This window comes from Hyaena hyaena, unplaced genomic scaffold (genome assembly GCF_003009895.1).
Source record: "Hyaena hyaena isolate Hyena2069 unplaced genomic scaffold, ASM300989v1 scaffold_876, whole genome shotgun sequence".
Taxonomy (NCBI): Eukaryota; Metazoa; Chordata; class Mammalia; order Carnivora; family Hyaenidae; genus Hyaena; species Hyaena hyaena.
In genome coordinates, this window is record NW_024081512.1 from 175,464 (window position 1) to 319,642 (window position 144,179).

The 144,179-nt window shown below is 42.6% G+C and overlaps 2 protein-coding genes across 9 annotated transcripts; one reads left to right on the forward strand and one right to left on the reverse strand.

Annotated features, from left to right (window-relative positions):
* Positions 1-9,738: 9,738 nt before the first annotated feature.
* On the reverse strand, positions 9,739-47,840 carry TMEM68 (transmembrane protein 68). 8 transcript variants are annotated; one of them, XM_039220291.1, is made up of 8 exons: positions 47,611-47,837; positions 39,124-39,168; positions 37,897-38,290; positions 28,351-28,518; positions 25,854-26,047; positions 20,442-20,502; positions 18,633-18,772; positions 9,739-11,047 (listed from the first exon to the last, which is right to left on the reverse strand). In XM_039220291.1, exons 3-8 carry the CDS (start codon positions 38,219-38,221, stop codon positions 10,931-10,933), a joined length of 1,005 nt encoding a protein of 334 aa, XP_039076222.1. In that variant the 5' UTR covers positions 38,222-38,290; positions 39,124-39,168; positions 47,611-47,837; the 3' UTR covers positions 9,739-10,930. The 8 variants fall into 8 exon arrangements, 7 of the variants coding, with proteins under 7 accessions (XP_039076222.1, XP_039076224.1, XP_039076227.1 ...); XM_039220293.1 differs by lacking the exon at positions 47,611-47,837 and adding an exon at positions 46,993-47,582; XR_005526047.1 differs by lacking the exon at positions 20,442-20,502 and having other exon boundaries at positions 10,960-11,047; positions 47,611-47,839.
* Positions 47,841-47,932: 92 nt separating this feature from the next.
* TGS1 (trimethylguanosine synthase 1) lies at positions 47,933-90,031 on the forward strand. The gene is made up of 13 exons (XM_039220290.1): positions 47,933-48,213; positions 55,236-55,300; positions 57,540-57,700; positions 58,333-59,155; positions 61,702-61,819; positions 63,285-63,371; positions 65,696-65,870; positions 68,043-68,349; positions 69,664-69,810; positions 71,410-71,553; positions 75,277-75,493; positions 76,435-76,513; positions 88,716-90,031. The coding sequence occupies exons 1-13, from the start codon at positions 48,110-48,112 to the stop codon at positions 88,836-88,838; spliced, it is 2,550 nt and encodes an 849-aa protein (XP_039076221.1). The 5' UTR covers positions 47,933-48,109; the 3' UTR covers positions 88,839-90,031.
* Positions 90,032-144,179: the final 54,148 nt, after the last annotated feature.

A 144,179-nucleotide genomic window follows, 5' to 3' on the forward strand; every position in this document is an offset into this window, starting at 1 on the left:
CCTAATTTTGATTCTTTTTTGGAGAAAGTTGACGCGACAAGAGATCTGGGAAAAGCACATATTAAATCCAGGAGCCTATAGGAGCAGGCAACATTCAGGGCTCCAGCAGGTGGGTGGGCAGAAGATGTACAGGCACCATGGGTTGAAGATAAGAAATGACGATAAAAAACAAACAAACAGAGCTGAGAAGTCCAGGATCAGAACTAGGGTCCGAGGAGCCTGGTCAGAGCTGGAGTTAGAGGATAAGCACAGAGCTGGACAAGCAGTGGAGTTGCTTTCTGAGATGGACATTAGCAGGCAGAGGGCTATGGTGTCTGGACCATGAGGGAGAGAAGGAAACAGCACCGGTTGGAGAAGCTTAACTATAAGGCAGCGACAGTAGACTGTCACCAACCCCAGGGGGGAGGTCTGGAGCTGGGGCGGCCCTTTAGAGACAGGCTGAATAGAGACGGGGACCAAGCCTATGTTATTCACACCATGGAGTGATGACTGGAAGTGAGCTCTTGCTGGGGAGGGGTGTGCCCTTGGGTAATGCTGCAGCCCTTTCAGCAGAGGGCAGTGCCAGGGGACACGCCCAGCCCTGAGCCATCAGCAGCTGGAGGAAAAGCACGTCTGTCCTAAAGGAAGATGGCGATGCACCACAGCACCCCCTCACCTCGGCCTGAGGCCGGGTCTCCACAGCACCAAGCAAGATCGCCTATAGCCCTCCTAGACAATGGGCAGGGCTGAGGCTGGGGGCAGCAGTGGTAGCTGTGGAAAAGTCAAGGACTTTTGTAGACAGATGAGCAGTTTGCTAGCAAGTTAGTTCACTTCCTTGAGATACTGGTTTCCACCATATTTTGAGAACCCTTAGGGGGAGACTTAAAAGGCATAATGTAAAAGAAAGCAAGAGATGTCAGGATGTTGGTGATAGAATCAGAGAGCTCATTACAACTTGGAATGATAGGGTAAAATAGAGAATACAAAGCTTAACAGGCACGCATATGAAGCATTTAACAACGGTCCAACAGTTAAATTGCACATAGGCACACATACATACCAGGAAAGTAAATAATAATAGCAGATATTCACTGAGTACCAAGTACCTATCATGAGCCAGGCCTTACTTACACTCTGTGCTTTCTATATCGTGCAACTAGATGCCGCAAAGTACTAACCCTTACAGGAATGATTCCCGTTAATCCTCTCAGCAAACCTGTGAGATAGGAGCTTTTATTAGAGGCAAACTTCAGTTCGGGAGGCTTAGTATTTCTGTGCAAGGTCATTTAACTGGGAGGAGGAAGACCCAGGATACTTTGTTTTTGAAACGCAAAGCCCTTCCATGTGACCCCCACAACATGCTGCTCTCCAGTGTTAGAAAAGAAGCTAGCGTATAACAAAGCACACATTACATCACATGATCCCCATATCAGTCAGGATATGTAAGTTGCAAGTAATCAAAGATTCAATTTATAAACAGATTCAAACACGAGAGTAAGTAATTGGTTCATTAAGTGGAAGTCCAGAGGTAGAATGGCATTGAGGGTTGACTTAACCTAATGGCTCCATCTCTTATTTCCCCGCAAATCTACTTGACAGTGAAGCTGGCTTCTGCCCAGGCAGAAAGTCACAAGCTTGCAGCAGATCCAGGGTTCACATCCATGTGCAATAAATCCAAATACAGAGAAAAGGTCATTTCCAGGAGCTCACCCAGAAAAACGAGAAAGAATTTTCACAAAGGTCCTGGCTCACTCCTACTTCCTTCTTCCAGGTCAAAATTATTAACAGATCAAGGACATGAGGTTATCCTTAGACAAATGGGGCCATCCTTGGAATTACAAGTGGGGTCAGCATCCCCTGAGTTACACAAACTTTCTGGAGAAGGGATGGATACCTGAACAAAGTTAGAATTCTTTTTGGAAGAAGAAAGAAAGGAAATAATGGATCTTGGGTAGATAGTCATCAATGTCTCGTTCAGCATAATAAATTTTCATCTCACTTTCCTTGTGCAGGTGACCTGTGGCTTTAAAACAGTCCTTGTGAAAAAAGGCTGTGATTTTTGTATTGATAATAAATTCAATATGAGTCAAAAGGATGAGATGGTTAAGGCAAATGTATCAGATGGTTAATCTTGAACTCATTGTTGAGAGTGACTAGGTTAAAAGAAAAAAATAGTCTTATTGTACTCACTTCCGATCATATTGGGACCATGGTATCAACTCCAGATGTTGCATTTCAAGAGGAATATTAAACAAAGATCGCAGAGGATGTGGAAGCATAACACAAACATATTAACTCAAAAAGATACGTGCACCCTGATGTACATTGTAGCATTATTTACAATAGCCAAAATATGTAAACAATGTAAATGTTCACTGATGAATGAATGGATATAGATGAATGAATGCATACACACACACACACACACGTATATGTGTGTGTGTAAATAAGATAGATACATAGATAGATGATAGATAGATAGATAGATAGATAGATAGATAGATAGATAGATGGAATACTACTCAGTCATAAAAAAAGAATAAAATCTTGCCATTCGTGATAACATGGATATACCCTGAGGGCATTATGCTAAGTGAAATAAGTCAGACAGAGAAAGATAAATACCCTAAAATCTCTCTTATATAATTTAAAAAACAAAAAACAAACAAAACTAAGTTCATAGGTATAAAGAAAAAGACTGGTGGCTACCAGAGGCAGGGGGTAAGGGGTGGGCAGAGTAGGCGAAGGTGGTCAAAAGGGACAACCTTCAGATTATAAAATAAATAAGTGCTGGGGAGGTAACGTACAGCACGTTGACTAGAATGAACAATGCTGCATTGCATATTTTTAACAGCTTTGTAGAGAAGTTCAGGGAAGAACTATCAGGGCTCATGGAAAACTGACCAAATGAAAAGTGCAATAATTACTAATTTTCAGCAGGGGAATTGAGAAGGCTGTTCAAAAAAGGAAATTTAATCATGATACACTGTATGGCTGAGCTATAAACATATTCGCGTTGGGGCGAGTAACACTAGAGACTAATTTTATCCACAGGATTGCGATAACTCTGTTAGAAGAATGAGGATAGCAGAGAGATGGGAAGCAGTGGGTATAGAAGAATTAAATTGCTAGCTTTCTTCATAGGAAATCCATTGGAAAATCAGCAGATAAATCCAGAAGTAGTGGTATACGAGTGTGTTATTTAAAAGTAATTACCAGAAGTAGCTAGAAGAACAAAAGCGTTTATGTTTAGCACAGGAGATGAGGGATGAGGGAAAAGGAAAGATAAAGGAGTTTTCCTTCTAACTCTTATCAGTGCATGTACTACTTTGATATAAATGAAAATAAGATCTTAAAAAATGTATGTATTTTCACTTACACTATTTTTTATAGTTTATTGTCAAGTTGGTTTCCATATAACACCCAGTGCTCATCCCAACAAGTGCCCTCCTCCATGCCCATCACCCCTTTCCCATCAGCCCTCAGTTTGTTCATAGTATTTAAGAGTCTCTTATGGTTTGCCTCCCTCCCTCTCCTTAACTACTTTCCCCCTTCCCCTCCCCCATGGTCCTCTGTTAAGTTTCTCCTACTTACACAATTAATAGCTACCAAGGCCAGGCCCAGTTTCAATGGCACAGAATTGTGGAGCTTTAATTATATACATTTTGCTGAGAATTGTTTTTCTTTCTTTATGGACACAGAGTGAGCTAAGGCCAGTTTTGTGTTACAGAATTTTTGAAGAGGCACAAACCCTAATACATAACTTTTTGAGAAAATAGTGTCTTCTGATTTAGAGCTACAGAGTTTAAGGTTGTTTTTGATTTGTGTGAGATAATATACAGACCACCAGGGGCTTTTTTGTTTTGTTTTATTTATTTTGAGCGAGAGTATGACTGAGGGAGGGACAGAGAGAGAGAGGGAGAGAGAGAATCCCAAGCAAACTCCACGCCCAGTGCAGAGCCCAACGTGGAGCTTGATCCCATAACCGTGAGATCATGTCTTGAGCTGATATCAAGAGTTGGAGGCTTAACTGACTGAGCCACCCAGGCGCCCCCATCCTACATTTAAAAGTGAGAGTTCCTGCCTGGAATTTGATTTTGCCTACCAGTTGACGAATGCGTTCTTTTACCTATAAACCAAAAGTCTGAAATAGGGAAATAATGTTAAATGTAAGGTTTAAACAAAGATTTTGAATTAATCGTGAGCACTTGGATTTCAATACTGCTGGATGATGGCACATATTCAAGAAGAGGTAAGGATAGGACAAGTAAGTAAGTTAAATGGGATGACCAAGACGGAAAAAAACATGTTTCATAGATGTTGAATTATGATCTAAAATAATACCATAAGTCCACCTAGAATTCAAAATAACCCTAGTACCACAAACCAGCCTGATGTTTGGAAGTCAACATACAACATGGAAGAGACACTAAGATCCACATGTATTCTTTCATCTTTGAACACGAAAAATAATCATAAGGACAAAAAGGCAGACTTTCACCACATCCAGTCAGCATTTTGTCAAAAGTTCTAATCAGAGCAATTAGACAAGAAAAAGAAATAAAAGAAAGCCTAATTGGAAAGGAGGATGTAAAAATATCTGTTTGCAAATGACATGAATTTATATACTGGAAACTCTAAGATTCTACAAAAAAACCTGTTAGCGATAATATATGAATTCAGCACAAGGCACCTAGGTAGCTCAGTTGGTTGAGCATTAGACTTTGGCTCAGATCACGATCTCATAGTTTGTGAACTCGACCCCCACACCAAGCTTGCTGCTGTCAGCTCAGAGCCTCTTTTAGATCCTCTGTCCCCCTCTCTCTCTCTGCCCCTCCCCTGCTTGTGCTCTCTCTCTCTCTCAAAAAACAAATAAAACATTTAAAATATACATATGAATTCAGCAAAGCTGAGGAAACAGAATTAACATACAGAAGTCACTTCTGTTTCTATGCATTTTCAATAAGTAATTGGAAAGCAAATGATGAAAGTAATTGTTCGAAATAAAATAAAAGAGAATAAAATGCAAAATTATAAAACATTGCTCAGAGAAATCTAAGATGACATAAATAAATGGAAAGCTATCTCCTGTTCATTGGATATGTAGTATTGTGAACATGATAATACTCTCCATGGCAATCTAAAGACTGAATACAATCTTTATCAAAATCCCAAGTTTTTTTTCATAAATGGGAAAACCCATCCTAAAGTTCTTAAGGAATCTCAAGGGACTCCAAATAACCAAATCTCAAGGGACTCCAAATAACCAAAACAGTCTTTAAGAAGAACAAGAGGGGACTAGATTTCAAAACTTGCTACAAAGTTGCAGTAATCAAAACAGTGATATGGTAAATGGACAGACATACAGAACAATGGAACAGAATAGAGTCCAGAAATAAATGCTTGCATATATGACCATTTGATTTTTGAGGAGGGGGCCAAGACCCCACAGTGGAAAGGACAGTCTTTGTGGCTTTCCTGAAAACTGGACATCCCCATGCAAAAGTCTAACACTTATACGAGACACGAAAACTAATTTAAAATGAATCAAACATCTAACTTAAAAATTATAAGACTCTTATGAGAAAATATTGGGGGAAGTCTTCATATTGAATTTGGCAATGACTTCTTGCACATGACAACGAAAGCACAAGCAACAAAATAAAAAATAAATTAGATCTCAACAAAATTGAAAACTTTTGTTTGACAAATGATGCTATGAAGAGAGTAAAAATACAACACACAGAATGGGATCAAATATTTGCAAATCATTTAACAGATAAGGGATTAATATCCAGAACATATAAAGAACAACAGGACTTGAAAAGATATTTCTCCAAAGAAATGTAAATGGCCAATAAGCACACGAAAAGATGTTCCAAACCATGCCATTAGGGAAATGCAAATCAAAACCACAATAAGATACCACTTCATTCCCACTTCAAAAAAACTGAAAATAAAAAGTGTTGACGAGGATATGGAGAAAAAGGCACCCTGGTGCATTGCTATTGGGAATGTAAAATGGTAGTTTCTGTGATCATCAGTTCAGTGGCTGCTCAAGAAGTTAAACCCAGAATTACAATATGATCCAGCAGTTCCACTCATGTATATATATATATATATATATATATGAACTGAAAGCAGGGAATCAAACAGAAACTTACTTGTACATCACTGTTGATAGCAACACTATTCACAATAGCCAAAGGGTAGAACACATTGTTTGTTTGTTTGTTTGTTTTACAAATAGTTTATTGTCAAGTTGGTTTCCATATAACACCCAGTGCTCATCCCCACAAGTGCCCTCCTCTATGCCCACACCCCCTTCCCCTCCCCCCACCCCATCTTCCCTCAGTTTGTTCTCAGCATTCAAGAGTCTCTCATGGTTTGCCTCTCTCCCTCTCCCCCACTATTTCCCCCTTCTTCTCCCCCATGGTCCTCAATTAAGTTCCTCCTTATCCTCCTATACGTGCAAACACGTGATATTTGTCCTTCTCTGCCTGACTTATATCGCTCAGCATAACACCCTCAAGGTCCATCCATGTTGCTACACAGGCCAGATTTCATTCTTTCTCATTGCCATGTAGTATTCCGTGGTATAGATAAACCACATCTTCTTGATCCATTCGTCCGTTGATGGACACTTAGGCTCTTTCCATGTTTTGGCTACTGTTGAGAGTGCTGCTATGAACATTGGGGTACATGTGCCCCTATGCATCACCACTCCTGTATCCCTTGGGTAAATTCCTAGCAGCGCTATTGCTGGGTCATAGGGGAGTTCTATTGTTAATTTTTTGAGGAACTTCCACACTGTTTTCCAGAGGGACTGCACCAGTTTACTTCCCACCAACAACGTAGGAGTGTGACCGAAACACCACTTTGGATAGATAAACAAAATGTGCTGTATACATACAATGGAATAGTTCTCAGCCATAAAAAGGAATGAAATCCTGATACATGTATATGGACCTTAAAAACATTGTGTGTGTTCCTAGCTCCTGGCATGGAGTTCCTAAAATCCTGTTTTATCTTGTTTTATGCTGACTCTCAGTTGGGTATGGTGGCAGAAGGCTAGGTAGCTTCAGGATGGGGCTAGTTACCAGAAAAACTATGTGATTAGAGGGTTAGAACTTTCAGTCCCAACCCCAACCTCCAAGGAGGAGAGAGGTCAACCAGTGGCCAAGTCAATGAATGATGCCAAGATGAGGCTTGGGGGAGCTTCTGGTTGGTGAACTGATCATATGCTATAAAGGCAGGGCACCCTGAGAGAACATGGACACTCCGACGCACCCCCCACTCCTAAACGTTGTCCTCTCCCATTTGGTTGTTTCTGAGGTGCATCCTTTACAATAGAATTGTAAGTATGGCATTTTCCTGAGTTCTATGAGTTGTTCTACTAATTACCCAACCTGGGGAGGGCACATAGAAGGGGAGGAGGTCATGGAGACTTCCGAATTTGTAGTAGACTAGGAAGAAGTGGGGGTAGCCTGGAGGCCCTATTTGCTGCCGGCATCTGAAGTGGGGGCAGTCTTATGGGACTGAGCCCTTACTTTGTACGGTCTGTTAACTCCAATAGTGCCAGAATTGAATGGAATTATAGGAAATCCAGCTGATGTCAGTGATTAAAAAAACTGGCATTGGAACTATGTCATCTGGTGTCAGAAAAGACATCAAATAATTTTGCTAAGTGAAATAAGCAAGACACAAAAGGGTAAACATTGTGGTTCCACTTATATAAGATACCTAGATTAGGCAAATTCATAGAGACAGAAAAAACAGATGTTACCAAGGGCTGGGGAAAGTGGGGAATGGAGAGTTATTATTTAATGGATACAGAGTTTCTGTCTGGGATGATGAAATAGTTTTGAAAATGAATAGTAGTGATGGTCCCACAATACTGTAAATGTATTTAAGGCCAATGAATTGTACACTTAAAATGGGCTAAAATGATAAATTTTGTTACATACATTTTACAATAAAAAGGTAACAAAAATATACTTAAAAAACAGTAATCACATACAAATACAAGAACGTATCTCTTACCCTTGTAAATATTATTTCAAAGGTTCATAAATGCTATAAACCTCACAGGGTCTCGAATTTAAATCATTTAAAAGCATATGTATGATCCTTTAAACAAAATACGAGTTTCAGAGTCCACAATGATAATATCAAGTATGCAGGGAGAGCAGAAATTGGAAAATTCTTTGTAAGAATTATAAGGGTAGAATGCCAACTAACAAATGCAGAGTAACAGAGTTAGAAGATCACACTTTTGAAAACCTAGTAGGAATTACTTCAGGAAATAGTCAATTCAAGAATGCCGAAATTGGTGGGTGCCAGTTTGATGAGACATATTTACATAGTCTCAAAGTATCTCTCCGTAAACTTAATACAAAGGAAATTTTTACAGGGAAGAAAGCTGCTGGGTGCCATTTTAACCAAGTGATCAAAGTTACTATCATTGCTAATGACACACACCCACATTATGTGCCTCGCGATGTGAAACACTTGAAAAAGCACGGCATCATTTACGTAGTATTTCTGGAATAATGCCTACCCTGAGTCAAATCATGACAAAAGTATCAGAGAAAAACAGAGTAAAGGCTATCTACAAAATGAATAGTCTGTCTTCTCCAGAAACGTCAGTATTGTTAGAGACAAAGAAGGGCTGGGGAATCGTTCCAGACGAAAGCTGACTAAAGAGAGAGGAAAACTAAAGGCAGTATGTGATCCTGCTATGAACCATGCATCAAGAAGAGAAACTTATATAAAAGATATGGAGACAACTGGTGAAATGTGAATCCGGTCTTAAGATCAGATAATACTAGGTACCAGTGATAAATATCCAGACTTTGACCATTGCTCTGTGATGCTATAAACGGACAGCTTTACAATCGAGAAGAAAAAATTAGAGAAAACATCTAACTATATAGGTATATAATAAAAACACATAGACATATATATATCTATAATAATATATACGTGGGAGGGGGAGCGAGATGGGGGGATGGGTGAAGAGAATAAAGCAAATGTAACATAACACTTGGCCAATCTGGGTGGAGAGTATATGGGAGTACTATGCACTACTATTGGAACTTTTCTGTAAATTTGATATCGTTTCAAAGTTTAAGCTTTTATAAAAAGGATATGAAAACTCTATCACAGAAGTAGGCCAAGTTCATGCGTCTGGAGAGTCCCCAGTTTTCCTTCAAAAACAGTGAATAACCCTATTTCCGTTATTACTTGTGTTTCTGTATTTACTCATATTCCCTCATTCTCCTAAGTGGCATTTAAATTCAAACAGCAAAGTTAAAGATCACATATTGAGCGAGACAGGACAGCTACCAGTCAGGGGCATGGCTTGAAGTAAAGTAGTCAAACTTAAATACTGTAGAAAATAATAGCTTTTGCCCGATCAGCGATGAATATTGTTCTTTATTCCATTTTTAAAACCCAACAGTGGCCCCAAAACATTATTCTCATTTGTTTTATAATCATTTATTCATTCATTCTGGAAATGCTTATCGATTTTCAAAAGAACCCTGCTCACTGCTAGAGGGGAAAAGTCTGCAAATAATCATTAATTGACTCTTTTCATTGAAACTGAAATAAAAATATATTTATTATACTAGAAAGTAAGGTTTACTCACTGTGGCTGAGCCAGATGAATATGGTTGTAGGTAGAAAATGTATACAGTAAAATAAAAAAATTAGTTTGAAGTAAGAAAATGTCATGTATGTAATTTCACAAGAAAATGAATTTCCTTCAGCTTTGCTTTTATTTCATGTTGCTGAACTGTATATACACCACACATATCATACATATATGCTTGTTATACAAAAATGTATACAAAAATCCAAGTAATTCAATATCTAAAAAAGGGAGAGGGAGATACTGCATTTGATTCCTGGTACTCTTCTGTTTAAATACTTCTCAAATTCAGATTTCAAGGAGACAACAAATTGAAAGCCACGGATTCATTTTTCAGAAAGCCTGTGTTCACATAAGCTTGTCCTTCAAGAACACGTTTGCTAGAACAGTGGGCCACGGGGCTGACTGAGCAGTCACTGGAATGCGCCCTGGTGCTGAGCAGGGGCTGTGCTCTGCCGCTCCGAATTTACAGAGTCAGCTCCTAACAGGGACCGTGGAGCCCAAGAGGGACTTCCACCCACCCCGCTCAAGGCCACGTCACAGCACACACACCCTCTGCGGTCTGCCCACAGATTCTTGTAACGACGTAATACTCAAAAGAATAATGACTAGAAATTGTACTTTTCCTAATTTGTTATTCAATTTGAAAAACATTGTCCTTGGCAACTTGACATCATACCTGAAGAAATAATTTAAAGATCCTAGGGAGCAAATATATACATAATCTTCTAAAAAGTCTTGGTATTGTTTAATTCAGTTATAATTTCAGTTCTACGGTTCTCAATCACAGCAAATATAAAGAATTTAAAATAACACTCCTCCACATAGTATTATTATGTTTTTAAAAAGTGAATTGCCACGGCACCAACACATTATGTGATTTGCCCAAGGTGAAGAAAGGAATGAGGGGCAGATAAAAGAGTGTTTCTTCTCTGAATTATGCCATCTTGCAAAATTAGCCCGATGCAACAGATACAGAAATTAGACACATTATTTAGGAATGTTTGTTTAACCTAAATTGCTGTTATTAATAAACTTAGTTTTTAAAATCTATACGTTTATCATACATTATCAGGAATTCATAAAAGAAACCTCATTTCCTGAATTATTAGGCATGTAATGAGTTACTGCTTAAATTTGACACAATTGATTGCGAAACCAAAATCGACGATACAATTTTAAACCAACAAGTTCAGCAAAAGTTGCTTATTAACATTTTTTTAAAAAATACTAATTATAGAACCTACAAAATTTAGAAGACGGTACTATAGACACAAACATACTAATATAAATGTATTAAATCGTCTTCGAGTTGATCTTTTGTTTTCTATGAAAGCGTTCTAACAGAGCACTCATAATGTTTCCCGGTATTCTTTGGTGTTTATCAATCAAAGCTTGAAGAGCATTCTTTGTCTATTAAGAAAACAAAAGAAAAGCCGTTATTCTTTTGGTTCTCAAAATAGATCATTCATTTTGTAAAGATTTTAATATACTACAACTTTCAACAAGTCCTCCCTCATTTGGCACCCCTCCCTCCTCGAAATTAACGCCTTCCTTCTCTGCACACCCACAGCGTCGCTCTGGTACTTTCTCGGTTGGAAACGCAGTTCATGTTGCACGGCTATTTTGTTACATGGCTATTTTCTACACTAGACTGTAAGCTCCTTAAGACAACTTCGTCTTTCTCCAACACTGAGCTGAGCACAGCAATGCTTTGCATACAATAAGCTCTAAAAGGAAAGGAGGAGGAAAAATCAGAAGAAAACAAGTCGGAGGACATTTTTCTAGGGGGCAGGTGGGAAAGGAAGTTCTACTCCTTTCTACCCATGCATGCATCTCTGTGTGTGTTTCATCACATACACACAACTACATCACGCAATGCAAGGGAAAAAGTGCTGCTACGCTTTTAGTTCCCTGCCTCAATTTCTGGACAGTTTCACAGGACTTGCAGTCACAGCAATGGAAAAGCCAATGGGATATAACTGGGAGTCTCCTAAAACAATTGGCTTCCCATTAAATTCATGACAGACTTGAATAATTTTTACTTTTAAGCCCGCTTGAGGCTAAGAAAATATTTGTGCGTGCACATAAAGCATGCATGCACAAGCATACATACGTCCTTTTAGATGGTAACCTTTTAATAATCCTTCTTCTGATACATCTTGGACCTTCATCCCTTTATTTTGGTAAAGCGGTTTTTATTAAATTCCAGTTAGTTGACATACTGGGTGATACGGGTTTCAGGTGTACAATGTAGAGATTCGACACTTGCGTGCGTCACATGGTGCTGGTCACGGCGGCCCCCACCACCCGTCTCCCCTCTGGTGACCATCGGCTTGTTCTCTCTAGTTCAGAGTCTAAGCTTCGTCTTTTTTAAATATAATTTAATAAGTCCTAGCCCAAAGATGTATTTTAAAAATAGGCCTCTCTAAACCCCAAGTTTTCATATCTGTGAAAGGAGAACTAGTTCATACACTTATTCTAAGGGTTAAATGAAATTTCAACCATGTCCTCAGCTACCAGGCAGTGACCAAAAGTGCCTAATACAGGTTGTCTCCTGTGAAGTCTATTCTCTATATTTTATTCATTTATTTGGAAAACAGGAGATGCTTTGGAAGCTATAACATTTGTGAAACAAGTCTCTAATCTCAAGCTCGTAACTGTGGGTCAAGTACAAAGTAATAAAAATCTAAGACTAGTTGTAAGATGTGTCTACCATCTGAGATGGGAAAAGAAGACATTTGGAAGTTCAGACTTGAGAGCCCATTTGGTGGGCAGTGACCGGGAAGGACACATGAACAAGGTACCCAACCCAGTTGGTCTGGGTCCCCGAGGACCAGTACCATTTCAGGGACAGAGAAGACAAGAATAGGAGCCAAATGGACAACCACTGCCTAAGGAATGGTGAGTTCGGGAACCTGGCCGGACTTTCAGGTATGCGTTCTGAAGCTGGGTGGTGTAAGGCTCTAAAATCATAATTGAATTACATCATGAAGGGTGTCAAACACCAAGTGAGAAAGCACAGACTTTGTTTAATATGAACTGAAGTGTCAAGGAAGCGTTTGGGGCAAAGAAATACCAGGCCAACACATTAAGAAAGGACAACTCTAGCAAAATCACCAATGATACCCTTCTGTCACCAAACCCATTCTTTTTTTTTTTTTTTACTTTGTGTGTGTGTGTGTGTGAGAGAGAGAGAGAGAGAGAAAGAGAGAGAGAGAATGTATTTATTTTGAGAGAGTGTGAGTGTGCCTGCTAGTGTGGGAGGGGCAGAGAGAGAGGGAGAGAGCGAGAATCCCAAGCAGGCTCTGCACTGTCAATGCGGAGCCCAAATCAGGTAAGATCACGACCTGAGCCAAAACAGAGTCAGATGCTTAACTGACTCAGCTCCGTTCAGTGACATTCTTTTAATCTTACGTGACCTCTCAATCGCCATTGGTCTTGCTTCTGGAATTCTCGTACTGCAGGAAAATCTAGGTTTTCTCCTAGTTTTCTGGCTGCTCCTTTTCAATCCTCTTTGAAGATTTATAATCCCGAAATCTGGCACCGACTGACTCTTCAAAGGTTCGGTAATCTTTCCCCTTTCCACAACTCTAATTCCCTTTCGTGTGCTGCCGACTCCTCAGTTTGTACGTCCAGCTCGCTCAGCAGGATATGAGTGCTCGAGAGAACTCCTCTTGAATGTTTTAAAGGCACCTCAAATCCAACATGCTTAAGACCAAACTAACATTCCTTCCCCCTCATACTTTGCCCCTTCCTTCGTTCCTTCCCTATTTCAGCAAATGACACGGGCATGAATCTAGCCAAGGAAGCCCAAACCTAGGAGGCATCTGTAACTCCTGCTTCTCACTTACAAGAGCCAATCCATCGGCACATCGTTTACTTCACCTCCCAAACACCACTCACCTCTACTCACTTCTTTCCATCTTCTTTTCACCTTTACACGTATATGATATATGCATGTGTATGTACATAAACCCGGATTTCTAAGTATGTGTGGATGTGCGTATGAGACTACAGAGAGAGGGTTAAAGAGACAGACAGAAACAGACACTGTAAACACTGAAACAACAACAGATTAAGACTGAGAGAACGTTCAGGAAATATCCCAAGTGCCCTCTTGAGCATTAGCACAGTATATTTTAATTTAGATTTAGATAGTGCTCACAAAGTAGTTCTCCACAATCAAATGCCGGAACAATCTATCACCCATTTTTTAAATGAGGTTTCATTTCTACCTTAATTTGGATGCTAGTAATTTTGAATCTGTGATAATCCAGGGGTCATTATCCTATAGTTTATCCTTATATTATTAAGAAGTGAAGACTGGAAAATCATGACAACATATTACAAAAGGAAAATTTCAAGTGTTCTTTATTTCAAGTACATTTTAGTTCAATAATGATAACTTTCAGTCAAAAATACGAACTATGTATTTAAATAAATTCCCCCAAGAAATGCTACCCTGCTTTGGCAGACTACTTGTTACTTCAGGTACTGAAAATAAAGCACAATAAGTAACTGGAGATGATAACTGATGAATTTCAATGATTCAGAAGGGCCTTTGCTTTCTTACTTAAATTGGTAAGTTTTCACTATATTTATATGTTTTAATATATAAAATACCCACCTCTACCAGTGACATGAATGTTAGTAAATTCTGCTCTCACATGAAAAATCAAGGCACTGGAATTTAACTATCAGTAATATACTTTCCTTAACTGAGGAAAATAAGGGAACAGCATTCATTTAATTTGAGACCTAAAAGAAATGCCTAAGCTCACTCAGTTCCCTTTCTCTGTTCTATGAATAAGGAAGCCGGGACCTGGGGGAGAATGTACTTTTCTAAAGTGATACTGCTGCCTAGTGGTAGAGTGAGGATTAGAACCCAGATCCCTCAACTTTCCCCCTCTTTCTCTGTGACCTTCTATTTTGTCCATAAAAATACTTGGTATTTGTAAAAGGTGTTCCTAACCAGCTCTGACCCACTTAAATCGTAACAGGTAGGGAGGAAGGAGTTTTCAAAGAACAGAATAAAAGTCACTCATACCCTAGAGGAGAACAGACAGCTCAGGGGCAGCAAGGAAATATGTTACACTAACGATGAAGTGCACGCAGGCAGAAGCGGCATCGCTGGGTAAGGTCTCACCCCCGGGTGAGGCTCCGGGAGCCGCATCGGTGGGGCAGCCCTTCCGGAGCAGAGAGGAGTCATGTCATGTGGAGAGCAGGTCCTGACTCTAAAAACCAGTGTCACAGAGATTTGTTTCCAGGATGAAGGAGGGCAATAAGCTCTGAATTCATGTAATGAACCAGCATTCATATAACTGAAGGTAAGTTTTCTTTTATTTTCTCTTAAAAAAATTTTGGTAATGTCTATTTATTGAAAGAAAGAGAGGCAAAGAGTGAGCAGGGGAGGGGCAGAGAGACAGGGAGACACAGAATCCGAAGCAGGACCCAGGCTCCGAGAGGTCAGCACAGAGCCCGACGCAGGGCTCGAACTTGCAAACCATGAAATCATGACCTGAGCCGAAGTCCCGCACTTAACCGACTGAGCCCCCCAGGCGCCCCTGCAAGTAAGTTTTCTGAGAATGAAGTTCAGAGACACATAAGCAAAGACAAAGGCACATAATGTTTCTTTACTGCTACCCTTTGTGAAACCTCCTCCATGTCAGCTGCTCAGTAGGAACAGTGTCACCTAATGTCTCCGCTGCTGAGCCCCAGTACGCTGGGGTAGAGTATAGTCCTTCCTCCTCTCTGCCTACCAGGCCCCTCTCTTTCGGGCCATCCTATGGGAGGCATACTGACCCTGTCCCAGTAAAGTCCAGGGTGGCCGTGTGACTCCACTGGCCAGTAAAATGTCAGTGGGAGGGGCACCTGGGTGGCTCAGTAGGTTAAGTGTCTGACTCTTGATTTTGGCTCAGGCCATGGTGGTGTGGTTTATGAGGTCAAGCCCTGCATCGGGCTCTCTACTGTCATCACAGAGCCTGCTTCGGGGCCTCTGTCTTCCTCTCTCTGCCCTTCTGTGCACTCTCTTTCTCTTTCTCTCTCAAAACTAAATAAAGATTATTGGTCAATTATATCTCGATAAAGCAGGGGGGAGGGAAGAATCTTGCATGGCTCATAAAGGAACCAGAATAAAAAGTTGATGGATAAATATCAGAAAAAGAAAAAAAAAATGGGTAGTTGGTTTTCAGTGGGTGTGGAGATTGGAGGCTGGCTGCACACGTGAATATATTTAGCACTACTAAGCCATACCCCTAAAAATGGTTAAGTAATAAATGTTATAGGTCTTTTACTACAATTTTAAAAACTTAAAAAAAAAATCACACTATACACACCTAAGGCTGGTATCAAAGTCATAATCAAAACACACTCACACCGTTTTCCAGATGATTCAATAAAAGCCTTTCCACTCAGGGGTTTTACGTAGTTTCATACTTTCTGAAGACGTGACTGCTGAGTGGTCTTTTCTCAGCCTCATCTTCTTTATCTCCTTGCGGGATGAGTCTCACCGATCATCCCTATTATCAAACATCCTCACCTGCCGACTTCACTCACACAGATGTCCTTGTTTCCACCTCTCATCTCTTCCCTTCCCATCAGCTTTGGTCGTCGTCCCTGGCACGGCCCCCATGTGTTATCTGTCCCCCAGTCCACCCTCATTCTTCTTCGTAGTCTAACCTGCTTTGTAAAGCTCATGACTTCACTAACTGTCTCGTGCCAATAACTTCTAAATCTTCTTCATCAAGTCTGACTTCTCTCTCAAACTCCAGTACAGTATTTTTAAAAACCTACGTATATAAATATATATGTACATATCCTACAGGTAGCTACAGAAGTAATTTTCAAGTCTGGTATGTTCTATCTCTATAAAACATCTCAGAGCTGTACCTTGCTCTCTCTTCCAGGTAGATAAAGAAGTCACATTGTGATTCATTCATTCATCAAAGATTTATTGAGATCTGATTAAATGCCTAACTGTGCTGGGAACTGGAGACCCAAGAATTCACAGCACGGGCCCTGCTCTTAAAGAGTGCACTCATATTTACAAGTATCTAAGTAATCACAATTGCTACAGTCGTCTTCATTGCAGAGAAACCGATTATACATCTGTTTGTTTTGGCCACGTAACTTTGAATGAAACTGATATGAGCCACTCCCAAACAGAGGCCTATCCTAGCTGAAATGTATCTGGTAAACAAATTCCCTAGTCTAGTAGTTAAGGGCCTAAAAATGTGGCTCCTACTTACTAATCCAGTAGCATCTCAATCAAACCCTACCCACTAAGCTACCGATTGCACAAGTTTATTCCACAGCTATTATTAAGGGCTATTCCAGGAAAAACAAGGAGGGTTTAAGTCAGGTAAGACTGGGAAATGCTTTCTGAAACAAAGTTAAATAGACTTGTTTGCAGGGCCTCTTCCTGGAGGAGAATTTATTAGGCAATCTTTTCCAACTATGCTGTTCTAACCAACACTCCTGGTATATGGTCAACTCCCCTACAACCAGGTCTTTGTTCATACTCTTCCTCCAGCCGCAAGTCCACATGACCAAGTCACGCCCTTCTTTCAAGACCCACCACAAATGCCCTCATTCCAGGAAGCTTTCCTACTTTTTCCTTCACAAAGCAGTCTTTTTCCCCTCTGAGCTTCTACTGGTCTCGCTCAAAATCAGCCTCCATATTGCTTTCAGTGATTTTCCCAAACGCAAACCTATTACATCATTCACCTATTTTCAAGAGCACCCCCCCTACTTTCAGGAAACAAAATCAATTATAGGCCATGATAGTCCCAACCATTCCTGTGTTTCTAGCCTCATCTCCTATGATACCCTTTGTAGCTATACAACACTACCCCCAACTCCCCCAAGATTTTCTGCTATTTCATAACCATCCCTTTATACATGCAGTTTCCTCTACCTCATTACTCTTTGTCCAGCTAATGCCTTGTTTCTCAAAACTGAATTCAAGCATCACCTCTCTCAAGGAGGCATCCCTGCTCTAACTTAGATGATCTTCCCTTAGTGCCTCCATGATGCCCTAAGACAGCAGGTCTCCATTGAGTGGGATATCTAGACCATACAGAAAGGTCTAGAGCCATTCTTCATGATCACGATGAGTGAGGGATGTGGATGGGGAGTGCTCTTGGCACCCAGTGAGCAGAAGCCAGCGATGGCGGTGGTGCGCCTCCTAGAGTGCGCGGGCAGCACCGCACATCAGGCTGGCTGGAAGCACACCGCTGTAGGGACACAGGACCGTGTAAGCGCGGATTCGGGTATTTAGCTCCCTCACGAGACTCTAAGTTCCTAGGACAACAGGACTCCCTGGTGTTAGCAGTGTTAATATCCAGCACTCACGAAGCACTTACTATCTGCCACCTGCTGTTCTAAACAACAAGCCTGTATAACCAACCTCACGTCATGCTCAGGGCCAACTATGAGTGGGATCTATGCCCTTCCTGCTTCTGCACACTAACAGAGTGAGCTGGGGACTCCCTGGGGTCACACAGCCAACTGCGGAGCTAGGAACAATCTGATTTCATAACCCTTAAACACTGTGCCATTTTCCTCCCAAGGTATTTCTATCAAATAAGAACAATACTTTCTTTTTACGGAGGTCAAATCTTTCTTTTGATCACATTCTTCTGAACATCACTTATGAAACTTCTTAATTACCAGTGCCAAGAGCCCCAACTTCAGCACTTCTGACATTTTAACATGAGTAGTTCTTTGTCGTGGGGGCTTACCTAGGCATCGTAGAATGTCTACCAGCGTCCCTGGCCTCTACCCACTATTGCAAATGCCAGTGGCACCACCACCTCCCAAGGTCCTGCCTGTCACGACAATAAAAAAAGTCTCAAGATATTACCAAGTGTCCCCTGAGGGAAAATATCACACCTGATCTAGAACACGTGGGTACAATAAATTACTGAAGTGATTTTTAATACAATACTTAAAAGTAAAAATCTGTTCAAAGATTAAGAAAGAAACAATAATTTACCTTTTCAGCTAATTCTTCTGCTGTTATCTTTGGATCATAGGGAATAGGATCACCTAAATAGGTGCGTAACTTCACAGGAAAACCTCCATACATCGGAGCAAATGGATAGCGGAATTTTTCATAAAGCCACCTAAATAACCCTGTTTTCAAAAGGTAAACAAATGATTTTAATGGGTTAAATATTCTGAACAAATAACTGTAACTTCAAATTAATTACGTAAGGCTTAGAGGGAGGTGGCAAACAGTACCACCTCCAGGCAATTAATACAATATATGTTTTTTTAAGATGAGCCCATCATCACTTGTAACGAACGCAGCACACTAACGCGACATGCTAATAACAGGAGAAACGGGGGTGGCCAGAAGCTTTATGAGGGCTCTGCGTTTTCTGCCCAAGTTTTCTGTGAACCTAAAAGTGCCCCCCAAAATAAGGTTTATTAATTTTTTAAAAATGAGCTTTCATAAACAAGAGAATTTAAAAACGGCAAACCAATTATTATTATTATTACAAAACAAAGGGTAATGACTGTAACCCAAAGCTAGAAGCTAAAACGTCTAGAGACTCACAAAAACAGACTTATATGAAGAAAAGAAAAAAGAGAAAAGGGTAAGATAAATTCACATAATCATGAAACTAAAATGCACCAATAAACCAGGTAAAGAAAAAAATATTATTGTAAATTAAGAAAACTGCAGAGTAGCAGAGAATTACTAATGCTAGTGACCAAGTATGAAACTCAGCAGGATTGAAACTGGTAATAATGTAAAATAAACGGATGAACTAAGTCAAGAAGAAAGTCAAAAAGCAGCCAACAGTAATTTTTAAACCACTTTATAATTAAGGAAACAAAATTAGGAATAATTTTTGGTATGCAAGTTAAATTCTGAAGAAATGACCGGAAAGAAAATTAGAAGAAATAACGCTACTTTAAGAAATAATTGACAACAGCAGTTAACTATCACATTACTTTCCACTTTACATTTGAAAAAAAGAAGGGGGAGGAGGTAATACCTAAAAAAATGTAATAGAATATCAACAATATACCAATATTAGACATAAAAGAAACAACAGAAATTTGCAGTTCTTCAAGAGGAGATTTGCATGTGGATAGGAACAATTAACTCTAGCTAGGAATATAGAATATAATCAATTGAATATAATATATAAACCACAGGGTATAAAAATAAACTATGAAAATCTCAAAGTAAGAAGGAAACCACAGAGAAATTGCAAAGAAAAAGCACATCTAATTGTTGTCACCCCTTGAACTATGCTCAAAGCTTATTTTGTTACCCATAAATTAAAGTTAGGCAAAAAGAACTTTACAATATACACGTGTCATGGTCCAAAATCTCTTAAAAAGCAAAACACAAGAAGTAACAAATGAACCAAAGCAGATGATACATCCTTAGGTTGTTAATCAATTATCATGCATTTTTAAAGCTGAAACTTATTCAGCAGTGAGTTAGGAAGATAGTCTGGGTAATGGGTACATTTGTTCTAAACCTCAACGACATGGTTCAACCCAGGAAATTAGAGAACTCACGATAGTTTTAAGCCCACAACATAAGAGCTTCAGTATGTAGATGAGATTCTCAAAAAAAAAAAAAAAAAATCTAACATCTAAGAACTGCCATTACTTAGAAAGAGTTATCATTTAGACTTTAGAAAAGCATCTAAAAATATATCCATTATCTAAGGTATTAATTCAAAAAGATTTCTTACAGGGTTCAAAAGCCCAAATATTTAAACTAACATATTCTAAGTATTACATTATAATTAGAAAAACCATATGAATCAGAACTTACTTGTTCCTCCAAGTGATCTAAATCCTTCTCGAATATTTTGTGTAAACATAGGAATAATGGGCTAGAGAGAATTTGAATTAAAAAGTAAATATATTGATCCATTCAATATCACCATTGAATCAGTAATGCAAACTTGTGGGGGCCTGTTTAAGATTATGAAAACGAGGTATTTTTAAAATAAAGGTTTACTTTTATCACTAGTGTGATTCATCGGACTAAATTTAACTCGATCATTTGTAAAAATAAAAATTGGAACTACTACCCTCTAGTGGCAATATATAATATTTCACTTACCAACTTTCCTATCATTCCATATAAACCCTTGAAACTCAAAATAAGGATTACCAAAAACATTAATTTCGTTAAACAAAATGAACGTGGTAAAATGATTTTACTGGTCCACTGAGTAGTACGCTCACTGGAGAAAGCTACAAAGCAGAGGTTCTCTGTATGGAGAAATTATATAAATTTAAATGACCAGTTTTGGGAAGATGCGGTCATAGAATTACTGAAACACCTTTTTTTGTGAGCTTGTTAAATCTAAGAATGTTCAACATCAATGAAAAGTATAAAACTCACTGCAAAAAATAAAAAAGGAAGAGCATATATATAAAGCAATTCCTTTTATCATTTTAGAGAATTTCTGCTCACACAAGTTTAAGGTTTTTATCTTCTATAAATATCACTGATTAAGCATGATTTTTTTTAAGCGGAGATCTTAACTAAATGTCTTAAAACAATGATGAAATAGCAAAGGATCATGTAAGGAGGTTCTGCTATGGTGAAACTGAAGTACATAAAAAACGTAATAAAAGCACTTTAACATGCACACAAAATACAATGAATTAAATGATGTTTTAGAGGGGAAAAAACCTGAGCATCACTTTACTTCCAGTCTACCATGAGTATTTGCCTGATACAGAGTTACCTGCCTTGGCAAGCAGGGTTTCAGATATTTAATAAGCTGACATTTAAAAAGCCATTCTTGGGGCGCCTGGGTGGCTTAGTTGGTTAAGCGTCCGACTTTGGCTTGGGTCATGATCTCGCGGTTCGTGGGTTCGAGCCCAGCGTCAGGCTCTGTGCTGACTGCCAGCTCAGTGCCTGGAGTCTGTTTCAGTCTGTGACTCCCTCTCTCTCTGACCCTCCCCTGCTCACGCTGTGTGTGTCTCTCTCTCCTAGAAATAAAACATTTAAAAAATTTTTTTTTAAAAATAAAAAGCTATTCTTGGGGTGCCTGGGTGGCTTAGTCGATTAAGCATCCAACTTCGGCCTCAGGTCATGATCTCACAGTTTGTGGGTTCGAGCCCCACGTCGGGCTCTGTGCTGACAGCTCAGAGCCTGGAGCCTGTTTCGGATTCTGTGTCTCCCTCTCTCTCTAACCCTCCCCTGCTCACGCTGTCTCTCTCTCTCTCAAAAATAAGTAAAACATAAAAAATCTTCTAAAAAGCCATTCTTATTATCTGTGGGGAACAGTAAAATATGGTGGACTTTCTTCATAAAACCTCACATACAACCACTGACCACTTATTTACTGCATCTCTCCCTCAACAGGAGGAAGAGCCCTAGCAGCAGCGACACTGTTCTGTTCACAGCTGCCTCCCCAGCACCCGGAACAGTGCCTGGACTAGACGAGGTGCTAAAACAAGGTGCAATGGATGAATTACTGAAGGGATGAATACACAGAACAGAAAGGCAATGCCTGCAGTGGATTAGTTTGTATTCTCTGAACACAAAATGTCAGTAACAGGCAGCAGCAATCTTAAAACCAGTCAGGAAAAAAAGAAGTCGGGTAAAGAAAAGCACTTCCGTGGAAGAAGTTAAAGTTTCATGGTGTTAATTCACAGAGCTAAAACATAAAACAAAGTACACTGACTCTTTGGTAAAAAAATTTAGATTGTGATCTAGGAAACCACCACTAGTTTTGTGAAATAAAGTGACTGGCTGACAGTCTAATGTTTCAGAGAGTTGTGTCTTTAGAGTTGAGAACATAAAATGCCCCGAAAGGAACAGAAACCTTCCAGCTCACATGCAAACCCTTGTCTTCTCTGACCAGTGCTGCTGGATTTATGTCTACTGAGTACAAGAAGCCCTAACTTTGTGCTGGAGCTTGCACTTTATGAGGACCCTCCAGGTTACATATCATCCTGTAAACAGCCTACTCTCCAGAAGCTGGGTACATCTAGAACCTACTACACGGGAAAATGCTTACCCTCGCAGCCTCAGTATTCCAGGCTATAGCCTGGGCATACGGGTTCTAAATTTGCAGTCAAGCTTACAGCCTTCAAACCATAAGCACTGCTTTATTACAACTTGATACCGCAGTAGAATTATTCATTCCTTTCCGTGTGCACCTTTTGTATACAAGGTACTTGCATAAGTAACCTAGAATTAAATTGTTTGCATGAATACGTGTGTCTCTGTGTGTATGTGTGTGCATGGGTGTGTGCAAGAGAAACAGAGTGTATTTTGTTAAAACTAGTCTTGGGGAAGCAGTTGAATATGGCCTGACAATGTGAACTTTGCCACTAAAAGTAAGGGAACACCACTGGACAAAATACTTAACCATGTCTAAGCCTCAGGCTCTTCAAAATGGGAATAATAATTATCCTACCTCAAAGGTTATTTTGTGGATGAAGATAATACACAGTTAACAATTTTATTAAAACAAATGTTATTTTCTTCCACATCACTTATTTGTTTTCTAACTTGAAGAAATGGGCCAGTATTTTCCCAAGCTATTTAGATATGAAGCTACCTAAAAATTCTTATCAAAGTGCTAACTCCCAGGAATTTCACAAAATGAGTGATTTGGATCATATTAAAAAGCCGGTAACTTTCAGATAAGCCTTAAATATTTTTTTACCAGTATTTTGTAAACTTGAATTAACAGTCTAGATTTTTTTCACAATTTTAAAGTAGTTATTCCTACGACAGTCTTAAGTTTTGACTCGAAGTTTATGAGGATTCCGTGAGCACGGTGGGGGGGGGGGGGTTCCCGGTGGGATACATGGACCGTTCACAGCTCTGTGCACAAGCGACCGAAGGAGCCCCGCCCCGTGTGCGGGAGGCGCCGAGCCTGCGGGCCCGCGGACCCCTGCGGCGCGCGCGGTCAGGGCTGGCCAGGGCCTGCCCTGTGCGCGCCGCTCTGCTGTGTGCCCCGGTCCCTCCGGCCCTTCACCCCCCTGTGCCTGAGTCGCCTCATCCGCAACATGGGAATAACTACCTGCTGACTGTACAGGAGGGCCAGCATAAAGCCTTCAGAAGCACTAGAACAGGTGGGGGTGATGCAACATTTATCAAACGTTTAAATACTATTTTGTGAGTCGACAATGTTAAAGGTTTTTTGTTCTTAAAAAAGACTGTTGATAAAAAATTTTCCCCAAGTTTTATACAAAAACCTTAATTAGATTATCTGGATTATCTTAATTAATTATCTAGAAACTCTACCAAAGATTGAAAACAACAGCTCCTTTCTCTCTATAATTTCTTTCTTTCAGGCCTTCTTCCAGGCAATGTTCCTTAAATCTGTGAAGTTAAGGATGAGAAATTAGAATCTCATGACCAATTTAATTCCAAATCTATTTTTGTCATTTGGATCTTAAAGCTTTACAAGAAATAATTCTTTCAAAATATAAACTTGAAAATTAAACTATCTTTGATTAGGTTTTTAGCTTTTATCATTGCTTTCATAGATATTACATTCATTACCATTAACTTTTGTACAATGGTGCATACATCCTTCTGTGCTTTATATTATTCATATATTCTAAAATTTTGTTCTATACATCAGTGCCTAAGACTTTTTGGGAAATAGGGCGCCAGGATGGCTCAATCGGTTAAGCATCTGTCTCTTGGTTGCCGCTCAGGTCATGAATCTCACAGTATATGAGTTCAAGCCCTTGGGCTCTGTGTTGACAGTGCAGAGTCTGCTTAGGATTCTCCCTCCCTCTCTCTCTTCCCCTCCCTCGCTCGTGCTCGCTCTCTCTCTCCAAAAATAAATAAACTCATGAGAAAAAAAAAGCTATATACCTTTAAAAAAAAGAATCTTCAGGAAATAAAATGTGCTATAATCTTCCGTATCACTAATACTATTAACAAAAACTCCAAATGTCCTTTTCTAGTGGTGCTTAATATTGTGTTAAAAAAACCAACTCAATTCAATTCAAAGAGCCTACCTGATGCCAGTCACTGCAGGTGATCTTGTCCTCAGGGAGCTTATAATCTACTATAGGACAACAGTGTTTCAATGTTTGTTATCTATTACTAACCAGGTGGGCGACTGCACTAACTCTTATTCTGGGACCACATGACTAGGGCACCACAGCAGTAACTTCTAGTAGTTACATGTGCACATGCACAGGACAAACTAAAGCTCAATGCATTTTATTTTAATTCTGCAATTAATAAAAAAGGAAAATCCCATTCTTCTTCAAACACTCGTCTTGGGTTAGAATGAGTCATCCATAATCTCTTCCTTTTTAATCAAGAGCCTGTACTTGCAAGATGAACAGGCAAGCTAAGGGTGCACACTGGTCCCTGCGTAGCAGCAGTGGGTACACAAAACACAGGCAATACTGGCAGCAGGCTCTAACTGCCGGGCCTGGAAAAAGACCACCACCCTGTCAAAGGCACTACCATGTCTTTTTCTGACAGACAATCTACAATGAAAACAGAAAACAAAAAAGAAACATTCCATAAGTAATACGTAAGTGTTTCACAGGATAAAGTACAATATGGAAACCAAAAAGGTGAGAAACACTTTCCAAAACAAAAGGACAAAATGGCATTCAGATTCTCTGGTCTACTAAACAGAATAATTACAGGGGATCCCAGAGGAACACGTAATTTTGTTGACTAATTCTTTCATAAAAATCTTTTTTAAAAGACCTAAGTTACACTAGTATCTATTTCTCATCTTTAATACAATCAGAGAGAGAGAGCTGATCACATTTGCTGATAAAAAAAACAATAGAAGCTATGCATTATTCGACTCCTATGATTATAATAAATTGGTCACAGATAAAAGAACTGCAATGAAACCAACCAACGACCATCACTAAAAATATGCCAATTCAATCATACCAAAGGATTAAAATACATAGAACTGAATTGATTATACTTTTGAAAAAGCTATGACTGAAGGACGACAAAAAGTTTTACAAACCTGGTTAAAAGTCAGATTGTGAAATGCAAAATAAAACTTTGGTGGATATTTGCCAAATTTCCAGACTGATCTGAAGGTGACATCCCATGCACAATTTCTCTATTGCTACCTTACAAAGAGTTATGTACACTAATTTTTAAGTAGTGCAATTAAAGCATCTCAATTCTTATATACTCTGGCTCACTATGTAAGCATTTATTTTAAATTCAACCTAGCTTTACTTTAAGAATTAGTTTTATACAACTCACCACTTTTGCATCAATTGCAACCTGAGCGAAGCCTTTACGATTACCCCAAATGATGTTGTAGGTTTCATCACTAATTAGGGCTTCTCGAACTCCACCTGGTGAAATAGCTAACAAGTGACCACTCCTCAGAATTTCAACACATTTTTCTCTTGGTCCATGTAGAGCACAAAACACATCAAGTAATAAACTAAACCCTGTAAGAAACATTAGCATGAAGATATATCTTAAGTACTTCTTGTCCAATTCTTCAAAACAAACACATTTACAACCCACATAACTTAAGATCTACACTTAAATCAATAAATTCCTTTTTTTACTTCTTTTTAGATCAACAAGAACTCTTAAGATTAACGTAAGATTAATATTGCTGGTAAAGTAATAGCTACTGTGACTTACTAACCACCTCCTACTGATCACCTCCTCAGTGATCACCTACTACTAAGGCTACTGTACATATTCAAACTCACAAAAAACAATGAAACAGGGATTCCGGTCCCCATTTTACAGACAAAGAAAGTTGGCTTAGAAAGTATCTTGCTCAAAGTCACACACCTAGCAAATGGCAGGGCAGAGATTCCGGTCCGGGTATGTCTAGTCCAAAGCTCCTTCCACTGCATCTCATGGCCAAACACTGTCTACAGTATTTATTAAAGCCATCAGAAATGATATCCCATCAGCAATCACAAATCTAATCTTCCTTTAATCCTATAAGAAAGAGAATCACTCAAGAGAATGTAACTCTGACTATGCTTAGCCCTACCAAAATTGGGAAGCCATAACCAAATCCATTGAAATTAAAAGTTAGATGGTATTAATCTCACAATTAGATTTTTTAAATCAATAATAGTAGCAAAATTATTAAGAGGTTTTTTTAAGAGTTTTTAATATAGTGAGTATTTAATTCAGTTAACAGCCAATTCCTGGTCTTAATATACACAGTTTTTCAAAGCACAACTATTTATGGATGAAAGAAACAATCCTGTTAGTAACTAAATATTTGAACCAAATCCTACGTTGGAACTCTGGAGGACCGATGTTAGTGTATACATACATTATTCTTGAGAATGGAAAATTGGGTAGTGAAAACTCCAGACTAACCAAATTTTTCACAGGTTTAAAGATCTGAAGCAAGATTATAAATATTATTAAGATTGAAAGAATATTCACCCCCATTATATTAAAAGCTCCCTGATTTAATTAGATACATTTTCATAATGGGTTTCATAAATTTCAAGATCATAAAGGGGAAATTTCAAGCCAATTGCTAAACAAAAATATTCACATTATGTATAAAAAGAAAAACAATGCAAGCAACCTAATGTTCTATAAGAGAAAACTAGTTAAGTCAATATTTTAGTCATACCTTAAAACTATTCTTTATAAAGCATGGTACAATGTTAATGCTAACATCACAATTTTAAAAAGAAGAACACAAAAGAGACTGCATAACATGTAAAATTATGCAAATTAAAAATGAAGTACAATAAATCAAAATGATAACTGGTTATGTTAGCGTGGTAAGATTCTAATGACGCTCTCCTTTTCTCTAGTTTTCAAATTTATTATAGAGTGATCACAATTACTTTCTAAAGAATAATCTTTCCTAGCCAACTTAGTTTACTTATACAGAGTACGAACGGCTTCTTAGTGACACAGGACACCCAAAACATCAACCATGCCTATGAAAGGCACTGTCACTTAATTCACTGCTTGGTGTTTGGCTATTCAGTTGATGGGCGGCCTTTGCTTTTATTTTTCCAGAGAACATACGATAAACTTTGTTGGTTTATTTCTGGTGATTCAGTGACAAAAGAAAATAAGATTTATTACCAATGAGTTGATTTTAGAATGGCTTTTTAAAAACTGTTTGAAATCATTCAGTTCATTAATCTTTTAAAGAAGTTTGTATAAAGCCTTTACAAATGGTTAAGAAGAATACGGTCCTCAACTTTAAGAACTGTAAGTCTAGCGGGCAAGTCAAGTATGATAAAGACATATAGACTCATAGGACAGGATTAGTGAAGCAATATTATTATATGAAGATAAAATATATCCTGGCTGCTTTTTAAAGTTTGATTTGCTATAATACTGACAGTAATCAAACTCTAATTACTGTGAAGTTAAACTCCCAAAATCAGTATCTCATGGGAAAATCCATCCTATGCAAAATCAGCTATTTTTCTCTGCCAAAATATAAATTAATTGCTTGGCAAAGTTACAGTTTATTTATTTTTAAGTGGAAGTTCAGGATTTAACTTAGACAAATAATAACAAAATACCTGTTAATAAGAAAAAAATTAGGTGACATTTTCGACCATGTCTTTATATTTAGATATATTACATAAATCAGATAATTAGATACTCCCAAATTAGAGTCCTAAGTGTGTTACCCTAAAAAGGCAAAAAGCTTTTCCAAATGATACTAGAGATCTCAAGGATACAGACTTATTAACATAATTTGCTCATGTTAATATCACTGTCCATAGTCAAAGTTTACCTGGGATTTTAAAGACAAAGTGATCGGCCACTACTCGGCAAGTCCTGCCTTTATGGATAAAAATTTTGGCCATGAAGTAGTAAAAATCTATGGGAATAGCTCCATGATAAAAAATTATAAGTGCTGGTCCTTCTTCTGGTATTTTTTCCATCCCATGAACTTCATAACCTGTTAGAAAGACAAAATACAGATGCAGATGCTTAAAATATAGTGATGAGTTTATTTACACTGAAGGATGGTTACTAACTCAGAAACTCAGTCTTTTCTTATTGAAGTGCATGAGCCTTCCTCTTTCTCTTTCCCTCTTTGCACAAATCAGTCCCACGGCCATTAGGTGGTCCACATCAAAGTCTGGGGTAGAGGGGGGCTGGGAGGGCATGCTGCAGCCCAGGCAGGGTGAAGAGGGCACCCCCCACGAGGTGGCCCGGAGTGGGAAGTCAGAGCCCAAGCAGAGTTGTGAGCACACCCCCAAGGGGAACAGCCTAGAATGGGGAGCTGGGACCTGGGCGGGAAGGGAGGGAAGCCAGGAGCAGGGACAAGCATGGGCTCAGAGGACAGCAGTCAGATACTTCAGTGGCCAATACGTGCGTCAGCCCGAGTCGGGTAACGATGGCCTCCCTGAGTGACTTAGGATGGTGGCAGTGATGGGAGCTTGGTTAAATATAGGAGGACTGGTCAAATGAGTCTACACATTAAGGGTAACGGGAGCCAGGTTTCTTACTGTTGGAGAAGGTGGCTACAAAAACAGAAAAGGAGAAAACTAGAATCAGTTCTAGCCGTAAGAGAACCTCCTTCCCACCCTAAAAAGCAAGAACAAGCAGTGTGTCGGAAAGCTGAGGTCGCTCTCTCCATCAGGTGAACTGAGAGCTCCGAGCCCCTCTAGTGGGAGATAAACTGAGTGCTGGAGAAGCCACAGGTGTCCTGAAAGTAAGCAAGAAGAAAATAATGGCCATGTTAACAAGTTTAAAGGTCAAGGGCAGGTGGCCACTGAATGCAGAATCCACACGCACGCACTCAGCAACAGGCCTCAGTGGGTGCCGACAGGGAAAAGCGCGGACGCTGGAGGCAAGAGACCTGCAAATGGCCTTGAGAACAAAACCCCACTTGCTTCTTGGAAGCTTCTCTTGGAAAACCAAAACCTGACACCGGAAGAAGTGCAAGACACTCTTCCATCCCTTCCAGGGAACGGGCACACACCAAGGCATCTGATGCCGGAAAGGCCTGAGCTCACTCCCCTTCTTCTCCCCCTTGCCTTCCCCAGCATCGCACTCCCAGAGAAAAGTCTAGTGCTGGGGGAGGGTGGATAGAAGCCAGAGGATCCGCCCCGGGAGGCAGACAGCAGGCCCGGGCTCTGACTGACATCAAGGAGAGATCTGCTTCCCCTGGAAGGAAGGGCAAGAAGCTGGCTGCCGGCCCCACATCCCCCCCCACCCCCCATGTAGGGCAGAGTTTGCCTGCTGCTGGACAGAGGAAAAAGAACGCTGAGAAAGCCTCCCAGCTGGGCCTCAGGCACTCAGGGGCAGAGCCTGCGAGCGTCCTGGGCACACCAGGGACAGTGAGGAGTGCCCTCTCCCCCACCCCACTGCCAGCCTCACACGCAGTGACAGGGGTAGCGACGTTGCGGCGGGGACACCGACGAGCACCCTCCGGCACCCCAGGCCCGCACTGCGCAGGGGTGGCAGCAGGATTCTGACTTGGGTGCTGAACTGAAGGTCCCTTCAGCCACAGCAGCAGCACACAGCTCCAGTCCAATACAGAGTAGGCCGAATTCTGTGCCTCCCCACTCACTACTGGCCTCGCAGAAAAAGGTCAGTTTGCAGTTACAAATACTCTTTACCTCATTCTCTACTTTCTTTTTCAAGCAATGCCCAGGATTCATGAATAGAAATCATGAAACATACAAAACAGCAAGAAAAAAAAGTGCACTGTCAAGAGAATATTTAATCAGGAGAACCAGACCCAAAAGTTTAAGTCATCAGACAGTAACTTTAAAATAACCATGGTTAATATGTTAAAGAATTTAGTGGATAAATAAACACATATGTACTCAGATTAGAAATTTCAGCAGATAGAATGACATTATAAAAAACAATGAGTCAAATGGAAATCTAAATACTGTGTGAGATCTAAAGATTAGTAATATATCAATGTTAACTTCCTGATTTTAATGGTTTTACTGATGTTAAATAGAAGAACTTCCTTGTTTGTAGGAAATACACACTAAAAGCGTTAAAGAGAGGAAAACAAGTTCTTTGTATAATACTTGGAATATTAATTTTTAAAAAGTCTATGAATAAAAGCAACAATCATTATTGCTCTCTATGGAAACACCATGTAAGATCTTAGAATCATATAATCTGTAAGATAAAAAAGAACCTTTGGGTTCCAATCTAACAGGCATATTAAAAGACTATCTTTGGTTGTTAATCAAGGCTATCCAAGGAGTCACACATCTCTAAAACATCAAGCACACTTGACTGAAAGCACTAGCTTTTAAAACACAATCCGGAGCCTTCTGTGTAAGCTTGAGACAGAGTAGTTCAATGGGAGGAGATTCGTCCTGTTACAAGCAGGCTGTAAAAGGGGTAATGAGCAGATAAAGGGGAGTAGTGAAGAGGGCCAGGGTAGGAGACCTCAATTAAGTTGCAGCTTCCCTGAGATAATACAATCGAGAGTAAAATTTAACAGTGAGTCATAAAATAATTCCTTGAGTGCTTGCTTTGGCAGCACATATACAAAAATAATTCATTGATTAAAAACAAGAAAACTCTTAAGAAACTCTTGAGTCAATGCAAAATAAAACACACATTTAAACTGTTATATACAAATGGATAAGTTAATAATGTTGCAAACTTTTATTTTATTCTTTAGAAATTCCCCCTATCTTATTCATTAAAAACAAAAGTGATTTTATAGAATCTAACTGCATGCAGGGAAAAAAACTGTGATGAGACATTCGAACTTGATGTCAAGGAAACATTTCTCCTGTAGTACAGGTGAAATTAAAGACGCATGCCACCCTTGTCATTCCTTCCTGCCACGCTATAAACCCTACTCCAAGTCTCCGTAAGGAGGCGCAAGAGTTTCAGCACGGGAAGTAAATGACTGGATGAAAGCTGGTGGAAATGGAGAGGGGGGTGATCTTGGGAGGCTTCCTTCTAATATGCTTCGGTTCAAGGTTGGCTTCCTGTCCATCTTTTGTCTCCTCTGACAGCTGAAGAGATTAGCCTGTCTACTGCTCTTTACACTGCTACCAACCAGCAACACATTTTTCAAGGCAATCCTGTGCTGTTGGTGGATGTGGGGAATACAAAAGACTTAGGTAAGCTCCACCTATGCTTCAGAGGAAAATACCGTGCATATTTCATCACAAGACTTGGAACTTACACTCTGAGTAGCAGATGAAATGTGATCATGGCTCTAGCCATAACATCTGTTTTTCCTTCCCATCTCACTGCTGTCAGGTGCCATTACAGACCTCAGCCTCAGCTGGCCCCAGCCAAGAGAAAAAGCCTACTGAACAACCAATGAGTCAATACACACACACACACACACACACACACACACACACACACACAATACAATATTATTCAGCGATCAAAAAGGATGAAATCTTGCTATCTGCAACAACGCGGACGGAACTAGGATGTAGTATGCTAGGTGAATTAAGTCAGAGAAAGTTTATGACTTCACTCATATGTAGACTTCAAGAGCAAAACAGATGAACATAAGAGAAGGGAAGCAAAAATAAGATAAAAACAAAGAGGAAGACAAACCATAAGAGACTCTTAAATACAAAGAACAAACAGGGTTGCTGGTGGGGTGCTGAATGGGGGAATGGGCTAAATGGACAAGGGGCATTAAGGAGGACACTTGTTGGGATGAGCACTGGGTGTTATATGAAGGGGATGGATCACTAGATTCTATTCCTGAAATCATTATTACACTATATGTTAACTAACTTGGATTTAATTTAAAAAAAAATAATAATAATAGTAAAAAATTTTAAATTAAATTGAAAAAAGACTCCATCAAAAAACTATTAAAACTAATAAATTCAGTTAAATTGTAGGATCAGAAGCAATATACAGAAATCTGTTGTGTTTCTGTACACTAATAACAAACTATCAAAAAAAGAAAATAAGAAAACAATCTCTTTTATAAATACATGAAGAAGAATAAAATACCTAGCAATAAATTTAACCAAGGAGGTAAAAAGACCTATACCCTGAAAACTGTAAGATTTTAATGAAAGAAACTGAAGACACAAATAAATAGAATGATATCCCATACTCATGGCTTGGAAGAACTAATATTGTTAAAATGTCCATACCAGCCAAAGTAGTCTATAGATTCAATGCAATTACTATCAAAATTTCAATGGCATTTTCCACAGAAATAGAAAAAATAATCCCAAACATTTATATGAAACCAAAAAAGATCCTGAAGAGCCAATGCAATCATGAGAAAAAACAAAGCTGAGGGCATCATGTTCGCTGACTTCAAACTATATTACAAAGCCATAGTAATGAAAACAGTATGGTATTAAAATAAAAAGAGACACACAGATCAGTAGAACAGAACATAGAGCCCAGAAACGAACCTACACATATCTGGTCAATTAACTTTTGACAAAAGAGCCAAGAATACGCCATGATGAAAGAACAGTCTCTTCAATAAACAGTGTTTGGGAAAACTCGACGGTCACATTCAAAAGAATAAAACTAGATAGACTACTATCTTCTGCATACAAAAATTAGTTCAAAGTGGATTAAAGATTTGAATGTTAAGACCTGAAACCACAGAACTCCTAGAAGACTGACTAGGCAGTAATAAGCTCCCTGACATCAGACTTGGCAATGATCTTTTAAATCAGATTCCAAAATCAAAGGCAACAAAAATATACAAATGGGACTTTATCAAACTAAAAGCTCCTGTACAGCAAAAGAAACCATCAACAAAATGAAAAGGCAATGTACTGAATGGGAAAAGATATTTCCAGACAATATATCCGATAAGCAATTAATATGCAAAACACAAAATCATACAACTCGAAAAACAGCAAAAAAAAAAAAAAAAAAAAAAACCCACCCAAAAAACCAGAGGAAAAATGGACATAAAAAATGGACAGAGGATCTAAATAGCTGGCCAACGGGTACATGAAAAGATGCTCATCACTCATCATCAGGGAGATGCAACTCAAAATCACAACAAGATCTCACCTCACATCTGTTACAATAGTTATTATCAAAAAGTCAAGAAACAATAAGTGTTCACAAGGGTGCAGTGTGCTGTTGGTGTGAATGTAAGTTAGTGCAACCAGTATGAAGTATGGAGGATCCTCTGAAAGGTAAAAATAGAACTACCGTACCATCCAGCAACTTCACTTTGGGGTGTTTATCCAGAGAGAACAAAAACACTAATTCAAAAAGAGACCTGCACTCCCATGTTCAGCACAGTATTATTTATAATAGCCAAGATATAAAAACAAAGTGTCCACGAATGCAATGGATAAAGAAGATACTGTGTGTGTGTGTGTGTGTGTGTGTGTGTGTGTGTACACACACAATGGAATACTACCCACCTATTAAAAAGAATGATAACACCATTTGTGACAACGTGGATGGATCTTGAGGGCATTATGCTAAGTAAAATAAGTCAGAGAGAGAAAAATAAATCTCATATGATATTGCTTATATGTGGACTTTAAAAAAACAACAAACAAAAAACCAAGCTCACAGATACAGAGAACAGATTGGTGGTTGCCAGAGGCAGGAGGTAGGGGGTAGGAGGTGGGCAAAATGGCAAAAGTGGTCAAAAAATAGAAACTTTAGTTATAAAATAAATAAGTCATGATATACAGCGCAATGACTACAGTAATACTGTATTGTACATTTGAAAGTTGCTAAGAGAATAAATCTTAAAAGTTCTCATCACAAGAAAACAAAATTTCTATAACCATGTATGGTGATGTATTTTAACTAGACCTATTGGGGTGATCATTCCAAATATACACAAATATTAAATCACTATTGTTGTATGACTGAAACTAATGTTAATTACATCTCAATTTTTAGAAAGGAAGAAAACTATAAAGCGATATACAAACTGTTATTGCTATTATTATTTTTTTATGTCACAAAAGAAACACCAACTTTGGTTTTTACTCCAATTCATTCCATTAGATCAAAATGTTGTAGGGATCTTTCTCAAAAAAAAGAAATCCCTCAAAAACAAGGGGGAAAAAAGCAAGCGTTTAAAGGCCAAGGGCAGAAATAGGCTCACATTAAAAGGTTCACAGTAAATAGGCTCACAATAAAATGAAGTGTGAGAAGGAAGGAGCTCTCAGGCGGCCAGGGCAGTAGAGGAGAGGATACCCCGAAGCCATTCCGTCCCCACACAAGAGCTGTCCCAGAGGGCCTGCCGTTCGTGTGTAAGACACAAGATGGAAGTCCAGAATATGAAAATCTGAAACTGTTTCTTTCCTAAAGTTTATCCCCGTTTGATTTGCTAAGAAACCAGCATTCAAACAATAAAGACTTTAGTGTAAATTCTGGAGCAGTAAATTCATTTTTAAAGTGGTTTATAATGTCTTCACCAAACAGATGAAATTAAGTGTGGTAACTGTGGTTCTAGTATTGAAAGAATAAAGTACTTGGTAATATCTCAAATGGACTCAAAAGAATGTTTTTAAAAACTGAAACTGAATTTAATATTTTGAGATTGTGTATGTCTCTACATGTTTTTTTGTTTTTGTTTTGTTTCTTTAGAGAGAGAGCATGCGTGAGCAGGAAAGAGGGGAAGAGGAAGGGAGAAAGAGAGAGAGAAAAAGAGAATCTTAAGCAGGTGCAGAGCCCAGTGCTGAACTCAATCCCACAACCCTGGGATCATGACCTGAGCTGAAACCAAGAGTTGGACGCTCAACCGACTGAGCCACCCAGGCGCCCCGTCTCTATACTTTTAATATTTCTTTCCAATTACCTAACTCTAATTCAAGGAATTCAATTTACTTTTAGCTTTAGCTCTATAGAACAATCACTGAGATGGTCTAAGGTTACCCAAAGAAGCAATTGTCCCATCAGATCAATTTTTTGAGAAATAACAAATACAATAAAAAAATGCTTCTCTGAGGGAGTCTACACAGAATATTCCTGAGGTTCCTTCTTGCTTTCCAGAATATTAAAAAAAGAGAATTAAATAATTGTACTTATATAATAGCAAATCATCTGGCTGAAAGCAGAAAATTTCAGTGAATTCAATTACTGACAAAAACTAAGGTTCCCCACAGTGGCGATAAACATGAAGTCCAAATACTATTTAACTGTGTCACTCTTAAAGCAGACATGTGATCATACCACTCATTGTTGAGAAAGCATCTGTGGGTTATCACTCTAATCCAACATCTTCAAGGCCTTTTAGAGCCCGTATTCAGAGTATTAGTCAGATTTTTTTTCATTTTTGTCATATGGACAAATGGTGGCTCCCTAAATACACTTTACCACTTTTATGCTTCTGTTCATGTAACTGCCTCTAACTGGAATGCTTCCTGTCCAACATTTCCCTGTGGCAGAAGTAGCAACTTCAGAGCAGTTTAGCTCTTCCTCCCTCAACACCCCATATTCACCTGGACATCAACTCCTGTGCATTTTAAAACCGCCAAAACCTCTTAAATCACTCCCTCTTCCCATTGTTTGTTTCAAAACGCAGTCCCCTCATCTCCGGCCTACAGCACAGCAGTGCTCAGGGGGTCTGATGAGAGACACAAGCTCAGAGAAAGCAATCACAATGGCAATCTGTTGTCACTGTCCACCCAACCACTGTCCAGGGATGGGGAGCAAATTTTGAGCAGTATGGGTCCTGGGCTCAGGTCACACGGGTGACCCACATTTGTCTAACTCCAAAGTCCGTCCTCCTGGCCTACGCTACAACTTGTACCACCAATATGTCCCTGCTAAGCTACATCTGTGATTTGCAAATGCTGGCTGCAGTCTACTAATGAGTAATGAAATCGTTTGGTGAATTACGGGTATTTTTCTCTTTTGAATAAGAAAGAATAGAAAATAGAACAGATCCCGTACAGAAAGTACATACACTTCTCATGAAACAGTATATACACATGTGTGTGTGTATGGGGCATTTCTTACTAGGAATAATGGTAAAAAATTTTGATGGCCTAAAATTGTCTTGTAAATGTTTTGTAAATGTTAGCTATTCTGATTGCAGAGCATCTTTCTCTAACATTTGGAAGACACTAAAATACATTGTTAGTATCTTGATCATTATTAAGTTCAACTTAACACACCTACTATGTTCAGAGTCCCTAGCATTTTCAATACGTCAAAAGACATGTCTGCAAACCTGCTGAAAACCTTACTTTTGACCTGAGTCCTCAACCTGGGACAAACGCACCACAGAGCACGGGTCACAGGAGGACAGGCCTCAGAGCCTGATACCTGAGACTGTAATCTGGCTCGTCTTCCGAGCTTCCTAGTGAGTCGTGGACAAATGACAACCTTTCTGTTCCTCAATTTCCTCACAGGAAAACTGCAAAATGGAGATATGTTGACTCTAATGATTCTAGGTTTTAAGAGAATTAATGTATATATTGAGCATTCAACAGTGCACGGTATACCAAATGCTCAAAGAGACTTAATAAGAATGTATGTAGTATTAAGATGATGACACCCTGGCCTAATAAGCATGTCACTGGTACTCTCTGCTAATAGCAGCCTTATCCTTCTGTGAAACATATTTCCTCGGGTATCTATTTCAAAATCTGTGCTTCCTTCTGTGTCTTTCTGTGAAACCATTTTGAAACTTAACATGAAATAGAAAGCACATCTTTGGTACACACCTACTGAATTTTTGTAGAGTCCTTAGGCAAAAATGATGAACCAATGATATAAAAATTGGAAGAGAAAAACACCAAGTCCTTGATAACGGGCCACAGAAGGGCAATTTTCATGATGGCCAAACCAAGAACCACCAGTGATTACATGTAAAACATCACAATCTCTCAAACGATAAAGAAAAGAATGACTATCCTGGAGAGAAACTTGTCGCTAGCTCGTTTATTCAAGAGACATAATAACCTCTGAAATCCATCAAACAGAAAATGGGTAAATTCTGGTATACAGATTATATTTAATATTATTAGTTAATAGTCATTTTCAAAAAAAATCTATACTAGGAAAGTCAAACTTACTTTGAACAAGATGGAATTCAACACTAAATAATTAGAGCATTTTTGAAATAGGTTTCTAAACAGTTTTAATTCGTTTCTTATTCTCAGATGTCTCACGTATGCACTTTCATATTCTAGGTTAGCTAACAGCCTACACTGTTGTATGGCTCTTTAATAAAAATTAATGTGTTGGGCAAAAAAAAAAATCATTTTAAACAAGACATGTATATACCCAAGGCATGCAGACGGATAAAAGGAAGCAGGGAAATACCCCTTCTACTTTTCAGCACCGATCAATGAAACGGAACGATGATACAGTCGCAGTGTCACACATGTGAACACAGCAAAGTCGTCTCGCTCACCGTGCCAGACTGCCGCGTGTCCGTCCCAAAGGGTCGCCACCGTCTTCCTTGCCCCGTCCCATAAATTATGAGAGTAGGCTTCTTTTAATACATTCTTCCTCTTATAAATGTGTAAGAAAATAATAGTAAGATAGAGAAGAAAGATAGTAAAGTACGGAAGTATTAAAAGTATGAGTGGTGTAAAAACCCACAAGAGATAGTTTGCAAAATTCAAGTAGTCCTCCAAGTGCTCTAGGCCAAACCACTCTTCCAGCACGTGAATCAGACAAGTCAGATAGGGCAGAGAATCCTGTCCTATACCGCAGGTTTGATTTTTGTCTATCATTTTTCTTTAGGTGAAAATGACAAATTCAGTCTCTTTCTTCATTGCCATCGTAGGTCTTTAATTTCGTCTCTAGAAGGGAAAAATAATCCAATGTTATTCTCTTCGCCGCTGAGAAGTTTAGTTTCACTTTACATAAATACACAGAATCATTTCTTTTTTTTTTTTTAATGTTTGTTTATTTTTGAGAGAGAGAGAACCCGCTCCCAGGGCGAGGGGCAGAGAAAAAGGAAGACACTGAATCCAAAGCAGCATCTGGCTCTGAACTGTCAGTCAGCGCAGAGCCCAACGTGGGGCTCAAAACCACAAACTGTGAGATAATGACCTGAGCTGAAGTCAAGCACTTAACCGACTGAGCCACCCAGGCATCCCTAAAGAATCATTTCTTAATACCAAAAAGGAGTAGATTGTTAATGGTTAACTTTGTTGCAGATTTAAATGTGAAAATTATAAGGTTTCATTTGCATGCTCATGAAGCATGTCAGGTTTAGCTTCTGAAATAACTCACAACCTATAATTGAGAAGAAAAATAAACCTGATGAAGAATGAAATTTCGGATTGATCTTAACAATCTGACTTACATCTTAAGTGGCTCTTACTGGATGTTTGTGTCTTAAACTAGGTTATACTGAGATAACTGTTCTTCACAAAAGAAAGCATCAATATTTGATTCAATAAAAGTAACCCAATTCTTTAGGAAATGATGACATACATTTGTGTGTACTGTCCTTTACAAGCAGGTTTACAAAAAATTTCTCTATTCTTCTGACATTATGCAATAATAAAAATTTATCAGTGTCATTTTTATCTCATAGTCACTAAAATTTCTCTTAACATCTTCAATGACTGAAACTATAGGCATACACTTTTATGTCACTTATCTCTGAACCAGTCATTCAACTTACCAGAAATTAGGTAAATATCTTGTCCCAAGCTTCAGTGTACGTGTTCTGGAAAACACAGTATACAAATAAAAGAAAAATATGATTTTAAAAAAGATCATCATTAATATCTAGAGTTAGAATTTCCATAAAATAAATAGCAAGAGACATTCACATATGTGTGACAAATATTACAACCCCACTCTAGTGGATTACAGTTAAATTATACTCCTGTTATCAATGCTTTAGGGAGGACAGTGTTATACACTTATTTCCACTATATAAAGCCCCACCTGAGACTTTTTAAAAATTCAGAGCAAGGGGCACCTGGATGGCTCCGTGGGTTAAGCATTGGACTTAGGCTCAGGTTACAATCTTGCAATTTGTGAGTTGGAGCCCCATGTCGGGCTCTGTGCTGACAACTCAGAGCCTGGAGCCTGCTTCAGATTCTCTGTCTCCTTCTCTCTCTGCCCCTCCCCCACTCATACTGTCTGTCTGTCTGTCTCTCTCTCTCTCTCAAAAATAAATAAGCATTAAAACAAATTCAGAGCTATAAAACATTTTGCTTCTCTGGAGAAAAAGTATGAAGGTAAAATGTATAACAGACCAGTCTCTTTTTAATAACTTTGCCAAATTATAAATTGATGGTCAAATATGATAGTCAATGATATAACTATATTAGCTCTTATGATCATGTTCTCTACACAAGATTTCCTTCTTTCATTCCTATTTTCTTTGGTTCTGATTCTATTCTAAGAGATATTTTGTCTAATGCATACTCCATAATCTTTACAAGAATCATCTCAAACCCTTCGTAGATGAGACAGGAGTAGTAAAGAAAGGGGTGGAGGGACAGGTAGAGACAGATGTACAACAGCAGTTATATGTTGTCTTTATGCCAAGATGACCTTGCCGGCTGACTTATGAGCAGGGCATTAGCAGGGCAGGCATGCTGACTTGGTCTTCCAGGGATGGGGGATTTAGTCTAATTTCCTCGTAACCAACGACACTTACTTGTAAGAAATGTGGGCCTGCTATGATAAGAGAAGGTAAACTTAGCACACGTCAAGCCCACAAGCTGGGCTTTATTTTTTTCACTGAAGTATAGTTGACACACAACACTGGATTAGTTTCAGGTACTCAACACAGTGATTCGAAAACTGTTATGTTGTGCTGTGCTCACCACCAGTGTAGCTGCCACTTGTTACATACAATGATGTGGGCTTAATTACATCATATTCTCATCAACCCATCTAAACACCTGAACCCCTATAATGTACAGGATTTGGTCATTTAGAAGGCGATATAAACATAGCAAAGCTTACCACTTCTTAAAATGAGAGCATTCCCCTACTAAGATGGCTAGAGTCACAAAAATGGAAAGTTAAGTGTTGATGATGTGGAGAAATTAGTACTTCATATGTTGCTGGTGGGAATGTAAAATGGTGCAGCCACTGTGGAAATAAATCAGTTTGGCAGTTTCTCAAAAAGCTATACATAGAGTTATCTTATGACCCAGCAATCCTACTCCTAGGAATGTATTCCAGAAAACTGAAAACATACATCCACACAAAAATTCGTATATGGATGGTGACGGCAGAATTACTCCTAATGGCCAAAAAGTGGAAACAATACAAATGTCATCAACTGATGAATGGATAAACGAAATGTGCTACACCGAACAACAGAGTATTATTCTGTCATAGAAAGGAAAGAGGTACTGGTTCATGTTACAACAGGCACGAACCTTAAAAACATACAAGGTAAAAAAAAAAAAAAAAAAAGAAGTCAGACAGTAAAGGCTGCCTTTTATATGATTCCATTTACGTGAGCTACCCATCCAGAACAGGCTAAGCAGTGGAGACAGAAAGGTAAGTGGCTGCCAGGGGCTGGAGGGGGCAATGAGAAGTGACCGCTAATGGAAATGGAAGTGTCTTTTGGGAATAATGAAAAGGTTCCAGAATCAGATAGCAGTGATGGCTGTACAACCTTGTGAATATCCTAAAAACCATGAAGTTGTACATTTCAAGATGGTCAATGTGATGCTGACTTACACCTCCACAAAAAGAGCTCTTAAATACTGTTAATAAATTAAAAGTTATGATGGCCTCTGAAATATGTTAAAAGGAGCTTTTCCTAGGCCTAAAAACCAATCATTTTGATGATCTGACCCCACTAAACTAGTCTCATTTCCGATTTTAACAGGATCATAAAATCCTGTGATTTTAAAACCTTCTTCAGTACCTCTCCCCACTCAAAATTGGTAATAGAACTATACCTCTTGTGCTCAATTACATTTTTATGTATCACACATACTTAACACATGCAGTGCAGTGAAGAGGGGCAGGGCACAAGCGCCCGTCTTCATCACAGCCCCTGAACAGCGCCCCCATGCTGCAGGACAGAACCTCCTCCAAAATGGTTGTCCTCGATTTTGATTTAAACCCTTTCAGAACAGAAAACTCAAAAGTTGTCCGATTCCATCTTCAAAACCATCCATCAAACTGCAAAAGATCTTCCATACACTTAACCCACTGTAACTTTTCTCTACTGGACCTAGTTCTACACCACACACCTCTTCCAGTAGACACAGCACAGCTATGATTAAGCTGTGAAATCCCATTTTCTGGTCAGAATCCTTAATGCTTTTGGGGCGCCTGCGTGGCTCAGTTACACGTCCAACTCTTGATTTGGGCTCAGGTCATGATCTCATAGTTCTTAAGACTGAGCCCCGCATCAAGCCCCTGCACCATCAGCACACAGCCTGCTTGGGATTCTCTGTCTCCCAGTCTCTCTGCACCCCCTGCCCCACTTATGCACTCTCTCTCACTCAAAAATAAAAATAAAAATTAAAAAAAAAAAAAAAAAGTTCTTTCAACCACTCCTCGGACCCTAGTTTCATAACCTCTCACCACTCAGGTCACTCCCCGTGACTGACTCCAGTTTGATATTGAGAGGACCAAGTACAGTACAGTAAGCCACCCGTGCCTCAACTTGCTAAATTCTGTAGAACTAGGATACAGTCATATACACACTACGCCGCATGACGCTAGGTGCCATGGAGACAGACATACAGCAGGGTAACAGGAACACGGAGATCTACAGCAGGCAACAGAGTAGGAGGGGGTTGCGATGTTATAATGCAGTAGCCCAAAAAGGACCCCTGAAAGGTACATGTGAGCAGAGACCTGGGAAGTGAGGAAGCAAACGATGTGGGAAATGTGGAGGAGAATTCCTGGCTAAAATGAAAGTAGATGCAAAGGATGTGTACTTGGTACGGTGTAAGGAGCCGCAAGGCAGCAGGCCGAGAAGAGTGACAGGAGAGCAGTCAGAAACGGGCAGAGGTAGCACCGTGGAGCTCCGTAGGCCGGCTTTAACCCAGAGTGAGATGGAGCAGGCACCAGAAGAGACAGGCTGCCCGACTCGGGCTTTAAATGACCACCGTGTTGAGAATACACTGCGCAGGGAGCAAATCAGAAGTTAAGGCAATAGCTGAAATGATGAAAATGGCTCGGACAAGGGTGACAGAGTGAGGTCTATAAGGGACCATCAGTTTCTGGATATAGAGTGAAGATAAAGCCACTGAACTGCTGATGGATGGATGTAGAATGTGAGTGAAAGGGAGAAGTAGGGAAGGACTATGTGCTATTCTGGCAATGTGGGCTTGTATTCCTGGACACTCTGCCACTTACTGTGTGCCCAAGGCAGACCCAAGACTGCTATGGTCACCACTGTTATTAACCTGTTTGAGAAAAGATGGAGTGACAGGAAGAACAGGTTTAGGAGTGGTGTCGAGATCAGGAATTGAATTTACAGCATGTTAAGATTCTGGCAGGCATCCAAGTGAAGACCGTCAACAGGCAGCTGGACACAGAGGTTAGCGGGAAGATGAGGATTAGAGAAATATATCCGGGAATTGGCAACATATGGGCTGTATGATAACCACGAAACTAAACAAAGATCCTTCTAGGGAGGAAATCTAGAATAAAAAAGAGTCTCCACAACTGAGCCTTGGGGCCCTCAACATTTTAGAAGTTGGGGAGGGCATATAAACCATGAGGAACCAGAACTCTCCTTCCACGAGTGGCACCCTGCATGTCAAAGGAAGGAAGTGGGCAAGAAGGAGTATTCAGCCGTTTCAAATGATACTGAGAGGTCTAAGAAATAATCACCGAGCACTGTGTTTACAACACAGAGACACTGACAAACCCTGATAATCAGGAACTATCTCGATATGGTGGGGATCAAAGTCAGGTGGAGTAAATTCATGAAAAAATGAAAGGCAATGAATTGGAAACAGCAAATATGGACAACTCTTCAGAGAAATGCTAACACAAAAAGGAACACAATAATAGGTGAGTATCTGGGGGGAATGTGGGTCTAAGATGAAAGAAAACAGCAGGCTTTAATACCAATGGTAATGGATCAATGGGAGAGTAAGAAACAGATGATGCAGGAGAGGAATAGTTATTGGGACCAGTCCTTGACTAGACCACAGGGGATAAATACAGCGGATAAGAAAGTGGATGGCCCAAAGAAGGCTATGTCATTAGGCTAGTAATTCATCTACTCAACATATACTTACTAAGCAAGTAGTTTGTGCTCCACACTATTCTAAACACTTGAGGATACATCAGTAAACAAAATCATATGAGAAAATCAAGGCACCTGGGTGGCTCAGTTGGTTAAGCGTCTGACTTTGGCTCAGGTCATGATCTCACAGCTCATGGGTTCGAGCCCCATGTCGGGCTCTGTGCTGACAGCTCGGAGCCTGAAGCCTGCTTCGGATTCCTTGTCTCCCTCTCTCTCTGCCCCTCCCCTGCTCATGCACTCTCTCTTCTCCAAAAATAAATAAGCATTAAAAAATCATACGAGAAAACATATGTAAAGCACCTTGGCCCATAGTAGGCCAACAAATACCAAACTAACAAATACCAGCTAAAGATAGACCTTAACTATATTCATTCAAATCTGTGACAAAAACTGTGGACCAAGACAGCGCTAAAACCTGCCATGAGAGAACTGCCACGAGGAGACGGAGTAACAAGTTTTGAGCCGATAAAATACTTACCTTTGATAATAAGAGAAAATGGCTTTAGAACTCACTGAATGCAAGCTCTTAATTTTGCAGAAACCAGTTAAAAAGAGAAATCCAAGTTCACTTGCCCAAAGTTACTAAATTAATTCAATGAAGAACCAAGGGCCAAAATTAAAATCCAGCTCCCCTACTTCCTACTCTGGCTTTCATTCTCTGTGATTTCACTACGCTATTACCTTTGTCCCTGTCTCTCTGTCCCTCTCTCTTACAGAAAGCTGAAGATTGCACTTTATGTCTTCCCTCTACTTCTGCCTGGCCCTTGTCTCCCCCCCCCCCAATTTACCATAGACTTATATTTCACTCCTTACCACTTTATCTTGATCCAATTAAGAACTATAATTGTTAAAAGACATTTTGGGGGAGATGCAGCATTTTAATTACCAAAATAACAGGTTATTTCCAAACAAAAAAAAAAATCTACAATCAAACACAGTCCTGTGCATCACATATTAAAAAACAATCATAATGTTGACATTGGTAGTGAAGAACAAGGACTGTAACTGACTTTATACATTTTAAAATAAGAATATTTCAAAAACTAATAAATCAGAACAGAGGATTTCTTGTTTTCTGTAAAAACCTAAGGAAATAAGTCTATTTAAAAATTTGGGCGGGGGGGAATGCAAACTAGTACAGCCGCTCTGGAAAACAGTATGGAGGTACCTCAAAACATTAAAAATAGAACTGCCCTACAACTCAGCAATTATACTACTAGGTATTTATCCAAGGGATACAGGTGTGCTGTTTCAAAGGGCACATGCACCCCATATTTACAGCGGCGCTATTGACAATAGCCAAAGTATGGAAGGAGCCCAAATGTCCATCGATGGATGAATGGATAAAGATGTACTATTATATATACAATGGAGTATTACTCTGCGATCAAAATGAATGAAATCTTGCCATGTGCAACTATGTGGAAGAACTAGAGGGTATTATGCTAAGTGAAATTAGTCAGTCAGAGAAAGTCAAATATCATATGAGGACTTTTAGATACTAAACATAATGGAAGGGAAGCAAAATTAATATAAAAATAGGGAGGGGGACAAAACAGGAGACTCTTAAATATGGAGAATTGAGGGTTGCTGGAGGGGATGTGGAGGGGGGACAGGCTAAATGGGTGAGGGGCTTAAGGAATCTACTGCTGAAATCATTGTTGCACCATTTGCTAACTAACTCAGATATACATTTTAAAAAATAAATTACAGAAAGTTAAAAAAAATTTTTTTAAAGTTTTTATTTTATTTTCGAGAGAGAGAGAGACAGAGCATGAGCAGAGGAGCGTCAGAGAGAGAGGGAGATACAGAATCCGAAGCAGGCTCCAGGCTCTGAGCTAACTGTCAGCACAGAGCCTGACACGGGGCTCGAATCCACAGACCGCATGATCATGCCCTGAGCCAAAGTCAGACGCTTAACCGACTGAGCAAACCCAGGCGCCCGGAATAAACCTATTTTTTATACACCCATTATCAGTACGTTTAGCACCATGGATGGCAGCAGATCTATTTCTTAATTTCAGTATATAAGCCACATTGAGGATCCACTGAAAATGCCAATTAAACACTCACTGAAATAAAATTTTTCCCTTTTCCTTTCTGAATTTTTAATAATTGTTTAACAAGGGGTTAGGACTCAGTTCTAGTGGATAAGCATTCGACTTCAAACCATCAGTAAAACTTAAGTTTATCTAATATCTCAGTTAAAACATGTAGCAAGCCTAGTCACTTTATCTTTAAAACAATACCTTTTAAGGGGCACCAGGGCTGCTCAGTTCATTTAAGTGTCCAACTTCGGCTCAGGTCATGATCTCACCATTTGTGGGTTTGAGTCCAGCATCAAGCTGTGTGCAGACGTTTTGGAGCTTGGAGCTGCTTTTGATTCTGTCTCCCGCTGTCTCTGCCCCTCCCCCCAAGCTCGCTCGCTCCCCTCTCTCTCTCAAAAATGAACATTAAAAAAATAAAAAATAAATAAATAATTTTAAAAAGTACCCTTTAGATCTCAAGTTTCAAACTCTAGGTTCTGATATGAACTACCTTCCAAGGTTTGGGATTTTTTTTTTTTCAAACCCTAGAATGTCCTTCGATTTCTAGCTAGAATCTTGCATTCTGACAATTACTGTTCTATTTTTTTTTTTTCTTAACCTATCCTCACCCGCAAATGTTGCACATCCATCCTGGGGTATCTGTTACTGTGCAGCACTCTTAATGAGCCTATCTCGCACTCCAAAGTAAGGCAGCAGTAAGGATGTGGAAATAAACATTTCATTTGAAAATTAACCTATTTCTTTTTTATTTTTATTTCTAGGAGAGAGAGAGACAGCGTGAGCAGGGGAGGGTCAGAGAGAGAGGGAGTCACAGACTGAAACAGGCTCCAGGCTCTGAGCTGGCAGTCAGCACAGAGCCCGACGCGGGGCTCGAACCCACGAACCTCGAGATCATGACCTAAGCGAAAGTCGGACGTTTAACCTACTAAGCCACCCAGGCGCCCCGAAAATTAACTTATTTCTATCCAACAGCAAATGCGACCATACTATCAAGGACTGTCTTAAACATCCGGGTTTTATCTCGGTGTTCCCACATTCTAAAGAGACAACGATGCCATTTCAGCATTAACAGCACAACCAAGTCCTGAAATGCTCCAGCCACCTGCAAGTCTGAACTTGCGTCTTTAAGGAGGCTCCCTGGGCAGGCTCAACGACTACCACCCGCCAAACACTCACTGCCGGCTTCGAATCCAGCAGCGGCGATCCAGTTTTCGGCCTCCTGCTTAGGTGCACATGCATTTTTCGTACGCACCAGCAGCCTGAGGACTGAGATGTGGCTCCACCGGTGCCAACCCCAGGGCCCAACGCAGAGCCTGCGCGTAAAGCCGGTACCCACTCAAAGTATTAATAGCACGGGAGCGATCTGATACGCAGCTTCACTTGGTTCCTCCAGCGGCGCGAGGAGGCGGGTACTGTTCACCGTTCCTGTTTGACAGATGCTCGCAAGGAGGCTCAGAAGGGTTAGGTCGCTCGCCCGGATCACACGGGCAGCAAAGGGGCATCAAACCAGGATTCCAAGGCTGACTCGTCTGCAAGCCCTGCTTAGCCACTTACTCCCGCGGCCTCTCGCGTATATACGCCCGGGATCCCCCCACAAGGCTCGATTCGGATCCCGGAACCGGAGAGGTCACCGGGCGAGCCCCGAGGCCTGCAGTGAGGTTCTGACACCTCGCCCCGCCGCCCAAGTTGAGACGAAACGAGGTTTTTAAGCGCGAGGTCGGGGGAGGGAGGGGGCCGGATGCGCGGCGGAGTGAAAGGGCTCGTTGTGACCCAGGCGGGGCCACCCCTCCCCGCCACCCGGTGCCCGAGCGGACACCGAGCCCGGCGGGAAGCCCGCCCGCCCCCGCCGGGGACTCCGGGGCTGCCTCACCGAGACTGGACTCGCGGTCCTGGCTGCTCGGAGCCCCGCGACACCGACGCGGAGCCGTGCGCCGGGCAGGGAGAACGAGACGAGCACCGACGCGGCTCCGGCGGGGGCGGCAGAGGCGGCTCGCCCTCACCCTCGAGCCGCGGCGGGAGCCCTTCGGTGGCTCCGCGACCGAGGGAAGGGGGAAAATTCCAGCGGCCGGTGTCCCTCCCCCTCCGAGAGCAACCTGTGAAGAAAAAGACGAACGTCGGCTGCAGCCCGGACCGCGTTGAGCGTGACACCGCCTGTCGCCCCGCCCCTTCCGGGTCCGCCCGGCGCCACTTCCGGCGGCGGCCCCTCGGCTGGCTCCAGGCTCGAGCAGCCCCGGGCCCGTTCCTAAACCCGTGACGTGCCCCTGGGGCGCGCCGGCGAGACCTCCTTTCGGGGTCCGAGAGCCGAGCAGAGGCGGGGGAGGCTGGTCGCGTGTCGTTGGGCGCGGGGCTTCCTGCTCCGCGGTGGGAACATGTGCTGCGAGAAGTGGGGCCGCGTGGCCGAAATGTTTCTCTTCATTGAAGACCTGGAGGAGGATTCTAAGATCCTGTGCCTGTGCTCCAGGGCCTTCGTGGAGTAAGTAAAAACGCGGTCCCCTTCATTCCTGGCACACTTCTTCCCCAGAAGTGGATTGATCTCCGAGGCGTGGCCGAAGCCGGAAACCCTTGGGCCAGGTGGTTTCTGGAAAGAAAAGTCCTAAGAGTTCACGCAGAGGTCGCCCGTGGCCGTTAAGTGGAGTAAATCGACTTTGTAGGCTGCTGTGAAAAAATGTGGCAGCTGGTTTGTTTCGTTTGCATACACAGGGGACATTTAAAAATCGGGGAAGTGAAATGTAAAGTCCCCTTAATGGATGTGACAGCTCGGGTTGAAGACTAAGAGGAGTACGTTTTGTGGGTTACCCTTGGTTAAAACCTTGAGATTTATTCAAGCGCATCTGTGCGCGTACACAGAGCTTCCGATTACCCGAGATAAAAGGTTGAACTAGAATTCCATCCGTTTTTGTGCTACCCTTTTGGAAAATGTTTGGGGTAAGCGTTGCCCGACTTGGAAGATAGCCGGTGGGTGGGAAACAACGAACTAACGAATCGGATTATAGGGATGGCTGTCTTCCTATTACTGTGTGAGTTAAGCCACTTCAGTCATTGTTTTCATCCCTAAAACAGGAATGTGTACCCCGGTGATCTCGCGGGTTTATTGTCAGATTCAACTTGCGGAAGTACATTTTATGTATTATACTTTTAATGTAGTAGAATAATGCAGTTTGAAGAAATTCTTACTGTTTCTGTGTTTGGGGGGAGTAATCGGAAAATTAGCCCAAAAGGAAGTTCAACACGATGTTTAGTTTTTAAAATGTTGCCATCTTTGCATACATGCCTGCATGTACACATGTTTTCTGTGGTTCTTTCTGTTAGGTACCCTGGGAGGCACTGGGGTATAAGCCACAGCCTGGCCCTACACACTATGAGCTTACTCTCTAGCAATAGTAAGACAACTGTTACATGATTATTTAGGAAATTACAGTTGTAAATGCTACCGGAGAGAAGTACACGGGGCTATGAGAGCAAAAACCTAATCTTTCTTCAAAGATCACAGAGATTTCTTTGCAGAGTAGCATTTGAAAAGAGGTATAAAAAGTGGAAATAAATTGGAGTATGTTTGAGGGACAGGGAGAGGGAGGGATGAGCAGAACTCTGTAAAAAGCAGAAGATCTTAACCCAGATCTACATAGTTAGTTCTTAGCCTGTGGCCAGATTGAGTCTTGGGGCTATCTTCATGAAGCTTCCTTTCCAAAACAAAGAGAAAGGGAATGCGAGTTATAAACTGTAAAAAGTTGATGGGGCACCTGGGTGCCCCAGTCAGTTAAGCATTTGACTTCAGCTCAGGCCATGATCTCACATTTGGCAAGTTCAGGCCCCCAAGACTGGCTTTGTGCTGACTGACACAGCTCAGAGCCTGGAGCCTACTTTGGATTCTGTGTCTCCCTCCGTTGCTGCCCCTCCCTCACTCATGTTCTGTGCGTCTCTCTCAAAAATAAATAATAAACATTAAAAAGAGTTTTAAAAAATGCAAAAAGTTGAGAAAAATTGTCATGCCATACCCCTACAAAACACTATTGCTACTAGATTGCAATTAAAGCAACTTTATTTAAAACACAATTTAGGGGATGCTTGGGTGGCTCAGTCCAAGTCATGATCTCATGATCATGGGATGGAACCTGATGGGCTGGTGATGGGCTGGCGCTGAGCATGGAAACTGCTTAAGATTTTCTCTCTCTCCTTCCGGCCCTCCCCCTCTTCCCCACTGGTACACACGAACACACACTCTCTCTCTCTCAAAATAAAAATAAATTAATAATAAATAAATAAAACAATTTAATTGCCATATAAATCACTAATTACTTTGAATTTAGTCTTTTTGGACCAAAATGTTCACTTTTTAAAATTTTATATAATTTCATACATATTAAAACTTGGAAGCTCTACTTTGCTCTTAGAAGTTACATTCTGAGGTCAAAATAGGTAAAGAGAAAAGACCGGCTTCTTCCTTTAGATCATTTAATGCTCAGACAAATTATAACCCCTTAGAACAAAAAGAGCTTGGAAATATGATCTTGAAATTATTTCCGGTAGAAGTCCTTAGGACTTGGAGACATGCTGGAAGTTCAGAGGCTTAATAGTGTGACCTTGACTTTCCAGGGAGGAAAAAGGTCTGTTTCACAATCTTAAAACAACAGATTGTTAGCAAAATTCTAGAATCGATTATTAAACTGAGCAAACAGTACCATACATTGGAGCAGAAATAGAAGATGAACATTAGCATAGGTGCCTAATACCTGAGAATCAGCATTGAGTTGATTCTCATACTAAGCAAGATTATTGTACACCTCTCCTAGAAGGCAGGAAATAGAACCTAATACTGTAATTAATTTTTATTTTCTGAGGACATTATATTAACATACTGTCGGGTGCCTTGTGGCTCAGTCAGTTGAGCATCTGACTTTGCCTCATGTCAAGATCTCGCAGTTCGTGAGTTTGAGCCCCGCACGAGGCTCTGTGCTGACAGCTCAGAGCCCGGAACCTGCTTGGAATTCTGTCTCCCTTGCTCTCTGCCCCTCCCCTGCTCGTACTCTGTCTCTATCAAAAATAAATAAAATAAACATTAAAAAGTTAACATACTGTTTTATGAGCTCTAGAGTAATAATTCTGTTTCATCTGCATATTCAGGAATCCATACATTATATATATGAAAAAGACACAATCACATGAATGGTGCTCTATAAAATAATCATCACAATGGCTCAGTAGTAACATGAAAAAATACCTTATGTTAATAAACATCTGAATACAACACATCTATACTATAATTACACTTATGTAAATATATACTATAATTACACTTATGTAAATATTTTGTGTTTATATGTACAGAGTCTAGAATAGAATATAGTAAAATGCTAAAATGATGGGAGTAGATTTTTGTCACAAAAATAATTATTATTTAATTCTTTTTGTAGTAAATCATTTTTTTCTTGAATAAGATTTATTTATTCCTTATATATATCTGATGCTATTCATTCTTATAAAGTCTATGCTTTTCTTTTTTTATTTTATTATTATTTTTGAAATTTAAATCCAAGTTAACATATAGTGTAATAATGACTTCAGGAACAGAATTTAGTGATTCATCACTTTCATATAACATCCCAGTGCTCATCCCAACAAGGGTCCTTCTTAATACCCCTTGCCCATTTAGCCCATTCCCCTACCCAGCACCCCTCCAGCAACCCTCAGTTTGTTCTCTGTGTTTAAGACTCTTGTATGGTTTGTCTCCCTCTCTGTTTTATGTTATTTTTGCTTCCCTTTTGTTCATCTGTTTAAAGACTTAAAGTCCACATATGACTGAAGTCATATGATATTAGTCTTTGACTTATTTCACTTAGTATAATATACTTTAGTTCCATCCACATTGTTGCAGATGGCAAGATTTCATTCTTTTTGATTGCCAGGTAATAGTCCGTTTGTGTGTGTGTGTGTGCGCGCGCGTATACATATATATATCTCCACACTTCTGTGTGTATATATGTCTATATACTTGTGTGTGTGTATATATACATATATATATGTATATACACATATATACCACATCTTTATCCATTCATCCATCGATGGATATCTTGGCTCTTTCTGTACTTTGGCTATTGTTGCTAACGCTGCTATAAACATTGGGGTGCATGTGTCCCTTTGAAACAACACTCCTGTATCCTTTGGATAAATATTTAGTGCAGTTGCTGGGCCATAGGGTAGTTCTGTTTTTAATTTTTTGAGGAATCTCCATACTGTTTTCCAGAGTGGCTGCACCAGTTTGCATTCCCACCGGCAGTGCAAGAGGGTTCCTCTTTCTCCACATCCTCACCAACATCTGTTGTTGTCTGAGTTGTTAATGTTAGCCATTCTGTAAGGTGGTATCTCAGTATGGTTTTGATTTATATTCTCCTGATGATGAGTACAGTTGAGCATTTTTTCATGTGTCTGTTAGCCATCTGGATGTCTTTGGACAAGTGTCTGTTCTTGTCTTTTGCCCATTTCTTCACTGGATTATTTGTTTTTTGGGTGTTGATTTTGATAAGTTCTTTATAGAGTTTACATACTAACCCTTTGTCTGATATTTCATTTGCAAATACCTTCTCATTCTGTTGGTTGCCTTTTAGTTTTGCTGATTGTTTCCTTCGCTGTGCAGAAGTTTTTTATCTTGATGAGGTCCCAATAGTTCATTTTTGCTTTTGTTTCCCTTGTCTCTGGAGATGTGTCAAGAAGTTGCTCTAGCTGAGGTCAAAGAAGTTGATGCCTGTTTTCTCCTGTAGGATTTTGATGGCTTCCTGTCTTACATTTAGGTCTTTCATCCATTTTAAGCTTTATTTTTGTGTATGGTGTAAGAAAGTGGCCTAGGTTCATTCTTCTGCATGTCACTGTCCAGTTTTCCCAGCACCATTTGCTGAAGACACTATCTTTCCTGCTTTGTCAGAGATTAGTTGGCCATTTAGTAAACCATTTTAAAATAATTTCAAACTTAAAAGGATAGGTCAGAGAACTATATTCCCTGCTAGCCAGATAAACCAGGTCTCAATAGTTAACTACAGTTTGCTCCATCTCTCCCTCTGCAGCCCCAGAGACACATGCCCATGCCCCCTTTCTGATGCACAGTTCCAGCATAATTCCTCTTATGTTTACTTATGACTTGTCAGTCTCCTCCTGTGGAAAAATTCTTCACCCTTTCTGTCCCTTTCGTGGCCTCAACATTTTAAAAAGTGCAGACCTTACCTTCTCCTGTAGGCCGACCTTGCTTACCCTGGGTCTGTCTGATAGTTCAGCAGAGCTGGGGTTGTGCCTCCTGGGCAGGAACGCCACAGAAATGATCCTGTGCTGAGCCCTGCATCACGTCAGCGGTGACCTTCTGTAGATCCAGGCCACCACTGGTAACATTAACCTCCATTGCCTACTCAGACTGGAGTCTTCCAGCTTTCTCTGCTATAAAGTCATAGTGATTCCCTTTGTATTAATTGGTGTGCTGTGGGGAAGTACCCATGCCGTTTCTGCCCAAATCCCCTACCTCTTGAGGATTGCCAAAGGGTGACTCTCTGTCTCTATCATTCTACTTGTATTAGTTGGTATTCTGTATGGAGCACTTTCCCTTCTCTCCCATGTGCTTACATTAACATGAACTCTGGCTTCTTTGTTTATTATTTAAGTTATATTTTATTACTGCCATTTATTTTGATGTTCCTGTTGCCTCAGCTTTAGCAGGTGGGGGCCTCTTGAGGTGGCTTGTATATCATTTTGATGTGTTCCTGACATTGTTAGACCTCCTCCTAACCTCTGGCACAGAAGGTGACTCCAGCTTATCTTGTATAAGCTTGTTATCCATGCTTCAACCTATAACTGCCATTTTTGAAGGTACCTTGGTTCCTTTTAGCAGAGTGTAGTGTTTAGAAACCAAGACTTGGGTGTTCATTGTGTTCATTGCTCCTGGGCTTTCATTTCCTCTATACTCTCTCAGCAGATAGAGTCAGGCAGGACATGTCTGTGTTGTATATATGGACATAAATACGTGTAAGTGTGTAGGAATATCTTGGCTGTCATTATCCTCAATACATTTACTTATTTGCTCAGTGTAACCAATCTTGCAGTCATCTTTTTAGCCATTACCTCCACCTGACGGGGCACCTAGTGCCACATTACCTCGAGTGCTGACGGGCACATGGTTGGTGCCCTCGGTGCAGCTGCTGCTCTCCCCCAGCCCCAGCCCCCTCGCCACTGTCCAGGGTTCTTGGGGCCCAGTGGGCGCTGTGCCAGAGAACATTGGCGTGTGTGCCGTCCTGCAATGAGTCATCGCCTACTTTTTCTTTTATAAAGTATCAAAAAATAAGCAGGAGGATAGTGAAGTATATTGTGTATACAAGAACTTTATTTGGTTGACTTTATTGTGGCTCTGTTGGAAAAAGAGTAGTAGGAATTACTTGAAGATGGCTTTATTCTGGTAGTTCTGATGGAGCTTATTACAGTTGGATTTAATGGTAGGAAGACCAATGCAAAATTCTCTCCTTATTTGAAGTGTCGTGTTAAAATCTTAGCAGATAGAAAACAAATCTAGAAGCAGGTATGTAAAGAAAGGTTTAATTAATCACTGTTGTTAAAAATTGTTGGGACTGGGGCACTGGCCAGCTCAGGCCGTGGGGCATGCAGCTCCTGACCTTGGGATTCTGAGTTTGAGCCCCACGTTAGGCATCGAGCTTTCTTAAATAATTATTTAATTAAAAATTGTTGAGACTGAATTGTTTTGCTTTGACTTATGTTTTGGTTTGATAAAATATTTAAATAAGAACTTCATTGTATGTTAGTCCCAAAACAACCTTTGCTTGGACTGTGACTCTCTTGTCTACTAGGCAATGATAACTTGTCCTGTTTGTAAATGGAGTAGGGTCTACATGTGGATTTATATATGTGTAAGATAAAATCTTTATATCTCATACACGTATAAATCCCCCTCCCCTTTTTTTTTTAAGTGTTTATTTTTGAGAGAGCAAGAGACAGAGCATGAGAGGGCGAGGGCATAGAGAGAGACACACAAGAATCCTAAGCAGTCTCCTGGCTCTGAGCTGTCAGGACAGAACTGATGTGGGGATCAAACCCATGAGCCATGAGATGTGACCTGAGCCAAAGTTGGACACTTAACTGGCTGAGCCCCCCAGTGCCCCTAAATCCTTCCACTTTTATGCTCACGTCTTACAGCAAGTTTAGAGAACACTTCCTCGTTCATATATTGTAAGATCAATTCTTCCCCCAATACCAGAATTACCCTTTTATTATATTAGTAATAATTATAAATGCTTCCATGTGATATATATTACCTGTCTTACATATATCATCCTTATAATGACCTCATGAGGTACATATTTTTTCCTCTGTATTACAGATGAAGAAAATATATTAGCAGATTGCTTTTCTGTTCCTTAACATTTTAAATTAATCTATGCCACCTTGAACTTGTTTTCTTCTCAGCTTTATAATTTATTTCAATATTGACTTTAATTTTCTTCGCAGAGATCGAAAATTGTGCAATTTGGGATTAAAAGGCTACTATGTCAAAGGCAATGGTGACAATGCAGGTAATACAGCATAAAACCGTATGGTCCCTTTTTGCTCGAAATAACTATAATATTGATTTTAAATGTAATTTGTTATAATACCATATTGATGTGTTGCATAATATATTACAAACGACAAGCCAGTAATTACAGTCCTTATTTTTTATTATAACATGGTTCTAGAATCCTTATCGAAGCCCATCTTTTCATTTCCTGCGGCTGGCTCCTCTGTGGACCTAAAGAGCTCCTCTTTTGCTCTATGTCGCATTCCTTCCTGAGCTGTTGCCCTTAGATAAGAGCAACCTGAAATTTGAAGCTTTGGAAAGTAGAGAGCATATGTTTTCTTTTTCCAGCAAAATTGTATTGTGTTGAAAGATCCACAGAGGCACATTAAGATTGTCAAGAGTTTATTTGAGCACGCATCTCTCCAAGTCAGCCAGTGCCAGCTCCCTGGATAGGAGCACCCCTCCAGAGCAGGAGTTCAGGGAGGGCTTCTTACAGAGAAGATGTAGGAGCAGAGCAAGGAAATTATTTGATTTGACTGTGGCTTAATCAGTGGCCTCATTTGGGGAAGCCTGCTGGCTATTTGTGATTGGTTGTTTTTAAGTTTTATTTTCTTAGATTTGAGTGCTTTGATTCTAGCTTGGGCTTTTGGTTTGCTTACTTAGACAACAATGGCCTTAGAGCCACTTCCGTCTAATGACTTCCTTGTTTATATTCTTTAACAATTGTATAAATAAATTATTCAGGATAAACGCCAAGCGAACATCCACAGTCTTCTGACTGAAGTAAAGGGCCCATCGTCTGGGTTAACTTTCCCAGATAACAAATAGAATTTGTTCTATTCTTTGAGTCTTGCCTAGTTCCCTGGAAAGCATCTTGCTCTCCCTCTGCCTCCCCTCTGAGACCACGTTTGTTCTTTCCACACAGATCTTTTTTGTTTCTTTAGATACAGTTGAGCAAGAGTTCTAGGCTAAAGTCAGCACAAGTAAAATGTGTCATGTTCCCTTTTAAAAGTCCTTTAACTCTCACAATGATGGAACAAGTCACTGTGTCTTCAGTTGATCGCTAGGTAATGTGTTTGCTTTGTGTTTCAATGTAATGTACAAATAAGGTTTCTTTAGGCACCAGGCTCCTGCGAAATGTAAAATATGCATACCATGGGGCACCTGGGTGGCTCATGATCTCGTGCTTGTGACATTGGCCCCCGTGTCAGCATGGAGCCTGCTCGGGATTCTCTCCCTCTCTCCCTCTACCCCTTTCCCCTGCTTGTGTACACTCTCCCTCCCTCTCAGTCTCTCAAAATAAATAAACAAATAATACACATACCATGAAAGGAACATAAAACTTAGCACATTTGTTTTTCCTGTTTGCTCTCTCTTGAACTTTAATTGAATGGAATGGTAAGTGGAATCTCCCTTATTATTTAGGCAGAGATGTTTTTTCCCCTCTTTGTTTTAGTAGAATTTGTACACAAAAGATTTCTTTATAGTCTCCATTTTTGCTTTGTAAGATTCGCTGTTCTGTTGCCTAGAGCCATTTAGCTGGAGTGCTGCTCAGCCCTAATTGAGTTTGCAAATATATCCAGTGATATTTATCTCACATTTCCAGTGGCTAATGGAGCATTTGAATGGCATTTGTCCTTCTAAGGATATGATATACTGTTATCTAACTGTATTCGTATAAAGCAAAACTTACTTTATTGTAATAAGCCAGGTTTTTTGGAAGACCTAGAATCAAGGAGTTTGAAAGGATCTTCCGGTTCAGTAGATTTCAGACTTTTAATACTAGAACGCTTTCATTAAATCATCTCTCCCAGAGAGTCACAGAATACAAATTCTAGTTGTGATCAAAGCACCCTCGAGGTGCCTGAAGACATACCTTTCACCTCTCTTATTACCAGCTCCTAAAATAACTCCACAAATCATCATTTGAAATTCACTGATGGTTTAGCCATATTGCATGTAGCGATATACACGTCCACGTCCCCCTTACCTCCTCAGTGCTTTGCCCAGTGCAAAGTGCTCTGCCTAGCACAGAGGAGGTGCTTAGTAAGTGTAACTTGCATGGGAAGCTGGTAGCAGGCAGGCAGACTAGAAGTCGTCTCTGGATTCCTATTTGGCTGTTTTTTACTAGTCTATAACTCCTTAAAAATAGTAACGTTTGCATAATTCTGGATCTCAGTCTCCTCTTTGAAATGAGGATGATAAAACTTACAGCTCATTTTCTCTAAAACGAAGCTAACAAATGCTGTCTGTAGGAGACCAAGCCACAGAAGAGGAGGAAGGTGGCACTACAGAGTCACAGGACAGCAAAGGCTTAGGCCTGGATGAAAGTGAACTTGATTCTGAGGCTGAACTCATGAGAAGTATGGGACTACCACTTCAGTTTGGTGGTGTATCTGCACATAAGAATTTTGAGGTGAGTAGGGGTGCCTGAGTGCCTCGGTCGGTTAAATGTCTGACTCTCGATTTCAGCTCAGGTTGTGATATTGCAGTTCGTGAGTTCAGCCCCTGTGTCAGTCTCTGTGCTAGCAGTGCGGAGCCCGCTTGGGATCCCGTGTCTTTCTCTGCCTTTCCCCAGCTTGTGCACACAGGCGTGTGTGCTCTGTCTCTCTCTCTCCTCTCTCTCCTCCTCCCTCCCCTTCCCACCCCCTCCCAAAATCAACTTTAAAAATAAATAAATAAATTTTTTTTTTTAAATTTACATAAATATAAGTTACTTTTATTTCTGTCTCTTCATTTTCTTCATAAAATACGACATGGAATTATTTTATCTCAAATCTAACACATTCATAAATTAAGGCACTCCACCTCCTTGTAAATGTACATATTTATAAATTAACCAAAACTAAAAGTTTTGATGTGTGTCTGTGTTTGATTTTTCCTCCTTGTGTAAACATAGATAGTAAAATTAACTTGTGGGTGTAACTAAAGCCCAAGATGGAGGTTTGAGGATATATTATTTAGTTTAATGGTAAAATAGACTTGGATTCTACTTTCTCTTACAGTTTATGAGGTGCATTTTGTATTCAAGTTATTTCTCTTACGTAGGTGTCTATGAATACTAGAAATAAAGTTAAAATCAAAAAGAAAAAGAAAAAACACCAAAAGAGGTACTTAGATGAAATTATCAGAGAATCTTGGAGACAAGAATATGAAGAAGATGACATTTTGGCCTCAGACAATCCGTGTTCAGTTGAACAGTATGAGAATACCAAAACATGTAAACTTCAAACCAAAAAAGACATTGAAACTGAAAATCTTCCTGTTGAAACTACATTATGTCCAAAGCTAGAAATTACAGAGAAATGGGAAAAATATTGGAATGAATATGGTGGAGTACTGTTATGGCAAAGCTGGCAAGAAAAACATTCAGGTCAGACGCTGTGCTCTGAACCTTGGAACATTCCTGATACAAAAGAGGAATGGGACCAACATTACAATCAACTTTATTGGTATTATTTGGAACAGTTTCAGTATTGGGAAGCTCAGGGTTGGACTTTTGAGGCCTCAGAAACCTGTGATACAGAGACTTGTGGGCCTAAAATAGTTGACAACGAGAAAGGTGAAAATTGCATAAAAGCGGACTTGACGTCTTTTCCATCTTCATCTATTACAATTGATAGTGAAAGCTCTAGTTCAAGTGATAAAGAGCATAAAGAAATACTTGATGGGATTAGTAATATAAGTCTGAATTCAGAGGAGGTGGAACAGAGCCCGTTAGAGTCTTCAGTGAGTTGCGATGGATGTCAGTTGCCAAGTGAAGTCGGCAGCAGCAGAGAATGCCCTGCTTCTGGCCAGAGTGAACCATGTCACAGAGGAACCAAGGACAACAGTGCCTCTGGGAATGGAGGCACAGACCAACCAGCTCAGGGTAAGACTGGCCAAGATTTATGCTACTACACAGCAGTTAGGAAAATGAACCTACTGAGCAAAATAATGAACACTAATCCTTTATGGTAGAGTTACACAATGCCAGCTACATTTTATAGTATAATATGACTTAATCCATATGTCACAAGTTGTTCGTTACCCTTTCATATAAATCAGAAGAATATTTGCAAAGGGTTCTCAAAAGTATCATTCCTTCTACTTGTACCTTGGCGGCGCATCAGTTAAAACTTGGAATTCCCTTGGGGCGCCTGGGTGGCTCAGTCTGTTAAGTATCAGGCTTCGGCTCAGGTCATGATCTCACAGTCTGTGAATTTGAGCCCCACGTCAGGCTCTGTGCTGACAGCTCAGAGCCTGGAGCCTGTTTTGGATTCTGTGTGTGTCTCTCTCTCTAACCCTCCCCCACTCGTGCTCTGTCTCTCTTGCTCTCAAAAATAGATAAAACAAAAACAAAAAGCCTTTAACTCCCTTGAGAAATTTAGAGTGGGCATGAACTTCCAAGTGTCTGTGAAGCAAATGTACATATAAGAGGCATGTTAGAGAATGGTTCCGAGTACACAATGGATATCAGGCAAATCTGATTCCGAGTCCTATCTGGAAACTTATTTTGGAATAAATGAAGTCTTTCTCTGTAGGGAATCTCAACGGGACATGATATTAATTTATATCTGGAAGAGTTGACTTCAGGATTCTCATTAAATATCCAGGATAAGGAACTTAGCTGACTCCAGGCTAAGTGATTGAAAACATAAACAAAATCTATCATGCAAATTGGTGTCTAAAGAACTAGAGAAAGATGAAAGAAAGCCAGTGAGAGGTATGTGAAGTCAGAGGTGGTTAAGAATACTCTTGCTGGCAGGCGCCTGGGTGGCTTAGTCAGTTAAGCGTCCGACTTTCGCTTAGGTCATGATCTCACGGTTCGTGGGTTCGAGCCCCGCGTCGGGCTCTGTGCTGACTGCCAGCTCAGAGCCTGGAGCCTATTTCAGAGTCTGTGTCTCCCTCTCTCTCTGACCCTCCCCTGCTCACACTGTCTCCCTCTCTCTCCTAGAAATAAATAAAAATAGTAAAAAAAAAAGAATGCTCTTGCTGGGGAGAAAGAGTCTAACTGATGGCAACAGGAAAATGCAAGTGGAGGAAATCTTTATAACTTCAGAATTTCCTTAGTGGCTAAGATGCCCTCTTGGCATCCTTGATGTTTGGTGCTAGAAAAGTCTACTTTATAACATAGGGCTTTCTTCTCGGTCTCATTCCCGTGTGAAGCAAAAGGTTTTGGCATTTATTTGCTTTGTTCCTTGGATTGCTGATCTTCATCTAGCTGAGAGTTTCCTTTAGAGAGTTACTAAAGGACCCTACCTTACTTTTTAATGTCTTTTTTCTCTGTGCTCTTCCAATGGAGCTTACCTAAGTATTCTCATTCCTTTCTATTTTGGTGTTATTTTCATCCCTTTTTTAATATGATGATTTTATGTTAGTCTTTTGACACTCCTCTGTACTCTCTCAATAACTTTCTGTGCTGATTTTGACCATGTACCAGATTTTGAATCTGTATATTGGCCAGCGTATTGGCCCCGTCTTACTACTTCGTGTTCCTCCTCTGATCATCCTCCCTAATCTTCCTGTATGTTCCCTTTGTCAAACACAGTCAGCCTCCTAGTCTCTGTCTTCTGTTGTCTGTTTCCTAATTTACATTTATAGATTGGCCATTTCTGTTGCCTTTTCCCTTAATTGTATAATTGGCCATTTCTTTAATTAGTCCCAGGGTGAGTGCCATCAGGATCAGTCTGAGAATTCTAGGTTTTAGTTTGTTTTGGACCCTCCCTTGAGATCACAACACAATTTATATATATTGCATGTTTTCTACATAAGTATATATGTTTTCTGCTGCTTGTGGTTGCTTATTCTGAAATAGTCCGTGCCTACACAGAGTATCCCGTTGTCTACACTGCAGACACCTCTCCACTTCTAGTCCCACCTATTCACTTTGTGCCAGTCTGAAGAAACAAGGAACAAAGACAGGCCCATCAATTGGAGCTGCTACAAGTTTAAAAGTAGTCTTTTTAAATGATGGCGCTTGCCTTTCTGTTAACTTCCAGTGTTAATTTAAGGGCTATGTTAGAGACAAATGTATTTGTTTCTTAATGAAGAGAAATCATTTTCAGTCATTGTATTACACTGTCTTTAAAGTAGTCATTTAAGTTAAAATTCAGTCAAAATGTGATAGCTTTCACAAAAGTAACTGTGGATTAATTTGTGTAGATTTGGACAGTTATGAGGAAAAACTAGTTTTCGTTTGCTTTTTAAGTAGTCAGATCACAGAAACTTTAATAATAGATCGGCCTGACCACAGTTTTATGCTCAGACTCTGCATGTAGATACACAGAATAGGCAGATGCGGCCTGGCGCTGTGCCTGACGTGCACATACGGTTCATTGCAAGAAAGGCAGTGAGATATTTTGATAGCCTTTGTCAGAGGCAGAAGAATTGTCAAAGCAAAGAGCACAATCCACCGCCATATCTCGGCCTCTTTAGATGCTCAGGACTCTTCAGAAGCAAACACAATTAAAGAAAGACCACACCCCAACCGAGCTGACGGAGACGAGAGTGAGGAAGAGCCACCTGAACAGAAGCCCAGCAAACTCAAGAGGAGGCAAGTAACACATCCCCTCTCTATCCACGGTGTGGTAGCAGGAGCACTTGTGGCCGCGAGGGGGTGGCTGGAAAGCGCGTGCTACGTCACAGTACTGCTGGTCCTGTGAGGGGAAAGATGTGACGTACTAGCCTTGGATCACGGTCAGATCCCAGCTCGCCTTCTGCCGCCAGTTTTTGTCTATAAAACGCAACCAGCACTTCTTCTAATGAGATCATTAGGAGGACTGAGCTGGCATGTAATATATCTGACGGTAGTGCCAGGAGACGACGGCTTTTCGTAATATGTCAGTAGATACGACATATGAAGGAAGTTCTGATTTTTTTCAAAAGTCTAAGTCTGTGTTATCACAGAATGTTACTGCTAAAAACCACAAGTATCTAATCCAGTGCTCTTAAGCTGTAGATGGGAATGTGAGGACAGAATGAGAAGAGCTTTGCCCAAAGTTACACAGCAAAGCAGTGGCAGTCCCAAGGCTAATGCCCAGACCAACCCTTCTCTTCCCGAGGCAGTGCTCTGCCAGCACACGACTGATATGTAGGATTAAAGGGGCAGGTGAAATAGGCAGGATACGGTCACATGCTAATTCTGTAAAATACAAGGACAGTATGGACATTACAGAACCTCTGACGTTACCTACAAACACTATTTTTCTGACAGGCTATGAAGTGTTCCACATAGGACTTTTATGTTCCATACAGCTTGTAGAAAAGCAGTAGGCAGACTTCGGAGGCCCGGTGACCTCCTACTTTCATAAGAGCATCCTCCATTGTGTTCCTTCTGCACTGTACACGGTGCTTGATAATTTCTCCATTGGTGTCTAGAGGCAGAGAGACTGTGTATACTTACACTTCTGGGACATAGTAGGTCCACCATAAATGTTCAGTGAGCTTAACTTCATTTGTAAGAATTACTTCTCACCATTTTCTCTTACTTAGTAATGTCACCCAGGTAGTGGGGGTCACTAAGGTATCCCCAGTAAGTCAGTGATCATGGGTTACTTAATAACACTTGTATCACAACCTTATTCTTCATATATTTTTCTTTGTAAGTTTTTTGGTTGGATTGATACTTCTTAGATGTTTCCTTCATTTTTAAGGAAAACTTCTAAAGATACTATTCTAGGAGATTAGTTTAAGGCTATAGCCTTTACAGGTGTTTTTCCAGATGCAAATAGAGAGATCTGTATTCGTCCCATGTTCAGGAGTATAGAGAATTACTTGACAAAGTTTAGGATTTCGTTGCTTATTGCTGTGTTCCACATACTGCTGGGTACTTTATCTTATTTGGAAAATCTGAGTAAAGTACTCATTCCTGTCTTCCTGGATCTGGGAGTGGAGCTGTGGTTGACTGTTGTGATTAGAAAGTGTGTATAGGTTGACTCTGTGTACCTTTTGGTATTTTCATTAACTGGCCATAACCCTGGACATAATGGTTTATCACTGTTTACCTTTTGTTTGTTTAGCCACGAGCTGGACATCGATGAAAACGCAGACTCAGACTTTGATGACAGTGGTTCCCTTCTGGGATTCAAGCATGGCTCGGGACAAAAGTAATTATAAATAAATACCGTCGTTTTCCCAAAGTTGTAACACTTCAGCTGTCTCAGAGTTCTCTGGTGTTCATCAGATAGCCAATGATGGTTATAGATTTGATAGCAATTGAGGTATTATAGTTAAAGCACTAACCTTTCTTGTGGAGAGATCACCACTCATTTGCTATATTCACATATGTCGTTTACTCAGTTGCATTTCCATACGATCCAGTATCGTTAAAATTTCATAGATAGAGCAGTGACTTGGTCACGATCATAGTATTTCTTAGAGAGGGTTCAGGCCGAGGTTTTGAGACTTCAAGCAACCCTGACTTACTGGTACACACACATTTATCTAATCCTTATGTGTTTAATTGATTACCCTGTATGTACTTCTAGATTGTTCTAAGATCTAGACATATGCCTTTGAGGTTCCCCACAAGTTATTATGTGTGCCAATAGTTCATTCCTTCATACTGCTGAGTAGTATCCTATTGGGTGGATGTACCGTAGTTTCTTTAACCGTTCATCTTTTAAAAGACAGTTGGACTGTGTATGGTATTTTCCTGTTACAAATAAACTGCTATGAACATTTGCATACAGAAGGTGTATGTTTTCTCTGGGTTAAATGCCCAAGTATTAAGTATAAGAAAACTGAAGGGTTTATTGCATATACCGTGAAAACCAAACTGAGTATTTAAGGCACACTAAAGACCTTCCATTTATGTCAACGTGCACCAGTGATTTACACCAAGATTAAGGTGTTTGATGTTTCTAAGGGTTGAGACTTACTTTGTTAGTTGTGAAATTTTAACTGATCCCTACATATTACACAGTCAGCAAGAAAAGAACATAGATCTCAAAGTTGACTTATAAATTGAATCCAAATTAGTTAAGAATAACATGTTCATAATACTACACATATATTTTTTAATTGTCAATTATATCTCCCTTATGGTACTTAAAGGCAGTTGCCATTCATATAATCATTTAAGGCTAAAGATCACAAAGATTAGTAATAAAAATATTTTCTCGATAGTGCCATGTTTAAATTCCTGGCAGAATTTATTTCTACCCACATGTAATTTTAGTGAGAAATTACTGGAGTGGCTGTTGCTAGTATACCTCCCTGGAGATTTACTCTGTTACCTGGGATTTGACCTAACTATTCTTCTATTTAGGATTCATAGTTGTACTTAGAAGAAAAGGATAAGGGGCGCCTGAGCGGCCCAGTTGATTAAGTGTCCAACTCTTGATTTTGGCTCGGGTCATGATCTCATGGTCATGAGATTGTGTTGGGCTCCACGCTGGGCATGGAGCTTGCTTAAGGTTCTCTCTCTTGCTCTGCCCTTCTTCTGCTCTTGTGTTCCCACTCTCAAAAAAAAAAGAAAAAGATGGATTTTTTAAATAAAGTTTATAATATGACTAGAAGATAACAGGTGATATTTAACACTAAACTGTTCAAGAGTTTGTAAGTGCTAAATTGTATATTATACTTTAGGTTTCTAATAGTCTGTGGGAGAGGTACTTAAATAAGGCTTGATAGAGTCATAGAAGTCTTTGTAACAGATCTGTATGTTTTAAGGCAAGAAAAACTCAGATGGTTAGATCAGAAGATATTTTCTAATTATTTTGTTAATAGGGGTTTGCTTCTTTGGTAAGCTCAGATTAATTTAGATTAAGAAGTCAGTAACCACTTTTTTTTAATTTAAAAAAAATTTTAATGTTTTTTATTTATTTCTGAGAGAGAGAGAGACAGTGTGAACAGAGGAGAGTCAGAGAGAGAGGAAGATACAGAATCTGAAGCAGGCTCCAGGCTCTGAGCTGTCAGCACAGAGCCCGAAGCAGGGCTTAAACCTACAAACCATGAGATCATGACCTGAGCCAAAGTCGGACGCTTAACTGACTGAGCCACCCAGGCACCCCTAGTGACCACTTTTAAAATAATTGAAGTCCAAATATGTATGTTATTAAAGAGCTTCGGTATCATCTCACCATGAGCAAAGATGATATTTCCCTGATGTACAATGGGGTTATTACATATTTTTGTGCAATTTCTTTATTATGTTTTACTATGTAATATCTGCTTTCTGCAGTGTATAACGTATATTGATATTCCCAACTGAAGTTTCACATTTACTTAAAATTAACATACAACTGAGATCTTAAATATCTGTGCATTGGAACTTTATTTCATACTTTTGTAATTTAGAAAAGTGAAATTAAAATGGTGGCTGGTAATTGAAAAATAGTGAAAATTGCCAGTTTTATTCTCTTTTCATATAAGGAAACAAATTCATAAATCTTCAGGTTTGAGTCCTCTTCCTTTGGTTTGGTCACAGATACGGTGGGATTTCAAATTTCAGTCGGCGGCGGGTCAGATACCTGCAGAAGAATGTGAAGTATAAGTCAAAGTTCCTGGACATGAGAAGACAAATAAATATGAAAAACAAACACATCTTCTTTACTGAAGAGTCAGAAAAAACAGTTTTCAAGAAAAGCAAAGCTTTGACTAAGGTATGTATAAATTTTGTTTTATATTTACAGATAGAATCCCATTTTGTGAGCTTGACTCAAATTGTATTCAAATGGAAATCCTGTTTCTACCAGATATGAGTGCCTAAAATTCTTTTCCCCTTGCTTCCTAAAGGCATATATCACATGAACTAAATTTGAAAAAGAGTAAGTTGGTATTTAGTAACATGAAAGGAAGATGTTTTGAAAACTATAAAGTATTTGGGAAGATAGATAAAATTGCCTTGTAAACATAGTAACAGTGAGCATTTCTCATTTGCCCCAAGGATCAGAAAGGAAGGATCCTGGAAGTCAATTTCTAGTACAGCGTTTATTGTAAGTCTTAATTATGAGGTCATCCAGAGGCGATCAATTAAACGTTACACTAACCAGTTCCTCCTAATGGCCTCATACGAATTTAGTGATTTACACTGTTAACTGAAATATTCATGTCCCTTCTCTTGGACCCTGCTATACCTGCTTTCCAAGCACCTAAAAACAAAAGTAATTAGAATAGTTTTTGCTTGGTTTGATGAGTGATACTTTTCCATTATAGGGAGCGGGGAAAAAACACCTTCTCATGAGCAAAACGTTTGTATCATTGTTATCAGTCACTTCTTCAGCAACTCCTCTGGGCAACAGAACAAAAGCTCAGATCCTGTAATGACTTTGTTTTACCCTTAAGTTACATTATCCTTCCTGACTTCAGCATCCTTCCAAAACGTGCAACAGATTTATAGCTGCCTTCGTGTTTTCCTTTTCATTTTAGATCAGTTGGTTGCTAGTGATATTTTAATATGTCAGTGGCCCTGGTTATGCCTGGAGCACATTTCCCACTTTAGGTCAGTCAGTCCTGTGGAACTTTTTACTTGTTGGAGGTGATTGTCCCTGTACATCCATCTGTAGACTGTACATCCGTCTGTAGACAAAGAGCAGAAACATACCGGCTATGTATTACCGAGGAAAAAAGAAACATGGCTCTTGTGTCCTTAGTTATCTGACTGATATATAGGCACAGTCCCCATGAAGAGTCTGGGTTTGTCTATGCTCATCTTCCAATTTCCTAACTCTTAGGAGGGTCATGAAGGTCTGTTAGGAAGGATATTCTTGTAGGGACACCTGGGTAGCTCAGTTGGTTAAGTGTCTGACTCTTGGTTTTGACTCAGGTCATGATCTCCTGATTTGTGGGTTTGAGCCCAATGCACTGCACTGACAGTGCAGAACCTGCTTGGGAGTCTCTCTATCCCTCTCTCTGCCCCTCCCCCCTCTCTAAATAAATAAGCTTAAAATTTTTTTTCTGTTTTTTTTTTTTTTTTTAAATTTTTTAAATGTTTTATTTATTTCTGAGAGACAGCGTGAGCAGGGGAGGGTCAGAGAGAGAGGGAGACACAGAATCTGAAGCAGCTCCAGGCTCTGAGCTGTCAGCACAGAGTCCAATGCGGGGCTCGAACCCACGAACCGTAAGATCATCACCTGAGCCAAAGTCAGACACTTAACCAACTGAGCCACCCAGGCGCCCCTAAAAATTTTTTTTTGAATAGCATATTCTTGTTACAAAAGTTTGTAAGGGAGTTACCTAATCTTGTTCATTTCTAAGAAATCTAGGTTTTTAGGAATCCTTTTACAGGCCCTACTCCGTTAAAGGGCAACTTGCATTCTAAGATAGCACTGCTCTTTTTCTTCAGATGGGCACTAAATCTTTTTAGAGTCTGTCTTTGATGCTGAGTACAATTTAATATAAATCGTAGACTCAGCCATTGAAGATAGGTCCGTGTGGTTTGAAAAGCTAGTATTAGTGACAACAGTAAGTAGGCATGTTTGTAACGGTAACACCGCATAGTCTGGTTATATTGTCAACAGCCTCCATGGAAAGCTACCAGGACTTCAGCTTTATCCTCTCAGTGCTAATTCATTACAGGAAAGTCATCACCTTGTGTTTAATCTGATATTTTCTTCCTTTTAAAGAGATCTTTAATAAGGTCATGGTACGTCCAGTTATGAAGATGGTGCAGTTAGCTCAGAATTACTTTTGCATAATTAGCTTGTATGATACAGCGCACTTATTGGAGCTAATAATTATGACAGCTTCTCAGGGAAGTCCAAATGGGAAAAGCAGGTTGGACTGTTCTGGGCATTTTGGAATTAATTCATGCTTGTGATGACTTACAATTTCAGGTAGAAAAGTTCCTAAAGTGGGTTAGTGAACCAGTGAATGAGGAAGCGCCACAGGAGGCAGCATCTCAGGACAGTGTACAAGACACGTGCACAAGCAGTGATTCAGAGGAACAGGAACCGTCTGTTAAAACAGGTGGTGACCTGCTGGCGACAAGCCAGCAAGGACCTGAAAAGTGTCAGGCTGTATGTGCAGCCGGGGAACCTGAAACAGCAAACAATGAAGGAGACAGCACAGTGACGGCTCTTACAGATGAGGAAGACTGTGCCACTCGGATTACACCAGACTCTCTTCAGGCAGACGCTGCAGGTAAGACCAGATATGCTTCCACTCGCTGATGCACTTAGGTAACGTGCTTCCCTAGCTGTCAGTTATTAGTCATCTAAACCTAAGGATTCACTCTTATTTTATTTTGAGGTGGGGGGAGAGCATGCGTGCACACGCAGGAGGGGCAGAACGTGAATGTGGGGCTCAATCCTGCAACCTTAGGATCATGACCTGAGCCGACGTCAAGAGCCAGACATGCAACCAACTGAGCCACCCAGGCTCCTCTCACTACTATTGATTTTAAGTGGAAAGAAGGCATAGGAAGTGCAGTGTGCCGGTGGCTGTGATTTGGGGCCAGAACACCACACCCATGGCTGAGCAAGCGCGGTCACTCCAAGGGCTGCGCGTGGGAAGGCGAAGTGTCTCTGTTCCGCTGACACAGGTCACTACCGCTGCCCTCTTCCCCTGGGCGAAAAGTGACTTTTATCCCTCTCGAAATTTGGGATTGCCCTGCTTTTCCTTCTCATAATTCTTTTTATTTCAGGGCCTCTGGGTGGCTCGGTCAGTTAAGCGTCCGACTTCGGCTCAGGTCATGATCTATCTCACAGTTCATGCATTCGAGCCCTGTGTTGGGCTCTGTGCTGACAACTCAGACCCTGGAACCTGCTTCAGATTCTGTGTCTCCTTCTCTCTTTCTCTGCCCCTCCCCTGCTCACACTTTGTCTCTTGCTCTCTCAAAAATAAATAAAACATTTTAAAAAATAAGAAAAAAAAGTCCATCTCTGAATGAATGAGATCCTTTTCTATTAACAGTAAAGCAGTGACCTGTTTTAATTTCCTGTAGGTCATAGGACGTTCAGGTCATGTCTGGGGTCACAGGATTGACCGAGCTTAAAGTTAGAATTCAATCAGTCTGGGAGATGTTATTTTAAAGAAGGGAAGAACAATGTTGGGATCTCTATAACTGACCGCATAAAGTAGTGCTTTATCTAACAGAAGTAGTAACTTTTATACCTATAGAGTATCTCTACACATCCCCTAACAATCTTGTGAAGTAAGTAGATAAAATGCTACTCATTCATTCCTTTCAAGGAATTAAAAATTAGAGCTTCGTGAGCCGAGGCTTCTGTCCTGAGCTCAGGGAGCTTATATGATAAGCAGTGAAATAGAGGCTGTAACGTAAAGTCTGTGCTGTTTGCCTCGTGCCCTCCTGCTTCTCCGGGGCTGCCGTTGCATGCGGGTCTGGAGCGCACTCCCAACTGTAAGTGTTCAGTGTGGCTGTACTTTTAGATAACTTCATCTGTGATTCTTTGTTTCATAGTGAGCATCTGTTTTTTTAATATTCTTTTATTTTAGCTCAAAGTAAAAAGAAGAAGAAGAAGAGGAACAAAAGGGCGATTGGCCTGCCTCCCGAAATAGCTGCCGTTCCTGAGCTGGCAAAATACTGGGCCCAGAGATACAGGCTCTTCTCCCGTTTTGATGATGGGATCAAACTGGACAGAGGTAAAATATATGTGATTTTTTTTGGACACTGTTTTGAAATAATTTCAGACTTACAGAAAAGTGACAGGAAGAGTAAAAAAAAAATTCATAATGTCCTTTATCCAGATCTGACTATTGGTTAACATTTTGTCACATTGCTCTATCATTTTGTCTGTGTGTGTGTTTCTGAGCTGATTGCTCCACTCCTTAATCCTGCATGTGTTTTGTAAGAGCAAGGATACCTCCTTACGTAACGATGATAAAACTGTAAGTTTAACCTTTCTCCAATACTCTATTCTGCAGTCGAGACTCTAGTTTCATCTGTTGCCAGAATCGTGTCTTTTATGGCATTTTTTTCCTTCCATTTGAGGATCATATATTGCATTTCGTTTTCATGTTTTTTTAGTTCCCTTTCATCTGGAATAGTTCTCAGGCACTTTTGTCTTTCTTGACTTTGACATTTTCCAAACAAAAGTGGCCAATTATTTTCTACCATGTCTCTCAGTTTGAGTATGTATATATTTTTAAAACTTCACATTCGGGTTTAATCTGTATTTGTAGCATTTTAGGATAGATAGCAAAAGAAATCAATAGATTAGTAAGCAGAACATCTGATGAAGAAATACCTAGTGCGGAAGATGTAGTATAATGAATTAACACTGGAAATGGAGTTCTTCCGTGAGTGCTCCTGCTGTCTTGAACACCTTCCTTAATTCAGTTCTGCAAACCAATGCTTATTTTCATATCGGGACTACCTAAACATTGGTCTTTATTAACTGTCAAAATCAGGAGGCTTGATCTGTGGTTAGAATTTTGGGTTCTGTGACCCTTTTCTAATAATTTACAAAATGTTGTGTATCGAAGAAAGTACATAGGAGTTTGGAGAAATAAGTCTGGATAAAAGCTTTTTAATTCTATAAAAGGAATTCATATTTATATTCTTCCAACAATGAGCAATTTAAAGTTTTGGCAAGGAAAGGGAACAGGAAAATTGGTGCATGATTTTGTTCAGAAGGAATATCTTTCTGAAAAACATGTTAATTTCTTCTATTAGGAAAGGAAGTCAGTATCCTTTCTTCTGGAGTGGGCCTAGGTCCCCGTTTCTGAAAATGAAGAGGGGTCTACTATTACTACAGGTTTGCGGCCTTTTGCTGTCAGCTTCTTGCTTCTCCTGACTCTTTGGAAATGTACAAATTTTTCCAAAGTGTCAAGTGCAAATCTGGTTCAGTGCTTCCCTGTTAGAAATAAAGTAATCAGGAAACTCAGTGGAGTTTGGGGAGCTGGCCAGTTGCATAGCTAACTTTCCATTTTCCATAATAGTCGTTAATACTTGAAACAGAAAAACTAAAATTGTGTTCAGTTATTGGAAGTGTTTTATAAAAGCATCAGGCCAGAATCGAGGCAGTTGCTTCTGTGAAAATTGGGAATGGGAATGGTACTGCTTTTTAAAACAAGCTCTATTGAACTTTTTTTTTTTTTAACTAAGCTGTTTATAATCTTTTGAAAAGAGAAACTAGATCTTGCTCAGTTATATAATATGCAGTACTGTTTGCTGTGACGTCTATGCTTGGGATGGCTTCCTGAAACTGCACGTCTCACAGGAGTGCTTTTCCTCTGCAGAGGGCTGGTTTTCGGTTACCCCCGAGAAGATCGCTGAGCACATTGCTGGCCGCGTCAGCCAGTCCTTCAAGTGTGATGTTGTGGTAGATGCGTTCTGTGGAGTCGGAGGAAATACCATTCAGTTTGCCTTAACAGGAAAGAGAGGTAATTAGCCATCAATGGAAGAAAGTAATTTATTGTTAGTTTATTTGAATAAAAAGTTTCATTTTGCTTCAGCCTGTCCATGCTGAGATATTATGTATAATCAGTAATCTAATGCCCAATATTCCAAATAATAATAGCAGGGCTCAGTTAAGTATCCAACTCTTTAGTTCGGCTCAGGTCATCATCTCACAGTTCATGAGATCAGGCCCCACACCGGGCTCTGTGCTGACAGCACAGAATAATTATGAACATTTAAAAATAATAATACTAGGTAGCATATACTAAGCCATACACCTTGTATCACATACTGGTGTAAGTGCTTAATACGTATACACTTATTAGTCAGCAATCTTGTGAGGTGCATCTTTTATTATCTGTGTTTCACAGATAAACAAATAAATGGAATAACTTGCCCAGGATCACACAGACACAGCTTGGTGAAGCCAAGATGAATGACATTGTGTAAAACTACCAGTTGTAACATGGGAAGCCATTCCTTAGAAGAAGAGTGACAGGGAGTCCCAGCTTTGCCACTTTGATGACTTTGGACATCATTTCACCTCAGCTTAAAGGAGACCTTAAATTGAGATCATCTCTGAAACATCTTTAACATCATAAGACTCTAAACATCTTTCACATAGTAGATCATCCTCGTGTTTGACTTCAGAAACACGAAAAAGAAAGCCTCTATTACTCTATATCTGCCAAGAACTATGTCAGGTAGGTAGTGCATGTGCTGTTTCCCAGGGAAAAGAAAGCTTTATAAAATTGAATGATCTGCCCAGATTGGCACAACCAAGTCATGAAGCTAGGGTTTTTTCTGATATCCCTATTCTTTCTAAATTCTTTTGAAAGTGTAGTATAATGTGACATTTAAATTTTTTTTAATGTTTTATTTCAGAGAGAGAGAGCATGATCAGGGAAGGGTCAGAGAGAGAGGGAGATACAGAATCTGAAGCAGGCTCCAGGCTCTGAGCTGTCAGCACAGAGCCCGATGTAGGGCTCGAACCCACAAACTGTGAGATCATGACCTGAGCCAAAGTCGAATGCTCAACCGACTGAGCCACCCAGGTGCCCCTAATGTGATATTGTAAACATATCAGTTGAGTCATACTCTGAAGATGATTTTCCCCCCAATGTCTTTCTATTATACATGTTGTTTCCATCTCAGTGAGTTACAGGTAAGTCTCATTAGTTTATATACAGTTCTTACTATTAACTAGGAAAGTGTGATTCTGGAAGCATAACATAGAAGCTAACAGTGATGAAGGAAAACTTAACATGAATGTGACCCCTATTTACTCATGCTCTGGGGCATGACATTGCTTACCTTATATGGTCTCCTAATAGCCTGAATGAAAGTTTTCATAGTTATTATAATAGGAATTATTTTCTCGTTTTCCTTGAATTCATTATTGACTCTGAAATTTCCTCTCCGCAGTTGCCAGGTAAGCCATTCCTATAGGTCAGATCAGTGTTTATTGCATGAAAATGATTTTTCCTCAAAAGTTGTCACATTGGTCTTCATTTTGACATTGTATCATAACGTGACAGTTAAAATATCTGCCCTCCAATAAAGCAACAAATAGATCTGGATATTTTTTCAATTATTATGGAAACTCTCCATATTGTAGATTTGTATTTCTCTGAATATAGGTCTGTAGCCAAGGCTTTCTGCAGCTCAGTACACCTTTGGTAAAGGAAAATGCCTAATCTGGGCCCCAAGCTAAAGGAAGTCTATTTCTGCCATGTTCTCCCTGATCCAACCTTCCTCACAGCGCCTGAGGGTCTTTTAATCATGCACGCTTACGGATAGCCAGCTTCTGGTAGGAGAGGGAAGCAGATAGCAAACACCATGCCTCTCTGGCACTGTCGTGATCCTGCTTCTGTCTGCAGCATGTGGAATGTGGAACGGGAAGCTTAGGCCTCCTCAAGCCTGTTCAGCCTGTTCAGCATAGTGATATCCTGTGACCCATTCCCAAATAAGCAGCCCACAGATGCTCTAATGTCAGTGGTAGGTGCTGCACCATGGTAAGGAATTCAGAACATTTGAAGTATGATTATTGTGTGCCTACATATCTCTGTGTGCATTGAGATATATATATATGTATACACATATGCACGTATAGTCATTCTTCAACTGAATACACACATACACGTGTATGTACCCATACACATAAGAGAAAATAGCATTGTGTATAACTGGCATGCTCCCTTTGTGCCACTTATTTCCTTCCACTCAGATGGTGGTTGTCTATGCATATAGTCAGCTGAATGTGAAAGAATCCACAAAGTTTTGCATTTTGATGTTAAAGATTTTTTCCCTCTTGGTGTACTTCAAGTATCACTGCTATTCAATAGAATTTTCTATGTTGATGGAAATGTTCTATCTCTGTATTGTCTAGGTATGATAGCCACTGGCCACATGTGGCTGTTGAGCAGCATTTAAAATGTTTCAGTGAGATTGAGGATCTGAATTATTTATTTCAATGTAATCGATGTAAAGGTGATGGCCACATATGGCTAGTAGCTCCCATCACTGGAGAGTGCAGTTCTGTGTAATGTCACCCAACATTGGTCAGCATTTCATTTACATAGTAGACTGAGTGCTTATATTCTGTTAGGCCTAAAAATAAAGCAGCCTCAAGGGGAATGTAGACAAAAACCTGAGAATTAACTGAGCATGTTTGATGTTGAAAGTCATTTTTCCCCATTGAGTTTTTGGTGTTGTCGGTATATCTGTCCATCTGTCCCTGTACTACAAGTGGACAGATTGAACAGCTAAAAGGACATTTTCATCTTTTTGCTAATGAATGTTGGCTTATTTAGAACAGAAAAATAGCATTGTAAATGCATATTTTCAACATGTAGTTGAAGCTCGTATACATTGGTCAAGTGATTATTTAGTGCATTCTTTCTCAAAAGTGTTAACACATTTTGAAACCAGCATTTTCTAGAAAATAACTGTTTCCAGACACCCAAGGTGTATGCATTAGGGTTCCACTTAGACCTTTCAGGTATGAAATATTGCCACTAGCATGCTGGTACACATACAGGTACGCTGGAGGTATTTACTGTAGGACACGAGTGAGCTAAAATCAACTTACGTTTGCATTGCTAATTATGAAATTGCAGTCAATTAAATGAAAGCCCATTCGGTGAAAACATAATGCTGTCAGTTCCCTGCTTCCTAAGATGTCTCATTAAACATCATCAGCAGATGTTTTTACATTTCTTTTTCATAAAGTTGGCTCTGTAGGTTTGTCTAGTGTGTTTCTATTTGCTCTTCTGTAGATGATGTCAAATTTGTCTTTGGAGGCTGTGTCATTTTAGGAACCTTGTCTTTTCTGAAATCCTCGTGTTATAGTCGGTGACCTTTCCAGGCGTGCGCTGCTCGGGCCGCCAGAGCACAGTGCTAATAAACAGGCATTTTGCTCTCAGTACATACTGCGTGACTACGTCTCTACTTGATTTGGAAAAGCCGGCCGAGGGACACAGCTGTGAACGCCAGGTCATTTAGTCCCATTTTCTTGGTACTACACAAGTGAATCTGTCTACTTAAGGTTTAATTCTTTAATTAAATTTTTATCCCTGGTATACGTACCAAACTTCCTTGGTCTTTAAAAAAAGTTCTTAACAAAGAGAAAAAAGCAGACTGCTCAGAAGGTGAACTGCTCTGTGTAACAGTGTCATTTGGCTCCTCTCTTCTTTTCCCACTTGTAGTGATCGCCATTGACATTGATCCTGTTAAGATTGATCTTGCTCGCAATAATGCCGAAGTTTATGGAATAGCAGACAAGATCGAGTTCATCTGTGGAGATTTCCTCCTGCTGGCTTCTCATCTAAAGGCTGATGTTGTGTTTCTTAGCCCCCCTTGGGGAGGACCAGACTATGCTACTGCAGAGACCTTTGACATTAGGACCATGATGTCTCCTGATGGATATCCTTTGGAAGGCTGACAGATTACTCAAACAGTGCTTGTAGACAGAAGGGGGTGCGTATGAATGTGTGTGTGCACGCGTGTGTGTGCACGTGTGTGTTTCAGGTATAGAGAGGTTAGTGAAGTGGGGACATACCCACTAATAGCACTTGATAGGTTCCAGTTTATTTTGCTTTTTTATGTAAAAATTAAGCATGTAAAAATTAAGTGGTGGTTGATTTCCAAGAGTAATGGCAAACGTGAAGTTACATTTCTTATGGTTACTATCCAATTATATCGTTATAAAACAAGGAGTAGGAAGTATTAATTGCTTGAAATTACTGTCTTGGAAATTGGTAGAGTCCTCAAGACCCTAGAGTCTGTCCCTAGAGTCTGGGTAACCGTCCTTCAACTTTTCTTCAGCTTACACTGGCTTCAGCTAATTCTCTTTGCATCTTCCAATGTTTCCTCTCACTTCCAAGATACCGAAGCAAAGTTTTCTTTCATGATAACATTTTTTTGGTCCCTTACTTTATCTCTACTCCCAGAGGAATCATCTCTTTGACTCTAACAGGAAGCATGTTTCTGAATTGCTAATTAAAATTTAGAATGTAAATCACAGTGACCAGATTTACTTGTCTTTTATTCTTTACTGGAAAGAAGTGGTATTGTGCTCTCCTGTTCTTTCTGTCCTCATGGTAATTAGGAAGCGGCAGAAAGAGTATATTTCTGACTCTTGGCTACCCTCCACAAGGATAATTAGATGAACGGTTTTACCTTCTAATCTATGACCCATCTGAGTTACAAAATCTGCTAATTAATTCTCGTTTAGGTTCCTGTAGAGGATCTAAATGTGCGTCTTACTGTTACGTATCAAAATATATTTGGGTTAAGATCTAAGAATGTATCTCTGGTCAGAAATGAACTGATGTTTTTGTTACCATTCCTTAACTCCTGTCCACCTTTGAAATCTTCAGGCTTTCCCAGAAGATCACTAATAATATCGTTTATTTTCTTCCAAGAAACGCTGATATTGACCAGGTAAGCCACCACTGGAGAACTTCTATGAGCCTGTGGCATAACTGGTAGAAGAAAGATATAAGGCATTTCTTTGAGAACATATTTATGAGAAGGCTCTGGCTTTCTAACTGTTACTAGAAAGCAGGAGGTGTTTGGCCGTTAAATCCATGCCTACTTCATGCACTTCATCTCCACAGCTCCTGGCGGACGTAGACACGAGTAGAATATGCTGGGCTTTTCATATGTTCCGAGAGGATGACCGCATGTGGAGTGTTTGAAATGTGCATGCCTAAACTAGTCCAGATCTGTCTTTCCTGAAGCCTGCCTTGAGAACAGAGTTTAAAGTACTCCTCAAAAGAGGAGCCTAAATAGAAATATACAGACAGATGAAACCTTACTGTGGCCAGAAGCAGTTTTACCCAGAGTCTTGGATTGTGTGACCCTTGACAAGCAGTTAAATGTCTTCATTCCATTCTTACCCTAAACATTTATTTTAATAATGTTATTTTTTCCTCTGGTAGAGTTGGATTTGGTATAACTGCCTCATGAGGATTTGATGGTGTCTTTGTTTCATGTTTTTGTTGATTTGCTTTTTATAAACACTTGCTACGAAGTTGCTGCGTGATAAGCATTCTGTTGAAAATCTTGTTTTTCGTATTTTAATTTTACTAGTGTAACTAGGTCTGGGTTTTTCCTTTCTCTCCTGTTTGATACTCTGAGAGCTGACTCTGTCGTGCTGAACTTTTCATCTAATTCTGGAGAAATTATCTCCCATTATCTATTCAGCTAAATTTCATACCACCTTTGTTCCCTTTTCTGGGACATCACTTATGTGGGTGTTAGTCTTTTATGGCTCTATTTCCTGGCGCTTTTTCTCTTCCTTTTTCTTGTAGGAGATCTGGTCTCCCAGCTAGTTTATTCCTGAGAGTATATTCCTTGTGTTTTTTAGTTCAAGTAGTATATTCTTTATACTTAAAATTTCTGAACTGTTTTTGTTTTCTTTAATAATATCACTTACTGTTGTTAAAAGTTTAAATTCCTAATCTGGTCTATCCTTTCTGTATTTCATATAATTTAGAATCCATTTTGTTTTTCTCCCATGAAATACTTGTGGTCCTCACATGTCGTAGTGTATGTTGGCTACTCTCACGTAATGTGGAAGGAGACAGGCCAGGCTAGAAACTCGCGTCAACTCCGGCTGTACACTGGGGACCCTGGGAACCCTTACAAATCTGTGACTATCTAAGCCCAACCTCAGAAATTGCTCTAACCAGGTTTTTAAAGCTGCCAGATCATTGTAACATGTGGCCAGGCAGCCAGGCCTGCTGAGCACCCCGTTAGCCCCAGCAATGAGCTTATGGGATGAAAGTGGGGACGCCGTGGGGCTGCCAACCCAGGACCCATGGGCTGCGGTTCATTATTATCACCCAGCACCGTCTCAGGACACCACTCCTCGCTTTGGGGAGGAGCTGAGTGAGAGCAGCATTCAAAGGCTATGTGTGGTCTTTAATCTTGGAGTGAGCTCACTGGGGTGGGAGACAGCGGCTGCCTGGGATTCGTTCCCACCCGCTCCTCCCAGCTCCTCACAGCGGGGTTCTTTTCTGCCGACCCTAACTAGACTGCGCCCAGGCCAGAGCCCCCAGCCTCTGAAAGGCAGAGCAGACACCAAATACACGGTTAGGGGTGGGAACAGGCAGAGCAGAATTTCTGGTTCTTGTTTTCCGTCTTGCTGTCTTGGCTTCTCACAAGCACATGCCTCCTGCCTCAGGCCAGAGGCACTCCCTCCATCCTGCACACACATCCAGACCGCATCCAGACCGGGGCTCCACAGGCTCCTTTTGTTCGGCGGTTTTCCTTTGTAGTGTCCCTGGGTAGCCAGCAGTCATACTAGCTCAGCGGCTTCCTAGGGCTTTGGCCCTGGGGACATAAATGACAGTGCAGCCTTCTCAAAAGGGAGGGTGGGGATTAAGTGTGCTGGGCCCTGGTGGGATGACTTCAGGAAACACTCTGATGATCTAGGGCGTCACCTGGATTTGAAGTCCAAGAAGCTCTGTTTGTAGGAGTGGAGGAGCAGGTGGCTAGAGCAGTGGGGACGTGAGAGCGGGGACCTGTGGATGGTGTTCAGGTAACCAGCTCAGAAGGAGAGATCGTATCCAACAGACCTAGTGTAGCCTCAGCCCTGCCGCCTACTGGCTGTCTGGCCATGGCTCTGAGGCCTCAGAGAGCATGTGGGCGCAGCATGTAACACCGCACGTCTGCCCCGTGGGCCTTCGGTATGTCCTGTGACGGACGAGACCCTGTTACAAGCTGTTGGCAGAGGAGTGGACATGTTACTGACACTTGAAAGAGGACCAAGATGGAAAGAGGGCGTGTTTTCTCCCGGGAATGGAGTAGAAGGTCTCCTGTCTGTCAAAGGATGACATTTAATTTATAAATACACCTCCCGGGTCACGTAGTTTTCTCATCCTTCCATCAGAAACATACACTGAACAGATGTAGCCTCGCGTCACTTTGTCACGCCCTCCCCGTCTTGGCTCCTTTCCTTGGTCTTTGGAACACTGGCCCCCAGCTCTGGCTACTTACTGGAATTGCCTGAGTGGCTCCTAAATTGTGGTCAGGTGCACATCCATACCCACAACTTCCCGTAAACTGTCTGTACACGTACCGGTCAGTGGCATTGGGCGCATTCACACTGTTGTGGACCCGCCCCACCATCCGTCTCAGAACCTGTGCGTCTCCCCAGACTGAAGCTCCGTCCTGGGAAACGCTAACTCACCGTTACTCCTGCCCCTGGCAACCCCCGGCCACTCTGCCTCCGTGAACTTGACTGATCTGCGTACCTCAGATCCGTGGAATCATACACGATGTGTCCTTTTGTATCCAGCCATCGCGCTGCGTATAATGCGCTAACAGTGCAGCCATGTTTCAGCATGTGCCAGAGGTCCTTCCTTGTTAAGGCCAAATAATGCCCCACTGCGTGTGCGTGCCACCATTTACCCGTTCATCAGGGCACATCCTGAGCTGTTTGCAGCTTGCGGCTGCTGTGAATGCTGCTGCTGTGGGCGCACAGTATCGATCCTGCTTTCAGTTCTTTTCGGTGTACGCCCAGCAGCAGCATTGCGGAACCAGGGTAATTCTGTGGAGCATTCTGAGGGCCCGCCGTACACTTCTCCGTAGCAGCAGCCCCATTGGACATTCCTGCCAGCAGCTCATAGAGACTTCCAGTGTCACCGCATCCCGGCATTGGTGTTTCTGTTAGGTGTTGTGTGATTGTGACGATAGCTGTCCTGATGGGCGTGCAGAGCTGTCCCGGTGCCGGCTTCATCTGTACCTGCCTGACACCGCGTGCTGCTGACCCACCCTCCGCTCACGTGCGTCTCTTCCAGTCATTCGTCCCCTCGGTGTGCACTTTGCCAGATTCTTCCCCATCCTGTGGGTTGCCTTTTTACTCTCTTGATAGTGTTCTTAACTGTACAAAGTTTGTAATTTTGATGAAGTTCAGTTTAGCTCTTTTTTTCTGTGTGTTGACTGTGCTCTTGGTGTCACAGTCAAGAAATTGTTACCAAGTCTAATATCGTGAAATTCTTGCCTGAGTTTTCTTCTGAGAGTTTGATAATATTAGCAAGTAGCTTTTTAAAACTACCAGTATCCTGCTTCGCCGGGAAAGATTTCGTTCTGATTTATTTTCTTGGGTGAGGACCACGCATAAATTTTTTAAAAGTCCCCAAATGATTATAATATGCTGTCAGAGCTGAGATTCTCTGGGTGAAGAGAAGGGTAATAAATAAAATGAACGAGCTGAGCTCTTACCCTCGGGGGTTAAAGGAGATGAAATTAGATCTTGTCGTCTGTCATCTCTTTATGAGCCTCAGTGTTTGAACATTAGACCAAACACTGTGTGCTGGGCCAGTTACAAGAAAAAGCACTATCCCCTTGCTTCGTGCATTTTTTATATCAAATCTTGTATTAACCCATATTTCCCAGTCTTGTGACTCTGATCTGCATCCTGGGCTCCCAAGTAAAGTGGAGCCTGTTGATTCCATAATTCTTATTTGCTCGTGTAAATATTAGGCTGTATATTACTAGCCTCCTAAGTGGTTATATGGTCCTTATATTAAATGTTTGATGGGCCTCTCGGGGTACTTGAATGACAATAGGAAATTCACTATTTATTGCAAAAGTTACAATGGGTATGTTTTTTCTAGTTAAATTAACATTTTCCCAAGGAAAAGGTTAACTTTTTTTCTTTAACTTGTGTTTTTGGTTTACTTCAGAAACCTGCCAAAATTAGTTCATTCACATTTTCTGCCTGCAGAGGGAGTAATGGCACTAAAGAATACTAAAAGTCAAAAAGGGAATGAGGTTTCAAGTGTGTTATATTGTTTGGTATTAAGTTTGGATCAAATTACAGAAGGAAGTCAACTTTTAAAATGAAAAAAAAAAATCTGTCCATCAATAGTATTTTTTAAATGGGAGAAAAGGCAGTCCTGCCAGAATGAGAGAAAGCAGCAGTACGGGTAAGTCAGCTTTTTTGTTAAGGAACATTTAGAATGTCACAGCACCCTGAACTTCCCTGTGGGCCGGGTTCCCAAAGCATATGGGTTGTCTTTCCCCATAGAAGCGTCTGTAGAGAACAGTTAGTTTCCCATCCAGGGAGATTTGTGCCCGTGGTATTTTCTTTCAGGTAGGTAAAGTGAGTATGGACCCGGCACAGATACAGTTTGTCCGTCGTCTTTGCACGTGGAAGATGAGGCTCGTTGTGTTCTGTGTCTAGTAAACTATTTTTCTACATCCTCTGTTATCTCGGTCTCTCACTCCCGTTTTCTGTGTGAGGTTTTTCCAGGACACACATTCCCTCATTACCCACACTCTCACTATCCAACTCGGGAACTCAGTGATTTAGAAAGTCTTTTTGTGATAGGCTCTTTGGAGGGAAGTCACAATTGGAACTTTGGAAGTGATCAGATTCAGTGTAGGGGGCCCAGGACACATGTATGTATCTCCTGGTGCCTGTTCCGGTCACATTCCGAGCTGCAGCCAGTGCTGGCTTGCGATCCACCAGACATTCCAGATACGGACAGCTTCTGTTTTAAAAAGTATGCGTGTGCGACGCGGATCGAGGTCGCTGAGCAGAGCGGGGTGTCAGTATGAGGCCCCCACCTGGGGGAGCCCCGCCTGCTGGGCACATGCTGGGACGCTGAGGGGGTGGCTGCCCGGTGACCAGGTGCAGCGCCGCCTTGTCCTTCTCTCCTAAAATGCCTGTCTTCTCTGTCACGTACCTTCCCGGTGGTCCGTGGGTGCGTGCAGCCCGGGCAGCACCGAGCCGTGGCCCGCAGGACCCGCCGAGGGTGACGGTGACGTGGGAGGCGGCCGTGTCGTGGGCCTCGGCGCACTGGTCTAGCTGACCATGCCCTGCCCTTGCGTGACTTCCCCTGACACACCCTGCGGTGACAGGCAGGCCGTCCCCGCCCGTTTTATTTCCCAAGGCGGCAGGACCGTGTTTGCGAACTGACCTCATAGCACGGGCCAGTCTGACCCTGTGATTGTTTAAGTTGTGTCCTCCGGCCTAAACGTTGAGAGGCTGGAGAGCCTGAGCGAAGACAGCCCTTCCCCCTTGTGGCCCAGCGGCTCCCTCTGCAGCCAGCACGGTGCCTGGGCGGGGACAGCTCCTGCTTGCAGTGGTCGTCACACCTGAGTTTTCATGGTCGGTGGGCAGGAAAGGAGGACCTACAGGTGACATTCGTAAACCCGTAGAGAAGAGCACAGTTAGGCACTTTAGCAGTTAAAACTATCTCTAAATATGGAAACGTTTAGGTAATGTTATTTGGAAAAATATTATTTTAAATGTAATTTTAAATATAATTCAGTTCATGGGCATTTTTAGTGTTTGTTTTTAGCAGAGTACCATAAAAATCTACCGCTGATTTCTCTGTTTTTAGTCCTAAGCTATTATAGTATCTGTTTATTTAAGAAATGAAAAATTAGGCCCTAGTAAGGGCCTAATTAGTAAGAGTTCCTAAATAGTAAGAGTGAGGAGAAATTTGTGTCCAGTTCTTCTGAAGGCAGTTTCCGTAGCAGAAACCGGGCACGGTGACAGCACCGTCCTGTAGCCAGAACCGCGCCCCCGTGCCGAGTATGCAGAGTCGTCGCAGCACGCGGAGGACCCTGAGTCCGCGTAGATGCCAGCAGCAGGAGAGACCGGCAGGACCAGGGACTGAGGAGCGAATGGAGAGCTGTTGAACCTGAAAACAGGCAGCGCCCGGGACTCAGCACTCAGTGCCGTCCCCTGCCCTTGCCTACTGCACAGACGCTGTCTCAGCACGTCAGGGGTCCATGGGCCCCGGGGTAGGCGGGCAGTTGTCAGCCGGAAGCCAGGGGCGGGGACCGGAGGGGTTGAGGGGTTGCCTGGTCTCCCTGCCTCGCAGTGGCGGGGCCGTGCTGTCTCCCACTGACAGGGACTCATCACCCAGAGGGACGGATCCATCTCTTACCACCGAGGTAGCCACTCTCGGAGTGGAAGCTGTGAAGACGGGGTGATGTGACGGGAGACGCAGAGGGGATGATCAGGAATCTCTGCGCAATCAGTTCTGCTCCGTTCCGGATCCGGGAGGAAAAAGGCTCAGACGTCACCACAAACTGAAAGGCACTTGGTGCTGAGCTTTGTCTGCCACGGGCATCCTCTCCCTTCTAGGGTCAGTGCCCTGGTGCCGGGCCACTCCTGTTCCTAGTGACACCCGCTGCTTAGTACATACAGTGCGGGTAAGGAGACGGCCGCCCCGCTTCCTTCACTAGCTGCCTTTGCCGGGGAGGGGGGTGAGCGTGGGGGCTGCGGGCGACAGTGGTGCTGTCCTTCCTGTGCCACCTGTGCGCCCGTTCCCCAGAGGGGCCCCGCCTGGCCTCATCGCTGCAGTTGGAAAGGCAAATGAGACTCTGGACATAAGCTTCTATTTCTTTGCTCCTTTGGATAAATTTTTTCACTAAATGACGTAGATAAAAAATAGAAGAGTACATGGGGTGCCTGGGTGGCTCAGTCGGTTAAGGGCCTGACTCTTGGTTGGTTTCGGCTCAAGTCATGAACTCACACATTCATGGGTTCGAGCCCCACATGGGGCTCTGTGCTGACAGTGTGGAGCCTGCTTGGCACTCTCTCTCTCTCTCTCTCTCTCTCTCTCTCTCTCTCTCTCTCTGCCCCTCTCCCACTTGCACTCTGTCACTCTCAAAATAAATAAACTTAAAAAAATATATATAGAAGAATATCACCCAGTGCTACAAACAAGTCCTGTACCAGCAGCTGGGGACTTCTGGATTCTCTGGTCCGTTGTGCTTCGTGTAACTTGTTGAATTTAAGAGCATTCTTCCTGTCTCCAGTATCCAGCTCTGAGGACAGGTAGGGAGCAAAGCCTAGTGAACTGATTTTTGATAGCCTTCTACTGAGAGTCATGTAGGTAAGCTCATGACGTTCAGGAGAATTTTTTTGACCTGTCACCGCTGTGCCCCTGTTGACAGTGGTGGCTTTTAAAAATCGTAGTTGTTTGAATCAACAAGTAAATATCTGAAAAAAGAAATGGTAACTTGTGAGAGCCTGAGGTAGCGTTCAAGTTATCTGAAAAACTATTAGCCAAAAAATTAAGATTGCATTCACTTATACATAAAACTCCTTTCTGTTTACCATATGCAGAGAAATGGAACTCAATATAAGTTTTAAGTATTCCCTGGTTTTCTGCTGATAAAAAAAGAATTCCTTTTGTCTCCCAGACAACTGCTCATCAGAAGTGTTTTGTCCAGCTTGCTTTCCTTTGTGTGCAGTTATTAATTGGATGTCACAAAAGAACACAGGGGCAACCATGGATAAGCCCCTTGTTTCTAACCACAGCCAGTAGTGTTTCCGATGCTTGCTGCTCCTGTCACTGCTTGGCAGAAATGCAGGGGCAGGTGGGCGGCTCAGTCGGTTAAGCATCTGACCTTGGCTCAGGTCATGATCTCATGGTTCATGAGTTCGAGACCCCTGTCAGGCTCTGTGCTGACAGCTCGGAGCCTGGAGCCTGCTTCCGATTCTGTGTCTCCCTCTTTCTCTGCCCTACCCCTGCTCACACTCTGTCTCAGTCTCTCAAAAATGAATAAACGTTAAAAAAAATTAAAGACAAAAAACTAATTGGCAGAAATCTGTAGGCCCCATAGAAAATACTCTTTATTTTCACCAGATGTAATTTGCATCTAAGCAAGTTTTTGCATATTGCAGACATAATCGCTTCTGTGGTGTAGCAATAGGACATTTTTTTCAGTGCTGATATTTCTGCGCCTTATAAGTTCCTGCCCTTGGTATTGATTATATATTTTTCCATTAGGATCCAGTTTGGTGGTTATTTTCTTTCATTTGTTCAGCTACCATACATATTTACTTCAAATCAGTTTGCTTTTGAAAAAAAAAATGCAGGGGTGCCTCACTGGCTCAGTCAGTGGAGCCTGAGACTCTTGATCTCGGGGTCGTGAATTCAAGCCTCGTGTTGGGCATAGAGTTCATGTAAAAAGAGAAAGGGAAGGGAGGGGAAGGGAAAGGAAAAAGGAAAAGAAGAAAGGAATTAATGCACTTTTGAATGTTTAGTTGACTCTTAAATCTTTCGTTTTTATCAAAGTTAATCACCTTTCCCAGCTTTTTTATCCGTCTCTCCTTCCCCCGTCCCCAAGGAACAACTGTTATAAAATCTGGCTGATGAGGGTGACAGCCCAATCCTAGGAATGGGGATTTCCTGTGGTAAATCTAGTACACGTGGGTCATGTGCCAGAAACGTGCTGTGGAATCCAGAGTGATGACCTTTACTCTCCCCTTCCTGTCTTGCCCCCTCCTTTCCTCCTTTTTCTCTCTCTCTCAATTTATTAAACTTTAAGAAAGAGGAAGGAATCAAATAACATTTTGTCAGTTAAACCTGCTAGTGAAAAATACAGACAACTGGAAATAAAGTTTGATTGAAACAAAGTATTACTTATTGATTTGAACTACACAGTCTTTTCAACTCCAGAATCCTAACCTTTAGTTAATAAAGGTAATAGTAATCCCTATAAATAAAATATAAATAAAATAAAATAAATACCTATAGTTATGAAATAAAAATAATACCTATAGTTGGGGCGCCTGGATGGCTCAAGTCAGTTATGCGTCTGACTCTTGTATTTTGGCTCTGGTCATGACCTCATGGTCCGTGAGATCGAGCCCCTGCATCGAGCTCTGGACGGACAGTGCACAGCCTGCCCGGAGTTCTCGCTCTCCCTCTGCCCCTTCCCTGCTTATACATGTGTGTGTGCGCGCTCTAGGTAGTTAAACATTTAAAAGAACTTAAAAGAAAAAAATGAAATATATACAGTTATAAAAACATGAAAAAGTACAAAACCCCTAAAGTTAGAAATTGTTTTTAATTAGAACACGGGAAAGTAACATTTTAAGTTTCTAAACACGGAATAGGTACAAGTTTGCTCATTATATTTTTTTATATATTTTTATATTTTATATTTTTTATATATATTTATATATATATTTTTTGTGTCATTATATTGACACAGACCCACCTTTTCCTAGGTATTGGGAATAGTGCCACTTGTTTTTTGTCTGTCATCTGACTCTCCCACCAAGGACTTTTGTGTGTGTGTTTTTGCTACACTCCACTGCCTGAAACAAAAACCTCTGCGCATTCAGTAAATAGTTTTTTAATAAAATAATTCATTAACCATTTTGCGACAGACCTGGAAACCTCTCGTGTGGTGAGCACATCTCCATTCCTTTTTCTATCCAAAGCACTCAAGTCCAGGCAACCCTCTAAAAAGTGGGGAGAAAGGGAAAAGAAAGTACCCCACTTTCTCAGAGATTTGTTGAGTTTTTCTTAACCTTATTTATTATTGAGAGAGAGGATGAGCAGGGGAGGAGCAGGGAGGAGGGGGACAGAGGATCCGAAGCAAGCTCTGTGCTGACAGCAGAGAGCCCATTGCGGGGCTCGAACTCATGAACCCCAAGATAATGACCTGAGCTGAAGTCAGACACTTAACTGACTAAACCCCCCTGGAGCTCCTCAGAGATTTGTTTGAATATAATTCTATTTATGGCTCACAAAATGCACTCTTTAAGGACGTGGGTAGTAGTCCTGTTTTTCAGATCCTTCTAAATTGATGGTAGAACTGGTGTTCAGATTTGCCTCTGACTCTGCTCTTGGTTTGCTGCTAGACCTGGCCTAGTAAATTTTTGCTGTGGTTTCAACTCCTCTCTCCTCCCCAACCACCACCACCAACTCCCCCTCCCCCGAGAAAACTTCAGCTTGCCAATGTCACTTCCTCTGAGTAAATCACTGGTTTAAAGGAACAGGAGAAAATACTGCACCCGAATTCTAACTCCTAGAAAAATCACCGTGAAATAGTTTTATTTTAGATCAGGATGCCCTTATATTGTTTAAAGCCAAAACTTTTCATTTTGCCATTATGAAAAATCAGACTAACAGGGGCGCCTGGCTGGCCCGGTTGGTGGAGCATGTGACTCCTGGTCTCGGGGTTGTAAGTTCAAGCCCCGCGTTGGGTGTGGAGCCTACTTTAAAAAAAATTAAATGAAAAAAGAAAAATCAGACTCGCATGAAGATACCTGTAATTGCCACTTAGAGACTAATTGGCTACTTTTAATTTCTAATGTTTTACTTTAATGCACTCCTCATTAGTACATAGTGGGATGCACGTGTGCTTTTTATCACTAGGACAGATACTGTGTTTGACCTGGGTTATCAGCTGTTCCTATTGATAAAAACACAGCCATCTTGTCTGTGTGTGTGTTTGCAGGTGGGTGTTGATGTTGATATTAACTTCTTCAGTGGGACAGCTTCTTTTAGAATGGCCTGTGGTTTCTTCCCTATTTCTGTATCTGTGACTTTTTTTCTAGGAGGAAGTTGAAATGCTTTAAAATACATACTCATTGGTGATGCACAAAACATCTTCCCTTCTGCCAGATGCTGGTGTCGCATGTGTAACACTGCTAAGATTAGGTCTCCCAACCTCCAAGCACCTCTGCAAAATACTCAGCTTGGCTGATTAGGATCACAGAATTAGTTACTGAAACCACATCTCCTTTGTTGGAACCTGCCCCCGATATTTTGGGTATCCCTTCCAATGCTCAGTGTCTTTGAGGATCAGACAGACCCCTAGGGCTTTCCACCTGCAATGCCCTTCCCCTCAATCGTTCTCGTTGCCCCCTTGATAAAGCTGAGCTCTGGTAATAGATTCATGGGTTTAGAAGGTGATATATGTGCTAGTTAATAAACTTGAGAATGACCAAAACTTTCTCTGTAGAACTTTGGGTACAGTCTTGCTAGTTTGAAGCATCCTTTTGATGTTCACTCTGTGGAGGTGGAGGGGGGTCGGTGCTTTTAGCTTCTTAATGAAAAGGTTGGTCACTGTTGTCTAGCAGAGCTCAAAAAGTGGGGGGTCTTAAATGCACACACACAGGGCGCCTGGGCGACTCCGTCAGCTCAGTGTCCGCCTTGAGCTCAAATCATGATCTCCTGGTGAGTCGGGCCCCTCATCAGGCTCACTGCTCTCAGTGCAGAGCCCACTTCGGATCCTCTGTCCCCCACACTCCCTCTGCCCCTCCCCCGCTCATGCTTTCTCTCTAAAATAAAGAAAACATTTTAAGAAACACACAAGAGCAACAGGTGGAGGAAGTAGTTCTGGCTGGACGACAGCACAGAGAAGGACAGTGCGGAGCAGAGACTCGAGCTCTCACAGCAGAGCGGGAGCCTGCGCATCCTGCCCTCTGCCGTGCCCCTGGCGGTGGGGAGCAGGGCGCCATGACTCTTGTCGAAGAACGTGAGGTGAACAGGACAGACGCCTCCAGGGAGGGGAGCTCTTCTTTACGTTTCTGTCTTAATAAACAAAGCTGGCATTTGAGAAGGATATGTCCATTTTCTCTCCCGCTGAGGGCTTAGCTTCTGCCACCGGAGACAGTAGGTTCTGCCCAAAAACCCAGCACAGTGGCCTCACCCATATGAGCAGACATGTTTGAAACCAGAATTTCACCACCGTACTATAGTCCTACCCGCCTGGAAAGGAAGAGTGAACATCTGAGATGCCTCGCTATTTGAAAGACTTAAGTCGAAAGCCAGAGTCGTCTTATTTGATAAAGCATTTATTTAAATGAATGCTTTGTTTTGAAATCACGCTTATGTTATGTGTGACTTTCTTCCATTCCTTTTTTTAGGTGGCCTCCTTAGCCGGGCCTGGAGGGCAGGTGGAAATAGAACAAAACTTTCTTAATAATAAACTGAAGACAATCACTGCGTATTTTGGGGACCTGATTCGAAGATCAGCCTCTGAATCATAACTGTGAGGTGGTATAAGGACAAATGGGTCATGTGTGGTCAGAACATTACTCAGAGGAGACCCTTGGATTTCTTTCTGTCGTCACAAATATTTTGTACCCGTGGTCTTATATCACCAATGACATGGACACTTACAGTATTTTAATTAATCTTAATGAGGTGCTTAGACATCTTTGGGTAATATTAACTGTGTGCGGCCTCCATTCAGATGGCTGTATCTGAGATGGGAAAGGTGGGCCTCCCCCTGTGTTCAGTGTCAAACAATGTGTGTATATGTACGTGTATGTCTATATATATTTTTTAATTGTGTATGTTTTGGCTTAACATCTTTGTGCGTAAAAAACAATTACTCTATTTTTTCTAATACAGAGAAATAAGAAAACATGAATGAGCTGTAGTCTATCTGCCCGTTAGACCCCTGTGAGATAAGTAATGGTAAACCTTTAAGGGCAGAAACATAAACAGTACAGAAGGGTACAGAATGAAAAATAAAACTTCTACCCCTTCCCCTACCCATTATTCATTTATCTAAAGGTAACTACAGCTAACAGTATTTTATAATTCCTTTGGAAGACAGAAAAAGAATTGCACTATACTTTAATACAGTTTTTTCCCTCTCATTGATGCACTGGTCAATACTCCCCCATTTTTCACTTAATGTATTTTTTTTTAAACTATGTACATTTCACTAATGTATCTTGAAGACCTTTTCCACCTCCTTACATACATGAAGCTCTACCTCATTCCTTTTCGTGGCCATCTTCTATTCCATCACATTGTATTAATTTAACTGGTCTCTGTTGATGGATATTTGGGCTGTTTTCAGTTTTTTGCAACTGTGAATTATTGTGGGCATCATCAAGCATTTTAATTTTGTTATCTTAGTATGTCAGGAAAATGCTATCTTATTGTTTGTATGTATTCCTTAATTATGAATGAGATTTGAGCATATTTTCATATATTTTGGTCTTAATAGTTTTCCCCTTTTAAACTTACTGTTTTTATCTTTTATTAATTTTGGGGCAATTGTTATCTTTTTCTTATTAATATACATGGATTCTTCATAAATTAACAAAAATCAACACCCTGTGTCTTCAGTGGGTGTTGCAAATATGTTTTTCCAGTTTGTTATTGGCCTTTGCTTGTTTTGTAGCTTGCTTTTTTTTTTTTTTTTTTTTTTGNGTTTTTCCAGTTTGTTATTGGCCTTTGCTTGTTTTGTATTTTGTTTTTTTTTTTTTTTTTTTTTTGGCCATATGTAAGTATTTAACTTTTATGTAGTCAGACTTAACCAGTCTTAGACACTGGCACTTCTGGGTTTATGTTTTTCTTGAAAGATCTTTTCCGTTCCCAGAATACACATACACTGATTTAAGCTTTTTTTTTTTCTAGAATTTTACTGTTTTTGTGTCTTTGTTCCATCTAGAATTTGCTTTTTAACATTCTTTTGTTTTATAAATTTGGTGTGTTTTATTTTTTCTAATACATTTAATTCATTTAATTTCCTCTTTTAAAAAGAAATTGCAGGCCTCAGCACATTGTACCCATACATGTTAGCACGCATACCATTAATTAGAGCTCAACATTACTTTCAGTTGTTTTTCTTTTGAGATAAACTGAAATACAATGAAATGCACAGATTTTAAGTGTATTAGTCAATGAGTTTTGATAAATACATATAGCTGTGTAACCCAAACGACTCTCAAAATACAGAACATTAGCATCACAGAAACGATTCCGTCTCAGTCAGTCCCCACCCCACCTGATGGGCGCCCATTGTTCATTTTTCTCTACCATAAATGATTTTGCTAAAGTTAGTGTGTTTTAAATTCCACTGCAAAAATAATATGAAAATATATTTTGTAACAGGGGGTTTATATTCTTTTTATATTAAAATGGCAATGAAAGGAGGAATATGTGTTGCTTAATTATTCATCTAATCAGGGGCGCCTGGGTGGCTTAGTCGGTTAAGCATCCGACTTTTGCTTAGGTCATGATCTCGCGGTTCGTGGGTTTGAGCCCTGCGTCGGGCTTGTGCTGACTGCCAGCTCAGAGCCTGGAGCCTGTTTCAGTCTGTGACTCCCTCTCTCTCTGACCCTCCCCTGCTCACGCTGTCTCTCTCTCTCTCTCTCTCTCCTAGAAATAAATGAATAAATAAATTTAAAAAAATTTATTCATCTAATCAGTGTGTTCAGTTAGTTTTACAAGTAGGTAAAAAGATAGGAACACAGGACTCTGTCAGGGCTGTAGGCCCTTTATCTTTTAATAATGTGAGCGTGTGAAACATTAAACAAAACATGGCTTGGGCTGGGATGCAGCTAGAGGAATTGAAATAAATTGGGGGAAGTTCTGGAAGAATAACTTAAATAAAAACAATGTTGTTGGGGAATGGAGCGGCAAGGCTAACTTTGGTCTCTCGAAACTTCACAGTGTGTGCTCACTTGTGCTGTCGCAATAGAGCTGGTCATTAAGGATGAAATTTCATTGATTCACAACATCAAAATCTGTCACCATTCTTTGTTTTTACACTTCCTCATCACAGAACATTAGTGTACGCCTCATAAATCTGTCATCGGTTTTTAAATAATGGCAGCACTGGTCACGAACACGTGGCCTCTAGAACTTGAATATGACTTTACTCAGCCACTGGGGAAGAGATAGAGGAGTAAAAGCCGATTTCCAAAATCACCAGTTGTTTTTTAGTTTCTGTCCCTCACCCTTTCATGTACACCTTTTTTCTACAGCGTATTTTCATATCTATATATTGTTAAGATTAAAACTTATCTTTTTGAACATACATAGGAGTAGAATATGAAGCCCAACCAAGATTCAAATACTCTTCTCCACTAATCACACACAGATATAACATTAGACTTGTTTATACACCTGTCTTAGTGCCCCAAAGAACTTTACCATGCAGCTCCTGTGTTCACATAAAATCTTCCCCAAAAGCCAAATATGGAACATGGATAAAAGTAAACTTTCTAGGGTCGCTTCTGATATAACAGAAATGAGGAAAATAGTGGCCCTTCTTCTAATCCAACTCTTCTTTCCTTCTTGTTAAATTACAAAACTTGAAGGATGCTTTTATAAAAGAAAAGGACTACGCATTTGCGTTTTTGATGTCAGTACAAAGTGAACAGCTCAAAAAGAGCCACCCGTCCCCCTCCCCTCCTGCCTCAAGTGCTCTGTCCCCACCCCCCTCCCACATTTCTGTGGCCAGCACCTTACTATCCTGTGCTTCCAGGCATTTCCCTACCTAATAAAGGCTCTCTGCACGTGCAGTGGGATGGGACATAATGGGATAATATTTTAACATTTGATTTTGTTTTGCGTTTAATAAACCTTACAAGTTTTTCCACATTATTACATAAACATTTGCACTACCGTTTTTAAAGAGTCCCATAGTACAAATCTGAGAATTTCTTTAACCATTCCCCTACTATGAACATTTATGTTGTTCCTGGCTTTTGCAATTGCAGATGATACTCAGTGTGTATATCTGAGTAGGATCCTAGAACTGAAACTTTCAGGTTAAAAGTCATGCTTATTTTTATATTTGGTATGTCAAGTTGCCCTCCAACGATGTATATTCTCACCAACTATGCACGAAAGGGGCCACTTTTCACGACCGTCAAGAACGTTGCATGTTTTCACTTCTTATTCTTACCAAACCGATCAACAAACTTATTTTAATTTGCATGTCCTGATCACTAGTGAGGGATAAGCAGTTTTTCATACATATTTGTTACGCAAGTGCATGCGCTATTAGGCATCTAATTATTTCGCCAAATGAATAGCTAGTTGCTACACCATTTTCTATTAAATGAACTCAACTTTCTCCATTAACTTGAAATCCTGTGTGCGTGTCTGTGTCTGTGTGTGTGTGTGTTCGTGTAATTCTGTGTCTGGAATTCTTTTTGTCCCATTGATCACTTCTCCATTCCTATGCCATGTTTTTGATGACTATACTTCTCATTGGACGTGCCAATAGTTACAAACTCCCCCATCATTTGTCCTTCAAATTTTTCTCCGTTCTTCCTGGCATTTTAGGTGAACTTAAATGTGTCGGTTCTGTGTTTAAATCCCCTTTAGGATTTAAGATTTTCAGATTAGGAAAAGCGATGTCATCACAACATGGAATCTTTATATCCAAAGACTTAAAATGTCCCTTTCTGATCTCTGTATCTTTCTGTAAAGGCTTTATACTTATATAAATACGGGCACTTTTCCCAAGTTTATTGCTTGGTATTTCATACTTATTGTTTGATTTTGAATGGGGTCTTTCTTGTTCTTACACTTCCTACTAGGTGCATTGTTTGCATATAACAGTGCTTTTACTTTCTTACATCCACCTTACTGAACTCTTATCCTTTCATAGTTGTTCTAACATTTCAACTGGTTCGCTTTGATTTTCTAAATCACCAGGCAAAACGCCCACATAAGAGTTTCTCTTTGCCAACATGTACGCCTTTTCATCTTTATTCTTTTCCTGTTGTATTGGTTAGATCTGCCAGGAATGTTATGATAATGGCACTTCTTGCTTTTTATTTTGCAATGAAAGGTTAGCAATTCTATTAAATGTTAGAGATTGCCTTAGAATTAAAGCTACTACTTTATCCTAGAGGGGTTTTTTTTCTTGCTCTAATAAAGTGCTAAATTACTCTTAAAATTATTCAAATTATTCAGGGCGTGTGGGTAGTGGAGTTGGTTAAGCATCTGACTTCAGCTCAGGTAATGATCTCATGGTTCATGAGTTTGAGCCCTGTGTCGGGCTCTGCTCTGACAGCTCAGAGCCTGGAGCCTGCTTCCGATTCTATGTCTCCCTCTCTCTGCCCCTCCCCTGCTCACTCTCTGTCTCTCTCTCAAAAATAAACATTAAAAAAAAGAGAGAGAAAAAAATTTCAAATTATTCAACCAAATGTATTTAATGACAGATCATTAAATCTACTTTATTATAATGTAGACTATTCAGGCTGAATGCTTTGGGGATGCTTCCTTTTTTTTTTTTTTTTTTTTCTATGTCCTAAATAACATTGGCATTATTGGTTCCTTGAACCCTTGCTTAGAACTCCGGGAAAACTGAGCCTGATACTTTTTTAAGCAAGATATTTTATTTTTTTTAATGTTTTATTTATTTCTGAGAGAGAGAGAGAGTGTGTGTGTGTGTATGAACAGGGGAGGGTCAGAGAGAGGGAGACACAGAATCCAAAACAGGCTCCAGGCTCTGAGCTGGCTGTCAGCATAGAGCCCGACGTGGGTCTCGAACCCACAAACCGTGAGATCATGACCTGAGCCAAAGTCGGACACTTAACCGACTGACCCACCCAAATGCCCCAAGATATTTTATTTTTTTAAATCGTACTTTTCTTCCATTTTTAATGCTTTCATAAGTCTTTTTTAATAATTTATAATTTCTTAGAAAATACCCATTCACTAAAGAAGATGTGGTATATATATATATATATATATATATATATATATTTGTACTATACTATATATATATACACAATGGAATATTAGTGACTAAAAAGAATGAAATCTTACGATTTGCAACAGCGTGGATGGAACTAGAATGCATTATGCTAAGCGAAATAAGTCAGGAAAGGACAAATATTGAATGATGTCAACATTTGTGGTATTTAAGAAACAAAATAGATGAACATAGGGGAAGGGATGGAAAAATAAGATAAAAGCAGGGAGAGAAGCAAACCATAAGAGACTCTTAAATACAGAGACCAAACTGTGGCTGGAGGGGAGGTGGGTGGGGGGATGGGCTGAACGGGTGTTGGGGCACGGAGGAGGGCACTTGTTGGGACGAGCACTGGGTTTTTCATGGACATGATGAATCACACGATTCTACTGAAACCTTTATTACACTATGTGTTAACTAACTTGGATTTAAATAAAATTTAAAAAAAAGAAAGCATCCATTCCACTTAGATTTGATCTATTGGTCTATTTGTACTAAGTAGAAAATTAGGACATTAACTTTGATATTTACTTCCATTAGCTTTTTTTTTTTAATGATTTCTGTCCTAAAAAGATTGAAAAACTAGCATGAGAATGTGTACAGTTCACTCCTCTTCCGAATGTTCATATCTCACCTCAAGCTACCCCACGGACTCTAGAGGCAGTAGCAGAGGGGTCTCAAAGACCTGAAACGCCCCCCGAGGCCTCGTGTGCCCAGGTCACAGCCTAACCAGGCAGGGGCAAAATGTCGGCCAGGCCAGTGCCCCAGGCAGTCGCCCACTACCGTCATAACGTCACCCATGCCTGTTGTCAGGAGGTAGTGATAGGGTTCTTTAACTTAGATAATTGGGGGGGTTTTGGCTTTGGTTTTCGTGGTTTTTTTTACTTTTAAGAAATAATTTTATTTCTTTATTTTTTAAAATAGTTTATTACCAAGTTGGTTTCCATATAACAGCCAGTGCTCATCCCCACACGTGCCCTCCTCCATGCCCATCACCTTCCTTCCCCTCCCCCCCACCCCCATCAGCCCTCAGTTTGTTCTCAGCATTCAAGGGTCTCTCAATGTTTGCCTCCCTCCCTCTCCCCAACTATTTTTCCCCTTCTTCTCCCCCATGGTCCTCCGTTAAGTTCCTCCTAATCCTCCTATATGTGCAAACATATGGTATCTGTCCTTCTCTGCCTGACTTATTTCGCTCAGCATAACACCCTCAAGTTCCATCCATGTTGCTACAAATGGCCAGATTTCACTCTTTCTCATTCCATCGTATAGATAAACCACATCTTCTTGATCCATTCGTCCGTTGATGGACACTTAGGCTCTTTCCATGTTTTGGCTATTGTGGAGAGTGCTGCTATGAACATTGGGGTACATGTGCCCCTATGCATCAGCACTCCTGTATCCCTTGGGTAAATTCCTAGCAGTGCTATTGCGGGTCATAGAGGAGTTCTATTGTTAATTTTTTGAAGAACCTCCACACTGTTTTCCAGAGGGGCTGCACCAGTTTACCACCAACAGTGTAGGAGGGTACCCGTTTCTCCACATCTTCACCAGCAACTTAGATAATTATTTTAACCTAAAATTGTAGGGGCGCCTGGGTAGCTCAGTTGGTTAAGCATCCGACTTTGGCTCAGGTCATGATCTCATGGTTCATGGGCTCGAGCCCTGCGTCGGGCTCTGTGCTGACAGCTCAGAGCCTGGAGCCTGCTTCTGATTCTGTGTCTCCCTCTCTCTCTGACCTTCCTGTGCTCATGCTGCCTCTCTCTTTCTCTCAGAAATAAACATTACAATTTTTTTCAAAAAAAAAAAACACTTAAAATTATATTTGAGGGGCATCTGGCTAGCTCAGTCGGTTAAGCGTCCAACTTCGGCTTAGGTCATGATCTCTTGGTTCGTGAGTTCGAGCCCTGCGTCGGGCTCTGTGCTGACAGCTCAGACCCTGGAGCCTGCTTCTGATTCTGTGTCTCCCTCTCTCTCTGACCCTCCCCTGCTTGCACTCTGTCTCTCTCTCTCAAAAATAAACATTAAAAAAAAACTTATGATACATCTCATTGGTAGGGTACCAGCTACACTTCATGTACTCAGTACCTACAGTAGGCTAACTGATGGCTTCCATTCCGGTAGTGCACATCTAGATTTCTGGAGATTAAAAAGAGCACTTTCATGTTGAGGCTTTGGTCTCTTGTAATTAAATCTTAAATGTTTAGGAATTCAGATTTCATCCTTAGCTTCTAGGGAGACGTTAGTCATTGAAGCTGGAAAAAATGACCGGATTTGCATTCTATGACTCAGGATGAAATACTGCACAAGCCTTCCTCCTTCCAACTGGAAAGCTGAGATTCTTTTACAGTATTTCAGATAAAAGCTTAGGAAGTCCTAAGTTAAAGTTATGATCATTTCATTTTCCCAAATGAAGTATAATCATGATTTTTTTCATCCTTTAAATCATCAGCAATAATAAACTGAGATCACAAATAGTAAACACATAGGCTGAAGGTTTTTGTAGTATCCTTTGCAGCAACTCATGTCTGAGCCTACCCTAGCTATGGATCTTCGGTGAATTTGCTTTAATTCTTTCAGGCCTGACAGCCTCTCTCTGGGAGCTGATGAAGAACTCAGGCTCTGCAAAACCTCTGGAGAATTTGCCATTCGGGGGAATCCCTTTCAACCTGCCCACAGTGAGGGACGGGAGAAGCGTCTTCCTTTTTTTAAGACATATGCTCCCTTTATTCAAATTCACGTTCTTTAAATTACATTTCTAGAAAATAGGAAAAAAAAAGCATCTCAGTGTTCCTTTCCATGAGGAACTGCAAAAAGCATACAAACACAAGAAACATACTTCTCCCTAATCATTTATTAAACAATTAAGGATGCCAGGCACTGCTAGACTTTGGGAATTCACAATACTAGTGAAAACAACCTTTAAATACCAGGTTATGTCTCATCAGTTAGCAAATTAAAAGTAGTAGCATTCATCGATAGCTTGTTATGAAAAATAAGTCACTCATTCATTCACTAACTGTTCTTCATTATTTCCTTTTGGATAAGTGATGGAATGGGATCTGAGATGGCCCAGAGTGCTTTAACGCTTGCTGCCAACCCAAGTCTGTGGCGATGACTCAAGGATTTAAGTTCCAAACACGTAGTTCCTTCTTGTGGCCCTGGGTCCATAGCTGGTCCCCGGGGGCCACAGCCCATCCCCGGCATCTACAGCCCATCCCCGGGGCCGACAGCCAGTCCCTGGTGTTGACAGCCTGTCCCCGGGGTCCACAGCCCATCCCCAGGGTCTATAGCCCATCCCCGGGGTCCACAGCTGGTCTCCGGGGTCCACAGCACATCCCTGGCACCTACAGCCCATCCCCGGGGCCGACAGCCCGTCTCTGATTCTGCTGCCTTTCCTGGGCCTTCCACACTTGCATCGATTGCACTGCCTCACAGCTGTTTGTTGCCATGTTGCCTCTGGACACGGTCTTGATCCATCTCGCCTCTTCATCTTTAGCGGTCATTCCAGTCTGGATATCCTCCCTCCGTCACTTATCTGACTCCTGAGGGTCTGCCTTTTAAGAAATACCTGAGAGAGGAGGGGGGGCCAGGCATATACATGAAGATATACATGACAGATGAGGAAAAATCTGAAAACAACCCCAAACGTTCGCTAAAGAGGACTGGCTATTTACATGGTGACCATTCAGACCATGAAAACACTTAGATGCATTTTTTCAATAATGTTTAGAGCTCAAAAGAATCTCTGGCGTGTGCTCTGACACCAAATAGCGTACTTTGAGGCCCCTTCTTAGCTCTTACTCTAATCAGTGGAGGGTGGGGCTTGGGGCTTCTGTCTGCTCAGCCTGTGCATCCAGGTTTCCTGCTCTCTTCTGGTTCAACCTGGGGACAAACTCTGGAGAGCCTTGGACAGCTGAGCGGGGGCTGGCAAGGCGTTTCAAGTTCTACCCTTTGGGATCACAGGGCACATGGGCCATTTCTTCTCTCTGTGCCCCGAGCATGGACTCACCGCATGAATTTATTCATGCCCACAAAATTAATACCCATGCGAGAAAAGATAGCATTCCCTGGAATGGCCCCAAGCCCTTTTCTTGGGGCAAAATGTAAACCGCAGTTTGAAGCGATTTGGGTTCACTTCCCCAGAACTGGATTGCACAAAAAAAAAAAAAAGAGTTCTGAATATTGTAACATTTCTCATCAGATTCTAGTGCCAGTCTCACCATTCGGTACCAAGGTTCTCTCGAGAGAGAAATGGATTCAAGTTGCATTTTTCCAGACAACTATATGTTGAGGCACCAACTGTTCTGACATCTTATACTGTCGCGTATGAAAATAAAACAGGCAAACAGTGTAGCACGTAAAGAGACAGAGGAACGATGGATGAAAAGCTACAAAGGGTATGAGAGGTGGATCTTTGCACTGTCGTCAGATAATCATTAGTACTTCTTAGTAACGCTGATAGTGAGAAAAACTGGCGTGCATCTTCATAAGTACTTCTCTTTGGAATTTTATGTCATTTTGCAGTAGGACCTTTTTTTTTAATTTTTTTATTTACTCATTTTGAGGTAGGGAGGGGCAGAGAGAGAGGGAGAGACAGAATCCCAAGCAAGCTCCACGTTGTCAGCACAGAACCCAACACAAGGCTCAACTTCATGAACCGTGAGATCATGACCTGAACCAAAATCAAGAGTCAGACACTCAACCGACTGAGCCACCCAGGTGTCCCTGAATAGAACCTTCTAAAATCTTTACTGATGGACAACCTAAAGATGTCTTTAGTGTATAGTTGCTAACTAGTAAAGCAGCCTCTATGATGGCCTCCCAGTGATCCCTGCTGTCTGTAAACCCCCTCCCCCTTAGTGTGGAGGGGACAAATAGAATTTGGCAGAAGTGAAAGAACCGGATTCTAAGATTAGGTTACAAAAAGGCGGTAGCTTCCATTGGGCCCTGTTTTTCACTCTTGGAGTTTTCTCATCCTGAGAGAAACCAGCTGCCCGGTAGAGAGGCCCGTGCAGCAAGCCACCAAGGCCTGCCACCAAGTACACGAGTGACCTTACACGCACATCCCTCCCCAGCAGAGCCTTCAGATGAGACCATGGCCATAGCCAATGGCTCACCTGCAATCTCAGGAGGCACCTCAAATCAGAGGCAGTCAGCTAAGCTACACTCTGATTCCTGACCCATAGAAACCACAAGGCAAACCTGCATGTTGTTTTAACCCACTGAGTTTGGGGATAATTGGTTGCACGGCAATAGACACTAACAAGTAACCAAGCCAGGCAGGCTACTACAGCCCCTTGGTTGACCACAAAAGTTTTGACTTTTTATTCATAACTTACAAGCAAGAATTTCAACTTTCTAAATAATTGGTGAACTATCTTCTCTCTACTGATTCTCACTGATGGTATCCTAGTCTAGGCCACCATCATCTCTAGCATCAATTTCTACAGTGGCCTCCTAATTGTTATTTTTGACTCCATCCATCTGTCTTCTAACTCTACAGCCAGAGCAAGGCTTTCTACATTCCAATTCTGATTACACGTTTCCCCACTTAGCCCTCTTTCGTGGCTATTCCATCCTCTGTGCCCAAAAGAAAACCCCGAGTATCATTCCTGAACCCTCCCTCACGTTGCCCTCATGGTAATGGGCAAACGCCTTCCCATGGCCTAGACGCTGGCACAGCTCACGCCTGCTTATCTCAGAGCCACACCACTCGCTCTCCACTCATCCCCCCATCCAGCCCTGACCCTGCTGTTCAGCCCCAGCTTCTGCACGGCTCTTCCTCAGCTAGGACATTTCCCCAACACATGGTAGTCATCTGACCAAAACCAGCTCAGCCCAGCTATCTGAGCTCAGAGGCTTTGAGCTCCCTCACCTTCCAGTCCTCTCTCGCCACCCTGTGTGGACCAGTCCCTTCCCTGAGTCTTTGTGACTGTCTGCACTGCTCACCCACAGACCCCTCACACTGTCCTCTGGCAGAGTCTGAAGCCTTGAGCTGAAGACCTCTGCTAAAATGTAAAAAAGCCCTTTTTTTTTTTAACTTGTTTTTAAGAGTTTTATTTTGAGAGATGGAGACAGCATGAGTTGGGGAGAGGCAGAGAGAGAGGGAGACAGAGAATCCCAAGCAGGCTCTGCACTGTCAGCATGGAGCCTTACATGGGGCTCAAGCCCACAAAACCATGAGATCATGACCTGAATCGAAACCAAGAGTCAGATGCTTAACTGGCTGAGCCACCCAGGCGCCCCAAAACCCTTCATTAATTCACAGCCTTCCGTGTCCTCAGCTGGAATGGTGAGGTTGTCGTTGTCCTTTTACTTTTATGGGAAGACGGCAAAACATTCTTCTTACAAATTCCTCCATTCAATATATGGCAAGGATTTGTAGCATCATCTAATCTTTCCATTTATAGAGATTGAGAGTGACCCACAATCACGTGATCAGTTAGTTTCAAAATCAAGAACAGCCCCTACAATTCTTGAATCTCTGACTTCTGCCCCGAGCTCTGACGATCACTTCCTCTCTCTACTCATGCTCACCAATCCACTGACTTCTCCTTTCTGCCTCCGAGAAAGGCACCACCCAGCCAGCATTACAAAATACTACCTATGCCCCACCAGGGAGGTCTTTACATAAGCATTTTCACCCTATCTGAAAAATTCACACCCAGCAGGACTCCGAACGGTAGACTCACTTTCCTAGTCTACTGATGAAAACAATAATAAAAAATTCGTGAGATTTTTGTATCCCCATGTGATCCATATTAAAGGGCTAGTTTTGAGTTTCCTTTTTAGCCTAGCTCTGTCCAACTTTTTACTGTTTGTACATAAAAGGAGAGTTTTAAAGATCAAATCTTATTATTTACTGCTTTTTTTAAAGTTTATTTATTTTGAGAGAGACAACGCAAGTGGGGGAGGGGCAGAGAGAGAGAGAGAGAGGGAGGGAGAGAGAGAGTCTGAAGCAGGCTCCATGCTGTCAGCACAGAGCCCAATGTGGGACCCGAAACCAGGAAACCGTGAGATCATGATCTGAGCTGAAACCAAGAGTCGGGTGTTTAACTGGCTGAGCCACTCAGGCACCCCTATTATTTACTGCTTTTTAAATGATTATAAAATTTACATTAAAGTTTTTCATTTTAATTCCTTTTTCAAAGATTTTTTTAGTTTTTGAATTTGGAAGCCTGCAGTGTGATGAGTTTTTTAGAAAATTCTTTTATGTTTATTTATTTTTGAGAGAGAGAGTGCAAGTGAGGGAGGGGCAGAGAGAGAGGGAGACAGAATCTGAAGCAGGCTCCAGGCTCTGAGCTGTCAGCACAGAGCCCGACGCGGGGCTCAAACCCATAAACCGAGAGATCATGACCTGAGCTGAAGTTGGACACTTAACCGACTGAGCCACGCAGGCGCCCCAACACATTTTTAAAATTGCTACTCTCTCACCCATCTTAGAAAAGCAACCTACTCCAGTCGAAGAAGCGGGCCATAAATCATTCCAGAACTCTATAATCAAAACTAAATATTTGGGCACTTGGAAAAAAACAAAACCTATAAAGCCATCCGTATCTTTCCAGAGAATATAGAAACAACTGTATGCTGTAGCAATTCATACCTGGGGAGGGGGGGGGTACATTCATAGATCGGCCTGTCCTTCCAAATAGCTAGCTCCCGCAGCCGGTCTGCCTGAAGTCCCAGGGTGATATTAGGCAGCTGTGATCATCCCTGTCTTGCTCATGGGCAGAGATAGAGAGAGTGTCCATGAATCTGTGGCCTGCCCCTACCTACCATTGCAGACCCCGGGCCAGGAGTACCAGTGGATGTCCACACGTTCTGTGCCTTCTGGTGTTGGTGATAACATGGCTCCTCTAGAGCTTGGGGCCTAGACCATGGGTCTAAGAGATCTGTTATTACAAACCGGAGCTGTAATGTGGGTCTTTTAAAACCAGATCCAATACTCAGTTATTGAGAGAGAGAGAGACACAGAATCTGAAGCAGGCTCCAGGCTCTGAGCTATTAGCACAGAGCCCGGCGCGGGGCTCGAACCCACAAACCGTGAGATCATGACCTGAGCTGAAGTCAGATGCTTAACTGACTGAGCCACCCAGGCACGCCTATTTTTATTCTTTTAAGTTTATTTATTTATTTTGAAAGGTTTTTTAATTTATTTATTTATTTTGACAGAGACAGCTCAAGTGGGTAAGGGGCAGAGAGAGAGAGAAAGAGACAGAGAGAATCCCTAGCAGGCTCTGCGCTGTTGGCACAGAGCCCAACACGGGGCTCGAACCCATGAAACTCTGAGATCATGACTGAAACCAAGAGTTGGACGCTTATCTGACTGAGCTACCCAGGCGCCCCATAAATGCTGGTTTATTTGCTTATTTTTGAGAGAGTGGGTATGTGCGCATGCACACAAGAGAGAGGGGGAAGGGGCAGAGAGAAAGAGAGAAAATCCCAAGCAGGCTTTGCACTGTCAGCACAGAGCCTGATGCAGGGCTTAAACTCACAAACTGTGAGATCATGACCTGAGCCAGAATCAAGAGTCAGATACTCAAACAGCTGAGCCACCCAGGTGCCCCAGCTGGTTTATTTTTAAAATGAAGAAGAGGAAGAAAAAGAAGAAAGGAGAAAAATGGGAGTGTAGCATATGGATAACCTCTAACATACACACAGTTCTTGGTGGTCAATCTCTCTCTCTAAATATAAAACACCGTATGATTCCACTCGTGATGTACCTAGAACAGTCAAATTCATAGAGAGAGGAAGTAGAATGGTGCTTGCTAGGGGCTAGGGGAAGGGAGGAATGGAGAGTTATTGTTTAACGGGTGCCATATTTATGATGGAGATGAAGAAAAAGTTCTGGAGATGGATGGTGGTGTTGACTGCACAACAGTTTGAATGTACTTAATGCTACTGAACTGCACATTTTAAATGGAAAGTTTTATGTATGAAATGAAAAAATGTATATATATATATACAGAATACACCAATATGTAATATTTACTACATAATTAGGTATACATCAATATGTAGTTCGTATTATATAACTTATGTAATTCTAATTTTTAATGTAACTGTATCTGCCTCACTTCCTCATTAAGCTATTTGCCAGCCCAGCCCTCCGTCATTACAGGGAGGAGACGAGAAAATGGACGACACCAGCACCAAGTCACCATCAGGGCTGGGAAACAGCTCCACAGCTGTTCCTCTGTGGCAGACGAAATAATGTGGTGCTCACAATGGGCAGAGACGGCTCTGAAAGCTCGGTGTATATTAACTCACTGATACACAGAAGAACTTACAAGAGGGGCCCCTGGGTGGCTTTAGTCGGTTGACTGTCCTACTATTGATTTCAGCTCAAGTCATGATCTCAGGGTTGGGGTATTGAGTTTTGCATCAGGCTTGCATTGAGCACAGAGTCCACTTAGGATTCTCTGTCTCCCTCTCTATCTCTCTGCCCCTCCTTGTCTCTCTCTCGCTCTCTAAAATTTAAAAAAAAAAAAGCTTCTAAAAAAAAAGAACTCTGTGATATAGTATTTTGCTCATTTTTCAGATCAAAAAACTGAAGTACTGGACAAGACTAAGTAACTTGCTCAAGTTGAAAGAGCTAGTAAATGAGGTAGCTGGGATTTGAAGCCAGGCACTCTGTCTCCAGAATTCTCGCACTCTTCTGCCCAAATGAGACTTAACAAACTAGGGATCCCTTTATACCCCAAACCTTTAAGGATACAGAGATGAGTCTAGAAATGGACCCTCTTTCTCTCTACCTTGGTTTCTTCATCTGAAAAACAGAGATAATAATAACACCTATTTCATAGAATGGTCATGAGGATTACATGAGTTCATGTACATGACTTTGTAAAGTGCTCTGTGTGTCTGGCTTGTAGTGAAGACTGGTATTCATCATTGCTCTTAAGGGAAAGTTAGGAATCAAAGATGGTTGTCGTGGAGGAAAAAAACCTCTCAACAAACCAGATAGACAAGGAGCACACCTCAACATAATAAAGGCCGTATATGACAAGTCCACAGGTAACATCTCAGGCAACAGTGAAAAACTGAAAAATTTTCCTGTAAGATCAAGAACCCGAGGACACCCAGTCTTGACACTTTCATTCAACATAGTACTGGTAATCCAGGCAGAGCAATTAGACCAGAAGAAGAAATAAAAGGCATCCAAGTCAGAAAGGAAGAAATGAAACTGTCTCTATTTGCAGATATCATGACATCTTATATAGAAAACCCCAAAGACCCTATCAAAAATCTGTTAGAACTAACAAATGCAGTAAAGTTGCAAGATAAAAAATCAACAGTTGCATTTCTATACACCAATAACCAATTATCAGAGCAAGAAAATGGTTTTATTTATAATTGCATCAAAAAGAATAAAAGAATCAAAAGAATAAAATATCTAGGAATAAATTAAGCAAGGAGGTAAAACACCTGTACACTGACAACTATAAGACCTTGATGAAAGAAAATGAAGACACAGATAGATGGAAAGATAGCCTATACTCATGGATTGGAAGAATTAATACTGTTAAAATGTCCATACATTTCAAAACAATGTACAGACTGGATGCAATCCCTATCAAAAGTTCAATGGCATTTTTCACAGAAATAGAATGAACAGTCCTAAAATTTTTATGGAACCACAAAAGACCCTGAATAGCCAAGGCAATCTTGAAAATGAAGAACACAGCTGGAGGGATCATAGTCTGTGATTTCAAACTATATCACAAAGCTTTAGTAGTCCAAACAGTATGGGATTGGCATACAAACAGATTCATAGATTAATGGAAGAGCATAAGAGCCCAGAAATAAGCCCACACAAATGTGGCCAGTTAATTTATGACAAAGGAGCCAAAGATATATCATGGGAGAAGGATAGTCTCTTCAACCAATGGGAAAGCTTGATGGGAAAAACTTGATAGCCACATGCAAAAAAATGAAATGGGGTCATTTTCTAATACACAAAAATCAACTCAAAAGGGATTAAAAACTTAAACATGAGACATGAAACCATAAAGCCAGATGCAAACACAGGGTGTAAGCTCCTTGAGAGGATTTGACAATGATTATTTGGATCTGAGATCAAAATAAAAAATAAATGAGACCACAACAAACCAAAAAGCTCTGCACAGCAAAGGAAACCAACAAAATGGAAAGGCAGCCTACAGAATGGGAGAAAATATTTGCAAACCATATGTCTGGCAGGTGGTTGATATCCAAATATATAAAGAACTCCTACAACTCAAAAAAGCCAATTTAAAAACGGGCAGAGAATCTGAATGGACATTTTTCCAAAGACATCCAAATGGCCAACGGGTACATGAAACAGTCTCAACATCATTAATCATCGGGGAAATGCAAATTAAAACCATAATGAGAAAGCGCCTCATACCTGTTAGAATGGCTATAATCAAAGCATCAAGAAATAACAAGTGTTGGTGAGAATTTGGAGCAAAGGGAATACTTGTGCGCCATTGGTGGAAATGTAAATGGGTACAGCCACTCTGGGAAAAAATATGGACGTTCCTCAGAAATGTTAGAATAGAATTAACATATGAGCCAGCAATTCCACTTCTGAGTATTTATCTGAAGGAAACTGGATCGCTATATCAAAAAGATATCTGCACCCTCATGTTCGTTGCAGTGTTATTCACAATAGCCAAGATGTGGAAACAACCAACGTGTCCATCAACAGACAAACATGAGACGTATATATCCTAGAAGGAATAGAAATAAAAGGAAATCTTGCTATTTGTGCCAATATGGATGTACCTTGAAGGCATTATGCTAAGTGAAATTAGACAAAGACAAAACCACGTGATCTCGCTTATATGTGCAACCTAAAAATAAATCAAACTCGTAGATATAGAAAACTGATTGTGCCAGCGATGGGGGTGGGCAAAATGGTTGAAAGTGGTCAAAAGGTACTTACCCAGTTGTAAGATAAGTAAGTCCCAGAGATATAATAATGTATAGCATGTTGACTGTAATTCACAATAGCATGTTGCATATTTGAAAATTGCTAGAAGAGTAAACTTTGAACACTTTCATCACAAGGAAAAATGTTTGTAACAGTGGGGACGTGTGAACTAGACTTATCGTGGTGATGGGTGCACAGTATATATGAATATCAAATCATACTATACACCTGAAACTAATGTAGTGTGTTAATCATACTTCAATTTTTAAAAAGAACAAAATAGCTAAAGGAAAAAGGTGCTAAGAGAGTAGATCTTAAAAGTTTCATCACAAGAAAAAAGAATTGTATCCACATGTGGCGATGCAACTCATTGTGGCAATCATTTTGCCGCCTATACATCTATCAAATCAACATGTTGTACACTTAACACTGATATGGTGTTATACATCAGTTATATCTCACTATAACCAATATGGTTGTCAGAATGTTAATGAGAAAATTTTTAGAGAAAGAGAGAGAGAAAGAATCTTAAGCAAGCTCCACACACAACACAGAGCCCGACGCGGGGCTCCATCCCACGACCCAGGGATCATGACCTGAGCCGAAATCAAGAGTCAGATGCTCAACGACTGAACCATCCCAGCCCCCCAACCATGAGAAACTTTTATTTCGGTTACATAAAAACTACCTTCTTAAAAATTTTTGTAAACTTAAATTTTCTTCTTTTTGCAAATGAGTCAAGTTAGGGGCACGAATGTTAGAGTTTTTATGACTTCTCATTTTTACAACCCAAACCCTCACCTTCCTGATCACCTTGTTTTCATCGTAAAGAAGCGTAGGTATTGGGCTTGAGGTCGTAAGACGGTAATTTGATCCAGTTTCGACAAGTGACTCAGTGTCTCTGTGAAAATGGAAATAACAATTTCCGGTTCATAAAATCATCAGGAGGATAAATGAGGGGCTGGTGTAATGGAGTGATTATTGGCCTTAGAGTCATTCACACCTGTGTTGACAGCCCAGGGTCTTGCTGAAGCTCCTTTGCTTGAGAGGCTCTCATGGATATTGTAGGGCTTAACACACATCACTTTTCCAGAAATCGTGTTGCCTCAAAACGTAGAACCATCATGGGAAGTTGATGAAAATGATGCTGTAGTATTGTGAAAGCACTAAGAAAATACAGGTTGTTAATTTCTGCTACTTCCTAAGCAACCCTTAAAAATGGGATTGAAAATCCCGTTCTAAAAAATAAAAAGAGGGATCCAAGGTTAAAGGCAGTTATGGGTCCACGCCACAAAACAGTCTTGAGATAGCTTCCCCGTTTGGGAACTCTGGTGGTTTCTACTGCATAGCCACTCAGAGGAGAAGGGTTCCCAGGTGGGGTCACCGCGTCGTGCCCTCAACTACAAATGTGAAAACAGATTCACCGCTATGTGCTGCTGTTTTTTTAGTTTCACTACCGGAAAAGCCTGCTTGCATGGAAAGATTTCATTCGCTATGCTTTCTGCCTTTGAGTCTGGCTAGCATTGTAAGCAGGTGTTTTTTCATTCAAAACATGTCGTGGCCCTGGTTGAAAGCCACCGTGCAACAAGTAGGCAGTACTTCTGGGAGGGCTGCGACAATTCTAGACTAACTAGGGGTATAGCCAGTCTCTAGAAATACAGCACGAAAATTTCACTCCCTGCCTGGCACACCTTATCTTGCTCATCATACACCAACCCGCTTTCAACTTCCTGTAACTAATCAAAAGATACTGGTTGACTATTTGAAATTTCTCCATTCTTCTAGGTCAAGGGTCAGCAAACCACAGTCGATAAGCCAAAATCTGGCCCACCACCTTTTTTGTAAGGCTTGTCACATAAGGATGGTTTTTACATTTATAAATGTTTTTTTAAGGAGAAAAGTATTTTATTTCATGACAAATGGAAATGAAATGAAATTTGGATTTCAGTGTCTATAAAGTTTTATTGGAACATGGTCCGTTCATTTACATATTGCTTAGGATGACTTTTCCTGCTCCAAGGGCAGCGCTCCACTATTAGTTGGGAAGTTCCCATTACATTTAGTTTAACAAAAAAATAAATGAATAAATAAAGCAAGAAACACTTCCCTTTTAATATGACACATTCTGATGTTCCAGTAGTGCTAGAAGCTAAAAATTAATTTCAGGGTTTCATCTGTAAATATTTAGGAATTGACTCAAAGGGGGAAACCATGTTGAAAAGTACTGTATTTAATGTTTATCCTGTAAACCAGGTGCCAAATATGCACACTCTATCCTATGCCTGTCTCTGACATACTTATCCAAAAGCGGGGGGGAAACAATTGTTCTAGAATAGGCTGTAAGCTGAAATGGATACTGTAGAAAATGAAGTTAGGGGATTTGTCTAACTTATTCAAGATTTAAGCAACTGTCGAAACAATTCTCTTCACTCTCTATTTTACTTCCATAGCAAGCCAGTCCTTACTGTTGACTGAATTAAATCTTACCTAGAGTTTCGAAGGCTTTCCTTTGCCAGTCTGCTCGGGCTCACTCAGTTGCTTTTGCCTCTGATTTTGCTGTTCCTTCCTTCCCCTACGGAAGGGTCCCCCTATGGAAGAAACCAGTCAGTGAAGAGTGTGTGTGTGTGTGTGTGTGTGTGTGTGTGTGTGTGTGTATAGAAGGGATGTAACAGCCACCCCAGCTGAGTAGCTGAGTAGATCCCTGATCAACCCTTCTAACTAGCAGAAGCCATCAGAGGTCCAGAGAGCGTAACACTGTGCTGCACTAAAAAAAGTCTGGCTCCAGGAGAGTATGAATTTAAATGCAAATAAAACTCATCATGTAGATGTTCCCTGCAGGGCTCTTTTGAGTAAAGAGTTGAAAACAGTGGAGCCATCGATTTTTTTGAAAAAACTGAATTCTTAAACAGATTGTGGTATGTACCCGTAGAAAAATACTACTCGGAACTATGTAGAACTATTGTAGGAATAGCGTGTAACACTCAATTGAGAAGTTGTGTGCAGCCATATGACAACCTGGTAGAACTGAATCTATTGATTTACGGGTACATTCAAGTCCCCAGTTTCAGGGCCACCTCATCTATACAGCAACTCTACACCACCGAGTTTCGCCAAATCTCTTCTGCCCCGCGTCGGCATTTACTACCCGCCTCCATTTTAACTACAGCCTGCTAATACTCAAGTCTTCACAGCCTGTGGGCCATCCCCATTCCAAAGGAATAAGGGAGGGGGTGAGGGGAGAGATAAAAATCATTAAATTGCAATGGACTTATTTACTGCTTTTCACAAGCAAAGTCATTTATTCAAATGATTGCTTGGACTTTCTCCCTTGATTTGAATATTTGATACAGCATCCTGGAGAGATAAAAATACATGAGGAATTTTATAGAACTTATTTAACTAGAAGGTAGTAGTTTATTGAAATAGCACTGATTTGCAGGCAGCCTGTCACCAAGAGAGCCAAGGAAGGATTTGTATGTTTGGACCTGTCAGAGCTTATTGTAGGAAGTGCATCTGTGGCTCATCAAAGCTCCACCAGTAGTATCTGGATCCTTAGTCTACACCATTTACTCGGGTCTTGTTAGAAAGCCAAACCGTGTTCCCACAATCCTTATATTGAACCACAAGTCCCCAGTACCCCAGACTCTGAGTGCATTTGGAGACAGGCTCTTTAAAGAGGTAATTAAGTAAAAAGGAGGTCATTAGGGTGGGCCCAAATCCAAAACGACTATTGCCCTTATAGGCAAAGATTAGGACACAGATACACACAGATGACAGAGTGAGTGAAAACACAAGATGAAGAAGGTCAACTACAAGCCAGGGAAGAGAAGCCTCAGAAGAAACTGCCAGCACCTTGATCGTGGCCTCCGAGCCTCTGGCACTGTGAGGAAATTAATTTCTGTTCCCTAGGAGCCACCCGTTGTGCAGTACTTGGCTATGACAGCCCCAGCAAAGTAACGCAGTCATTGATTGTGCACTTGGGGTGGTTTAGTATCATTTTAATCTTTTTTCCTGTTTGATACTTTTTTTTTTTTTTTAATGTAACTTGACGTGGGTACCGTTTAAAACTTCTGTGTTTGTGTGTTTTGTCCCAACTAGATGGTAAGGTTCTCGGGAGCATTTCAAGCCACACCTATACAGCTCTGTGTCCTTGTGGAACTCGCTAGATGTTTACTGACTTAATCTAATAACAAAATGTGTAATGATTCTATGAAAAAAGAAGAAGTGAGAAAAGAGAGGGGGAAAGTTAGTTTGGGGTTTGACACTGACATTTCTATGTGAGTGATTCTTTTAGTTAATAGTTAACCAAGGACTGAAAACGTGCTTTAAGGCTTTACCAGATGATTTTCTTGGACCTCATGTCATATCCTCTTCACAAGAGCCTGGAACAGAAGTGCCACCCTTGGCTCTCCTTTGCAGACGGAGGACACCGAGCTCAGAGCCATCACAGAACATGCCAGATCACAAAGAACCTGACGGGCTGGCCTGGAAATGCAACCGGGTTCCGGGACCCAGGGGAGGGCTCCCAATCCTGTCCTCGGCTAAATTGCAGTCACTAAACTCACCGAGATGCTGCCGGAAATAAAACTTTAGATGATCTGCAAGCCTTGCCTTTCCCAGCCAGGCCTGTTTTCAGATCTGGAATCTTGGACTGGCCTGAGGGAGCGGGGCCTCTGCAGTCACAAAGCAAAGCGTCCGGTGGCTTGTTACAATTAGGGTAAGGAGATCAAGGCCGGCGCTGATGGTGTGCACTCACTGCAGGTTCTCAAAGGGTTCTCAGGGCAGTTTTTCTTTTTTCCATTCGTGGTTTTCCGGCCACGGTCAGAGGAGCTGTGCCCTTAGTTACAAGGCTGAAACTTCTCACTTCTCCATTCCCTGGGCTTCCTCCTGGGTGACCAGCTGGTTCACAGCTGGCCCTGTCTCTGTGGACCCCAGAAGCCACTCCAGGCAGGAGCTGTTCCCGGATTTAATGGTGCTCTGTGTCTGGGGTGGCAGGAGGGCACCGAGGCCCCTGGCTCTTCTGGGTCCGCCCAAACTTCCTGAGAGGATGCCAGCCTCCCCGCTCCCAAACCCAGTAACCAGACGGCTACTAGCTGCTGAACTAGTGGAGCAGGGGGAGGGTGTGCATGCTGATGGAGGAGACGGGTTTTCCTCCAAAAATTAGTCAGCTCAGTTTGGGAAACTGAATGAAACTTAGATCTCGGCCCCAGGGTCGTGGAAGGAGAGAAACCGCAGAGCTGCCCAAGGTCACTGAGAAGAGCCAATGCCACACTCCCTCCCCCCTCATGGGGGGTGCAAAATAAAAACAAGGCTGAGCAGACAGGAGGCTCAAGGAGGTCCAAATGCTCTTAACAAAAATCCAAGTCCTCCCCTCCCCCTTCCCGCCCCCCCCACCCCCCCACCCTCGTCTTGTTTTGTTTGGTTTTGTTCCTAATTTGGAGGAAGCCATGGAGTGGCTGTACTTGCACTTCTAGGTAAAGGCGTCCAGTCCCTTCCATCTTTTCTTTTCCTAACCCAGAGGCACACACTAAAAACCCATTGCACGGGGCCTTCTACGCGCATCTGTAATGGGGCAGCTCAGAGACCTTATTTCTACCTTAACTACTCAGCACGTTGAACCCTGTAACTGGCTCCCCTCCGGGTAGAGGTAGAGCATAGAGCGAGCGCACAGCCTCCCCTCTGACCAAGTTGGACTCGTGAAAGGCTGCTGAGTGAATGAAGTCTGGGCAGGAGACGTGAGAATGAGAAGGAAAGGGGGGGGGTTTAAAAAAAGGACACCGCATGCCTTCCCACTCAGCGTCTGTCTCCATGATCTGCGTGCAGAATATTCTACATAGAGAGAAGTGGGAGATACTCAGGACTGTCCAGTAAACTCTCTGCCCACATATCTGAAATATGCAGGAATGCACTTTAAGGAAGGGGTAATGGCACAGTGTGCTGAGTTAATCTCACAGCCTCAGGCCGAGTGGGGAGGACTCCAGGGCAGCCATGGGGAGATAGAGGCGGGGGGCGGGGGGGGGGGGGGGGGGGGGGACAGTGGCTCCAACTGCCACTCAGAACTCAGAAGGGTGAGGGCGGAGGCCAATGAAGATAAGCGTGGGTTTCTGAATGCCTTCTCTGTGGCACCCCACCCCCTGCTTCCACCCTAACACCTCCCCCCACTCGATCTCTCTGATTCATTTTCAGACTCAGACCCTGGAAGCATTTCAAAGGGCAACCCCAGTGGGGTATCACGGTGTCCCTGGCATCCCTGCACGCTCCCCATTGTCACCTGCCCAACAAGGCTCCGTTGTTCCCGTGAACCTGAACTCAGGGGAAGAGAGAAGTCAGCCCAGTCGGGGGACTTTCCTGCAAAGGATAGGGCATGTCGGAATCGTTGGAATCGGACTCTGCAACCCCCTGGCTTCTCAGGAATGCCGCACACTATCTGATACGGGTGTCAGCAGCCAACAGGGTTGGGGGACTCTTTGAGAGAGACAGAATGCGACTGGGGGAGGGGCAGAGAGAGAGAGGGAGATACAGAATCCGAAGCAGGCTCTAGGCTCTGAGCTGTCAGCACTGAGCCCGACGCGGGGCTCAAACCCACGAACCATGAGATCATGATCTGAGCCAAAGTCTGGCGCTTAAACTACTGAGCCACCCAGACGCTCCCATTGTTTTGTTTTCATACATCAAATTGCCTGTGATATGATTTTTGATAGCAGGAGAATGTCAAACGTTTTGCCCAACACCAACTGACTAGTGTAGTTATTCCCTTTATTCCTGGGAAGGATAATCCTGTGTTGAATGTCCAGGCCACCCCGGATCCACTCAGGCTGAACGGTGAACAAAAGGTCCCAGGGCTGCCCCTACTTGCACTGGCCCAGGAGGTGGGACCTCCTTTCGTCATTATTGATCTATTCTCTGTTCTTCCCAAAGTTTTCCAACACGCTCTGTATTATTTGTGCCACACATAGGGCAGTCCCCGCATTGGCTCCCATAGCCTTCGAGGTACAAACCACTGTCTGAGTGGACAGGAACATCTCGCTCTGGGATTCCCTCCTCACCCGTGGTCCCCAGCCCAAAGCCACTTCTCTTTACTTCTCTTTACATCATCCCAAGGATTCCCGCCGGGGGCTCAAACACATGAATTTTCAGAATTCCGCATAGTATAACACAGCAGCCTGGTATTTATTAAGCAAAGGGGAGAGACAATCAAAGGAGCCACACAGAGAATGACTATAGTCACCATCCTAAAACCAAACCAAACCAGTGGTGGTTTCTGATAGTGGTGATGATATACCCTCTGCTTCCAGAGGACAAGTTCAGGGTCCCAGGAGGCACTGCCTCAGCTCCTTCCAAGTCTGTCCAGTAGGCACGCGGCTAAGGACAATGAGCCATGTGGGCACTAAGGACTCTAAATGGAAAACACATACCTGATTTCCAACAGTTCCAAAAAAGAATTCAAAATGTATTAATAGTTTATATTAATTACATGTTTAATGAAGATATTTTGGATATTGGGAGGTAAATCAAATAGATGGTTAAAATTAGGTCCACCTGCTTCTTTTTGCCTTCCGGTGGCTATTAGAACATTAATGACGATATGCGTGGCCACCATTTTATTTCCATTGGATGTTGCTTCTCAAATAATGGCCTTATCTCCTGCCTTGCAGGCGCCCTCTCCAGGGGACTTCCTTAGTTCCTTACAACAGTCCAGGACAAAAGTTCTCTGTGTCTCTCACTTCCCATATTCCTCGCATTCAATTCTGCTCTTCAGTCTGAAACAGTCACCTCATCCGCAGCCAACCAAATGGACCATCATGATGGGAAAGGACCCTTTCCGATAAAAAGGAGGAGCAGACCTGTCATGACAGCCAGTATCACCGTTCAATAATCTCAGTCCCTATCATGAGAATTACAGTATCTCCTTCAAGCATAACCCCATACCCCATCTCGGGTCTTTTCCAAAGAAAATGAAACATCCAGGATCAGCGGAACAGGTAAGAGGCTCATCTTCCTGACACACTCTATGCATCTGGCCATGTCCACATGGAAAGTTCTCATGGAATAACCTTTTTTTTTTTTTTCTGGATGGAGGCCGTGGCTTGCCCAGCACCACAGAGCTGAGGGAAAGAAAGGCTGACCCCAATGACCAGGGATCTTGGCTTTAATCTTGTCTAGATTTCTATCCAATTCACATTCCTACAGTGCCTCTCAAAGAAGAAAACTCACTTCCCATCCTTTCAAAGCCTGTAAAGAATAATCCTCTTACCATGAGTTACCCGTAGGATAAGACTTCCCCTCCCTCTTAAGGGTTACGACACGTGGTAAGTGATGAAAGCCAGAAGTAACAAGATCTTAGGACACATCTCCATGATGCTAAACCAGTAGATCCCAAGAACAGCCACATGCCCAGCCTTATTTATGCCAAAATATCTGATGAACAGATTAAATGCTTTCACTTTCCATTCAAATCAATGGGCCTGGCATAAAGACCGCTATAGATTTATGAAAATGGTGGAGTTATCGCAAAAGGCTGTAGGATACTAGATTTATACCAGCTGCTGATAGATAATAATACGAGCACAGCCTGGGGGCAGTTCCTGATTGTCGACGTTGGGGGAAGTGGACGGCAACAGCCAAGTACAGACAGCTTGGCTCCTGATAACGGACCATCTCTTCTCCAAGTGGCCAGAAGTGTTATTTCAGGAGCAGGGCATGGAGCCCACCATCTGTTAAGGTTCTGGGGGAAGCTTCACTGGGTCGTGCGTGGAAAGCATGGCAAATTAGGCAGAACTCGAGCCCGGCCATGGGACACGCCAGAGGTCACCGAACTGTCCTCTGCCCCCACCCCCCGTCCCTCTCTGCTGACTGCAAGGGAAGGGCTCTGAGCTCCATGGTCATGGACGCTCTGAGGGAAGAGCCCGATGGCTCCCGGGGTGTCTGCTAGGCCTCTGCCAGGCCACCGTTGTCCCTGTCTCAGAAACGGGGACACATATGTGGCTTTGCTGTCTATTTTTAGTAGCAGAGGACGGTCGCTTTCCCCCAACACGTGTGTGCCTCATGTTAATGGTGTGTGAGCAGACACGCCCCAGGAAGGGGGGTACAAGGCAACCCGGGCAAGAGTTACAGCACGTAGGGAGTAACTTTAATTTTCCAAGGGCTTGAGGGAAAGGGAAGCTTGCAGATCTTTTCAAGTCTTTAGCCCAAGTGTGAAGTTTTGTTTTCAATGCTTGGAAGGCCAGAGTTCTCTTTGTAGACTTAAGCTGCACCTTGGCAGGCCAAGCCAGTGGGACGTCTGACCTCCCTTGTCACTGGCCGTGCCCTGAAGGGCTCTGGCGTTCACCTGCTCTTGTCGCCAGTGTGTCCCTAGCACTGGAAAGTTCAGCTTGCACTGCCTATGTGGTGCAAAGCAGCAATGATGCGTAAGTGAAGTTACAGGACAAAGTTACATGGATGCTAAAACAAAATAGCTTCCTTCTAGATTTCTCTATTGTCCAATTTGGGGTAATTTCTCCCTTTCTCCCTCTCTCCCTCCATTCCTTTCTTCTTCCTTCTCTCCATTCCTTTCACTTTTCCTCCCTCCCACCCCCCCTTTTTTCCTTCCTTCTTGACACTGCCCTTCTTCTGCTAGTGTTCTGCACACCTACCTTGTCTGCCTGTTGAATAATCCAGGTTTGGTGTCGCCTTTGAATAATCACGCACCCCCAAACTCTTTAACTTCCTGCATCTCTTGTTATGGTTTTACCTCCCACAAATGTATCTACAGTGAGAACATCATCTATTCCTAGCCCTCACCCCACATACAAGGACACTCTGTCCATTGGTTTCTGTAATCCCTGGTGTCCCTAGAGGTGGCACTATGGTCCCCCATTAGCTCTGGTGGCCTCTGACTAATGTGTCCCAACCCATCATCATCTTTAAACAGTAATAGAGCAGGGGGTGAGGTCCCCATCAGGGGCTCCATAACTACAGGATTTCCTTTCCTTTCCCTTCTCAGCATCTTGGGTTGTCTCTTCCTCCTTCCCCCTTCTCCCTGAGCCCATGACCATCCTCAGGACCAGTAGGGGGTAAGTCAGTGCAAAGGGGGGAATGGTTGACCCTCCACCAGCCACCTTCTCTCAGCCTCAAAGCTAGCTCATCACAGCATCCCTCACCCTCGTCTCCCCTTCCCCACAGTGACTGTTCTGTAACTCATGCCAGAAACTTTTCTCCATCTCATGTACATGCAAAGACCAGATTTTCCAGAAAGTTCTAATTTAAAATTTTCTGTTTGCCAAGACCTAACTCCCATTTGAGAAAATAGGGCCACTTGTCCAGTATGGGAAATAATGGAACCCTGTTGTTAGTACCGGTAAATACCTCTGATTTTGTACTTTTTAGGGTCTAAGTAGATGTCGAGCAGCAAGAGAAGGAGCGAGTAACTGAGTTAAGGTGATGACTTCACATTGGACTTCTCATACTTGCTTGAGAATCTTGAAAAAGTAGCATGCAGACTTTGATTAAGAAGAAACACACGATGTGTAACATCAAAGTCTCCTCCGCATAAATGGAGAGGACAAATTCTTTTTTTAAGTTTATCTATTTATTTTGAGAGAGACAGAGAGAGCGCGAGCAGCAGAGAGGCAGAGAAAGAGGGAGAATCTCAAGCAGGCTCCGTGCCATCAGCGCAGAGCCCACACAGGACTCGAACTCACAAAATCACGAGACCATGACCCAAGCCCAGTGGAAGTCAAGAGTCGAACACCCAAGCCGCTGAGCCACCCAGAGGCCCCAAAAGGGCAGATTCTTTAATGCGAAATGTTAGAGGAGGTAACAACACAAAGGGAAGCAGCAAGACCTTTTTGTTTCACTCATGAATACACTGACTCTTTTGTTTCATGCCCGCTAAGTGCTAAGCGGGCACCTTGAGAAGGCAAAGTGAATAAGGCATCCCATTTGCCATCCAGTTCAGTGTAGTGAAGTTAGTAGACACGCCTGTAAATCATTCTCTTTTGTTTTTTAATTGAAAAATAATCATTAACTTACAGGAAAGTCGCAGATACACTATGAAGACATTTTTCTTCCATTGGTTTACACGAACTTGCCGATCCATAATAACCATGTCTCTTATTTTCTATATTGGGATGCCCTGACAGTGGGGGTCTTCTTGACCCTGGAGGGGCTGCCCCCCAGCAGGGTAGCCAGTTCCTAAAGATAACGAACCACCTGCCATCGCTCATGCTTTTCAATGCCAACCGACCAAGGCAGAGTCTGCACCTGCAACTGTGCGGGCCATCAAGCATCTGATCACCCCAAGGCAGGTACCAGACAAGAAGGACAGCTTCTCCTCCCTAGAGCCCACTGGTAATTCAGAACAGCCAAGTCCATACCTGCTTGCCCCACCTTTGCCTGTTCCTCCCATGGAAGCCATAGTAAAAGCTCTAGTCTACATTTTCCCTTCGCCCCCTCTGCTTCTTATGGACACTGCTTCTCCTTGTGGGCCTGCATGGGGTGGCACGGCCCCCTCCTCTTGGAAACTACAATGAACTAGATCTTCAACAGTGGTCTCTTGTTCCTGTACCTCAATAGTAATACAATCAGTTAGACCACGGTCATTTGTGACTACTTTGTGTGTAATTCCTATATAACTCCACATCAACTATTAACTTTTGGAAATGAACACTGATACATTACTGCCATCCAGTCTTCAGACACCTTTTCAGGTTTGCCAGTGATCCCAACAATGTCCTTTAGAGCCACAGGATCCAGACCAGAATCAGACGTCACACATAGTCACCAGGCATCTTTCGTAGCATTTAGACCAGAATGGTTCCTTGGTCTTTCTTGCCTTTCGTGACCTTGACATTTTTTTGAGATTACAGGCCAGTTATCGTATAGGAAGTCACTCGGTTGGGCCTATCTGATGTTTTTTCTCACAATTAGGCTCAAGAGCTGCGTCTTTGATGAAATGCCACAGACGTGGTGCTCTGCCCTCCGCGTATGCCATCAGCTCATGACAATATCAGTTTGCCTCCTTACTTTGGTCATTTGATGAAATTGGTGTCTGCCAGGCTTTTCCACTAAACAGTTTCCCTTCTTCCCTTTATAATTCATAACATTTTTGTGGAGAAAAAAACTTTGAAATGATGTAAATATCATAAGTCCAATTTACATATTAGCACAACTCAGTAGGTTGCAATCTGTTACCTAGAATCCATTTTAATGTGTTACTATCATCATTCAGATTGACCCAAATTTAAAAAGTGTGTGCTTTTCAAAAAAATGTTTTAATGTTTATTTATTTTTGAGAGAGAGAGAGACAGAGTGAGAGCAGAGGAGAGGCAGACACAGAATCTGAAACAGGCTCCAGGGTCCGAGCTGTCAGTACAGAGCCCGACACGGGGCTCAAACCCACAGACTGTGAGATCATGAACTGAGTTGAACCGACTGAGCCACCCACGCGCCCCTGACAAATGTGTGCTTTTAAAAAGTGACCTCAATTTCCTTCTGACATGCCCTTGGACTTTTTAAAGTATATCTTTGTGTTTCTTTCTCAACGAGACGTTCCAGTCTCATCTTGTACTTTTCTGGCCCCAGCCCCAGGATTGACTATGTCTCCAAAGAGCCCTGTCTCTTTTGAGAGGATGATGGTGTTTAGAAGTCAAGCCCCAGGCACTGGATGTGTTCATTTTCATGGGGGTGTCACTGTTCCTGGCCTTCTTGGTGAGCAGAATGAGGAAGCACTGGTGTGGTATGTACCCATATGCACATGTACACATACACATTATGTTACATGTATTTCTCTAGCTCTCTAACATGCAGTTCCATGTTTGAAAAAGGATAGGATTGGGTGAATGCTGCCAAGAGGTTTGGGGTCCAGATACAATTTAGCCTGTAATAACTCATTTACCAGAAAAATCAGCATGCTATTTGGCAAAGGTCTATATGTTCTAAATCTAGAGGACTCAAGCGTCAACTAAACAAATAGTAATGAAGTTTTTTAAAAAAAATTTTTTTAAGAGAAAGAGAACAAGTAATCAGGAAAGAGGGGCAGAGGAAGAGACAGAGAATGTTTTAAGCAGGCTCCAAGCCCAAGGCATGGCTCGATCCCATGACCCTGGGATCATGACCTGAGCTGAAATCAGGAGTTGGATGCTCAACTGATGGAGCCACCCAGGCGCTCCAATAATGAAGATTTTTAAAAAGAAACAAAAAAAAAATCATAGTTCTCCATCTTTAGTGGATAGGCTCTGTCCACATTGCAGTAGGCCGAGTCTGTTCACTGCAAGGAAAGACCTCCTTTCCTTCTAGGCTCTTTCGATAGCCCATGGGAGCTCTCTTCTCCATAATATCTGTAATTATTTTTTGGTTTTAATTTTAATTTTACTTGTGATGTCCTAAAAAAATGTCCTTTTAGAATTTAATTTGTTAAAAAACCATTTCTAAAGACTGACTCTCATGCTAAATAAAAGCAATATCAAGAAATTTCGATTTCTAAAGAATTTCATTCTTTGTTTTACTGGATCATTAGTTCCACATCAAACCAAAAGATCCACTTTTTTTTTTTCTTAACATCTAAACTGGCTTAGCATGGAGACAGATTTCTTCTTTACTTATTTCCTTCTTACTTTTTTTTTTAAATTAGTCTCCATTAGCCTGAAATGTGGCAACAACCTCAAAGTCAACCAGAATGTGATTTGTAGGGAAAAATTCTTCATCTTACAATGAATTTAAATTTTGATTTTATGGTCAACCACATAACTTATTCCTTTTCTATCCTAGTCTCTTTTTCCCTGCATGTGACACAGTGTTAGAAAAAGACCAGAGAATATTCCCTCCCACTTGGGTTTCAGTGTTCTGACCAGGCAGCACTTGGGACAGAAGGGGTTAAATAAAGATGGCAGAGGGGGCTAATTATCTCCAGAGGTCTTTACGCTCACATGCATTCTATGCTCGGTGACACAAGGGCATTATTTGATCTTGCTCTGGCCAACCATAATTTCTTTTCACCATGAGGGGTTTGCCCAGAGCTTCTCTCTGCATCAAGTTCCACTAAACGAGCTCAGGGAGGAGGACTGTGCGGTGCTGGGGCCTCAGGCTGCAGAGTTGGGCTCCATCAACCTCTAGTTGGGCCACTTGGCTGAGACTCATGATCTTGCTCCAGATTCCATCTCTTCTGCTGTAACATGGAATCATTGCCACTGTCAGGGCGCCTAGCCCATGGAGAATGTGCTAGGAAGTCAATAGTAACGTCATGTCGAATGCATGTGGGAATCAAAGAGACAGAGTGTGGACCAAAGCCCCTATGATAGTACTTGCCAGCCCAAGAGAAGAATTGAGAAAATAGGAAAAGAGAAATACATGGCAAGTGCTATGATTTCAAGTGATAGATCTGTAGGATGGAGGATTAAGGAATGGTGTGAAAGAGTGGAAGTCAAAAGTTACAGGAGCTGTGACTCATTTTCTTTAGATAAACCATCCCGTATCTTTGTACTGATATGGTAGATTATACGGACCATCACACATTTCCTTTTATTCCATTGTGCACTCTGAACAGACATCCAGTTTTCAGACCCAGCTCTGTGTCCTGGAGATGCATTTGCAACTCCCCATAAACCCCAGTGAGTCGGTCCTCCCTGGCCACTGCAGTGAGAAGCAGTTTGGGAGACACGCTCCCCCAAGGTGGCCAGCAGGCACCTTCCATGTGAATAAAAGCTCACTGAACTACCTCCCCCCCCCCCCCCCCCCCCCCCCCCCCCCCCCCCCCCCCCCCCCCCCCCCCCCCCCCCCCCGCAGCATTGGTCTCCTTCCCTTCACCAGCAACTCAGATCTGAGCTATCTTCTAAGCTCTCCTCCACACAGTCTGAAGGCACTCATCCCTTGACTGAATTAGACACAGAGGAAAGAGTTTGAAAGGTCGAATACAGAGTACTTCCTCTTTCGGTCTCAAAATAAAGCATTCCTTGCATTTCCCTGAAATTTCTTCTTCCTCTTCCACCTCTTCTTCTCCTTTGAGATCGTCTAGAGAGAATTTCCCATGAGCCAAGCTCTACTAAATCCTTGCCAAGTTGAGTCTCCCTGAGGCTCAACTGAAGTCATGTTCTTCCTATTTTAAAAACCAAAACCTGAGGTTTAGTGAGTCCAGAGGTTCTCAAGCTTGGGGCGCCTGGGCGGCTCAGTCAGTTGAGGGTCTGACTCTTTTTTTTTTTTTTTAATTTTTTTTTATGTTTTATTTATTTTTAGGAGAGAGAGAGAGAGACAGCATGAGCAGGGGAGGGTGAGAGAGAGAGGGAGTCACAGGCTGAAACAGGCTCCAGGCTCCGAGCCGGCAGTCAGCACAGAGCCCGACGTGGGGCTCGAACCCACGAACCGCGAGATCATGACCTAAGCAAAAGTCGGACGCTCAACCGACTAAGCCACCCAGGCGCCCCTGACTCTTGATTTCAGCTCAGGTCATGATCCCAGGGTCATGGGATCAAGCCCCTCTATTTTCCAAACTTCCCTGAGATCCTCATGGCTGACCCACATTTCAAAATTTCTTCCCCCTGGGGCGCCTGGGTGGCTTAGTCGGTTAAGCGTCCGACTTTCGCTTGGGTCATGATCTCGCGGTTCGTGGGTTCGAGCCCCGCGTCGGGCTCTGTGCTGACTGCCAGCTCAGAGCCTGGAGCCTGTTTCAGTCTGTGACTCCCTCTCTCTCTGACCCTCCCCTGCTCACGCTGTCTCTCTCTCTCCTAGAAATAAATAAAAATATTAAAAAAATAGCTTTAAAAAAAAAATTTCTTCCCCAGACATGACACTTCACACACACACACACACACACACACACACACACCATCTGCACACACAAATGTCTTAACACATAATTACACCTTGCACACTCATTTATGTACATACCCTTATGCACACATTCCCCCGCATGCACATACCCTTACATATGTGCAAATACCATTCCCACACAAACACCTCTAAACACATATTCTACACAGATGCACACACCTGCCCACACACATGCTCACCTCACACACACATGCACCCGGTCACTGTCTGAACACGGATGAAAGTGGAAGAAACTAGGGTTACATGTTATCATTTCATATTTCCAATGATGCGACTAAGGGAAATTTTCTCTCATTGTTAATTTAAAAAAAATAATGTTATTTGGCAATAAATATATGCTAAGAGGAGAAAGATCATTTCAGGTCATCTAGTCAAGAAGTCTTTGTGCTGAGGAGACATTTTAGGCAACCTAAATAAGATGGTGTCAATAACTGCACTTTAAAAAAAGGAGAAGATACCTTCGTGTGTCTTCATTTTGTTTTGCCTTTTAAAAGATTATGGAATTGAGAACATGGCCTTTGTTCTTCTTTGCTACAAAGAGAAAGTGTTACCACCCCATCTTACGTGAGGCTGTTCTTCATATTCGATTACTGGTGAATCTTTGCAATTAAAATTTTTTTTAATGTTTATGTATTTTGAGAGACAGAGACAGAGCGTGAGTGGGGGAGGGGTGGAGAGAGAGGGAGACACAGAATCCGAAGCAGGCTTCGGGCTCTGAGCTATTAGCTCAAAGCCAGGCGGGGCTCAAACCCACAAGCTGTGAGATCATGACCTGAGCCAAAGTCAGACGCTCAACCTACTGAGCCACCCAGGCGCCCCTGAATTTTTGCAATTTAAAATATTGAAGTATTTTAGTTGAGTAAGTGCTATTGTCACTTTGCAAAACAATGGTAGCACACAGTTTCAATCAAGAGATACAGTCCTCTGACCATTTATTACCAACAACTTATGGAAGCCGAACTTCTGGAGCTTTTGAGAGTTCAGGTAGAAAGCTTGACTTCGTGCTATTTCTATGTTCTGGGCTCTCACCACCTCCATGTCTGAGAGTCAACTTCTTTCACTTTGAAAGGAACTGGAGTAGATACTTTTCTATTAGGACAAATATGCCTTGTTATCTTCCAAACTATGTGTTAATATTTATGAAGAGAGAAGTACTGTGCACAATAAAACCATTTCCGATGTGTCAAGTTTTATAGTGAGTCACGGATCTGTCGCACCAGATAAATATAACAGGACATCCTGTAGGCATCATGCAGTTTTAACAATGCTTCTAAGTTTCTCTATTTTCTTTTCTTTCTTTCTCTCCTCCTTCTCCTCCTCCTCCTCTTCTTCTTCTTCTCCTCCTCCTCCTCCCCCTTCCTCTCCTCCCCTCCTCCCCCTCCTCCTCCTCCCCCTTCCTCTCCTCCCCCTTCCTCTCCTCCCCTCCTCCCCTTCCTCCTCTCCCTCCTCCTCCTCCCACCCTCCTCCTCCTCCTCCTTCTGACTCTGCATGAGACACAAAGGCAATCAAACTTCAACCAAATACTAAAACATGTTGTAAGTCTAGTCGCAACTGTGTACAAAAGGAAAAATTGTAAAGGGGGGAAAGGAAAGAATTGTAAAGATACTATTGAATGACTATCATGTTTGATAACATCTCTGCAAGACAGATATTTCTTTTAGGGCAGAAATCCCCTTTCTCTTGATTTTTATTCATTTGTACTTTTTCCACCCTCACTTCCACTCTCGCCATGTGCTATTATTTTTTATTTTTATTGGGAAATAAGGAGCTTCTCTGAAAGAGAAAGGATACATAATTTTGTTCCAGCAACATGCTATCTTATACAGAGTTCCCATGTCTACTCTGAAATGGTTTTACACATCTTCCCAATGGAATGGCAACAGAACCGTCAGACCCAGTAGACCACGCGTGATAGCCACCAATGAAAATAATCACCAGAAGAGGCGCCTGGGTGGCTCAGTCTGTTGAGCGTCCGACTTAGGCCCAGGTCATGATCTCACAGTTGGTGGGTTCGAGCCCCAGGTCGGACTCTGTGCTGACAGCTCCAAGCCTGAAGCCTGCTTTGGATTCTGTGTCTCCCTCTCTCTCCCTCTCTGCCCCTCCCCCATTAGCACTCTGTATCTCTCTGTCTCTCAAAAATGAATAAAAACATTTTTAAAAATCTTGAAAAAAAAAAGAAAAGAATCACTGGAATAGAACAAAAGTCAGCTAATAGGTATAAAGAGGATGAATAATTAAGAAGTTAATAAATTATTATTTAGGTTTTACGTAAAGAGTAAACCTTGTGGTTTCTTTAGCACGAATAACACTGAGTAAACATTAATTGATTGAGTCGTATTTGGTTTTCACAAATGTCCTCAAATATTGTAAGCATTGTATTTCATACCAAAAAGTTATAACCACCCATCTAACCCCAAAGATAATCATGCCATTAGTTAAACTTAATCAAACATTTAACTGTAGATATTAACATATGCATACAAAAGTAATGCATGACTTTGATAATTACTCTTTGTGCCATTTACTGGCTGTGTGATATTGGGAAAGTTACTTAGCCTCTCTGAGCCTTACTTTCCTCATCCGCAACTTAGGGATTAACAACACCAACAGCAAATCGTTGTTGTGAGAAGTAAATAGAGCAACATCCAGCAAGTGTCCTGCTCAGCACATGATGAAACAAGGTAATTAGTAGAGTGGAATGACCAGCCATCTCCTTAGTCAAAAAATGCCTGTATCCCATCCTGGAACCACTAAGTTACTGGAACTTGATATCAGACAAGGTTACTCTTTTTTGCCTCTCAATTTTCTTATCATGAGATGAAACAAAAATACGCATGTGCCCCCCACCCCGGGTGGCTCAGTCGACTAAGCGTCCGACTCTTGATTTCGGCTCAGGTCATGATCTTGCAGTTCATGAGTTCGAGCCCTATGTCGGGCTCTACACTGACAGTGTGGAGCCTGCTTAGGATTCCTGCTCTCTCTCTCTGCCCCTCCCTTGCTCCTCTTCTCTCACTCTCTCAAAATAAATAAATAAAGACTTTTTTTTTTAAAGGAGGGATTGCGGGGGATAGGGGAAATGGGAGATGGGCATTGAGGAGGGCACTTGTTGGGATGAGCACTGAGTGTCGTATGTCAGCAATGAGTCACTGGAATCTACCCCCTAAACCAAGAGCTCACTGTATACACTGTACATTAGCCAACTTGATAGTAAAAAAAATATTAAAAAAAAAATAGCAGTGAACCCCTTGCACCCTCCTGACCATTGGGAGGCAGCTACTGCATTCCCTTTCCTGACCTTGCCTGGTGCTCTGACTCAATAACACTGACAGCTCTCATGTCCACCCCATCATTACTCCTACAGCGAGTTCATGTGACCGGTTCGTCGTCGTTTATGTTAGCGAGGTCACTGTGTCCCAGTTAGTGCAACGCGAGGTGTGTGACGTGGATAAACTGATCGAGAATCTGGAAACAGCATCCAGTTTTCAGAAATCTCATTGCATCTTCGAATGTCCCACTTCTTGACAGATGGGTTCTGCCAACGAGCATCTTGGACTTCAGACCTGCTGAATCTTCCGGATGCTCCCACCTGAGCCTTCTCGGGGGCAGGGAGCCCCATTTCTCATTCCTGTTTCCAGACTCATGCCACACATATGTCATCCACACATGTGTACACGTGTATACAGCTATGGTCTCTTCAACCTCATTTAATACATTGTCCTAAATTTGCATTTTTCTCTCCGTCTGTAGGCTACCATGTTTGATGACTCTAGCCTGACTGGTTCACGGTCACTTCCTGAGCCCATTTCTTTGGAGTCCCCTTCTCTTAGGTCTGAAATCCAGGTGCTGCCAGAGGAATAAGTAAACATTGAAACTGGATTTCTTACAGCCTTTGCGTTCTCTCAGGAATGTGCCCTAAACAACCCTGTACTTGAGCAGCGTTCTAAACTTTCAAGTTCAGATCACAATTCATATGGAAAGGAACTTTAGAAGATTCCTCATTAGTTTTCTGGTCCCCAGAAGGATTTCTTTGTTTCCTTTTAACAGGAGAATCTAGTTGGACTGGTTTAGAAGAGTTCATAACAGTTGAAGTTTTAATCTCCTTTTAAGACAAACCATCTACTCACCGCCTCTTTTGTATGCAGATTCCCCTCAAAGGCTTTTCCTTATTGAAAGAAAAAGCTGCTTCCAAATGGCCTAAGTAAAAAATATCGCTTTATACTGCTCACATAATTTTTCCAGGTCACAGTGAATTATTTTCTCGGGCCAAATGCCCTGAACAGGCAATAAAAGTCCCCCCCAGTACGTCTTACTGTTAGAAGCATAGACTCTGAAACCTGGAAGTTCCTATAGATGCCATGTAGGCCAGCCTCTAAGCCCAAAAGTAAGTAAACCAAGGTTTCCTAGCTAATAAATTGGTGAAGCCAGAGCTGAAATAGAACTCTCGTAATTCCTGTGCGATGTTCTTTCTATCAAAGAAAGGTTATTTTTATGACCAGCTTAAATCCCAGAGAACTCAGGCTGTATGGATGCATAAAAGCATAAAATTATCTTTGTATGATTCATTTTTAGTGCACTGGAGAACTCATGTATCTAACAAATATTCACTGAGCTGCACGTGTCTGGCATTGTGCTGGGCGCAGGGATAGAAAGGTGTGGAAGACGCCGTCCTCAATTTAGGGAAGCTCGGGTCCTCCTGGATCTGCCTGGAGAACACGACTTGAAAATGTCATCAAGCCCATCGGCATTCGACAAGGAATGGACGATGAGGTGGATCATCACTGCAGACCAGTGGAGGTGATGGAGAGCATTGGAACACACCCTGGTTCTGGATCAGAAGACCTGAGTTGAGTCCCAGCCTTCCATTCACCAGGTATGTGACCTCGAGCAAGTCTCGTAATTTCTCTGTGTCACACTTTCTTCATTTGTAGAATCAGGGTCAGAGTAGCCAGCTGATTCTGAGGGCTGAGTGACATAACACATGCAATGTACCTTGACCAACACCTAGTACTCAATAATTGTTACTTACCTTACCCCATGTTGAAAAGCAGAAGTGGAAATCACATCTACCCTCTGTGCTTCAAAAGACTTCTTATACAGATTGGATGAAACAATGCATTTCAAAATAATTTGTAAAATATTATTATGTTTCTTTTACCACGATATTATCATGACTGCTATCTTACTCTTTGTTTCTTCCCAGTTCAAGCATTCCAACCACTTCAATAAAATCCATCTGTGTGATTCCAAATCACTTTCCAAATCCCACAAAGACCAGAGTAAGGAGAAGATAGGTTAAGGAAGAAGTTGTTTCCGTGTGTCTGAGCCCATCGACATTGGTTCAGTTATTTCTGTATTCACTAAGCTCCCAGAAAAGTTAGGTAGTAATTCCAGTCTTTAATCGTATCAAGAGTTTGTTTTTGTTTTTTTGTTTTATCCTCATGGAGTGTATTGAAAGACTAGCCCATATTTGTAATAAAGATATTAAGGATGAATGAAGATATTAATACTTGTGTAGTATGTAAAATCGTAAAATTGTAGTATGTAGGAAATGTAAAATTGCCAATATTCAACCTTTTTTGGACCTGTTAAAAATGGCAGCTTTACGTGGTTAAACTGAATATTTAAGAGCAGTGGTCATGGTGATGTCAGAAAGACTCATTTAGTTCCAAGATGGTTTCAGAACACGCATGTGAGGGCAGCTTCTAGAGCTCTCTCCAGCAATCCATTTGAGATGACACTAAGCCCAGTGTCTAGAGTAGAATGCCGAGTGGAATAGTGGAGATGGTGCTGGCTGGGATTAGGATACGCAGCTAGTAGTGCCTGCCATGTGTTAGATGAGTTGAGTCCCTGAGGCATAGCACGGAGGCTCTCTGAATCTCAGGTCCTCACACCCAGACTAAGAAACTATGAGTGTTCTTTCGATCCAGGAAGGAAGAGTCTGGTCTCATTCCCCATGTGGTGGAGGCCCTTCCCCTGGCATGCCATGCCCTTCCAGAGAAGAGTCTGTGAGTGCCTGCCCTCCCAGAGTCCGTACCACCCTCAATCCATGTTCCCAGTACCACAAGCCACAAAGTCTCTGCCTAGGTGATGCTGGGCAGATCAGACGCTCAGGTATCCTCCCCCAGGGAACACAGCACGCATCTCTCTACACGGAAAGGGGGCCAAGAGACAGCTGTCTGCAGAGATGCAGATGACATTCGGGCGTGTGGCTTAGGAAGGCCTCCCTCCTGCGGACATGCATGCAAGGCTGGTGGTGAGCAGCAGGGGTGAGAAGAGAAGGGGTGTGAGGCAGCACATGGGAAGGGCCTCCCACCAGCCATCAGTGGTCCTCGTATCTCCGCACTCTGACGCACACTTCCTAAGGGTCTGAGAATTCTAACTTCCCAAGTCCTTCCAAAGGTTGGTTAGTTTTGTGTGCCCACTCGGCTAGGCCAGCTGCTCAGATATCTGGGCAGACATCACTGTAGATGTTGCCGTGAAGGCATTTTTAAGATGAGATTGAAATCTAAATCGGTGGACTTTGAGGGAAGCAGATAATAATGTGGATGCGTTTCATCCTCCACAATGGGGATGGACTGCACTCGAGCAGTTAAAGGCCTTAGCAGCAAAGACTGTGGTCCCCTGAGAAAGGAGGACTTTTGCCCCCGGACTGCATTTGAACTTGAGCTGCAACATCAACTCTTTCCTGGTCCCCTGCACATTTTGGACTTGCTATCCTCCGTAATTACAAGAGCTGATTCCCTAAAGTAAACTTCTCTCTCTCACTCTCTCTCTCTCTGTCTCATATTATATTGATTCTGTTTCTCTGAAGAATCTGAATTCGTACATGGGTTTATTTTTCAAGGTAAGAGGCTAGATGACATTTTATTTGTCCCTTGATTTATACAGACTAGACATATGAGACACGGAGTATTTGGGCCGCTCGGAAATGATCCCACAAATATTAGGGCTGAGCCTGGATCTGTCTTCAGTCCTACTTTGTGCAATACAGAGGTTCTGAGGTGTGTGCTGTAGCTAAGTGTGGAGAGCACTGCACAGATGCTCATTGCTATCAGATGGTCCAATCTTGGCATTAAAGCTACCGAGGGATCTAGGAAGGAGGGGGATAGAGGCAGTAGGTCAGGCGAAGGTCAGGGCCCTGGTTAGCAAAACCTAAAGTCAAATCTCACCTCTATTTTTCACTAGGTGTGAGGGACCCACGGGATCACGGAAAACTGCTTTTAACTCCCCTGTGACATCCTTCTCATCAAATGTAAGCCTGACGGGGACAGCAGGGGTCTCCAACATTGCTGAGAAAACCACATACATGACGTGTCTAAGCGACGTGCCCAGCTTCCGAAGCAGATCAGGACCACAGGGACCACACACTGTTTTGTTCGAGCTGCTTTAACAAAGTTCCATAAATGGGTGGTCGGAACAACAGAAACCTGCTGTCTCCCAGATCTGGAGGCCAGAGGTCCAAGATCAAGGTGTTGGCCAAGGTGATTCCTGTCCCGGCTCGGGGGATGAAGGGGCACCCTGTCTCTCTCCTAGCTCTGCAGGATTCCCAGCAACACTTTACGTTCCTTGGCTTGTACCTGCACCACTGCATTGGCACGGCACCCTCCTTGTGTGCAGGCATGCTTCTCTGGGTCCACGTTTCCATTTTGTTTTTTTTTTAGGAGGACAGAGTCATATTGAATTGGGGCTTCTCTTAACTTGATTATCTGCAAAGATCCTGTTTCCAAATATGTCGCACAGATGGGCACTGGAGATAAGGACCTCAGTAACTTTTGGAAGGCACAATTTAAGCCAGAACAGCCACCAATAGCTGGTTTACGCCGTGAACCAAGGCACCATGTTGCCTCTCTGGGTTCCGGCAGAGAAGTGGTGGTGGCCTCTCATGTCATATTGGCTGTTCATCTCGCAGACACATGCCCAGCAGCTGCTGCTTCTGCGCACTGGGCTCCGTGCGAAGAGTAACAACGAGCAGAGTCGAAACAGAAGAAACAGGCCTGGATCGTCCATCAGGAGTTCACCTTCCGGTGTAGGAGTTCCATGTGGATAAATAACAATATGAGAAGAAACATACAGGGATGCCTGGGGGGCTAAGTCGGTTGAGCGTCCAACATCGGCTCAGCTCAGGATCTCGTGGTTCATGAGTTCGAGCCCTACTCCAGACTCTGGACTCTCTCTCTCTGCCCCTGCCCCAGTTGTGCTCTGTCTCTCTCTCAAAAATAAAAATAAATTTTTAAAAAAATTAATGAAAAAAGACGAAGAAAGGTATAAAGTGACAACTGTCAATGAGACCTAGAGGTGAAGTTTCATGGGATTTTAAGGATTGAAAAGACACAGTGAATCTAAAGAAGTTTCCATGAATCTTTGATGAGGTGGCATTTGAACTGGCCCTTGACAGACGGGTAAAAATTGGCCAGGTGAAGACGGTGGGAAAGGGGAATGTGTGGGAAAAAAAAAAAAAAAAAAAAGACGTGAAGTTCTATGTCGGTGTGAACTAAGCAGCATAAAAATATTCTCAACATCTTGTGTACTTCAAGTATGAGTTGGGCTTCTGTTCTTCCTTCAACCTCTTCCCCCATCTCGTCTTGTCACTTCAACCCTAGACCAGGAAACCTAGGTCACTTAGACTGACTTCACAGGCCTTTGTAAGAGCTACATGTGACTCACTTCATAGTCAAGCAAACAGAATCCTGTTTCGTACAGTGTACCCGATCATCACCAAGGACCTCTTCTGATGCCCTGGGGTCATGTAAATGAGCAGTTCGGGTACAACATCACACCCTAGAACCAAAGCTCTCCCACTGGGTGGTAAGGTGCACACATATACTCTTAAATTCTAACTGAATTCACGTGAATTCTTTCTCTTAAAACTTGGAATCTTTTCTACAATCAGATCTGAAGACTCCCTACGTAAGAACTTCACAGGACAGTGTATTTTTAGGAGAGTGGAGCTTAACAATAGCAAATCAAAATAAACAGGGCTTTGGAGGAATGCATGCCCATAAACTATTCAGATCAACAAAAAGACACACCCAAAGTCAGAAAAAAAATCATCAAACCACCCTGGGGTAAACTCTACCTTTAAGAGGGTGGTTGAGATTTTACTGAGTGGCCTGTATGGAATATTCTGCATTTTCTGGACACTTCTGGAGGTGGAGGTGAGTGATGGAAAAGGCCACAACGAGGCTGGGGAGGTCCCCCTAACACTTCAGCTGAGCACTAGAGAGATATCATTAGTCTGTTGGTCTGGCTGCTCTGTGAAGAGAAGTCAATGGGGTCGTCTTAAAGCACACCAACACCCCGTTGCACATAATTCGAATCTAGAGTTTTCCACGAAACACTTCTAGTAGTGGTGTCCATGCATGCACAAGAAGGGGTAATAACCAGACTATGCTATGGGGCTGGCTCTATAGAGAACTGGGGGGATTTAGCTGATGCCTCCAACCAGGGCCGAAAAACTGAAGTAGCCTTTGAAGCCTACTTCACAGGCAGCAAGAATTTCCAAGATGGCCACCAAACTACATCCATACATACATTTATACATACATGAAAACGACAGGACATTGGTCAGTGCAGATAAAGGATGTAACTGGAATATAAAGTCGTTATCAGCTTTTCAGGAAGCCCCTCATCCGGCTGTGCCTCCACAGGACAGTGGGTTTTGGGAACGGTATCCAGCATGCCATCTTGCCGCTGGTCCATGAGGGCTCTGTGAACAGAAACGTGGACTGACTGAAAGGGTAGAAGGGTGAACGAGCGGCGGTGGCGTTACCAGACCCCGGAGGGCCAGTTCCCCGTGAAAGGCTCCGAGGGACGGCTGTGCCCACACAGAGCGCCCCAGGCTCTGTGAGGAGGAGGCCGCGCTTGTTTCATACCGGGGAAGGGGCGCGAACCTCCACGGGCGCCTCGCTGGCGCTCACGGTGGGAACGAGCTTGCGGCCCCGTCCGTGGCCGCGCGGGCAAGGGGCTCGGACGCGACCCCTGGGCCACCAGGCGGCCTGAGGCCGGTCCACGAACACGGGCAGCCTGCCCTCTCGGACAGCTGGTCTGGAGTGCGCTTCTCTGCACACGCACCCCCTGGGCCCACGAGCAGGGGCACGCCCACATCCGGCCCCTTCCCCAACACCCCCCCCCCAACAACATGGCCGTGCTACCTGGAGCCTCTGAGACCGGATCATGTCGAGATACCGAAGCAAGTTAACTGTGAAAACGTTTCCCTATTAATCGTCCTGCTCTGTGGCCACTGACGCATAAATGATGTCTCATGAAAACTTTTTGTTGCCTGAAAGGGATTTCAGGATTTTTTTTTTTTAAATTAATTCCCTGACATCTATGATCGTTTGTGCTACAGTCCCCGTTTTTTTGTTTTTGTTTTTTTGTTTGTTTGTGTCGTTTCGCTTTCTGCTGGTAACACAGGTTTGAGTTTCCTAACGCTTAGCGTTGTCCTCGCGCATGCGCAGGTGTGCAAGTGAGTCTCCAGACCGGGGGGTCCTTGCGTTGGGGGGAGGCCCTGGCGGACAGCCGGTTTCCGGTGGGGGCGGGGGGCGGTGAAGCCCACTGTGGGGACAGAGTGGGTCTCCGGCATGAGACCCAGGGAGAAGAGGAGCCTGTGTCTAGGAAGGACGGAAGCCTCCGCTCAGGTCAGCCTCCAGCCTCGCGTGGGAAGAAGAGGCGCGCCTCGGCCTCCACCCACGGAAGCCCTCTTCCGACGCACGCGCGTGGCGGAACCAAACCCACTGGGGTGGCCTCGCTTTCGGGGAGGAGGCGAGGAGAGTTCAAGGAAGGGGGAGCGGCAGCGGGGGGGGCCCAGAGGCCCCCGGGCATTGACGCGCCCCCATCCGCACCCGAGGCCCAAGCCACCTGAGCAGGACGCGCCCCGTTCCGGGAGTGGGGTCGCAGGCCTCTGCTCCCGCTTCGAGACTGGCCCCACCCCCTGCCCTCTTTGTTAAATGGCTCGTTTAAAGGCGATTCATGGGGCTGCGTCTCCCGAGGAAGTTCAGTTACACAACCAGGGTTTCAAGATCACGATGTGTACGGGCCACCCCTGGACTTCCAGAACAGCAAGCCAGGTTGGCCCCGAGGTGGGGGTGGGGGGCCTGAGGGAGACTCTTCCTTGCAGCCTTTTCCTACCAGCACCTCCCTCCGGCTCCAACACTGCTTCCGGACACCTGCTTCCCCCAAAGCCCACCTCTTCCAGCAGGGTCCCGGGCACCACGTGACCCCTTACCATCGTTCCCCACCCCCACCGTCATCCAAACCGCCAGCCTTAATGCCAATAACACCCTAAGGAAGCTCTCCGATCAGACTACATCATGGGACGGGGGGGGGGGGGGGGGGGGCGGCTAGGTGGCTCAGTCGGTTAAGCTTCCGACTTTGGCTCAGGTCATGATCTCACGGTTCGTGGGTTCGAGCCCCGCGTCGGCTCTGTGCTGACACCCAGCTCAGAGCCTGGAGCCTGTTTCATATTCTGTATCTCCCTCTCCCTCTGACCCTCCCCTGCTCATGCTCTCTCTCTCTCTCTCAGAAATAAATAAAATATTAAAAAAAAACAACAACAGCCACATCATGGGGCACCTGGCTGGCTCAGTCGGAAGACCATGTCCTCTTAATCTCGGGGTTGAGAGTTCAAGTCCCACATTGCGTGTTAGAGATTATATACAAATAAACACACACACTACATCATGAAGCTGCCCTGAAAATTAAGTGGGTTTATGCTTTTGTTTGTTTGTTTGTTTGATCCTGGCTACTTTTTACCCAAGCCCTCTACTTTCTTTGCCTGATGCAACCCAATTCAGGAAGGTTCTTTCTGTTTGAATGTGATAGGATGCCTCCTTTGGCAAACATTACAGTGATCACTGACTCAGGCAAGAATCATCAAATGGATGCTAAGGTAGTGGGTAAAAGTTTGATGAGGAGTAGGAAATTTCCAGAAGCAAGCTATCTCTCTACAAGATACTGATTAATTATAAAAGGAAAAACGGCGACTTTGGGGTGGAAAAACTAGGCAGACACCACCTTAACTAAGTGGTCAAACTTCATCTCACTGGTAAGGGCAGAAATGGACCCCTTTGCCTCCTGATGACTGCGCTGTGAGGAGCTCGGCAACACTTGCCTTCATTGATGCTCCTACCAGAAATCACAGCCCGAATCTAATTATGAGGAAATATCACATAAACCCAACATGGAGCATGATCTGGAATTTTCTTTTGCTAGAAAGTATATTGGTGGGACAATTGTCAATATTTGAAAGGTCTGCAGATTTCTTCTTCTTTTATTTAAGTGTATTTATTTATTTTGAGAGGGAGAGAGGGGAAGCAGGGCGGCGGGGAGAGAATCTCAAGTAGGCTACATGCTGTCAGGACAGAGCCCGATGTGAGGCTCGACCTAACCAGCTGCAAGATCATGCCCTAAGCTGAAATCAAGAGTCAAATGCTTAACCAGCCGAGCCACCCACGTGCCCAGAATGGTCTGCAGATAATAATTAACGATGTATCAATGTTCATTTCCTGATAAGAGAATGTTTTTAGGAAATAGACACTGAGGAAGTTGGGGGTGAGAAGCATCATGTCTGTGACTTACTCCCGAGCAAGAGTTGAGAAAAATTTATAGCTTCATAGAGCACAAACATGGTCAAATGTTACCGGTCGGAGAATCTGGCAGAAGGCTCTACGGTGATTCTTTGTGGCTACTTTTGGAACTTTTCTTCAAGTCAGAAATGATGAAAACCTAAGTACATAGGTTTGTAGATACCACAAGAACACCTAGAAAGGAAGGCTGGCCCCTCTAGAATTAGAACTGGGGGCAGAGCTGATACCAGAGTGAGGAGATCAGCTTGGTTGAGGGGCTAGGCGCCATTGCTGAAGATCAGAAGGTATGGAAGGAGGGAATACAGCACTGATGGGGGCCTCCTTCTTCTGAGAGAAAACAAAAAACGGACTCATCAGCAATTCTCCCTCTTATCTCTGGACATTCCCTATAGACTCTCAAGCCCTCCATCTGACTACACAAGACTGTTTTACACCCAGTTTACATTTTGGTCTAACTACCATCTAGCACTGTCTTGTGTATCGTTGTGTATTATGTTATAAATTTGATAGGATTCCAATCTAGATGATATTATTGGTATTATTACCACGATTATTTAGCTCAGTTTTTAAATAATATCTCATTAGGATAGTTTGGTGATTCCTTTATAATGTGGAAGAATTGAGAAGGACTTGGTCCAGATTTAGCCCCACTTGCTTTCGGACACACTGGCATCTGTGGTATTCGAGGTGAGAAGCCCTGACTTTACAGAAGAGATTGGAGTGCAAAGGTACAAACTTGGGCTGTGCGGTCAGACAGAAAGACAGAAGGCATTTGAATCCAGCATGTGTCATTTCAAGGTGAATTTGGGTGAGTCACCTTCCTCTTTTGAGGCCATTTTCCTACCTATTGGTTATAGAAAATAAAGCCTGGTTGTTGTGAGGACTGATAGGAGGCTTTAACATAAAACAACCTGCCCACTTTCTCCCCAGTAGTTGTGACAGAATGCCTCGGGAATCAACCTCTTCCCGGTGAACTTTGGATGAACTAGCACTCAAGCTTCTGTCTGTAAAAACCCACTGGATCCCTCCAGCCAAGGGAGTCCTTGCCTTTCTGCAACTTTTCCAATTTTTTTTTTTAAGTTTTTTCATCTTGAGAGAGAGACAGAGAGGGACAGAAAGAGCGAGCAAGGGTGGGGCAGAGAGAGAGAATCCCAAGCAGGCCCTGCACTATCAGCACAGAGCCAGATGCGGGGCTTGAACCCACAAACTGTGAGTGAGAACATGACGCTTGAAATCGAGTTGGATGCTTAACCAACAGAGCCACCCAGATGCCTCCGCTTGTTGTGTTTACGTCAGTGTGCCTGATATAATAAATAGGCAGTTTAATTAGATAGAAACTTAGAAAAATGAGTGGAAAAGTTGTTTCTGGGTAAACTAAGCTGAATATTTGGAAATAATCACAGGTAAAATGGTAAAAGCAGGGGCGCCTGGGTGGCTCAGTCGATGGAGCATGCGACTCTGGATCTCAGGGTCGTGAGTTCAAGCCGCACGTTAGGTGTGGAGATTACTTAAAAATAAACTCTTTCTCGGGCACCTGGGTGGCCCAGTGGGTTAAGTGTCCGACTTCGGCTCAGGTCATGACGTCAAGGTTCATGGGTTCAAGCCCTGCTGACACCTCAGAGCCTGGAGCCTGCTTCAGATTCTGTGTCTCCCTCTCTCTCTGCCCCTTCCCATGCTCACGCTCTGTCTTTCTCAAAAATGAATAAACATAAAAAAATTAAAAAATGTAAAAGCAAATAATTCTACTGATTAAGGAATGATTTAGGTGTGAGCGAAGTGGCATAGAAAGTAAGAGATTGCGGGAGACGTGGCTTTGCCAGCCTTTCCTCTGCTTTCACGGCTGTAACTGGAAATCAGACACGAGGCTCATGGGTGTGGGTTAGGGAGGAAAGATGATACAGAATGGCCAGCTGGGGATTCACAGAGGAAATGCCCTAGCATCGCATGAGAGATTGGCAGGGAAAAGAATGTGAATTCAATCTTAGGTTGAAGTTCAAGTGAACTATTTAAGGCGCATTGATGTCACTTTTATTTCCCCACTTTAAACAGCTTTTTGATTCATTAGTCCCCAGTGCATCATGGGAGAGGCCTTTGAGTGCATTTGATTAGCAACGCTGGTAAGTAGACACCTGTCTGTGTGGCAGCTACACCCCACGTTCTCCCGGGGTGCTGGTGGGAGCTTTTCCCCAGTGGGTCCCATCTCAGCCACTCATTGACCCCACCTGGGGAGCTTTAAAGTCTTGATGATTGATGAGTCCCTCTCACTAGCCCCCCACTTTGATGCAATGACCTGGGTCCAGCCTGGGTAGTTGATTCTCATGTGCACCACTGGGCACCACTGATCTGCACTGTTTGCTGCATGGGCCTCAGTCTGTGGCCATGTTTGCAAGGGTCAGATGGAGAGTCTCAGCCTCCGCTCTGCCCCTCCCAGCAAAGCCAACCAGGGCGCTTGTGCAGACGGTCTGTACGGGGCCTTGCATTGTCTGGAAGAGTCTGGACCCCTGGATGGCCGCTCCCAGAAACGTGAAAGGTACCCGGGACAGTCACACCATGACAGTGGGATGTGCTGCGGGTCAGATGGTGAGGTGGCTGGGTTGACGCGCTAGCGTGTGCTGAGGATGACCGACCTCAGCTGTAAGGGCCACGATCGGGCGTATGATGTAGACTGTGTGGAAGGAAGATATCCTAGAAGTCAGGCATTTGATTTTCCTACCAGCAGATAACGGGATGCTCTTATGCACCGTCGATTCTCATTATTCATGGTAGTTATGGTCTATAAAGGTGCCACAAACAATGAATTAGCTAATACTGAACCACTGATCCTGGGGGGAAGACGGGGTCCATTAGCTGAGAGCCTTCGGCCACTGCATGTTCCTCAGTTGATTGATAAATGACCTTGTTTTATGTGCTTCTGTTTAAAGACACCTCCTTTAATGTAATCTGTTGACTCACTAACCTTGAACTCATAGTCAACACCACCATACATCATGCCCGAATGAAGCCTACCTACCACATAGGTTTCTTCCATGAGGTACCTCACAGACTTCTGTGTCAGGAACAGTAGACGGCACTTTAGCACTACCCTTAGGAGCCGTTTTCAACAGTAAAGTTACCAACAAAAAGCACACAAATGCAAAAAAACATGGCACTGAACGGAGCCCCGAAGGACACCCATTTATAGCACAAGTGCGTAAACAAGAAGAAGGAGTGTCGCCTTGCCTGACGTCTGCTGGGAACGTGTGCACAGGGAGATGCCGATTTTCACTGCTCTCCTCGTGTCCACGCGTGACCTTTCCACTACTTCCTCCTCTTGTCTGGCTCAGTCATATCCCTCACCTTCTTCAAAAGCCTGCTTCCCTTGCCAAGAGGGATCTTTGTTGATTTTCAACCTGTCTCTGATCATGGGCGTCTGTGCTCAGTTCCCAACTGAGGCTGCCCTCGAAACACCTCAGTCCATCAATTCCTGAACCAACCAATACTAATAATGAAGTATTTTAAAGCACCTAAGAGAATTTTTAAAACAGATTTTATTTTTAAGTAATCTCCACACCCCACGCGGTGCTTGAACTCACAACCCTGAGATCAGGAGCCACGTGTGCTCCTGACTGAGCCAGCCAGGTGCCCCCTAAAGCACCTAATAGAATTTTTGAGACGTACCATGGCAAAGGGAGAAATACAAGAAGCAACACCTTGCAGAGAGGCTGGTTGGTTACCAGCAGCCGAAGAGAGAAAGTGACCACGTGAAGCAAAGGCAAACCATGTTAAAAAGGACCTAAGTTTATTTTATTTAAAAAAATTTTTTAATGTTTATTTATTTTTGAGAGAGACAGAGTGTGAGCAGGGGAGGGGCAGAGAAAGAGGGAGACACAGAATCCGAAGCAGGCTCCAGGCTCCGAGCTGTCAGCACAGAGCCTGACACGGGGCTCGAACTCACAGACTGTGAAATCATGACCTGAGCGGAAGTCAGACAGTTAACTGAACTGATCCACCCAGGTGCCACCTAAGTCTATTTTAAAATGGATGTGGCCCACTCCCAAGTATTCTAGAGGTCTAGAAAAGAAAGTTACCAATGAGGGCTTTAGATAAAACTTTTCCAAGACCCGAAACTCGCCTGAGACTCTGAGGAAAGACAAGTGTGAGGGTGGGAGGGGAAGTCTTCAGGATATATGAGTGCAACCTGAGAAGTGGGAATGACCACAGATTCCCACCCAGACCCCGCCCCCACCCCAAATAGGAATAAAGAGACAGCCTTAAGCAGGGGGCTTATATGCAAGGAGTCAGACGCCGTAGGACCTAAGTGCAAGCTCAGCCCTGACTTTGTTCCTTATTGCACGAGGCATTGTACCAAAAAACACTGACAGGACATTCCAGGCGGGTTGACCAACACCAAACATTTTGTGTCCCAATTACGCGCCTTCTGCCAGGATCTCAAGGACCCATTGGTAATAGCAGTCATCGTATTAAAACAGGAAGAAAATAGTAATTTTAATTGAGGGCCAATGTATTTGAGAGGTCATCCTGAAGAAAGGTCTGGAAACCTTTCCAGTCATCAATTACTCTGTAGGATCTGTGACAGATTCCCTCACAGATTGAATACCATCCAACAGGTAACCCACCCCTCCCTGTTGGCAGGAAATGAACCGATTACATACTAGTGAGCATCATAGGTATAAGCCACCCTACCTTTTTTTGTGGTTTCGGGCAGTAGATTGCAAACCTCTGTAGTCTGTTTTCTGTAATAAATGACTGATGAACAGGATTATGTTAAGGTGGCTACTTGACCGCTGGACCATGGCCTCAGGTGCAGCCGGCCTCATAAGAATCTTAATAGCCCACACTTACATGGCCAATTAATCCACAATAAAGAAGGTCAGAGTATGCAATGGGGAAAAGACAGTTTCTTCAATAAATTGTGCCGGGGAGAGTGAACGGCTACATGCAAAAGAATGAAACGGTCCACTTTCTTATACCACACACCAAAATAAACTCAAAAATGCATTAGAGACCCAAGTGTAAGACCTGAAACCATAAAACCCTTAGTAGAAAACATAGGCGGTAAACTCTTGGACATCAACCATGGCCATTTTTCTAGACATGTCTCCCGAGGCAAGGGAAATGAAACCAAAATAAACTCTTGGGACTACACGAAACTGAAAAGCTTTGGCAAAGCAAAGAAAACCATCATCAGAACGAAAAGGCAACCTACTGAATGGGAGAAGATATTGCAAATGGTATATCTGATAAGGGAATCAACATTCAAAATATACAAAGAGCGTATACAACTCAATACCGAAAAACCAAATGATCTGATTTAAAAGGGGAACTGAACAGATATTTTTCCAAAGACGACATGCAGAGGGCCAACAGACACATGAAAAGATGCTCAACCTCACTAATCTTCAGGGAAATACAAATTAAAACCCCAATGAATTCTCACGTCACACCTGTCAGAACGGTTAAACTAAAAAAGACAAGCGATCACACATGTGGGTGAAGAGGTGGAGGAAGAGGAACCCTCGTGCACTGTTGATGGGCATGTACACTGATGCGGCCTCTGATGAAAACAGCATGGAGGATCCTCAAAAAATTAAAAATAGAAATACGTGGGGCGCCTGAGCGGCTCAGTCTGCTAACTGTCCGACCTCAGCTCAGGTCATGATCTCACAGTTTGTGAGTTCAAGCCCCGCATCGGGCTCGGTGCTGACAGCTTGGAGCCTGGAGCCTGCTTTGGATTCTGTGGCTCCCTCTCTCTCTGCCCCTCCTCTGCTCGCACTCTGTCTCTCTTTCTCTCTCTCAAAAATAAACATTTAAAAAAATAAAAATGAAAATAGAAATACATGCACGCACACACACGTGCGCATGAACACACACACAATGGAACATAATTCAGCCCTAAAAATAAGATGAGATCTTGTCATTTGTGCCCACACGGATGGATCTAGAGGGCATTATGCTAAGTGAAAGAAGTCAGAGAAAGGCAAATACCATGATTTCACTTATACGTGGAATCTAAAAAACAAAGCAATGAACAAACAAAGCAGGAACAGACCCATAAATAAAGAGGACAAACTGACCGTGGCCAGAGGAGGTGGGGGTAGGGAGATGAGCAAAAGAGGTGAAGCTAAGAAGCTTCCAGGTAGAGAATGAATAAGTCCTGGGGATGAAAGGCACAGCACAGGGAATAGAGTCAACCATAGGGTAACGGCCTTGAATGTGGCCAGATGGCATCTACACCTGTGGTGAGCGTACACTGACAGGTAGGCTTGTTGAATCACTATGTTGTACACCTGAGACTCACCTAACATCGTGTGTCAGCTATACTTTGATTTAAAAAAAAAAGATTAAAAGAAAAATCACAGGGAAATAAAAAAGAACATCCTAATGAAAGGTAATGGGTGTGAAGTGCTTAGCTCAATGCCTGGCACCAGATAAGCCCCATGTGTTTGCTATTATTCACACCAAGAGTAAATCTCCTACCGGGAACTATTTATTTCCTTGTAAATTCCACAGTGTGGTGTAATGCTAGGATCCCAGGGACTCTCACTGAGGCCTGGGCCTCCACCATGGCTGGGACGAATATCTTGGATTTGCATGTGGCATCCACGGAGTTGGGACACGGGCTTGAAGACCGAGTCATTCTTTCAGCAAACAATGATTATGCACTTGCTGTGTGCTAAGCACTGTGCTGCGCGTGGGGAGGCAGAGCCGGAACGAAGGAATTGCAGCGACCGTTACTGTGCACTAAGCAAACCGTGAGCCCTTTACGGGAGGCATTTCACCCTCCAGGGAACCCTGCGAGGTAGGCACCCTTATCTCCATGTTCCTGGAAGGAAGTCGGAGTTTTGAGGAGCTAATTCCAACTCCGCCTCTACCCTTCGCCCCTGCTCAACACCCTGAACATCCCCGTGTACACCCTTAAGGAGCCTACTCTGAACCCAAAATTAGAGACTCTGAACATCAGCTCAGGGCATCTCAATCTCTCCCTAGAGCGCCTCAGATGTTGGGGATCAGAGCGCGCCCCCTCTGCTGCCAAGGGCACCCCACTTCCTAACACCTTAGGGAATGGGTTGGAAGACAAGCAAAGGAGACCAAGGTTCCGGGGCCGGGCCCCCTAGAAGATCTAGGGGAGCATGTTGGGGCCCCGCGGTTCCACGCTCTCGAGCGGCACGCCAGGTCTCCGACTTTCTCGGCCTTCAAAGCTCGAGCGACGGCCACACGAAAGACCCAAACCTTGGGGAGAGGCCAAACGGTCACTTCCCCGCCCTCCCGGCGCAGTATGCAAATCCGAGCACCAGGAAGTAGCTGGGACCTCTCGGCCGAGCCCAGCGACAGCCAGTTCCTCTCCCGCCGCCCCGGGCCGCCGGCCGCTCGCTCCCCTGCCGTGGCGCCTCCGGGCCCGACGCCCCGCAGCCTCCAGCCCCGCGGCCGGCGGGGCGGCCGCGCCACCCCGGACCCCGAGCCCGCAGCCTGCCCTGCGCCGGCCCCGCGGGGCCGCCCCGTCGCGCCCCCCGCTCGGAACTCGAGTCACCGTGGAGCGCCGCCGCCGCCGCCGCCCAGCAACTTTCCCCCGGAGCTGGTGAGTGCCCGCAGCCGGGCGGGGGCGGGGGGCTGGCCGGAGTCCCGGGCGCCCGGCCGGCTCCGGGCGGGGGGCGGGGGGTCGGCGCGGGCCCCGGCGCGGAGGGCGCCCAGATGCCTGCAGCCCGCGGGCGGCCGGGCCCCGGGGAGCGCGGACGCGGGGGCGGGCGGCTCCGCAGGTGTCCGCTCCGCGGCGGCGCGTAGGGGCGCGGCGGGAGGCGCGGGGGCGGGCGCGCGGCGGGTCCCTCGGGTGGACGCCGTGGCCGCCCGGGCCGCTCTCGGGGCGCCTCGGGGGGAGCCCCGTGGCCGCGCGGAGCCGGCGCGTGGCGGGGATCCCGGCGGGGACTCCTCGGCTTGCAAAACGCGGTGTCCCCGCCCGGCCCCCCGAGGTGAGGTTTGGGGCTCGGCCCGGGCCCTGTGCCAGGCCCGCGGGCGGCGGCGGCGGCGCTCCTCGCGGGCGTGACGTCGAGGGGCTGCGGCGGAGGCTGGTAGGCACCCTCCCGCCGAGGAGCAGTCCGGTGCCCCCGCCGGCAGAGAGGAAGCGAGAGTTATTTTAAGAATTCAGGGGTTGCCTTTCCTTCGCCCTGGGGGAAGGGTGTAAGCGTCAGTTCCCGCTTTCCTGCGTTATCTGGGCCGGGGTGGCATCTTCTCCAAGCGGTGCATTTGTGAAGTTCCTTTCTAATAGCTGACGTGGTTGTGTCCACGTGTGTGTGTGTGTGTGTGTGTGTGTGTGTGATCCCGTCATGTCCATTTCTGTGTGTGTGTGTGTGTGTGTGATCCCGTCATGTCCATTTCTGTGTGAGTGTGTGTGTGTGTGATCCCGTCATGTCCATTTCTGTGTGTGTGTGTGTGTGTGATCCCGTCATGTCCATTTCTGTGTGTGTGTGTGTGTGTGATCCCGTCATGTCCATTTCTGTGTGTGTGTGTGTGTGATCCCGTCATGTCCATTTCTGTGTGTGTGTTGTATGTGTTATCCCGTCGTGTCCATTTCTCTGTGTGTGTGTGTGTGTGTGTGAGATCCCATCGTGTCCATTTCTCTGTGTGTGTGTGTGTTACCCATCGTGTCCATTTCTCTGTGTGTGTGTGTGAGATCCCATTGTGTCCATTTCTGTGTGTGTGTGTGAGATCCCATCGTGTCCATTTCTGTGTGTGTGTTGTATGTGTTATCCCGTCGTGTCCATTTCTCTGTGTGTGTGTGTGTTACCCATCGTGTCCATTTCTGTGTGTGTGTGTGTGTGTGCGCGCGCACGCGCGCGCATGTGATCCCACACCTACCCAACTTCTTTGCCGGAAACCCTAGATGAATCCGGGCCTTGCAGTTTCCTAGCTGAGTGTCAGCTTGGGCCTTTTATTGAAATTATCTGTGTGGGTTTTTCCATCTCTGGGAGAACATCGTTACTTTCTGAGCTATTTCTTGCACGTAAAGCCCCAAGTACATGCACCAAACATTCCATAAATGGTGCTGTTATTTATTGCAAATACAGTGACTCCATCTATCAGAAGAGGGTTCCCTGGTTCTTTGCAGTTTGCTGATTTTAAACCTAAGACTGCATGTCTGATTCAGCCACTTGACCCTCCTACTAAATCTGCTTAATAAATACACCAGAGATTTGCCCTCTGCAGCGATAGGGCCTGGGAGTCTCACTCACCCGAAGCACTAGCTGGTAAAGACGTTTGACTTTTGGTTTGTTGATGGCCCGCCTCCCCAGTTGCCTGTAGGGTTTAGAAGGACAGGCCTGCTGTCCCTGCACAGGTTAAGGTTCCTCCCCGTGCAGAGGGGAGCAAGAGTGTAGGAACTGACTACATACTCAGAAGCCCTTCCTAAATGCAGTACGCTCTGCTGGAAAAGGGTGGTATTCCGTTTTCCCCGGTTTTCCTTTGGAGGTAAGGAGGTAAGTGTCTTGAGGCTTGAAGACCTTTAATTTGATCACAGGAGGCTTTTGGTGATTGGGCCTATTTGGAGGCAGAGCGGGGTAACCCTCTTCCTGAGTGAAGG

What these genes read in the sequence shown, in the direction of transcription:
- TGS1 (XM_039220290.1), top strand. Translation starts at nt 48,110, where the DNA reads ATGTGCTGCGAGAAGTGGGGCCGCGTGGCCGAAATGTTTCTCTTCATT. An exon ending in TGCTCCAGGGCCTTCGTGGA is followed by an intron (nt 48,214 to 55,235) that starts GTAAGTAAAAAC and finishes TTTTCTTCGCAG; the next exon opens with AGATCGAAAATTGTGCAATT. An exon ending in TCTTCAGGCAGACGCTGCAG is followed by an intron (nt 68,350 to 69,663) that starts GTAAGACCAGAT and finishes CTTTTATTTTAG; the next exon opens with CTCAAAGTAAAAAGAAGAAG.
- TMEM68 (XM_039220291.1), bottom strand. Translation starts at nt 38,221, where the DNA reads ATGATAGACAAAAATCAAACCTGCGGTATAGGACAGGATTCTCTGCCC. An exon ending in ACACGCGGCAGTCTGGCACG is followed by an intron (nt 28,519 to 37,896) that starts GTGAGCGAGACG and finishes TCTTTCTAACAG; the next exon opens with GTTATGAAGTTCATGGGATG. An exon ending in TAGATCACTTGGAGGAACAA is followed by an intron (nt 18,773 to 20,441) that starts GTAAGTTCTGAT and finishes TTTTGAAAACAG; the next exon opens with GGTTATTTAGGTGGCTTTAT.